Below are 144,179 nucleotides of genomic sequence, written 5' to 3' on the forward strand. Positions count from 1 at the left end.
TAAGCCTAATACAAAACTATATACAACAAGAACAAATATCAAGTATACAAATTAGAATTACAACAAGCATAGACAATATCAAGCAAAAAACATATCCTAAATGTTTCAATAGTTATCCTATCCTAGGGAGTCTAAGTCTTGTATTAGAAAAAGCTTGGCTAAGGCATGAGAAGAAGATAACTATGACCATCTAGTCTTTAATCCCATGCAAAACCTGAGAAGGGAAACAATATTACTTGAGTAAACAAGAAGCACAATCAAGCAACTTCCAAATGGTACAATAAATGACAGAGAAAACTGGCTACCTGGGTAATCACCCAAAATCTCATTTGCAATGTTGGAGTGCCAACTTGGCTAAGGCCTAGAGAAATTGACAGACCATTTTCAGAGGCAGGAAAAATTTTAAAGCTGTCTTACCTTGTCTTGGAATGGTTTGGCAGTCTTTTTTTTCTTGTATTCTGCTTGTCCAGTCTGGACACCATGTATTTTGTCAGTGGTTGAGGCATGGGCAGTTTGTTGCCAAGAAGAAAACAAGCTCCAACTGGAGTGTCTTCAATGCTCAATATTTTCTTGGGAATAGATCAGTGCTGCCAAGAGCAATTGTGTCTCATGTCAACAGAACCCTAAGTTATTCCAATGCCATATTCTACAGTATTTTGAAGTGGTTGAAGATTACTTATCTATGTGGAATACAATCTCTATACATCTAAAGAACATGATTAGTCTAACTATAAGTATGACAAACATGAATGACTATTGACCTATAATTCTTAATATCTAAAAGGCTTAAAGACTAAGGCTTCATATTAGAATATTAAATGATCTTTAAACAGTTGTATAGGAAATGAGGACAATGACCTCAAAATGTAAACAATGTATAAGTATCTTGATCAGAGGTAGAAATATGTATAGTGCAATATGATAAATATATCCTAAAATTGCATCAATATACAAAATATCTTAAACAGAGGTAGAAACATGCATATATACAATGTGACAAAATAACTTCACAAAGCTGTAAAAATATTGCAAACAGAAATAGAAGCATATACAATATAGCAAATATAATTTGAATTTGTAACAATATAAAAGAATCTATACCAATGTAAATTGTCTATAAATAATAGATCACAAATATCCTATTATTCAGTATTATTATTAGTGTGAGGGAGCTCACAATAATCTATCTATTAAACCAATTGCTTTTTTTTTCAAGAGAGATTCCTGAGTTTACATAATTTCTAAACCAACCCCCAATGCTATACCATTTGTAATTAACCCCTAATAGATGTTCCAGCCCTAAGGACAAACTTTGTTGGGAAAGGCAATGTCATCTTCTAGAATTGCTTTCAGCTGTCGCAGAGACGATGTTATTTCTATGGGATTCTGTAAAAATTTTAAGATTACTGTCTGGTATAATTACAAATAGTCTCGAAGTAGTTGGTATGGTTTTTCTTCAGTTCTTATTTGAAGTTCTGACCAGAACATTGTAAGAAGGTGTACCATTTCAGCTAACCAAGTTGGAATCATCTTAAGTAGCTGGTACCCAAAACCGATCTTAAAGTAGTAGTTAAATCTTCTGATTTGTAACCTGCCTTTCCTGATTTATTTGCATCAGTATAGAATGTACAGGCTCCAGTTATTGGTGTGTCCTGTACAATGCTGGGAAGGATCCTTTATAAGGTTAATTCTGTCACATTTGGGATAATTACCATTAATCTCTTCTAAAAAAATTAGCCCAAGATCTTTGCCAGGGTTCATTGTCTTCCCATAATTTTTTAATTTCATCATTGGTAAAAGATACTATAATCTCTGGTGGGTCTATTCTTGCTAATTGATGAAGTCTCAATTTTACTCTTATAATTAATTCAGATACTTTTCCCACATAACTTTTTAATTTTTTTACTTGGTTTATGTGGTAAAAAAAATCCATTCTAAGATAATATCTTCCCTCTGCATTAAAATTCCTGTAGGGAAAATTCTGAAAGGCAATATGACTAGAATGCAATTAAGATTTGGAATCACCCAACCCATATGTGCCTTCTATAATTTCACTTCAATCAAAGTTAATTCTTTCTCCACTTCAGCTGTTAATTTCCTGGGACTATTTAAGTCTTTGTCACCATCTAAAGTTTTGTTTAAATAAGTGATTATATCAGGTGTTAACCCAACAGTGGGGTTGAAAATGTCTCCTAGTAATCTTTGGAAGTCATTAAGAGTCCACAATTGGTCTCTCCTAATTTGAGCTTTTTGTGTTCTAATTTTCTGTAAACCTATTTTATAAGCTAGAGAACTGATAGAATCTCCTCTTTGTATTTTTTTTCAGGAGCAATTTTGTAATCCCCATTTAGGTAAAATTTTCTTTACTTCTTCAAACATTCTTTCTAAAGTATCTACATTTGAAACAGATAGCTAAATGGCATCATGTAATGGTAAATAATAGATTTAAGAAATTGTTTACGTGTTATTTCTAACAACTGACTTACAAAATATTGGCACAGGGTAGGGCCATTGAACATTTCCTGTGGGAGAATAGTCCATTGATGTCTCCTAGTAGGCTGAGAATTATTATAAGTAGGCACTGTGATAGCAAATTTTTATCAGTCCTTTTCTTGTAAAGGTATAGTGGGAAAAAATCTTTTAAATCAATAACTATAAGAGGCCATCCTTTAGGTAATAGGGAAAGCAGAGAAATTCCATATTGTAGAGGACCCAAAGGTTGAATTATTTTATTGACAGCTCTTAGATCTGTCACTATTCTGCATTTTCCAGATTTCTTTTTAAGAACAAATATAGGAGAATTCCAAGGGCTGGTTGATTCTTCAATATGCTAAGCATCTAGTTGCTCCTGGACCAGCTGCTCTAAAGCCTGCAGTTTCTCTTCTGTTAAAGGCTGTTGCTTAATCCATATTGGTTCCTCAGTTAAAAAATTTTAAAGGTAGGGCCGTTGGTACCTCTGAAGGTTTGTTAGTTGTTTTGTGTTTTTGTACTGCCTGAATGACTGGTGACTGTTTTTATTAGTACCTTATAATATCCTTCCCAGAAACATGAGTTGGTTTATGTCCAATTTCTGGGACTGCAGGAATGTTAATCTGGGTATCCTATTGCTGCAACAGATCATGACCCCATAAATTCACTGCTATATTAGCCACATATGGCCTCAGTTTTCCTCTCTGTTCTTCTGGACCTATGCATTCAACCAATCTCGTGCTTTGTTTTACTTGAGATAGAGTTCCAATTCCTAGGAACTGAACATCTGCCTCTTGAAGAGGCCAATTCAAATGCCAAGATTCTAGTGTAATAATAGTCACATCCACACCCATGTCCACTCATATCCAGTAATCCCTCAATTACATGTTATTTATTAGTACTCTCAGCTTTGGTCATTGATCATTTATAGAAGTCTGCCAAAATATACGTTTTTCTATTTTCTATTGTAATTTTTGATTCATCTTCCATGTTTATTCCATCATCCAGAACAGTATGGCTTTTTAACATAGGCACTGGATTTTTTAATTTTCCTGGGGAGACATGTCCTCCATGGTGACTGGGAATGACTGGACCACATTTGACCTGAGGTTTTGCAAGAGGTCCCCCAAGGAGTTTCCTGATGGTAACGAGTTGCCTTGTCTCTTGTTGATCTACATTCATTGGTCCAATGTTGACCTTTGCCACAACTTCTACATAATCCAGAAGATTGAGACCTTCTATTTTTGTCATTCCCAGAGGAGACATTATTCCTAGGAATGCCTTGTCTACAGTCTCTTCTAAGATGTCCCATTCTACCACAATTAACACATTTGGCATTTTGATGTCTCTTCATATCTTTGGAAATTGCTTCTCCTACCCAAGCCTCAGTATTAGAGTTAAATGCCTCAATGTTTACTATATACAGGATGCATTCATTCATTGGTACTAATATAACCTTTAAAGGGCCAAGTATCTTTTTGCATTCTAAGTTGGCATTTTCAAAAGTCAGAGATTCAATAAGTACTCATCTAGCTTTTGGATCTGTTACTCTTATTTGTACAGCTTTAGTTAATCTTTGTGAAAAGTCACTAAAGGATTCTCTTTGGCTTGTTTAACCATGAGACTCATGGTTTGTTATCTCTTGCTTCTTGGACAGCTACATAACATCTACTTCCTTTGGCAGCTACATGGCATCTCCTTGACTCTGTTTTCTCTCTCTCTCTCTCTCTCTCTCTCTCTCTCTCTCTCTCTCTCTCTCTCTCTCTCCTCTTCCAGTCTGGCTATATTCTGCCCTGAGATAAGCCAAAGCAGCTTTATTCATTAACCAATAAGAGCAACACATATACAGAAGGACATCCCACATTACTCTTGGCTTTTAGGGTTGCTGATGAGGAATCTGATGTTATTTTGTCATAGTTTGCTTCAGTAGATGAGTTCATATTCATATTTTATAGCTCTTTTAATAGTTTCTTTGCTTTTTGATATCTATCTTATGTGATGGTTTGAATGAGATGCCCCCACCAATAGTCTTAGGTATTTGAATATTTGGTACCCAGTTGGTGGCACTCTTTGGGTAGATTAAGGAGGTTTGTCCTTGCTGGAGGAAATATGTCACTTGGGGAAGGCTTTAAGGGTTTAGAGTCATTCACCATTCCCAGTTTACTCTCTACTTTGTACTTGTGGTTCCTGATGTGAACTCCCAACTGTTACTTCAACTACCCTGCCTATCCATCATGACAGACTTTTACCCTTTGGATACCTTTAGTCCAAATAAACTTCTTCTATAAGTTGCCTTGTTTATGGTGTTCTGTTGGAATAGAAAAGTAATTAATATATCTTAACTCTACTATGTCATATGACATTCTTCTCTGTCAATTTCTACAAATGACTCCTGCTCTTGGATGTCCATTATTTTCTACAGAATTGGGGAAATTTTTGCTATAGTTTCATCAAATAGATTTTCCATATTTACTAAATATTTAGTGTTTATCTCAGTTATAGGTTTTTTTCTTTTCTTTTCTTTGTGTAGGTGTGGATGGTATTCAGGGAGGGTACTACGTTTGGAGGACAAAAGTCAACATCAAGATCAGGTATCTTCTGTCACTTTCAACATTGTTGTTGTTGTTGTTATTATTATTATTATTAATAGTAGTAGTAGTAGCAGTATCAATAGTAGTAGTAGTAGTAGTAGTAGTAGTAGTAATAGTAGTAGTAGTAGTAGTATTTGGAACTGAATTTAGGGCCTCATACATGTGAGGCAAGTACTCTACCACTAAACTACATGCCCAGTCATTTACCTCATATTTGGGGGACAGGTTTCCCACTAAAAATGGAGCTTCCCACTTCTAGTCACTGGATTGACTGACCAGTGAGCCCAAGAATCCCCCTGTGTCCATCCCCAGGACTGCCATACTGCGTTTTTACATGGGTGCTGGGAACCCAATGTCAGGTCCTCATACTACATAGTAATTACTCTTCCTGAGCCACCATCTATGTCATGGATTCTCATATTTCACCTCTAGATCATATCCCAGAGTTCCTGGACACTGTGGTCATGGGAATCTACTTTTTCCTTTATTGATATTTTAATGTGGTATTTTCTCAAACTTGTCCTCTGTTCCTGACATTTTTACTTCTACTAGAATGTTTACTTTGATGTTGCAGAGAAGTGAATGGTTCTTCTCAGTTCCTTCTTGATTTAGGAGTGAAGATATTCTCTGATTTTTGCAATAGGTCATTTGTAGGTAGACTCTGTATTATGTTTCCTAAGACTGACAAAGCAAACTTCAACTTTCAGAGTTGTGTGGATCAAAGTCCTAAATCTAGCAATTAGCAAGCTTGGTTCATCCTGCCAACTCTTAGGGAGAATTTCTGTTATGTGTCTTCTCTACTATCAAGTAACTCTGGCCATTCAAAGTATCTTGTGGCCTGTTGGGCACCATCACAGTTTATGCCTCTATTTTCACATGCCCTACTCTTTGTGTCTGTCTGTGCTTTCTCTTCTACATTGATTTTTGGGTTTTTTTTTTTTTTTTTGAGACAGGCACTAAATAAGCCCAGGCCACTCCAAAACTTGTTATGTTGCAGAGGATGACCTTCAACTCATTGTCCTCCTTTCTCTACCTCCCAAGTGCTGATGTCACAGGGAACCCCAAGTCTGACCTTGCATTAATGTACACTCTAACTCCAGGGTAATCTCATCCCTTCTTCTTTAACATAATTTATTAGATAAGGTTCTTTTTTCCATATAAGAGCACATCCTACATCCTGGGAGATACAACTTGACCATTCTGCCTCAACTCCCTAAGTAGTATTATAGACATGGCCTAGCTCTCAAACTTTCTCTTTTTTGAGACAGAATTTTACTATGTACTCTTCGGTGGCTTTGAACTTGCTAACCCTTCTGCCTCTACCTTCCAAATACTTCCAGTTCTTGCTGTAACATGAGGGCCGGGCTCGTTGGGGTTTCTGTCCTGCCTGGTCCCCCAGCCATTTAGTTCCAGAGAAAATCACACAGAGATCTCCATAAGTTATAAAACTGATTGGTCCATTAGCTCAGGCTTCTTGTTAACTCTTGTAGCCTATATTAACCCATTGTTCTTATCTATGTTAGCCACATGGCTCAATACCTTTCTCAGCCGGGTAGATTATATCTTGCTTCTTCCGTGATCTGGGCAGGACTGGGAGGAATGGGCTTCCTACTTCCTAGCATTCTCCTGTTTTCATCGTCCCACCTCTACTTCCTGTCTGGTTGACTTGCCTATACTTCCTGCCTAGCCAATCAGCATTTATTTAAAACATGATTGACAAAAAACACACAATTCTCCCGCACCATCTTGCAGAATTTGTCAAGTTGATCTAAATTTCCAAATGTTTTAGTGTAAAGACATTAAATATACTTATATTTCCAAGTTTGTAAGATCTTAAGCAATATCTTCCTTTCAGGTCCAATGTTAGTAATCTGTGTCATCTCCTCCTTTTCCAACTAAATCTGGCTAAACCTTTGTTTTGTCTATAGCAAAAAGCCTGATTCTTTGTCTTGCTGTTTCTATCACACACTCATTTTGCATTTTTAATTTGTATTTCTTATTATTCTTCACTTTGATATCTTAAGGTTTAACTTGCTTTTTAAAAATTCCTTGGAGTGGCTGTGTAGGTTAATGTAGCATGAATAATAAGATTCCAGAGACAGATTTTGGGGTTCAAGGTGAAAGATCAGAGAAGCAAAGCAGCCAACCACTAGAGAGCTCTTGCCTCTATGGAATCTTCAGACTGAAAAGAGAGTGAGTTCCTTTCTCATCCTGCCTTATACTTCTCTCTAGTGCTGGGATTAAATGCATGCACCATCACTGCCTGGCCTCTATGGCTAACTAGTGTGGCTGCTGGAAATAAAGATGCATGCCACAACAGCCTGGCCTTCATGGCTGACTAGTGTGGCTAGCTTTACACTCTGATTTGCAGGCAAGCTTTATTTGTTAGATCATAAGCAAAATATCACTATAGGTAGTGTCAGTGTTATATTCCAGAGTAGCTGCACAGGTTATCAGTTTTACATGCTTTTATAAGATGCACAGTCAAGACTGTAAGTTTCTTTCTGAGCGCCTCATAAGATATGACTTATCATGTATTTGTTTTCTTATAATTCAAACATTTTTCACTTTTTGCAGATACTTGGCTTAGAATTAACTTCAGATTAGGCAGGACCAGAGCAGTAATTGTGAGAGGGCTTTATAACACACACAAAACCCTGTTTCAATCCAAAAAGTGAAAAAGAAATTAACTTTAAAAAAGAATAAAATAGGTTTATTTTCAAGAAAAGAATTTTTATAGAAAATTATTAAGTTTGATGCTTAGGGAAATATTTTCAGTATTCAGATTATTGGAACTAATTGATATATGCAAGATCCATTAGGTACAAATAGAAATAAATGTTACAGTTTCTATTTTTAAATTTTTTTATTTAAAATGTTAGACATACTAAAATAAGAGTATTATTGTCTTCGTTTGATTTCCTGTTGCTGTGATGCAGTCACCTGAGAGGCCAACGGGGTACACAGGTTTGTCTGCCTCACAATTCCAGGTTATAGCCCGTCGTTGTGGAAAGTCGAGGCTGCAGGAACTGGAAGCCAGTGCCCCTACCACATCAATAATCATGATATGAAACTCCTGCTGCTGTTGAGGTACGTAGCTTTTTCTACTCTTTTTTTTTTTTTTTTTTTGAGACAGGGGCTTTTTCTACTCTTAAGCAATTTAGAATCTCCCGCCTGGGGAATGGTGCTGCCCACAGTGTGTGTTTTCACCTCAGTGACCACAATCAAGACAATGCCCCCGAGACATGCCCACATTCCAAACTGATCTACATAATCTCTCTTTGAGACTCTCTTCCCACATGATTCTAGACAATGTCAAGTTTACAAAACTCTCTGTCACAAATATAAACAGCTTTGTGTTACTACAAAGAAATATCAGAGATAAGTAACTTATAAAGAGAGCAGGTTTATTTTGTCTAAGGTCCCAGTCCATAATCAGATGATCATCAATAAGGGCAGCATATCATGACAGAAATGCATGGTGGGACAAAACACACCGCAGATGTTCAGAAGTAAGGAGAAAGAAGGAGCAGTCAGTGTCCCATAATTGCTTTTAGGGACACACCTCTGCTGACCTGAGCATCCCCTGCCAAGCCCCATCTCTTCAAGGTCCACAGTATGTCCCATCTACACTGCGTTGGGCAAACACCTGATAAGAAGTGATTTAAGGAGAAGGTGTGGGTTCCAGTCAATCATAGCAGGGAAAACGTGGTGTAGGAGGGGAAAGTGGTGCCTCAGAATCTGCAGTCAGGAAGCAGAGCAAGAGGGATGCTGGTGTCAGCTCCCTTTCTCCTTTTATTTAGTCTAGTACCCCAGGCCATGGGATGTACCACCCACAATCCAGGCAGGTCCTTCCTTTCAGGTAAAGCTTTCTGGGAACACCTTCACTGACAGACTCAGAGGTGTGTTTCCATGGTGATATATCCATTCAAGCTATCAAGATTAACTATCACAGGGGCATTCAGCCTCCAAACCATTGCATCCAGCCCTGAACTCAGAGGTCTATGAGGATCTCATAATGCTAAGTATTCTGTCTCTAAGAGTTCAAGATTAACTGTTGCATCTTTGATCAAAAGTTCAAGTCTAGCTATAAGTGGTGGCATATTCCTGTCCAGCAATGAGGAGACTGGGTAGACAGGATTTAAGTATCTAAGTTCAAGGCTAGCATTGGCTATATAGTGTGTTTCAGGTCAGCGTGGGCTATAGGATGAGACCCTATCCAAAAAGAAAAAAAGTCCAGATATTGAAAGACAAAAAGTCAGCTGTATATTCCTGATTAAAGGTGATGATGGGTGTAGGAGTGGGGTTCACAGACTTCCCAGACACCTGATGAAAGAGGCTTAGGCTGAACATCCGTATTCCACACGGCTCCTCTCCCAGGCTCATGTTGCAATCTGCCTAAAGGTTCCCCTGGCTAATTGACCTGTTGCTGGAACTCCTGTCTTCCCGGAGCCCTCACTGCAGCTTTAGCGGTGCTGGCACGACTCCATCATGCATCACCCTCTCAGGGGCTGCCGTACAGGGACTTCACCATAGCACCCTGTCCGGCTTCCTAAGCCTTCCCTGAAAGCTTGGTGCTGCTGTCATGACCATGCCTGTGACTCCTGAATTGTGCATTTCTGTGAAAGCAACACCTCATGGGAGACACGCCAGGGTCTGTTGCCAGCAGGAACTGAGCCTGCACCTGACTGAAGCCCAGCTGCTTTGCAATCTATTCAACTTCAAATTGGGAATATCTTGAAGTTGATAGTTCTGGCTATAAAATGTTTCTAGGCCCTCAAACGGCACGCATATCACAGCTGAGATACACCGACTGTGTTTAAGACAGGCTCTGGGCAACGCCGTTTGAGAGCCATGGCAGATTCAATACACGCAAGGTTTTTCTAGTCTTGCCCCTCAACTACTGCTTTTAAAATTAAACATATTTCCTGCAACCTCCTTTACCCTCTTCCTTTCTCTTCATTGCATAGCTTTTAACCTGTTTTCCCTCCACCAGCTTGAGGTCATTCCATTGGATCTGATGAAACCTTGGGCTTCTAGAAAAAGTGATTCTGGAAATGCCATCTGGCTAACCCTCGGATGTGTCCAGACAGACACTGCACAGATTATCTCCAGGAAGGAAGGAAAATAGATGAGAGTCTCAGAACTATTTATACCACGATTCTGCAGGCTTTGGCCTGGAAAACACGAAACTGGGATTTTCAGGTTTTTCGATTGCGTTTCTTGCCACCACCCCCGGTATTTCGTGAAGTTTAAATTATAACCATCTGTTTCAGGAGACATAAAAATCTTTAATTCTGTCGTCCTCCACATTAACTGAATGCCAACCCTGGGGAAATCTTGTACTGACGAAGGTGTTTTGCTAAGTGTGGCAAAATCAGAATGCCACAACTCATTGCCTGCATACCCCACCGGGTTCCACAGTCTACGGACGAAAGAGCGGTCTCTCAGATGCATCCAGTTATGTGTCCTGCTTGTCTGACGATGGCAGTCAGGATAGCCTTCTCACAAGTGTTACTAAAGACGCTAAATGGACTGTGTCTGCTCATTCCTTTGTCTTTCATTCTTCAAATATCCCAGAATATGCTTGCTTCAACAGCTAATGTGCTAAATTATATTCTATTCAAGATTTTTGTGTGATGGTTTTAAAACAAGATGCACCACTGAGTTTTATACCATGGCTTCTGTACAAGGATGGTGTGCAAATCGTGAAATGGTCCATCTTTAAAGAAAACAATCCCCAAGACAGTTTCTGATAAAGTCAAAGGCTGTTCACACCTGTTCATACTTGGTGATCAATCAAACTCGTTTCATTCTCACAGCTTGAAGAGTTTGAGGGAGTGGAAACCGGCACTCTAAAATTTATCATCTGTGTGCTCTTCCCACTTTCCACCCAGCCTAATAAATGGTGCTCAATATCTTTCCCAAAAGTCAGAGCAAAATATAACATTATGACTACAGAAGCTCACCCCAGGAGCCTCTCTGGGGCATCTGGTTGAATTTTTGACATTCCAATTCACTCATCCTCTCTCTTCTTTCAGAAAAAATTCCTTTTTTCATCTTACTGGTAAGCTCTTACTGAGCACCAACTGATTTCTGAGCATTGTGTTGACTGTTGAAGCTATAGATAGAAACATAACTATTTGTATCTCAAAACAAGTGAAATTTAATGAGAATAAGCAAAACCTGCCACACGGCAAAAAAAGCGTGTTCCTAAAGCAGAGTTGCGGGTGTGTATTTCAGGCGGGGGGGGGGGGAGACTGTTCATGGAGCAGAGAATCATGCATTCTTCCACACTGTTGACTTTCTGATGTCTGATAGTTAATTCCTTCTTGTTTTATTATTTTGTCTTCTTTAAAATCTTATAGGTTCGAGATACATGTTTTTCATCTTCTTTTACTCTGTCTGTTCTACAACACATCTCACAGATAAATATAACCTTTCCTTGCACCAGCTGGGTGTCTTGGAGAGGTAGACATTGGAGGAAAGAAAGACCTGGAGTGGGTGGTACTGCCTGCAACAGCTGGCTGAGCTCACAGTGTGAGGCTCAGAGTCCTGAGACAGACAGGCAGCTGTGGCACACACTCTCAGGAGAAAGGAGCAGCAAATGAGTCAAGGGTGGACGCAAAAGGGACCCTCCCCTTCTAGCTATAAAAAGAAAGACAAAACTACAGGGAAATCCTGTCTCAAAAAACCAAAAAAAAAAAAAAAAAAGAAAGAAAGACAGAGGAGGCCTGGAAGAGAGAGGGTCTTATTAACAGGACTCCCCGGAGAAGAGCAGCTCCTCCCAACCACAGGGACCTCAGGACTCCTTCACTCTGGTTATTCCCACAAGTGATCGACGTCAGAGTGCTGGCGGGTAGAAAATAGGACAAACAGAAGCAGAAAGGAAAGCAATGGGGAGGTGTCTAGCAAGTGTACAAAAATGTCACCACCACTTTAACTATGACTTAAAAGAAGCAAATTAAAATAGCATTTGTTTTCTTCCTATATGTCAGGAAACACAAATAACACTCCGGTTTATATTTAATTTTGAACTTTATTGCACTGTAATCTTAAAAGATTTTTGCTACTTTTCAATTTCGTAGAATTTATTGAAACATTTAATGTATTCTATTAAAGTTTTTGTGTGATGGTTTTAAAACACGATGCACCATTGAGTTTTATAGCAAAGTAATTCATCTGGTTCATTGCTGTATCCTTAGCATCAAAATTGTTATGACTCACAAACAGCAGTTAGTGGGTATTTGTAAAATTAATGAATGGATTCACCAACACCCAAAAATAGAACATTGCCTGGTGAACATCTTGGGGAAATTGAAATGCATTATATATTTTGTAGTGAGGAGCTGCAGGCAGGCCTGCTTTTCGTCCCGCCCAGCTCTCGGCCGCTTGACTAGCTTATGGCCCGAAATAATTACAAGGAAACTGTATTCTTTTAAACACTGCCTGGCACATTATTTCTAGCCTCTTATTGTCTAATTCTCACATCTCTTGCTTTAACCCATATCTAATAATCTGTGTAACACCACAAAGTGGTGTCTTACCGGGAAATATTAAGCATGTCTGACCTGGTGGCTGGCTTCATGGCATCTGGTTGTAGAGGCAGGGCAATTGTCTGAGCCATCTACCTCACTTCCTTCTTCCTGTTCTGTCTACTCCACCCACCTATTTTCTAACCTATTAGGCCAAGCAGTTTTCTTTATTAATTAACCAATGAAATCAACAGATTGATAGAAGACCCGCCTCCATCAATATTTCCTAAAGAATGAAAATGTCATATTAATGGGAAGTTAAATTTATTTTCTTTCAGACTATTGCCAGTCAAAGGTTAACTGTGGTCTGCTGTTTAAGATGTAGTATAGGAAAAATAGCACATTTTCACATTGTGATAACGTTGCTAACGTGATATCTAAACTAATAATAAATAAACACAGGAGGTTATGACCTTGGGCCAGGAGGTCCTGGGACACGAATCCATCAGAGTGGACATGCACTTGGGCTCAGAGGCTGCTGGTACAGAGACTGGAATGGGGTAGAGGCGTTGCTGCCAGGCAGAAGCAAAGGGTAGTCAGCACTCACTGTGCTGCCTTAGTTTGCCTGTTCATCTAAACACACACTAGTGAGCCCTGCACTGCACACTGGGAATGCGGAGCAGAAAGAGAACTGTGAGACACACTCAAAGGCCTACTCACGGTACCTCAAAGAAGAAGACATTGAGTGCATTGATGCACTGAGTCTGTGGACAGTCACCGACTCAAGTACTGAGAGGCTCCCAGTTCAGCCTGAAGGGCAATAAGAGGCTCACGTATGCTTGAGCTGATCCACCAGACAGGAGAAGGCCTTCAAGGGACACAAGGCACAGAGGTGGTCTGAGAGGATGTGGTGAGTGATGCCGTTTTCATTTCCCAGTGCTGCCAACGCGAAATATCTCGGAGCGAGTGGCTAAACAACAGCATTGAAGCTCCATGTCCCAGGGTGAGGCGCTAGGAGGCCTGGTCTCCTCTGAGGCTCTCCCTTAGGGGAAGACAGCTACGCTCTTGATGTCGCCTCCCTTCTCATGCATGGCCCGGCACCAGTGTGTTCTCATCACACCTGCTTTTGCAGGTAGTACTGTGGCCTAGACCATGACGGGCAAGCTCTCTGCCACTGACCTCTAGACATGTGCTTACCTTGCATTTTAAGGCAAAGTCTCACTAAGTTGCCCAACTAGCCTTGAAGTCACTCTCTAGTCCAGGCAAGTCTTGACTTTGTTATCCCCTGCTTTGGTCCCTGAGAGCTGGAATTGCATTTCTGTGCTTTACTCTCTGGCTGCTCCTTTTTATGTAGATTATTTTATATTCACGGTCTTTCTCTTTGTAAAGGAGGGTCTGTGTGTGTCATAGTTACGACAACAATCTGAAGTCACCATTGAATTTGTCTAAGTAATGAAAGCATGCACTGAGCTGGTAATGTTTCTGTAAACTTCACAGTCTCACCAACAGGAAGCAAAAAGACGTGCAGGAAGCGTCTCAGTTGTCACAAGGTTGTTACCTTGCCCACTAAAGGGAGCTAAAAAGTGTATTTTGTATTTTCTCATTTTCTTTTCTTTTTTCTTAAACCATAGATCGTAAAGGACAATTTTTATCAAAATGTATATTTCTTTGATGTGCTTTGAACTGTTCCAGAAAAAAGAGACTCTCTAAAACAAATTAATTAACAATTAATTTTTAAATTAAATTAATTTAAAAAGAGAATCTCTAAAAGCAAATTAATTAAAAATATGTGCAAATAAAAGTATTCACAGACAGTTATTTACAGTGACAAGACTACATCAACCGCTCACAGCACACAAACAGATTCTTACAAATTCGGGGGGTCAGGGTCTGTGAGGATAAATTACTGTTCTTCAGTATGTGGGTGTGATGTTTATGTTTACACAGGAGATGTGTTATGCCAACCAAATATAAATTGAGTAAGAATTACTGTAACAGGTCCTTGACCCTTTGCATCCCGACTTGACAGCTGTGCCAAAGGTCTCACATTCATCAGTGTTTGGTGGGAACTACAACCTTTTACAGTTTTTAACATGTAGAGCAAGGCTTCCTCTTGTCATGTAAACCATATACTCACATTGCCATTTTCAAATGGAAGATATAATGCTCACGGCACAAGTGAAAGGAAAATGCATTAAGAATAAAGACCTTCTTTTAAAAAGAAAGCAGTGTAATGTAGTTGTGATGTGGGATCCCCTCTGTATGCTGTGACTACAATTGGCTAATAAAGAAACTGCTCTGGACCTATAGCAGGGCAGAACTTAGTTAGGTGGGGGGGGGGGGAACTAAGCTGAATGCTGGGAGGAAGATGGAGAAGTCAGAGAGAAGCCATGGAGCCGCTGCTGGAGACAGACATGTTGAAATCTTGTTAGTAGGCCACAACCTTGTGGTGATGCACAGATTAATGGAGATGGGTTAAATTAATATATAAGAGTTAGCCAATAAGAAGCTAGAGCTAATGGGCCAAGCGCTGATTTAATTAATACAGTTTCTGTGTGATTATTTTGTTCTGGGTGGCCGGGATAAACAAGTGACCTCCTTACTACACAGTAGTAAAAAAGAACAGTTTTGGCCCAAGTTTTTTGTTGTTTTTTGTTTGCTCTCTAAGACTCAAAAAGTAGGCAGGGTGCCATCCTGACACTCCCTTGGACTTCACTACCCACATAAGTAACCCAAAAACTCATGGTTGAAACCTAACCCCATACTATTCAACAAGTTTGTACACAGCAAGAGGCAGCACCTGGAAACGACCACAAAGCCCACCATAGAGGGGTAAGGAAGCACTGGCATCTCTTCTGGTGTGTAAGACATCACAGTTCCCAGTTGTCTGGCTCAGTCGCTCATCCCCACTTCTGCTTGAATAATCGCAGCAGTGTCCTCTATGGAGTTATTTTAAGGAGGCTGCATTTTGTTTGGTTTTGATTTGTTTTCTAAATCACACAAGGAAAGATACTGAAAAAAATCTTCTTTAAAAATATCAAGTACAGTAAGATCAGTAATAAGAACATAAAATAATAAACTTTAGAAATTTAAGTTTTTTTGTTTTCTTGTCCCTGTGGGTTTTGTCTTGCTTTTGACAAGGGCTTTTGGATACAGGCACAGTGCAGGATCTGCTGGCAGTGCAGTAAGTGTGTGCTTCACAGTGAGGGGGCTTTGTGGAATTAGGTCTAACAAGCAGACACAAAAGCAGCCCTCATTATGGTGTCAAAGGCATCTGAGAAGCACTCCGGGACACGGAGGGCCTGGTTTGTGAGTTAAGTTCTGACCTAATGTTCTCTTTTTAATCCCTTTAGTAGATCCACCCCCCTCAACACACACACACACACACACACACACACACACACACATGTATTGGCAATGTAGATCCTAATTCTTCCACCTCCACTCATTTTCCTGACTACAGTCCACCTCGAGGTCTGTCCCCTGTCACGAATAAGTTCAGCTTCATTGCTCTCTTTATTTGTTATTACTTTTTTTTTCAGTGCTGAAAATGGAACTCATTCATTCTAGGTAAGCACTCTACCATTGATCTATGTTCCCAGTCCTGGTTTTTCTTTTTCTTTTTCTAAATTTATTTTTATTACACTTATTTCATCATTTATTCATTTAGGGTGTGTTCATGTGTCTTGGCACATACGTGGAGATCAGAGGATAGTTTGTGGGAATTAGCTGTTGCCTACCACCACATGGATTCTGTGGGTCAAACTCAGGTCATCAGGTTTGGCAACAAGCACCTTTACCTACCAAGCCATCTGGCCAACCCATAACATTCATTCTTTGTTGATACATAATAATGGGTTTTATTATGACATTTTCACACACATATATAATGCATTTTAATCCTGTTTACAGGTTGTTACTGCCTTGTCCCTGTCCCACTCCCCACAATCTTCATCTTTCTGAATTCTTCCACTTCTACTTTCATGTTTTAAAAAATTTATTATTATGTTTGGTGGCCCAATGGGTTCATTAGGGCTGCTTACAGGAGCATGGAGGGGTTGACTTACAGGAGCATGGCCACCTTCCCAGTGGGTACACCATTGAGGAACACCTCCCTCTCTCTCCCCCCAGCAATGATTAACAGCATATCCATCCGCAGGGATGAACAGGCCCTCCCTGTAGGCCCCTTCTCCTTCCATGACAGGATGCTGACATATGAACATGCCTGGAAGTCCACATTCCACGCCACTCCTGCTCTTTCCTTTGACTCTAGTGGCTGCCATCAAGCCCTGGGGATTTTTCTGTTGTTGCCTTTTCAGTGCTGGATCACGAGTATGTCCTGTTTGCTTTATTTTTAAGAGAAAAAACCAAGTATTTTAATTAAATTAATTAAATGTACAAATATCATAACATTTTATACTGAATAAATAGGGCTAATTAGACCTAGTAACAAGTCTGAGTCACCAGTTTGTCTCAGGCTCGTCCAAGGTTAGGCCATGTTCCAAGGACTCCCACACTATCTCACGTATTAATAAGAATTCTAATGTACGGTCTTCATGATACGTTTCCTCTCCTTCACCACTAGAGGTGGTTCCTTTGTTGGAAGGTGTGTGGAGGTGGGTTGGGACCCAGTGGCCTGGCAAATTACCAACCATTGAGGTTGGTCGCCTGAAGGAACAGACTGTTGGACAGCCACCTGGTTGGTGTCACGTAACAAAGGGTCGCCCACTGGAGTCCCCACTGATGAGTAGCCCAGAAAAGGTGTGGCATCTTGCCGTGACCTTCAAGTGCTTCCTCGGAGAGCGTGGGTGAGCACAGTGTTGAGTCTTAAAGGAGGAAGACTTGCCTCTGCTATGGAAATGGTAGTGCTTCTTTCAGTCACTGTTACTGGCAAAGTTCTGGTCACCGCCATCAGATTCACTTTAGAAAGGCTTTTCCCATGCAGGAGCACACCTGTGGATCTTGAGTTTCTCGGAGACGGCAAAGACTGTGCCGCAGGCTGGGAACCGGCAGCTCTGTAATTGATAGGTTTGTACTTGGCCTTGACGGGCTCCCAGAAGCGGATGCGGCTGTTTTGTGTTCCAGGCACTTGGTCTCCTCTTCATATAAGAACACAGGTGAGTGGAAGAGGGACTACCCTAAGGGTCTCTTTTAATCAATTTCCCTCATAAAGGCCCTTTCTCTAAATACTGGTGCATTCTTAGATGGAAGGCTTTCAGATGAAATTGGCAGGGATGTGATGAACGTGATTGTAGTGCAGTGGATCAGTACTTAGACCCGCAGAACTCAGCAGTCAATGATGCGTGTGCTGTGCCCATGTCCCGAGACCCCCAAACAAGTCCACCACAGAGCTGGATCCAATGCAAACACAAGGGGTTTATTGATTGTAGGCCTGGGCTTGGTTCGCTGTCTGGCACTCCAGTGCAGCGAGTGGAGGTCCTTGGCATTGCACAGATTAGGGTTTATATAGAGAGAAACCACAAGGCAAAACCACAGGTGGGTCACAGCCTTGTCAGAGGGTCTCAGGGTAGCTGACGTTTAGCCTGATTGGTTATGGCAAGGGGAAGTGGAGAACTGAAAAGTAAAGTAGTTAAAAATACATCAGGCCTGCCGTTAGTAGCTGTCACTAGCTGTGTGGTTAGTGGCTGTCATCAATAATACCCTCATCAGTCATACCCAGGGTGGAGTTGACTTGTTTCAGGAACTTGGGGGAACCTGGGATCATAGAGAGGGCATAAGAGGGATGGTCTTAGTTTAGTTCAAATTTGACCCTCACATTCCCTCCTTCTGATTTGTAAGCAGGGCACCAATCATGGGACTCTTCAGTCTTCTAATTCCTGGATGGTCCCCCCACCCATGTAAGGGAGTTTTTTTTTCTTTGACTTAGCACTTTCACCAGGGAGCCCAGGATGACTTATTCTTTTTTGTGGCATCTTCCAGCTGACTGTGGAAGCTGACAAAGGCTGAAGTGCCAATCAAAAGAAGAGAGGGAATTCAGGCAATGGGGTGTTCACCAGAAGCATCCAGCAGGAACAGCTGTGAGCCAGATGTCAAGTTAGGAGCATAGGCCCTAGTCCCTTGCATTTATCCCAGCCCCCAGGCCCAGTCTGGACTCCAAATCCCAGCAGGCCAGATCCTGACCCCTCCTTGGGGATGGGGATAGGACCACTCCCCAGGGTACTTAAGTGATCTCCCAAAAGAGGAACACGTGGTCTCCCTTTCTTCCTGAGGGGGGGGGGGTCACGGTCCTGTGGCTTCCCGGTTCCCCCTCGGGGCCACCCTAGAGTGCAGCTCTCCCATTAAACCTGGATATTTCTTAATTTGGCTTGTTTTGATTCGGCTTGATTGGGAACTTTGCATCGGTAGAGAGCTAATATTAAGAAATATTCCTAACACCAGATGCTTTTGATAAACATTTTTAACAATGTTTATAACAATGTTATTTTAAAAACAATTTTAAAATGCCATATTCTGCAGATCTCTGACATATTTGATGGCTGCCTAAGTATGTCTGATTAGACAAACGATGTTATTTGTTTTAAACTTGACTTTGAAAACACATGCAGGGGACTAAGTGAGTACTTTAAGGATATCTTGCAATTAATATACATATACATACATACATACATACACACTACATTTACATATATAATCATACACATTTTAACAGTCTACAGTAAGTTAGCAGCTTTTATAAGACTGGAACTGTACATTACATTTTTGTTGGGTTTAGCTTTAGCTTTAACAATAACGATTTTGAAGTGAAGCTAATAAAGAACTAAATTGGCCATTTTATTATCAGAACACAAGGTTGTATCCAGCTGCTAAGACTGTCTCCTGGGAAGGCAAGGAAAAGGTCCCAGGGAGAAATGGGAACAGGAGAGGCCCAGGGACCAGCATTACCCCGGACAAATTCTAAGGCATCACAGCCATATGTTAGTGGAAGGGTCACAAGTTCCTTTTAACACAATCCATTGGTTCTCAACATTTTTGATGCTGTGACCTTTTTAGTATAGTTCCTCATTGTTCTTTTACAACTGAACTTTTTCCATTGCTATGAATCTCAATTTAAACATCTGACATGCAGGTGATCCTAGGCTTTCCCTATACAACCCCCAAAGAAGACCCATGTGTAGTGTGGAGCAGTGGGCTGCGTTCCCGCCGTCCCGCTCCCGGCCACCTGGCTGGCTTATGCCCTGAAATAACAACACACAAACTGTATTCATTTAAACACTGCCTGGCCCATTAGTTTCAGCCTCTTATTAGTTAATTCTCACATATCTTGCTTTAAACCATATCTAATAATCTATGTAGCACCATGAGTGGTGTCTTACCGGGAAAGATTCAGCATGTCTGACCTGGCAGCTGGCTCTATCACGTCTGACCCAGAGAGGAGAGGCATAGCAATTGCCCGAGGCATCTGCCTCACTTCCCTCTTCCCAGCATTCTGTTCTGTCTACTCCACCCACCTCTGTTCTAATCTATCAGGCCAAGCAGTTTGTTTATTAATTAACCAATGAAACAGCAGATAGATAGAAACACTCCTACATCACCCATGGGCTTAGAAACTGTTTCAATCCCTTTGCCAGACTACTTAGGTCATTGTCTTGCTGCATCGCAAGTGATGAACATCCCAGTTTCTGGTTAGCACCTGGTGCTTATGGCCATGACTTTAATTTTTGGCTTTTTAAGTCCAAATCTCAACCATATAAAACATTTTATAATCTCAAATGTCACACAGCGTGTTCAGTTTCACTGTAGCTGGTGCTTTTGGTTATTATCAGCTGGCATTGACATTTTTAAAACTGGTAAGACCCATCCTTGTAACTGGACTTTCTTTGGAACTGTAATCTCAACTGTCTCCTATGATTTATCTATGTGTTTAAAGCCATCATTACCTGTGTGACTCTTAAATCACAAAATTTAGGTGCTAAAGCAAGGTATATTCTCTGCAAATGGAATCATACCAATTTTGGTTACTGGTAAACTTTTTAACTAGTTTTATTTTGTACCTGTATGCCAAATTCAAGGTTTTTGGCTGTTCTGCTTTGTTTTCATCTCCATGTCACCGTGCCAGGGGCTCAGACTGACAGAGTGGCAGAGGAAACTTTTAAATAAGCATGGGTCTAGTGAAGGAAGAGCCATAATCCAACCCTAGAGCCAGTTTTTCAATAAAGAGCATCATAAAATACTACATTAAAAAGCATCTGAATTCCTGCTAATCTGAATCTGGTGACCAGAGCTCAGAGATCTGAGTCATGTCCATAAATTTGGTCACAACAGTAGCGGATGTTGACTGGCTGCTGTTGCTGCAGAGACAGCAAAATATCCAAACCACTTTTCTCCACTCCACGCTTGCAACAAAAATCACGTACACCAGAAATCACAGGCAAACTGTTTAACAAAACAAGCATACATATAAACAAGTCATTTTTTAACCAGAATTAACCTTAAAGTCAAAAATTTTTAACTCATGTTGTTTTTTTAATTTAGTATTTGCAGGTATGAAAAGCCTTAGCAAAGATATTTTCCATCCCCTACTTCTGCAACTTTCCATATACCTTCAGTCCGTTTCTCTTTAGTCTTCTGCCCTCTTTTTCATTTTTCCCTGCCTTTCTTTTGAAGAGAGAGCTCTCTGCCTCTTTCTCCCTTCCCTTTTCTTTACCAAGCTCTGTCTGGATGGCACACTTTCTCACACACTGCTCCAACTGGTGCCATATGGTAACAGAGCTGCCAAAGGTGACAGGTTGAATCAGAACTGGCAGGATGTGAGTGCATGTGCTCATGACTGGGCAACGGGTTAAGGAAGATCTGGTGGGGAAGAAGCTGTCTGCCTTACTGTGTCCATCTCACTCAGATACACAAAGATACCGAACAGTAGACAACACGTAAAACCAAGGGCACGCAAAAAGATTTTGGCCTGACTAGACAACCAACAGAGTTTCAAAACCTGTGATGGCTTGGTGTTCTCAGGAGGGAGCAATCCTCCAGGCTCAATAACACCAAAAACTGTGCAGACATAAAACGTCTTTTGGATACCCGTGATCTCTGCCCTCCAACGTGTCCACTGACAGTATCACAACCCAGGTGGGACTCTAACCCACTTTGCCTTTGACCTTGCTGTCAGAGGGTCTCGGGGTAGCTGACATTTATCCTAATTGGTTATGGTGACGGCGGAAGTACAGAGTTGAAGAGTAAAGTAGTTAAAAATACATCAGGTGTGGTTGAGGCATGTGGTTAGTAGCTGCCATTAGCCATGTGGTTAGTAGCTGTCATCAATCATACCCTCATCGGTCATACCCAGGGTGGAGTTGACTCCTTTCAGGAACTTGGGGAAACTTGGGATCATGGAGAGGGCATAAGAGGAGTGGTCTTAGTTTAGTTCAAATTTGACCCTCACACATTCAAGATATGCTAGGGATAGAATATCCATTAAGAGTACAATATTGGCCCAGAATTAGTTTCACCAAGAGGGGAACTTTAGACTTACACAGTTTCAGACAACACATTAAAACTAAACTTGCTATTGGTCTGATTTTGATGACATTTCAAATATCTGAACTATGTGGGAAAGATAGGAAAATTTTCCTCGCTTCAAAGCACATCATCTACGTGAGATAATTCTTCTCATGCTCAAACTGGAACAATACATTACAACAAATAACTGTGAAGATTCTGCGGCTGCAGCTAGTAAAGCTGATAGCAACGAGATCTGCAAAAACAGAAAAAGAAGCCAGGCAGTGGTGATGCACATCTTAAATCCCAGCATTCAGGAGGCAGAGGCAGGCGGGTCTCTGTGACTTCGAGGCCACCCTGGTCAACAGAGTGAGTTCCAGGACAGCGAGGGCTACACAGAGAAACCCTGTCTCCAAAAAAACAATGTAGGTCAATTTCCTTAGTAAAGTTTTATGTTTTGGAAAATATAGATATTTTCAATAAAATGCCATTGATATTAGTATTCAAAAATGTATGGTTACTCTTAAATAATTTAATAAATATTTTTGTTAATTTCTAATACATCCTTAGGATATATCAATATTTGGAAGAATACACTGTTCAGAACTTATTTTACAAGATAAAAATATTATCTTACATTGGCACATAGCATTTTTTAAAAATTTAACTTCTTCACTGATTCTTTGGGAGTTTCACATCATGTACTATAATTCTGTTCACCTCCTGGTCACCCATATCCTCCCCTCACCCCTTCAGTGCTCCGTCCAAAAGAAAACAAAACAAACAAGCAAAACAAAAATAAGAGCAAAGCAAAAAACAAACCAACAACAAACTCTTTGATTTTACTTCCCCTGGTGGGATTGGGAGCCTTGGTGTATCATGTAGAATAGACCTTTATCCCATAAGCTGTACTAGCAAATGTTCATTGCAACGAGCCACTGGTCTGGTTCAAGGCCTCTGGGTTCTGGTCCACCACCATCACTGGAGGCTCACCAGAACTCCTCTGGGATATTCCATGATGCCCAGAATCTTGAAGATCCTGTATGTTTTGTTCCACAGGACCTGTCTGTCCCTCCATGAGCTCGAGTAGGTCCTACATGGGGTAGATGCTAGGGTGGACAACCCAAGGCCCAGCTGTGGGTCTGGGTGGTAGCTGAGCTGGTCAGTCTAGGGCACTGGGGCCACCCACCTCAGGCAAGGGGGTGGAGTCAGCTCCAGTCCACCCATGCCCTCAGGGTCGATCCACCCATGCCCTCAGGGTCGATCCACCCATGCCTGTGGCGAGGGATGGGGCTGTCTCTCCCAAGTGCACAGTCCAGCTCTCCCAGGAGGATTGGGGGCAGCTTTATTGCTGCAGTGTCCAGCGAGCGGGCCCCAGACCACTGAAGTGTGGGGTCGGCTCAGCATGACTCTGATTTCATCTGTCATGGTTCCTAAAGCCTCCTAGAGTGACATGGGCCACAGACATCAACAAAGACCAGCTGCAGATATCTGGACTATGGACCCAGACATGGCCTTTGGCAGCAACTTGGGCCCAGATTACATCCTACCTCTGGGTGGAAACGCTGTCGACTCAGGTCAGGATGGTTCTGGCAGCAGCTTGGCTCCCAGACATCACTAAGGCCTCAGGTTGCAGCCCCAACCCTGGGCTTCTATAGGACCTTTGGTGGCAATACGGGACTCGGACACCAACCTGAATTTAGGTGGCTAACTTGACCCTGGCATCCTCACAACCCTTGGCGGCAATAGGAGCCACACCCACACAAATCTAGACCCCGGCCTCTATAGGGCCACAGACCCAGACACGGCTCTCGGCAGCAGCCCTGGGTGGCAGATCTGTATGGCCTCTGCTGTGGCATGGCCCCCAGATTCCAAGGCTGCAGGCTGTGGTCCAGATCCTGGGGTCTCTGATGTGGGCCCTCGTGGCCACCTGGGCCACAGACTTCAACAAAGACCCCAGCTTCAACTGGACCAGGGACCCAGACGTGGCCTTGGCAGTAGCCTGACCAGATAGCGCCACAGCCCTGGGTAGCCCCCAGACCTCCTCCTCAGCCTGCTCCTCTCTGGCTTCATTCTTCCATTAGGTCTCTCTCCACAGCGCACGAACCATCCCGCTTCTCTTTCTCTCCCACTTCTCCACCACATATTTGCTTACATACAGGACCCATGATGTCTTCCTGCCAGCGACGGCCTTGAGAACACCGGCTGGCTAGTCCCCATCTGAGCAGAATCTGCACATGGTGTTATTCTTAGCAGAACTGGCCTTCTTTCTATTTTCTACTCGTTGCCCTCAGAACAGGCTTTCTAGCATTTGGAGAAACTGTGGAGTCCCCTCAAATACCCCCACCCCTGCTGGCAACATGGATAGACACATTTCTGTCAACCTGTACCTGAGGAATTAATAGTTCAGTTCTTGATCAAGATTCATACAGGTGAGTTGGGGGGGGCGGGGCTGGAAAGAACAGGTTTGCAAGTGGCACTCCACTTTATCCAGCTCTTCCCAGACGCCTAGCAGATGTGCTGCACAGCTTTAAGAAAGGTCTGTGCAGCACTTCGGGACCAATTACCCTGTCACCAATGAGCGGTGTGGGCGGGGCTTGCCTTGGTGGTTTTCCCTGACACCTGCTGCTTGTAACTGGAGCCAGCTCCTGGCCATAGGGTACCACCTTCCTAACCTATCACTGGGCTGAGGCTCACTGGTCAGGAGATTATTGTGTGCACCTCCAAAAGCCGGATCCTGTTCCCCAGAACAGACTCCTGGGTGGGTATATTTCAAGTGTGAAGAACTGTGTGCAACCAGCCACCAAAACAGCATTGTCTCCCACCCCTGACCCTTTGATTTAGCTGATCTTTTTCCAGGAGAAATTTTGGTTGACTAATTAAAACTGAATGCATCTTGAACATATTAGGGTGCAAACACAGGCACCTCAAAAGGAGACCGGCTGCTGCAATCCACCTACTCAGGGAGCTACGTAGTGCCTGAATGGCTCCCTCCTATGGGGATCCCAGAAGTTTCTGTGAAACACAAATGGGACTCAGACCAGAAAAAGAGACTCAGAACTGTAAAACACTCAGCCCTGGGTGGCTGTGACATGAGCCTGCTGCTAACAGGAGACCTCTGAAGCCACCTAATCCCAGCCGGGTTCCCACTCTGTTGTGAATATCTAGGTCCCGGGATCAGATGTCCCCCAAAGAAAGGGGCCATTCTGTTCATGAGGGCTGCAGGCAGGACCAGGAGCAACACTGGGACATTCCTTGTCCTATTTGTACTTCTGTCTTTGGATGGGTGCCTGGCTCTGGTTGATGCCACAGTGGGGGTAGCTGACCGGAGTAAGTAGCTCAAGTCTGCCTTACATGTTATGTGGACCATGTCCCACTTGCTAGAGTTCAAGAAGCCTGTCAGGAATGCATCCTCCAACCCCCTCACAAGACTCACACAGAAAGGAAGGTAAACCCTGCTGGTCCTCTCCCACATAGACCATGGGCACCACCATCATGTTTCAAGTTAAGCTCTGTATCTGCAGCCCATGAAACCTTGTGTTCCCGAGGCCTGGAGGGCCACAGTGTCAGGGCAGGAAGACCCACTCACAGAAGGACAGTCCTGAAGGAAAGATCCATACCCTGGAGTGGGCTGGAGGCCATTTCAGCAAAATTCAAAATCTCTGTACTTATTGAGCCAATAGCAAGCAGGACCCTGTGCCCTGTGAACCCTGTCTCTGGCCCTGCCCTAACCCAATGTTGGCTAAGAGACTTCAGGGAATTAACGCAGGCCAGTGAGATGACTCAGCAGGAAAAGGTGCTCACGGCCAAACCTGGCAACCTGACAATCCCTGGGACCCACACAGCAGAAGGAGAAAACTAACCTTTAAAAGCTGTCCACTGACCTCAATGCACACACACAATAAATAAATATAAACGAACAAACAAATAAGTGGGATTCATGATTTTCTCAAGTGAGCTCTTTCACTAGACTGAGTTGCTAGTATTCATAAAACAGGGCTGCCCTGCCCGCACATTTGACCATCTCCTCAGTTGCTATTCACTTTTCTTGATCGTTCTGGTCATGTTGGTTACCAGAAATTCAGGTCATAAAGACCAGAAGACCAAAGAGGAAAGAGAAGTCAAGGAACAAGACATTCATCCAGCAAAGACAAACCCAGAAAGCAGCACCTAGACCTATAATCATGCCAAACCCAGATGTCTAAATACCAGTGTAAGAATGCAATCAGCAACAGCCAGGGCAGTACGGCACTACCAGGGCCCAGCTATCCTACGACAGCAAGACATGAACATTCCAACAAAGCTGAAGCATAATAAAATGACCTTTCAAGATCACTTTAAGGTCATAAACAACTTTATGAAGATGATAGAAGTCCTTAAAGAAGAAATGAATAAATCCCATAGAGAAATCCGATAAAATACAAATGAACAATTGGAGGAAATGAATAAATCCATCAAAGAAATAAAGCCATGACAAGAAATTCAAGAACAAACAAACAAACAGGCAAAGGAAATGGTTCAAGACCTGAAAATGTGAATAGAAGCAATAAAGAAAACAAAAACTGAGCAGATTCTGGAAATGGAAAAGCATCACCAACAGAATACAAGAGATGGAAGAGAGAATCTCAGGCATATCATATAATAGGAGATACGATAGAAGAAATGGCTACAATGGCCAAAGGAAATGTTCAATATAAAAAATTCCTGACACAAAACACTCAGAAAATCTGGGACACTATGAAGAACCAAACCTACAACTAATAGGGGAAGGAGAAAAATACCAGCTTAAAAGCCCAGAAAATATTTCCAGCAAAATCATAGAAGAAAAAATTTTCTAACCTAAAGAAGGATACGCCTATAAAGATACAAATAGCTTACAGAACACCACATATATTGGACCAGAAAAGAAAGCTCCCTCACCACATAATAATCAAAACACTAAACAGAGAATAAAGAAAGAATATTAAAGGCTGCAAAGGAAAAAAGACCAAGTAACATATAAAGGCAGACCTATCAGAATTACACCTGACTTTTCAATTTTAATTTTTCTCAATGGAGACTCTAAAATCTAGAAGGGCTTAGAGAGATGTGCTGCAGACTCTAAGAGACTACAGATACCATTCCAGACTACTATATCCAGTAAAAATTTCAGTCACAATAGATGAAGAAAACAAGATATTTCAAGACAAAATCAAATTTAAACAATATCTACCCACAAACCCAGCCCTATAGAAGGTACTGGAAGGAAAACTCCAACCCAATGACATTAACTACACTCAAGAAAACACAGGCAATAAATAATCTCACACCAGCAAAACCCAACAAAGCTAAACACACACCACCACCACCACTACCACCAAAATGACAGGAATTAACAATTATTGGTCAATAATATCTCTCACTATTATTGGGTTCAGTTCCCCAAACAAAAAGACATAGGCTAACAGAATGGATATGAAAACAAGATCCATCTTTCTGCATGCAATAAATACACTTCAAAGTCAAAGACAGACATTACTTCATAGTAAAGGCTTGTAAAAAGATTTTCCAAACTATGGACCTGAGAAGCAAGTTTATGTAGCTATCCTAATATCTAACAAAATAGACTTCCAACCAAAATTAATCAAAAGTGATGGAGAAGGGCATTTCATACTCATAAAAGGAAAAAAATCCACCAAGATGATATTTCAGTTCTTGACATCTATGTATAGGCATATTTTTCATCAGGATCATCTGCTCCCCAATAAAAACACAGTGACTTTTTATTAATTATGAAAGCTCAGTCAATACCTTAGACTTGTTTCTAATTAACTCTTGTAGCTTAATTTAATTAAATTAACCCATTTCTTTAATTTACTTTCTGCCTTGTGACTTTATTACCTTATCTCTGTATTGCCCATTCTGCTTGCTCCACCTTCTTCTTCCAAGAATTCTCTCTGCCCCCAAAATCCTGCCTAGCTCTGGCTATTTAGATTTTTATTAAAGCAATCAGAGTATCACATCTTCACAAAATTTTGTATGAAAAGATTATTCTGCAACATTTCCCCCACTTGGTCTAAATAAAAAGGAAAGATTTTAACTAGAAAATAGTAAAACTATATACAATAAAAACAATTATCAAGTATTGTCTAAATATAAAGGAAAGGTATTATAACAAATGAAATTATATATAATAAGAACAATTTTTAAGTAAGACTTACATTTACAATGTCCTGTCCATTTGTATTTGGCATATTTGGAGGAAATACTTTATTACTTATCTTATCCTAATAAGTTTAAAGTTTTGTACCTAAATTTGTTTATTATAGCCTATTTTTTATCACCAACCCAAAACTATCCCGTAGGCTTCAAAACATTTTTAGATAAACAATTTAAGATTTTATGTCTCTCACTCTTATAAACAACAGAAGGCCTATAAACTCAGGGAAACTGAATAACTCCCTACTGAATGACTACTCTATCAAGGAAGAAATAAAGAAATTTAAGAATCCCTAGAATTCAGGGAAAATAAATGTGCAACGCACCAGAACTTCTGGGACACCGTGAGAGTGGCGCTAAGAGGAAAGGTCACAGCACTAGGAGCTGATATAGAGCTAATGGGGAGAGCTCACAGGAGCAAACTATCAACACTCCTGAAAGATCTAGAACAAAAAGAAGCAAACACGTGCAAAAGGAGTAGATGACAGGAAATAATCAAATTGATGGCTAGAATAAATAAAATAGAAACAAAGAGAACAAAAGATGGCTTCTGTCCCACCTGGTCTTGCAATAAACACACAGAAGCTATATTATTTACAATACTGTTTGGCCAATAGCTTAAACGTATTTCTAGCTAGCTGTTATATCCTAAACCCTGACAAAAGCAGCTTCTTTATTAACCAATAAAACATATCCACAGCATATATCACCTCCCACATCACAGAACAATATGAAAAATCAATGAAACAAAGAGTTGGTTCTTTAAGAAAATCAACAAGATAAACAAACCCTTATTCTAACTAGCTAAAAGACAGAGAGAATACCCAAATTGACAAAACCAGAAATGAAAAAGAAATATAACTGTAGTGTGGAGCTGCGGGCAGCTTCCCGCCACACTGCTCTCGGCCACCGGCTAGCTTAAAACCCAAAATAACAATACACAGACTGTATTCATTTAAACACTGCCTGGCACATTAGTTTCAGCCTCTTACTCACATCTTGACTAACCCATATCGAATAATCTGTGTAACGCCACAAAGTGGTGTCTTACCAGGAAAGATTCAGCATGTCTGACCTGGTGGCTGGCTTCATCGCATCTGTCTCCCTGAGGAGAGGCACAGCAGTCTGACTAACTTAGGAGAGTTGTGGCATCTGACTGAGCTATCTACCTCACTTCCTTCTTCCTGTTCTGTCTACTCCACCCACCTAAGGGCTGGCCAAGGCAGTTTCTTTATTAATTAACCAATGAAATCATCAGATAGATAGAAGACACACCTACATCACATAACAACAGACAATGAGGAAATCTAAAGAATCATTAGGTCATATTTTACAAACCTAAACTGCACCAAATAAAATTCCAAAAGAAATTAATAATTTTCTTAATAGATACCACTTATCAAAGTAAAATCAAGATCAGATAAACAATTAAAATAGATCTATAATCCCTACTGAAAAGCAGTCATTAAAAATTTCCCAACCAAAAAATAAAAGCCCAGTGCTATATTGTTTTAGTGTAGAATTCTACCTAACTTTCAAAGAAGAGCTAATACCAAAACTCATCAAGTTGTTCTACACACTAGAAACAGAGGGAACATTGCCAATAATTTTATAAGACCACAGTTACCCTAATACAAAAACCACACAAAGATTCAACAAAGAGCCGGGCGGTGGTGGCGCACGCCTTTAATCCCAGCACTCGGGAGGCAGAGGCAGGCGGATCTCTGAGTTCGAGGCCAGCCTGGTCTAAAAGAGCTAGCTCCAGGACAGGCTCTAGAAACTACAGGGAAACCCTGTCTCGAAAAACAAAAAAAAAAAAAAAACCAAAAAAAGATTCAACAAAGAAAGGGAATTACAGACAAATCTTTATGGCCACTGATGCAAAAATACTCAATAAAATACTTGAAAACAGAATTCAAGAACCCATCAAAAAGATCAACCACAATGATCAATTAGGGTTCATCCCTAAGATACATGGACAGTTCAAGATACAAAAATATGTCAATGTAATCCACCATATAAAAAAACTGAAAGAAAAGATACATAAGCAAATCATTAGATACTAAAAAGTCTTTGACAAAATCCATCACCCCTTCATGATAGAGAGATCATAATACAAAGAGCATATCTAAATATAATTAATGCAATTTACAGCAAGACTATAGCCAACATCAAATTAAATGAAGAGAAACTCAATACAATTCTACTAAAATCAGGAACAAGACAAGGCTATCCACTTTCTCTGTATCTATTCGATATAGTACTCTAATTGCTAGCTAGAGCAACAAGAGAAATAAAGGAGATTTAGTGGAAACAAGTGGGAAAGGAAGTAGTCAAAGTATAGCAATTTGCAGATGATATGATAGTATACATAAGCAATCCCAAAAATTCTACCAGGGAACTCCTACAGTAGATAAACATCTTCAGCAAAGTGGATGAATACAAGATTAACTCAAGAAAAATCAGTAGTCAAATAGGCTGAGAAGAAATCAAGGAAACAACACCCTTTACAATTGACACAAATAATGCAAAATATTTTGGGTTAACTCTAACCAAACAAATGAAAGTGTTGTATGATAAAAAAAATACTTTTTGAAGTCTTTGAAGAAGATATCAGAAGACAGAAAGATTTCCTATCCTTATGGATTGGTAGGGCTAACATAGTAAATTAAAAAATGGCCATCTTACAAAAAGTAATCTACAAATTCAATAAAGTCCCATCAAAATTCTAACAATTCTTTATAAACCTTGAAAGAATAATACTCAGCTTCATATGGAAAATGACAGTTAAAATAATCCTTTACAATAAAAGAATTTCAGGAGATATCACCATCCCTCATTTCAAATTATACTATAGAGCCTTAGTAATGGAATCACATGGTATTGGCATAAAAAAAGACAAATTAATCAATGGAATCCAATCAAAGACCTAGGCATAAATCCACAAACTATGGATACTTGGATTTTTGATAAAGAAGCCAGAAATATACAATTGAATAAAAGAAAGCATCTTCAATAAATGGTGCTGGTATGACTGGATGTCTGCATGTAGAAGAATACACATAGATCCATATCTATCATCCTGCACGAAACTCAAGTTCAAGAGGATCAAAGACCTCAATATGAAATGATATTCACTGAACCTGACAGAAGAGAAAGTAGGAAAAAGCCTTGGATGAATTGGCACTGGAGATAACTTCCTGAAGAGGACACCAGTAACAGAGATACTAAGATTAACAATTAATAAATGGGATCTCATGAAACTAAAAAGCTTCTGTAAGGCAAATGACATCATCAATAGGACAAAACAGAAGCCTACAGAATGGACAAGATCTTCACCAACCCCACATCTGACAGAGGACTCAAGAAACTAGAAACTAAGGAACTCAAGAAACTAGACATCAATAAACTAAATAATATAATATAAAAATGGGGTACAGATCTAAACAGAAAATTCTGAACAGAGGTTACTGAAAATGCTGAGAAACACTTAAAGAAATGTTCAACATCTTATCCATCAAAGAAATAGAAATCAAAATGACTTTGAGACTCTATCTTCCACCTGTCAGAATGGCAAAGATCAAAAACACAAGTGGCAATCAATGCTGGAGAGGGTGTGGCAGGAGTACAAACGTGTAAGCCACTTTGGAAATCAATATTTTTGTTTCTCAGAAAGTTGGGACTCAATATACCTCAAGACCTAGCCATACTACTGCTGGGCATAAGCCCAAAGGATGCTTCTGTAGACAGAAATTTCTGTCCTGCCTGGTTCCACAGCTGTTTAGTCCGAAAGAAACACACACAGGCTTATGCCAATTATAAAATGTTTGACCTATTAGCTCAGGCTTATTATTAACTAGCCCTTACAACTTGAATTAATCCATAATTCTTGTCTATGTTTAGCCATGTGGTTTGGTACTTTTTATCAGTGAGGCATTCTCATCTTGCTTCATCTGCATCTGGCTAGTAACTCAATCTCTGCCTTTGCTCTTCTCAGAATTCTATTAGTCTTGTTGCCCTGCCTATACTTCCTGCCTGGCAATTGACCAATCACATTATATTAAACCAATAAGAGTGACAAATCTTTACAGTGTCCAAAAGCATTATCTCATAGAACTCTGTGTCTGTGGGATAAAACAAGAATTCTGAATCTAATATCCTTTTTTTAGTTTTTCCTGATCATTATTCACAACAACTTGTAACCAATACTCATTCCCCATGTTCTCACACAAATTTGCTTTGTATTTACCGTAAAAAAAAAAAAAGAAGAAGAAAGAAATAATGTGGATCTTGGCTGCTGGCTGGGGCATGTGCAGAGCTCAACAGCTTTCCTCTCCCCCCGTGAAATAAGACAAGAATATCACGGACAAGGGCAGAAAAACCAAGGTCCAGACCTGTCTCTGAGTCAATGTAGAGTCATACTTATCAAGGAAGGATGCTATGACACGTTTTCAAGGGTTTGTTGACTGGATTTACAACTGTGAAATACTGAGACAGATGGGCTAGAGTCCCCTGCTAACAATTCTGTCCCTCACCCTCCGCAGGGGTTAGGGGTAGGTCTGGGTACAGAGTGGCTTCATTCAAAATGAGTTCAGAATGTTCGGAAGCTTGAAAGGGGTATTGGGGTGGTATGTAGAAAACTGGGTCTGGAGAAAGATTTTTGTGGAAATGTGGGCATGAGGAAGCCTTATTCTTTGGGGACACACTGACACATGTTCAATAAACTTGTTATTTACCTGATCCGGTGCTCTCCTCTTTCCTAGTTCTTTTGGGGGGTTCCCTTAGTATATTAGTAAAATCTTATATGGAAAAACTGCCATGGGCCTTGGCTATATTGAGAGTCTAAAGAGGCTGTGAGCCAGCCGTGATCTAATTAGCCAGGAAGCTGAGTCTGAAGCCTTAGTAGAAACAGAGCAGGCGGAGCAAACTGAACATTTTGCAGCTCTGCTGCCTAGATGGCATGCATGACCTATTGAGGACCCAGCCACTTCAGGAAGCCATAGCCCACCTGTGTCCCACCCTTGTGCCAATAGCACATGACGACTCATCCAAGGCAATCACATCGCATTTGTTGACAGAGTTAACAAATGTCATCAAGACTATTACATAAAACGCTCAATGAATTGTTGATAGAAAATTATTTTTAAATGTCTAAATAGTTACTATATTAATAATACAAATATCAACAATGTGTTGTGATGATCTAAATACAATATGCGTAATAGACTAGAAATAAAATTTTTACTTAGTTAAAATATTAAATGATTTAAAAAGTTTTATCACATATAGTTAAACTTTAGTCTTAGAAAGTTTGACCACTGCTGTGTTTTGAATGTGAACTGTGACCATTGGCTCTTGTGTTTGAACACTTGGCCCTAGTTGGTGGCACTGTTTGGAGAAGTTATGAAACCTTGAGGAGGTGCGGCTTTGCTGAAGAAATAATGTCACTGGGGACAAACTGAGGGCTCATAGCCTCACCTCCCTTCCTGTTCCTGTCCTGATGAAATTCACCTCTCTGCCTCCTGCTCCTGCTCTCAAGCCATTATGAACTGTATCTCTCTGCAACTGTCAGCCAAATTAACCCTTTCTGCCTTAAATTGCTTTGGGCCATGATGTTTTATCACAGCAACAGAACAGTAACTAATAGCAAGCTCTCACGTTCAAAGGCTGAGAATGGGGAGATTGTTTATGCTAAGGTCAAGTGAGTCCACCCTAATGCTCCCCCAACCCCTCACAAGCTTTTACCATGTGGAAAAAATTTCAAGTTGTTTGCAGCGTCTTTGATATGGCTTTCATCCCTTGACACGTTGATCTTGTGTTGAAGGAATTCATCCACCAAGATAGCAAAAACTATGCTTCTTGGACAGGTCTGCTGAGGAAGATTGCATTGGGCTGTTTCTATTTAAACATTCACTTCAAGTTCTTGAGAAAGTCCCGAGTCGGTCCTTGTGCCTACTGTTAACAGCGCTCTTCTGCTAGCAAAGCATCCAGACATGACTGCTGGGGAGAGTGAGTACCTTTGGTGCGTGCCTTGCAGCCTTCACTTCTCAGTGGGACTGGTAGTGATGGGAGGGAGACTTCATGGAAAGTGATGGGAGGGAGACCTCATGAAGCAGAAGCCTCACTCCCTTCTTGCCTCAGTGAGGTCTCACTCTTGTGAAACTAGATTAATTACCTTGAGAGTGAGTCTCACCAAATCAAGTTTGACATTCTCAGCTCTCTCTTGCCTCCTCCATTGTCATGGGACCCTTCCACTTTCTGCTGTGAATTCCAGCAGCATGTGGGCCTCATTAGATATGGGCTCTCAGTGTGGAACTTCCCTGGCTCATAAGACAGGGCCAAATGAACATCTTACCATTATAGATTACCTAGATTCTCTGTTATAGCCACAGAAAACAGACTAAGACAACTATACATTTCATCTCTAGCCAGAATGCACTGATGTATCCTCTCTCTGTAGAAGGCAGGCCATAGGCCAACCTGATGCACTTGTACACAAATGATAAAATATATGGGCCAATGAATAGAATTGAGAGTCCAGAAACAACACTTTAAGTGGTTCCTATGATGTTGTGTAATTTTTACCTCTTCTGGTAGTTTGGGAAAAAATGGCCCCCAAAGAGAGTGGCACTACTAGGAGGTGTGGCCTTGCAGTAGGCATGGTGTTGTTGGAGGAAGTGTGTCACTGTGAGGACAGGCTTTGAGGTCTCTTTTCTCAAGATTCACTAAGTGACTCCATGTGGCAGATAGTCAGTGATGCTTTCTGGTCAAGATGTAGACAGCAGCACGTCTGCCTGCACACTGCCATGTTCTCCGTCATGCTAACAATGCACTGAGCCTCTGAAGCTGTAAGCCACCACGCCACCTCGATTAAATGTTTTCTTTGTAAGAGGTGCCATGATCCAAACTAAGACAGAAGTTGGTACCAGGGATGAGGTATTGCTGTGCTAGACCTGGCCATGTTTTGTTTAGAGGCGTACATATGGATTTCGGCAGTTTGGGTTAGGAAAGCAGTGGAATGCTTTAAACATTGATTAATGGGCCACATTAGCAGGAGCATGGAAGACAGAGGTGCTGAGAGTCATTTGAACTGTCAGGGCTCACACAAGAGTATTCAGAGAAGAATTTTAGTATGTCGTTTAGAGATCATTCTTGTGATATTTTGGTGAAGAAAGTTGCTACCCTTGTCCTAAGTCTGTCTGAGGCTAAAGTGAAGAGTTTTGGATTAATTCCATTGGCAGAAGAAATCTCAAAACAGCCTTGTTTAGACTCTGTCATGTGGTTTTTACTTTTTAATGCTAATGAAAATTTGTAATGAAAAGGAGTCATGCTGGTCATTGGGATTACAATGCTCACCCTCTAAGATCCATAGACAATCTAATAAAAATCCCCATAGCAGATGTGAAAGATCTTATTTTGAGTTATTGGTCAGGGGAATTCAAGAGACTCCCCAAACAATATAGATTATTGCTATTGCTCTTCGTTCCCTCCCAGAACCTGAAGACAAGTAGCTATTACTGAAGAAACTGCACTCTTTGGACACAGGCCTCAAAGGACTGGAGTTGGATCTGGCTTAGAAGCCTCCTCCCTGATGACTAGCTTTTATAGTAGCAGAAGGTGCTCTGCAAGTTGCCAGTGGAGAAAAGCCATCACCAGTCCTTCCAAGGTGTGAAACCTATGAACCAAAACAATGGCCAGCATGCCAAGACATCCCTAACGCTGTAACAATGGCACTCATGTCTTGATAGTGACCAATAGCTATCTAAGTGGACTTAAAGTTCGACTATACAGGAGGAATTCATGCCTGGTACTGGAAACCCAACCAAATACCTGTGGTTAGTGAGGCCATGGATCTTAGAGGAAAGCCTACTACCAAATGCTAAATATGTAGCCTTATATCCACAGATAAGTGTAGTTCTCATCTCTCATCAAAAACAAAACAAAAACCCCACCCCTTTGTGCAGATCATTACAAAGCCACAACTGGTTAATATGGTCAACCATGGGCTGCCCAATCCCAGTTAACACATCTTTCACCCATCCCCACATTTAAGGCTCAGGGAACATTAGGAAACAGGGTACAGAAAGACCGTAAGAGCCAGAACACAAGAAGTCCGCTGTGTGGCTGTCTTCTAGATATGACAGGGATATAGTTCTTAGCAATCTAGTTGCTAACCAAAACCTGAACAATGGCAATACCAGCTAACAATGCCAATATGTGAAATTTCATGAGGCCCTACCCCTAGATGAAGAGCTACAGACAATTAATGATTCCTGAGAGAGGGAGAATCATCTTCTCCAGGGATGATAATCTAACTAGTTACCAATACCAAGTAGTCATCTCTGAAAACATACATACATACAAGCAACACTAAACAGACTCAGCAGGTTTTATTAGATATGTATTTGATTATATATGTGTGTATGTGTATATGTAATAATAATTCATGTTTTGTTTATATATGTAAGAATAATTAAGAAAAGGAGGAAGGAGTCATGAGAGGAGTTGGAGGCAGAAGGGGGAAAATGATGTAATTACATTCTAATTAAAAAGAAATTAAAACTTATTAAAACTCCAAGATGGCATTTGCAGAATCTGTTTCCTGGTTTTTGAGACAGGGCCTCACATACGAGAGGCTGACTTCAAATTCATCACGAAGCCTGTGTGGTGTCAAAGTCCTGGTCCTCCTGCCTCAACTTGCCGAGAACTGGGGTTTCAGGTGTGCACCACTCTTCCTGGCCTCATTGGCAGTCTTTAGGGCTCTTCTGAATGCAGGGTCTTGTGTGTACTGCACCCATGCCCTGTGTGCCTCACCTTGGTTTCCTGATATGCTCCACTGTCTTGACCTCTGGGGATGACTGGCCAGGCACTGTCCTCACACAGGTGCCCTCTGAACCAGGCCAGTCAATATACCCCAGCCTTTCTCCTTTATGCTTCCCTCCTGTTGCTTCTAGGAATCTGTTCACAGGAGCTCCTGTGGAACTCCAGCCCTGAACCTGACTGGAGAGCTTGTTTACGCAGGAGTCAATAGTGTAGGCCCAGGACCTAAACCAGCCCCCTGCTCCATAAGGCCCTCCCAAAGCCTGGTGCCTTGCTGCCTTGTGCTTTGTCAAGCTGACACAAGCTGTTATCTCTCCTCCTCAGAGGGGTAACAAGGTCAGGCAGCTCATTCATTTCCAGTCCACTTATCACTCGGGGAAGTTTGACTTTCGATAATGCTGGCTCTGAGACTCCTCCTACCTGCTGGGACTTGCAGGATCAGAATTTTGTTTTCCTTTTGCTGCTGGCTGAGTTTCAGTTTCCTTTCCTGTCCTTCCCACCAGTTAAGTTTCGGTTCTGTTTCTCAGTATATTCTCTTTCCCTTTTTCTGTGGCATTGACTGCTCCCATTTGCTGTCGTTGTTCTTGTCTGCTTTTTAACCTGATGGAACTTTTAACCTATTGGAAGCTCAGACCCCATCTATCTATTCTAGATCCACCAGAATTCCTTACTTTATTAGATTATGTACCTGTCTGTGCACATACTGACTTGCTCCTGGGAAACTCCACAAAGTGGATGGGTCACCAAGAATTTCCAGTGAATTTAAGGGCCCCATATGCAGTGTTTCTGCCTTTTCCTGGACAAAGGACTGAGTGAGAACTCCCTGAGATGGACCAGATCCTTCTCTTGGTGACAGTAAGTCATTCTGTGCTCTGCAGAGATCCAACCTGTCCCAGGCTCCCATTTTTGAAGTTACACAACATTCCGTCCTTGCTGTGTATTTGCTCAAATGATATTTTCGAACATTAATATAAAGATAATCTTACCAAGAATATGTTTTCATGTGAAGATTTATTTTCCTTTTCTTTTTGTGATTTAGAATTATTTCATTAAGGTGCAACCATATTTACAAAGTTATTTTTAAAAACCCTTTGTTTGTTTGTTTTTATTTTTAGAGACAGGGTTTCTCTTTTCTGGCTGTCCTGGAACTTACTTTGTAGACCAGGCTGGCCTCAAACTCAGTGAGCTGTCTGCCTCTGCCCCCCAAGTGCTGGTATTAAAGGTGTGTTCCATCATGCCTGACTACAAAAAATATGTCTCACTGCTGACTTTTAAATTTTTTTAATGGTGCATGTGTACCATGGTGCATATATGGAGTCCATAGAACAATCTGTGGGAGTTGGTTCTCTCCTATATGTGAGTCCCAGGGACTGAACTCATATCAGCAAGTACCATTACCCACTGAACCAACCACCTTGCCAGCTCTTATTATTGTAACCAGAGACTGCTCTTTGTTTCCTGGCTTCCCAGACTCAATTAATCACCCAGAAACTATATTAATAACAACACTATTTGGCCAATAGCTTAGGCTTCTTATTAAGTAACTCTTACATCTTAAATTAGCCCATTTCTATTAATCTGTGTATCACCACAAGGGCCTACTGGTAAGGTTCTGGTGTCTTTATCCTTCAGCAACTACATGGTGCCTCTCTGACTCCACCTTCTTTCTCTTTGTATCTTTGTTTGGACTTCTGGCCTAGCAGTATTCTGCCCTGCCATAGGCCAAAGCAGTTTCTTTATTAACCAATGGTAATAAAACATATAGACAGCATACAGAAGGGACTCCCACATTACATTATGATATCTCAGTTTTAAAATTCTTAACATCTATTTCCATTACTTTACAAAATGGATCCAGCAGTGTACAGCCTAAAATGGCACTTAATGTCAATGACTCTGGCAAAAAAAAAGAGAAATATTTAATTAAAGCAAGTTTGCACATTTAATTTGTCCAAAAATTCCTTAGTTTCACAGATGGTCACCACTGAATTTAAAAATCAAGCTTTAATCGGTCTGTCTATTTTCACAGAGGCCTAATGAGAGTAAAAGTTACAGTTCTTATCCCCAGGAGCAGATGAGAATTGCATACAAAAGAGCCAGCAGAGTTGCTGAACCGGGTGACAAATGTTACTGTAGCTTAAAACCAGCAAAGCTCCATGGACTGGCGTGTTGGGGGACACAGGGTATTTCCTCTGGAATAGCCAAACCAGAGAATGACAGGCCCCCACCAGCGCTAGTGGGAGAAGCGAGCTAGATCTTCCAGGCTGAGAAGGTCTTGTTCACAAGGTCACAAGCAGACAGTTGAGGCTTCCGTGTGACTGTGCATATACTGAATTCAGATGCTCTGTTCCCTCAACTCAAAGGAGTTACCCACACAATGTAGTGTAACACAAATTTCTCAAAGACCCTAACAACTATTCAGGTATTTCCCAAGTAGTTCATTTTTCAGAAGGAAGTGAATGTGAACAAAGGGTTAAATGGCTTATATCTTTATCCCAAGGACATTGCTTCTTCTGCTGGTGCTTTAGAACTATCCCAGGACACTCAGATGCTTTCCCTGGTGTATGTTTAGACAAACAGACAGACGTGCACCTATAACCCAGCTCTGTGCTGGGAAAAAAGCAGGAGGACTCTCTCTCTTCTCTCTCTCTCTCTCTCTCTCTCTCTCTCTCTCTCTCTCTCTCTCTCTCTCTCTCTCACACACACACACACACACACACACACACACACCAAAAGATAAAGAGAATTCTGAAGAGAACCAGAAAAATAATGGTCACTGGTCAAGGGTGACAACGAAAAATGATTATGCATATTTGAAAAGGTATCTGAGTTTTGAATAGCTTCAAATGTTACTTCCATGTCTCTACTAGGTTATTTTATGTAGAATGATGAATAATGTAACTAAATACTGGGATTATTTTCATTTGCATATTTTTTAAAAATATGTAAATGTATGCATCATGTCCAATCTACTTTCTCTTGAGCTTTTTTTTTCTTCATATAAATCGCCCTGTTAAATTCTATGAGGAACCAATAAACAGTAAGGGGAGAATTGCCACACAGTTTATCTAAAAGTGCATAGAAGCAATGAGTATAGACAACTTTTACACAGTGTCTGCACCCTGATCAGAACGTTAAAAGAGTGGGCACTCAGTACTGCTTGCTAGGACTTGGGAGGCTGAGACAGGAAGATTGCCACACATTCAAGGTCAGCCTCGGCTACAGAGTGAGATTCTGCTTCAGAAATTTACATAAATGAGGGGAGAAGAGACTGGACCATTCTCAGGTGGAATGGCCAGTGAGCAGCCCCTGCATGAGTGGTGAGCCAAAGCAAGGATGGCTCAGGGTTAGAACAGGGGTAAGAACTATCCCAGACAATGAATAAAAGAAGAGCCTTGAAGTGCCTATTCTTGGCAAGTTAGATAAACACATTCTCTAGTTGCTAAAAATTAACTTTCTAAATGTGGTAGAGCCAGCCATATAGCATAAAATAGCAATTCCTTCACATATTATTAACACACATACATACATAACTTAAAATTAGCAGTACCCTTCACCAAGAGATAATTGTAGGGCAAGAGAATAAAATGTATTCCAAAAGATGACATGTAAATTATATATTCTCTAAAAAGTAAAATAATCAACTCTAAACAGATAGCTAGACTTAAAAACTGGGTCTATATACCAGCATAGTCAGAGATGGGAAATGCACACTTCTGAGGGATGGCAGTGACTAATGGTGACACAGCTGTGAATACCATGATCGGGGAGGAAAAGGTACATGCGACTGCACAAGGCACAGGTGTTTCATGTGTACACGGATCACTCTGTCTATACATGATATCCTTACCACAAATAACCACCTGCATACTGCACACGATGAAAGAATTAGACCCATTATTCTAAGTAATCCTCCATAAAATATGAAGGCTTTGTTTCCTGTTTGGAGAAGTCACAGTGCTGTCCGCAGATGCAGAATACTTGTGAAGGATTTTATTAGAACTTTCTCTCTCTCCTGAAGACACTCCCGCTTGGGAAGGAAACCAGGCTCTATTGATGTTTAACCCAAATCCTAGAAGCTGTTCGTAGATGTACAAGACCTGATAGCTATAGCATAAGGAACCGGAGGTGGGCAATTTTATCACAAGTGTTTTCATCAAGGAGGGTTAACATTTTGCATGAAGCAAAAGCAACATTAACTAGACTATGAGAAGTTGAAGAGATATATGTCTAAAGAAACTAATATTTGTGTGTGTGTGCATGTTGGTGTATGTATTTGTGTGTATGCAGATACACACGTGTGTTTGTGTGTGCATGCATGTGGAGGCCAGAGGCCTCCAGAGGACTCTCAGGCATGGTCCCTAAGGAGCTGTTCTTGTAGTTTGGTTTCACTTCTTTATAACATTTCTGTGACACTTTGTGTGGCTGTGTGTATAAGTCACACACTGTGTTTTGTGTGTGTGTGTGGAGCCAGAGGACAGCTTTGTATTACATGGGTCTGGTACTGAACTCATTATGTATCCACACTGTGTGTGGATGTACACACAGCATGACTGTGGGAATAGGCTCTCTCTTTGTATTGCATGGGTCTGGTACTGAACTCAGCTCATCTGGCTAGGTGTTGGTTTTATGTTTCAAATTTTGAGATTAAAATATAACATTTCTTCCTCTCCTCTACCCCTCTCATATTCTTCCTGTCATATACTCCCTCATATTCTCTCATACTCTTCCCGCTCATATACCCACTCCTCACTCTCCTTTAAAGTTATTCCCTCTCATATACCCACCTCTCTCACTCCCAGAATTCCTCAGTTGCCTATATTTTGTGGTTAGGCTGAGACTTCATGGGCTTTTCTCTGTCCACTGCAGCACGCCCATTGGTGTCATCCTTGTTCAGCTCACATTTGACAGCCATGCTGGTAGAACATGCAGGCATAGCTTCTGAAGTTCCTAGGAGCTACAGTCTCACAGCAAACCCTAGTACTCTGGCTCTTACAATCTTTCTGTCCCACCTCCTGCCATGTTCCCTGAGCCTGAGGCCCAGGACAATTGTATAGATGTATCCAATGGGAACAGGCTCCACAACTCTGTATTTTGATTGGTTTGTAGATGTATCCAATGGGAACAGGCTCCACAGCTCTACATTTTGATTGGTTTATAGATGTATCCAATGGGAACGCTCTCCACAGCTCTGCATTTTGATTGGTTTATAGATGTATCCAATGGGAACGGCTCTGTATTTTTAATTTGTTGTCATTTTTATAGTGATCTTCATCTGTTGCCAAGAGATGTTTCATTGATGAGAGGTGAAGACTACACTTATCTGAAGTTATAAAGGCAAATGTTTATAGATTATTGGTAGAAAATATGCAGGTTTGGTAAGTTAGTGCTTGTAGATTCTTCTCCAATATCCAGGACTTCAGGATCACTGAGAAGTTAACTATGTTTCCAGTACAAAACATGATTTCTCTGTTATTGTGTGTGTGTTAAGTCCAATTAGAGAGCTGATGGTTATCACCAAGCTATGTTGTCACCGTTTAGGGTCTGAGCTGCCAGTAATCCGAGAATCAGTCTGCCTAACAGAAACCTAACACCAGACACAAGAAGCCCTCTTTTGAGTAGTTTTCCAGGGCTGTCCAAGATACTCCCAAAACATACAGCCTATTGCTGTTGCCCTTGGCTGCTCTATAGAGATGGAAGGAAAGTCCCTATTGCTGAAGACACTACACATTTCAGAAATAGGGCCCAGAAATCCCTGAGCTAAAATTGACCAGAATGCTTCCTCACTGAAGACTAATTTCCATGTATCAAGAGGCACCAAAGAGTTTTCAAAGGGGTACAACCAGCAGTCTTCCCCAATTCTGATGCCAGTATAAGCATAACAGTCACCAGCAAGGTGAAGTGTTTTCTAAGACACTGGGACCTAGGGCGTGTTGAATAAGCTAAGTGGGCACCAAGGATCTACCTGCCTCAGCCTCCCTAGAGCTGGGATTGTAAGTGTACATCACCATGGCCAGCTTTTCATATGGGCACTAGGAAATTCAGCTCGTGTCTCCACACTGTACTTAATGAGATATCTCCCCAGCACCATGAAACTACTTTTTAAGGCAAATACAACAATGAAAGACAAATCTTTTCTTCAAAAAGCATAAAATGGATAGAATTATCAGAAACAGCCATCTTTAAATTGACCAGAGTCATACAACAAATTTGAAAAAAATGTCTTCAAGAGAAATGATTGAACTTCAGGAAGATCAGCCTGGAGCGACATATGTCCCTTCCCCGTGGCTCCAGTTTGTGGCAGTTCTGCTGGAAAGAGTAGGTCATAAGATGTCCAATCATTCTGACCAAACATCAGAAAAACAACAAAAAATAACCAAGAAAACAATTAAACATAAAAATCACCTATATCCAGGAATATTGACCAAAACAGTAGAGATTTCAGTGTCAAACAATCAGGGAAAATCTTGCAGCCAACCAAAGATCACACCATCGTTTGGGGTAAGCACCACACCAGGAGACCAAGCAGAAGTTAAACAGTGCTCTCTGGGACAGTATCAGCTATGTGGACCCAAAGAGGCTCCTGAATTTCCCCAGCAGGTCTGGAGACTGCCTGTGTGTACACAGTTGTACACATGCTCAGGAGAGACAAGCCTAGGCCTTTGTAACTCTGAAGCTACCTGAAAATGAGGCTTTATAGTACAAGGTAGAAATGTGAACAGAGAATGATGAGTTTCAATCCAAACCAGACTAACCTGTACAGGACAGAGGCTCCATTAAAGTGTTATGCTGAAGTGCGGTCCCTGCCCAGATCCTGTTCCATGCTGGCTACTGGCAGTACTGATCCAGGGTAACCTAGGAAGCCAGGCTCACAACTCCAACACCACTGATACAAGGCTGAGCACAGAGAAGCAGCTGTTACCTGTTTCTGAAAGGTCAGCCTCCTCAGTCCAGGGAATATTAAAGATCAGCCTCGACACAATTCATAAGTTCCAGGGTAGAAATGTGAGGATTAGAATTATTAGACAAAAAGGTAATGGTCTATCCTGTCCCTTTAAGAGACAATCCCTGCCCCCCCTTCCACCAAGACAAGTGGATCTTCCTTCTGCTTCCAGCCTGAGATCTCTTCTTTTCTGTCTCTCTCCCAAGAGGTAGCTTTGCTTCTCCTCCCCCTCTGTTTCTCTTCCTCTCTCTTTGCCTCTCTCTGCTCTTCCCCCTTCTCCCCATCCCCCTTTCTCTTTCCCATCAATAACCCACTAAATAAATACCCACTTTCTCTGCATGGCATGCATATCTGTCTCTGTCTCTCACCTGCTGCAGCTCCTCATGGGACCTGCTGACCCATTGCCCACTCATGGGGCTGAGGTCTCTCACCCACTGTGCATCTCCCTGCCTGAGACCTGCTGCCCCTCATGGCCCACTGCCCACTGTCACCCCTCAGGGAACTGTGCCATTTTATTTTTACCATTACATTGGGGCTCGTGACTCAACCAGGCTCCCTCTCCATTTCCTCCCTCCCACCGATAGACCCGCTGAGGACATATGGAACCCTGGACTTGTGAACCAGGTTTTTTCACACAGCCCCGCCTGATGGCTGACCTCTATTCACGCAGCTTCAGTGGTGAATTTTCCCCTTCACAGCTATGTTGAGGCCTTTGCTGACATTTATCTCTAGTTGCTTCCCACAGCTAAAAACATGACTGGACAACCCATCGTTGGTCCTTCTGAGCTAGCACTGCACACGCTGTATGGTGCATTCACTTTGGAGCCCAGGATCCCTCGGATTTTTCTTTCTCTTTTCTTTTTGACCATTTGTTGTAAGTGATCCCTGCTGTGAGAGACCGCTTAGAAGGGCCTCTAGCCTCTCTGGCTTCCGAGTTGCCTGGACCAGAGCCAGTCAGGCTTCATCAACACCCCGTTTGTAGAAAAAGACATTTTCCTATAGGCTTTATGGTACCGTTGTTATGTAGCCTCTGGCTTCCTAGTCGCTCAGACAGAGACCAGTAGGCTTTATCAACACCCCACCTGTAGAGAGAAGACATTTTTCTAAAGGTCTTGCGATGTTTTTTCGTTGTTTTTGCAGGTTTTCATGTTTTCAGCTATAGAATATAAACCCTCAAACTATCAGCCACCCCCCTGTAAATGCTCTGCTGGTCATCCGCCAGCTCTGCTTTTCTTTACACTGGGCATAAATATAATGGCTTCTTCCCACCCATCTAAAAATGCTCTTTTCCTCTCATTCCCATTCCTTCTATTCTACCCCTGCTACTGCTACCGCTGGTCCAAGATTAGTTGGATCCACGGGGCAGCTGTTTTCAATTCCATCCTTTGCTCCGCACACAGCTTGTGCTGCAGTGGTGTGCAACAAACAGGGCAGATCACACCTCTAGATCTTTCTTGTTATTATATTTAAAACTCCCATGGCTCAAAAAATATGGCTTTTCCATACAACACATGACCACTGCCATTTTGACTGAGGTCAGATGACTTTACCGCTACCTTAACTGATGGACAGGTCAGGTGACCTCATTGCTACCTTAACTGATGGCCAGGTCAGGTGATCTCATTGCTATCTTAACTGATGGCCAGGTCAGGTGACCAAGTACTGCCATCTTTACCGGGGTATACCCTGCCTGACCCCAGTTTACTTATGTTTTTGTCTCTAAATTCCTCTTGCTGACTATTTTGTGTGTGTTTTGTGCAGTGGCATGCCTTTGGTAGGGGCCATCAAAAGCATCCACCTCACTCAATTTCTGTTCACTGTGTGTATGTTCATACATGTAACTTAAATACACTTATGTTTACTGTTAAATGTTATAATTGTCTGTTCATTGTATCTCATTAGAGACTACAAAAACAATAAATCTCATGTTTTAAACTGGTATGTACTTTTAAGTATCCTACAAAAATACTATATATTTAATCCAAGCCTGATTTAAAATATATTAAGCTGTTCTCTACTATTGTCAGTTATACTGTTAAGCTACTACTACTTCTTTTCTTCTTTCTGTCTTTTACAACTATAAATCTTACCTGCTAAGTAGAGTCAGCTTGGACCCAGCCCTCCAGGCAGATTCTATACTGTAGTTATAACTCATCTATACCTGATAAACAGCCCTCAACTACTCAGAGATCTGGGGAATATGGCATTTAAATATTTAATTATTAAAAAACTTTCCATAACAAAAAGAGACAGGTTGGCCTCTAGCAGCAGTACTCTACTTCCTCCAAAGAAGACAGAAGACAAATGGGCATAAAACAACATCTATCTGCAATTCATTTCAACTGTCAAGTGCTGGCCACTGGGCAAAACTGCTTTTCATTTAAACTGAAGAGCTCCAGACATGGATAGAATTACTGGAATCAACAGCCTAGCTGCTCAGGTCAAGGTAGGCTTGTCTTCCTACAGATTTCTAACCCACAAGATCTTCTAAAACCTTGCAGGCCCTGTGCTAAACAGCAAAAAGCAAATATGACCTTCAGCGATCATGGAGGACCCTGAGGAGTAGCTTTAGGTGCAAACCAAGTAAGTTCTCTGTCATTTTTTAATCAATAACTCCTCAAGTAAAATTTTATCCTTCTCAAAGATCTCTGATGCAGTTTGATAGCTGAGAGGTTTTGTTGTTTATAAGGACAGCCTCACCAAACAAATTTCATTAAGATACAAGTTAACAAAATTCTCTCTCATGCTGCCTTTCATAGGCTTAAAAATACTTTTCACTATGCAAAAATATCTGTCACAGTGACTATTGTCTAAAACTTATGTTCTCATAAACACAAAAAATTCTTTTGAGTTCCAGGGGCCAAATTAAAGGATCCACCTTAAACAGGTCAGAAACATCCCTCTCGATTCCCTGATCCTAATTTTTTTCTAAACTCAACTTTGTCCTCTTTTATGTCAATAACTTAAACAGGTGTAAGAGACACCAGACATTTCCTTTCCACAAACGCCGGACAGTAGCAAAGAGACCCCAGGATGTGACCACAACAGCTTTCTCAAGACAATGCCCACAAATAAGCAGGAAGCAGTCTTGAGAATCTGCCATCCCAATTCCTTTACCCTGTTGTGCCTAACCTCCCACCTTTTTATTATAAAAAAAAAAAGATGGGAATGTAATGGTCTGTCCTGTTCCTTTAAGAGACAAGCCCCACCTACTCTCTCCCCCATTCACTGAGGCAAGCTTTCTTCTTCTTCCAGCCTGAGCTCCTTCTTTTCCATCTCTCTCCCAAGAGGTAACTTCTCTTCTCCTTTCCTCCCCTCCCGTCTCTGTTTCTCTTTCTCTCTCTCTCTCTGCCTCTCTCTGCTCTTCCCCTTTCTCCCCTTCCCCCCTTTTCCTTTCCCCTCCATAACCCACTAAATAAATACCCACTTTCTCTGCATGGCATGCATATCTGTCTCTGTCTTTCACCCATTATGGCTCCTTGTCAGACCAGCTGACCCGCCGAGGTCTCTTACCTGCTGCATGGCTCCCTGCCTGGGACCTGCTGCCCTGTCACCCGCTGCCCACGGCCGCCACTCGGGAACCTGTAGTGTTTTATTTTTACTATTACAAAAAGGAACAGAAATATGAAATAAGAGACAGCAACCCTGAACAGCATCAGGAGGGAAATTCAGTGAATACTGAATCCCGAATCTGTCCTCATTTCTTCTCCACATGCTTATATCCTTCACTCCAAAAGGGGAGGAGGGAGGCAGCAGACTTCATTAACATGATATAAGAAATAGACTTGAATTCTCCAACCTTCAGTCCAGGTAGAGCGGATCCACCTCTATAACCAAAATACTAATTAACCACACCCTGAGTCAAAATCTCTTGTTTGTAGCTATACCTGTTGTCAACAATTTTGAGAGAACAATGATAAGTTCAAACTCTCTGACCTCCCGTCAAGGTGGAACAGGTTCACATCTGTGGGTCCTCACCATTCTCCCTTTTTTATTTTATTTAATAAAGCCTGTGCTTCTGCTACAGGACAGATTACTGCACCTGCCTAATGGGTTCTTTTGCCATTTTCCAGACTCACCTCTCATCAGTATATACATTCCATCATGTAGGTCCTGTCTTAGACTGCCTGGGGGAAAAAGATCTTACCTGTCTTTGACTGTCAGCCTCTGGAAATAAATGGTTAAGGGAGAAAGCACCTAGGTGCTGTGCAGCTTTCAGCCAATTTTCTGTCATGAAAGCTGATCATATGCAAGCAGACAATGCTTTGTTACACATATACTCCTACAGCTACAGTATCATCTCCTAGTAAAGTATGTCCTGAGGTGAGATCCTTTTTAAATTGGTCTAACAGTTTTCAGCTACAATCAAAACCCAAAATTGACCTTTTAAACATAGCAAATCTAAGAATTTCTTGTGTCAAAATTCTCTCAGACAAGCTCAAACCTTTTTCTGGTCAGCAGCATCTTCATGAACTAAAGCAGTTACAAACATTAACAGGTCAATATCACAATTCTAGCATAGAAATTGACAATAAACACACAATTGGTCAAATCAAGTATCTTAAATCTATTCTAATCAAGACAAGAATAGTTTTCTGTGATGGGTGAGCTATGAGTCTTTTTCTTCTCCTGTTGTCCACCTTTTGCTTCTACTAAGTTTCAAAGGTAAGTCTGAACTGCCCATGCTTTTCCTGTCAGGCCAGCATTGCCTGCAGCACCCATTGCAGGGTGTGATTAAGATGATCTTCTGACCTCCAGTCAAGGTGGAAGAGGATGACATCTGTGGACCTCACGAGGGAAATCATTAGACAGTGAATGAAGGATCACAGCAGCAACCACACTGCAGGTGTTGGGATCAAATGCACTGTTATAATAAACTCTCTAGGTGTCCAGACTTCAATAAAATGTTATGAAATATATGAAAAAGTGGTATGACTCAAATGGAGGAGAGAAAGAGGAGACGACAGGGACAACCACTGAGGGGATTCAGATGTTAGAGACAGTGGACAAAACAAAATACAGTTAAATAGGAAACAATTCTGACAATAAATGAAATTACAGTACTATCCCAACAAACAGAAAATATTAATAAAAGTATAGAAATTGGTTAAAAGAACCAAAAAATTATAGTTGAAAAGTGAAATGAAAAATTCGCTGAGGAGTCTCAGTATCAAAATTGATGTTACAAAAGAATAAATGAATTTTAGGATGAGCCCAACAAGATCATTTGATGTCAATATTTCAAGGAAAACACTTTCAGTGAAATAGAGAAAAAAATGTATCAAATGTAGGGGCTGTAGCTAAGGCAGCATGCAGGAGAATGCAGTGAGAGGTAGCACTGCTCACAGAAAAGAATAATCATCTTCAAAACAAGACAGAGAAATGAGCTCAAACTAATAAAAAAGGGAAATAATAGATTTGAGAAAGGGAGTCAATGAAAGAAAACAGAAAAGCAATGGGGAAAAATTGAAGGCAGAAAGTTTTTGAGAGATATCAGAATATATAAAAACTGAATTTATAGGAAAAAGCACTATGGGACTGGCAAGCAGTGGTGGTAAATAAATCAGAAGAAATGTGGGAAAAAGAGCTCAGCTTCTGTTGTGCCACTGTGTAAAGTACAGCTGCAGAAGTGGCAGGAGCACCGATTTGTATAATGTCACTCTATGCTTCCAAGTGATAATGTATGCTAGATAGCAAAAAAATGAATGCTGGAGAAGTAATGTATGTTGGAGTTGGAAAAATACACTAAGGAAAGGAAATAAATGTGAAATTTACAAAAAAAAACAAAACCGAATTTATACATTTTAAAATTAAATTTAAATGGAAGCCAGCCAGTGGTGGTGCATGCTTTTAATCCTGGAACTCAGGGGGCAGAGGCAGGTGAATCTCTTTGAGTCAGAGGACAGCCTCATCTACAGAGTGAGTCCCAGAACAGCCAAAGCTACATAATGAGACCCTATCTTGAAAAACCAAATCAGCGGGGAGAGTAAAGGATATATCGTAAAGAACTTTATGGTAACCGATCATATAGCTAAAATGAAGTGAACAAATTCCTATGAAGAAAAAATTCGCCATCTAAATTCTACAAGAAATAGAACATTTGAACAGTCCCACAGTGAAGTACTTGAATTTGTAATTTAAAATCCTCCCACAGTTAAAATTCAAGGCCCGGTTACTTTTCAAGGGACAGTTTCTACAAATCATGTACAAAAGAAAAATAATTTCAACTCTCCTAGGAAACAGAGCCTGAGGGGGATATTTTCAGGTTATTCTGTGATATTGTTAACGTGTACCCAAATCAAAGACAGTAAAGTATCCACACATACACACAACTTCAGAGGAACTAATTATAAGGGAAAAAAACATACATTTCTGTAACATGAGGGCCGGCTTGTTGGGGGTTTCTGTCCCGCCCAGTTCCCCACATCCAGCAAGCCCCAAAGAAAATCACACAGGGTCTACATTAGGTTATAAACTGATTATCCTATTAGCTCAGGCTTTGTATTAGCTCTTGTAACTTATATTAACCCATTATTCTTATCTATGTTAGCCACATGGCTTGGTACCTTTCAGCCGGGCAAGTTATATCTTGCTTCTTGGTGGTCTGGGCTGGAATTGGAGGAATGGGCTTCCTCCTTTCCAGCATTCTCCTGTTCTCTTCACCCTGCCTCTACTTCCTGTCTGGTTGAAACAAAGTAAAATATCCATAGTCCATTTTTTGGGAATGTGGGCATAGTATTCCAGGCTACTTCCTGCTGGTTGGGGGCACTGATAATCTTATGGAGACCTAAAGAAAATTTAGAGTTATAATCAAGTCCTGAATGGAGTATCCTGTGAGTCTTGATCATCTCAGGCAGCAGTCTTGAATCTGTTCTGGATGTAGAACTTAGACATCTGGGCCATCTGTTCCTACCGAAGATTTCTCAGGTGGTCTTCCTTGATCAAATCTGAGTTTTCTTAACTCAGAATGAATCTACAGCCTCTCATTTCCTGTGGAAATGAAAGCAAAATCTCTTCTCCAAAGTAACATACCTTTTGACTTTAATTTTGAAGTCAAGTTATTTTCAGAATACTTATCTTGGATTAATTCAGCAGCATTTATAAACAAATATCTTTTAGCAGCTGTTGCTCCTTCCTCAGCATTCAAACAATTCAAAGAGAGCATAATAGCATACAGTATCAAGATTCTCTGTGCATTTTCCATCTTTATGCGGCTTTATTTTAACCTCTATTTCACACACACACATGAAAATACTAGAACTATTGAAGGAATCAATAAGGCTGCAGAATAAAATTTTAACATGCCAAAATCAATAATATTTCTGTATATTAACGAAACATCCAAAATTGAAACTACAAATCTATTTTTAAATGAAAAATGTGGTACCTCAAAAATATAGAGGAATATGTATCCTACAACTAGCCCTCGGGTGCTTGCACAGTGGCTCAGTGGGTAAGAGACTCTTGCCAACGAGCTTGGAATCCACATGGAGAGGAGAGAAAATCAACACCCACAAGTTGCCCTCTGACCTCCACAGGCAGGCCACGACATGCATGTGTACATGCACACACATAATAAATAAATGTAAAAACGAAACACAACCAGTCAGCTATGTATCTCCGGGGTAAAGTGTTTCCTACAAGTGCAACGCCCCAGAAGCCTCTACAAACTCAGTCACAGAAAAGCATTGAAAAAGTCTTGTGGGCTGGGGTACCACTCAGTGGCAGGGCGCTTTCCTACCTGTGGGAGACCCTAAATTCACTTCCTGGTACCATGGGGATGAAACCCACAGTAAACTACAAGCAGAGGAACTGGGGCCGATCTGATTTTTTGCTCTTTTAGTTAAAATTTTAGTAGCGAATACATATGGATTTTATAGTCAGGATAAATGGTAAACACTAAACTTTTTGATTTCATTGAAAGTATCTTACACATCATTGACAGGGTAGTAGCTGAAGCTTGGTTTAGGGTGAATCAGGGTTTGGATATCTGGGTTACTTTCTAGCATAAAAACCCAGGGAAATGATCTAACCTCACGGCCTCCATTTCCTCAGCTACAATGCACGTGTCTGAAGAGTGTCACGAAGATGGATTGGAGGCCCGCACAAAATCGCTCGTAAACTGACACCGTTCCGCATTCCGCAAGCGGTCATTCATGCCATTGCGGTTGCTCTGTTCAGGAAGTCGTTTTCCTATAGGAAATGATTGTTTTCCCTTGGCTGTCATTTCCTTCCTTTCTGTGACTTCTTCAACCCACCAGAGTAAAGAGCACACAGGCCAGAAGGGCTGGGTGAAGAAAACAGAAACCATCAGGGCAGCACATCAGGTGCCATCCAGGGGAGATGTGGTGCAGCTTTTAACCGGAGCTGTTGCAAGCAGGAAGCTGGCAGCATCCCTTGACCTTAAATGCTTCTGGGACCTGGCAGCCAAAGTGTGCTGGGGGTGGGGGCGCTCTGGAAGAGCTGGCCGTGTACATGAGGCTGGACTTAACACCATGTGGTCATCTACATGTGACAGGCTTGCCTGAGTCATCCGCTGCAGCCCAGACTCTGAGAGGTCAGAGGCCAGCAAATGACGCGGCCAGCGTTCTTTTGCCGCTTCTAACTCTTCTTGCAGCATCTCCAGCGTCTTCTGACAGAATCACAATGACTCTGCAGGCCACCCAAATCTCAGGGCAGCAAGGACACCACCATGAGCTTGCTGACCGTGTATCTGCAGTTAAATCTGAGAACCAGTAGACGGCTGTGAAGTAAAAACCTTCTGTCTTACATCTGTCTCATAAAAACACAAACAGAAAAAGCAGTAAGACCTTTGAGACTTAGACTGAAAACTCTATCAACACTGCAAAGAGTGACGGAAAAGTTAAAATACCACTATGGCCTATAGAAAAGTGAACCTTGATTTGAGGTTTAGCAACAAAATAGGTATCTATTAATGTTTCAGATATAACCAAACTGCAAAATCAGTGTCACATGTTAAACTAAACTCTTATGCAAATACAGCAAGAATATGGTTTATGTTTACTTAGCTTATGTTTGCATAGCTTCAGCTGATTATAATAATCAGTTGAGTATGAAGAATATATCTTCCTAAATAATAAATTGGCTGACTTTAATTTTCAAATGAACTAAAATAAGAGAAATAATTTTAAAAAGTAATTAGATTTACTTAGGATTAAGTAATTTAGTTGTGGTTTTTTTGTGCAAAGGTTTGCAACCATTCCTTTAAAATTGATAGGTAATGTTAAAAAAATATAAAAACTTTTTATAAAATAGGGCTTCAGGCTTGGTGTGGTCTCAGCACTTGGGAGTGTGTTCAAGGTCGGCCTTGTTTACATACTGAATTCCTGGCCAGCCAGGGCTACACAGTGAGACCCTGTCTCAAGAAAAGGGAAGGGGTTCATGTGTCCTAGACTGGCCTCAAACTTACTATGCAGCTGAGGATAACCTTGAAGATTTGATCTTCCTGCCTCCTACATGCTAAGGTTACAGGTAAGTGTCACTATGCCAGATTTTATGCATTCCTGGGGATTGAACTCAGGTCTTCGTGCAAGCTAGAGAATTACTCTCTCAAGTGAGCTACAGTCTCAGCCTGTTCTAACTTGGGTATTGTTATAGTGTCATTTGGGATCAATATTATTTACTATGCTATATAATTTGAAAGAATATGAACAGCAGCCTGCGTCATCACTAAGGCCATGTGACTTACCCCAGTTGGTACTTAGAGGGAATGGTCACTTTGGCTTACATAGAAAAATCTGTAAAACAAGATGCTATTCAATTCCAATATGGGAGTATCCCTGTGGCTAAGATAGGTCACAAGGCTGCCTCCACTGCTCAAAGTAACTCACAGGGACACTGGAATCTTAGTCAAGACTGATTCTGAATTAGAATCACAGTGTGAAGATTTGACAGAGGAAAGATACTTCTTCGTGAAAGTAAAAGACAGACAAAAAGAAGGAACTCTTCTCCAGAGCAGAGTGGGTGTTTACAGGGACAGAAAGTTATATCCATGGATGTAGGAGCTGTCCACACTGAGGTGTGTGCCATCTACTGTTGAAGGGAGCACGGGCCCTTTGTTCTGTCCCACCCAGCTAGCTTACACCCAAAATAATCACACAGAAACTGTATGAATTAAATTACTGCTTGGCCATTAACTCCAGCCTCCCATTGGCCAACTCTCACATCTTGATTTAACCCATTTCTAATAATCTGTGTTCACCATGATGTCGTGGCTTACTGGGAAAGATTCAGCATGTCTGACTTTGGCAGCTCCATGGCGGTTCTCCCTGTCTCTGCTTTCTTCCTCCCAGAATCCAGTTCTGTCTTCTCCACCTACCTAAGTTCTGCCCTATCAGGCCAAGCACTTTCTTTATTAATTAACCAATGAACGCAACACACAAACAGAAGGACCTCCTACACCATTTCCCCTTTTCTGTTTACAAAGGAAAGGAAGGCTTTAACTTTAACATAGTAAAATTATATATAACAAAACAGCTATCAAGAAAAATTTAGTTACAATATTTATATCTATTTTATCTTATCATAACAAAAGAAAACTATAACTATCTATCTATTCTTCAACTCCATCAAAGACTCCAGAAGGATATATTACCTAAGTAAACGAGAAGTAAGAAACTCCCAAAACTCTAGAAGTGACAGAGACATCTCATTGCCTGTACAGTCACCCAAAGTTCTTCTGTACTGTTGTGGCATCCATCTTGAGCCTACAGGCCCATAGTATCCAGCAGTCTTTTCCATGAAGCAAGAAATTTTAAAGACAGTTTTGCCTATAATGGCAGTTTGTCAGTCACTTTCTTCTGTGTCCTGCAGAATGTCTTGCAGACTTTTTCATGAAGCAGGAACCTTGAAGGACCATCTCAACTTTAGGCAAGTTCAGCAGTCATCTCTCTGTGGGTACTGCATGCCAGTTTATGCATCAGTCCCCCAAAATGGGACTATGGATATTTTTCCTTTGTTTAAAAAAAAGAGGGGGAAGTAGTGTGGGACAATCATCTATATTCTGTCAATTATATCTTAAATAAACACTGATTGGCTGATAGCCAAGCAGGAAGTATAGTTGGGAAAACCAGACAGGAAGTAGAGATGGGGCAATGAGAACAGGAGTATTCTGGAAAGAAGGAAGCTCTTTGGGCAGTCCTGTCCAGACACCGAAGAAGCAGGATGTGACCTGTCCCACTGAAAAAGGTACTGAGTCATGTGGCTAACATGTACTAGAATAATGGGCAAATATAAGTTATAAGAGTTAATATGAAGCCTGAGCTAATGGGACAGTTTATAGCTTATGGAGACTTCTGTGTGATTTCTTTGAGGGCTTACAGGCTGTGGGAACTGGGCAGGACAGAAACCCCACCAAGCAGGCCCTCATGTTACAATCTACCTTACTATGTACACGCTGTCCACTTTCCTGGCTTCAGATGACAAGCAGCCTCCTGAATCTCTTTTGAAAGAAGGCAGATAAGACTTTCAGCTAATGAAGATAATTTAATTCTGCTAGTCCAAACAGGATGGCAGCCACTCAGCACTCGGCTGGGCATTTGCGTGCTATGATTTTTCTCCAGCCTCCCTTAAGGTTTCTGCTGAGGGTGACCTTGCTTGGACTTGGCTCTGTCTCAGGTTTCCCTTGTAACAAGTTGACAAACGTATTCTTGGGACACCTGGTGAGTCTGCAAGCCATGACCAGTTGGTCTGACAAGCTTTACTCCCTACAGGTTTTAAAAGGTCAATAACTTGAGGTAACACATTCAGAAAAACAGTTCTCTGCTTTTAAACCTTTTTACAAAACTTGTATCTTAGTTTTGAAGGGACTTTGGATAATGTTTTGTGCCATTTAGAAAATCAGTTAATTAAACAACTTTGTATGTGTTAAACTGTACTTGCATATAGTATACTGTGGCAAAGCACACTTAACAACAGAGATAATATTCTGAGAAATGCATGGCTAGCTGATGTTGCTGTCTGCATGCCACGGAATGCATTCAGATGGCTTCTTAATACAACCAAGATACACAATAAGTGTGAGTCCGGTGCGAGTGTGTCACGGTACTCTTTTTATGTGTAAGTAGGGCATTCCAAAGTAACGACAAAGCACAGTACAGGAGCAATCACTTATATCATCGTCAAGCGCTGGGCACGCTGCATACATGTGTTACCCTTTCGTGTGGTGAGCAGCACCACAGGCTTATTACACCAGAATCATCACAAACAAGTCGGGAATGCTTTGTGTTGCTGTTACAACAGCAATGACATTCCTAAGTGTCCTAAGGTAGGAAGGGTCCCGCCGTGTTATGATCACATGGACTGTTAGTGACTGAATCGTGTGGACATGGTGTGCGGCCTCATGCAGTTTTCAGAAATCCTTTGGGATCTCTAATTTTTCCATTTTATTTTGAAAAACTTCATGCCGACAGAATACTGAAACAGTACATTGTTTTACCCCTCTTAGATTGAGTTAATGTTTTATAGCATTTACTTTGCCTTTTCTACTATTTTCCTGAGCTATCTGAAGATAAATTGTACGTACCACAGCATTTCGACCTTTCGTGCTTCTGCATATCTCTCTTGCAGAGAGATTTTTCCCTCTAAGCCACCATGTTATCACTTTACCTGATAAAGTCAGTATTGTGGCAAAAGTGTTTAATAAGCTCATAGTCAAATTACCTAATTACCCCCAAATGTCTTTTAGGTTTTTAAAATCTAAGGAACCAATAAAATCAATTGTTATATCTCTTGAGAATCCTTTCATCTAGAAGAGTATCCTATAGTTGCTTTGATGGTGTTGATATTTTAAAATATTGAGGTGATCCCAAATAATGTCCCAAAGTCTAAGTTAATCTTATTTCCTCACAATTAGATTCATTTTACATATTTTGACAAAAATATAAGATATGTGTATTTCTAGTAGCATGCTTGACATGACAAAAAAATAAATATTAGAGGTTCCATTGTTGCTAACGCTATCTGTCACGTCCTGGCTTTGATGGCATTCCTTAGATTTAGTCCCATAAAATCTATTTTCTTTGTTTTAAAATAGTTTTTAGATTTACTTATCTATGCAAATGTTTTGCTGCTATGTCCGTCTGTGCTGCATGTGCCTGGTGCCTGCGGAGGTCAGAAGAGGGCATCAGAGGCTTCCACAGAAGTTATGGAGACAAGTAAGCTGCCATTGGATGACAGAGACTGAGCTTGCGCCTTCTGCAAGCACAAGTGCTCTGAGCGGCTGAGCCTTCTCTCTAGTCCTTTTCTGTTTTTAGCTGAGGTGATGGTGAACCAATAATCACAATAATGACAATTACAAAATGTTATCTGTGATTGCCTTTCCCAGTGCCTGCTCCTCCTTTACTCCCATGGGCTAGATGTTTTAAAATCTATTAATATTATTGCATTAGTGTTGACACTCAAAGTCTCCCAGACTCAGTAAGTTCGAGTTCATCTGCCCTGTGATATGACTCATTTCAAACTAAGTAGCAGAATTTTAGATTTGTGGATTCCTAACAGAAATCAGTAGTTTTACGAGCTTTTCCAAACCAAACCAGTTTAGAATCAAGTTTACTTCTCAACAGTCAAAGATCACAGATTTAATTTCCCCTAAAGTTATAGTATGTGAGAACATAGTTATTCTGGTCGAGTTGTCCTTCTCACAAACAGAATAAAAAAATTCAGGGATTCAGATTTCAGTTCAAGGTTAGGCTTCCTGCAAGGGTATCTTCCACCACAGTGGGACACAGAGTCCCATGCTACCACTGACAATACCACCACAGAAACAATACTTGTGATTTTTTTCTCAACTGCCTTGTAGTTTTGAAACCCTGACAAAAAGTTACCTTTAAATTTTAATATGTAATTTTAAGATGTATCTCAAAAAATAATTGGCTTGTATTATTTTCAAGATCTTTTGATCAACTTTTCAATTATATTTTTAAAATTAATATCCAGGTACAATGCTGAGTGGACCTGGTTAAATAGAGAATTATTTCTGAAATATACTTTTATGACAATTTAAATGATAAAAAGGGGAGGCTAAAGTGACATTGGCATATGAATTTGCTTCCTTTCCTCCTTTGGCGACAATCCTTGCTGTCTTTTCTGGGGATCCTTATAATTCTGAAGAAAGTTACTCCACTTTCCTGGACCCAGGAATTGACCAAGGGTAGACACACAACTTCGGCAAAGAGAGTAAAGGAGAACCTGAGGCCTGGCCTGAAGGTGCTGGTATGTACGTTTTGTCTTTCCTGTTAGACATGCCTGAGAAACTTCTGGACTTTACATCTGTTTTACTGTTCGTTCATCTGTTCATTTCATAATCATTTAGAAACATCTAACATGTGGTAAGTGGAAGAAGCAGGTTAACAGCTGGTAAAATATGAAGTTAAATATACATGGCCAGTCAATTGACATTTACATCCTAGCCAAGTGTGCTTGGCGACTCACTTATAATCCTACTATTTGTGAATTCAAGTCCAGCCAAACTACATAGTGAGAACAAGTCTTTAAAAAAATATCCAGTGGAAGAAGAAACATGTTAGAAGATCAGTAGTTCAATATTCTTGATTTACATGACTTTAGATATGAGTCAGACTGGGTGCTTTGGATAATATCTTACTTTTAGCTAGGTAGAGTGCTTAAACATACAGTCCTTTAAATTACAGGTACATATATGTCTGTGCATGTGAGCATAGTCCACGTGGAGGACACAGGCATCAGATCCCCTGGGGCTGAAGTTACAGGCAGTTGTGAGTCTCCTGATGAGGTTGCTGGGAACCAAACTCCTAAACTTGGGTCCTGTGCAAGAGTAGTGCACACGCCTAACTGCTGAACCATCCAGACCCCATACATCCGTTTATAGAGCAGACAATGTCAAGTATATTGGTTTATTCTGAACCACTCAGCTATTTGGGGTTTGGGTAAAATTACTAGCTGTAATCCAATTGTAAAAGGTGGGATTTAAAAGTTCCTTTCATCATTGCTAGCATCCAAATTCAAAGTAAAACCTTCAATTAAAGCCAAGTTTCTTATTGCAGAGAAATACAAACTTGAATGAAGTGAGATGTCTTTATATATATGTTTTTCTTTTATTGGTTAATAAGTAAAGCTTCTTTGGCCAATAGCAAGGCAGAATATAGCCGGCAGAATATAGCCAGACTGGAGAGTAGGCAAAGACAGGGAGATGCCATGTAGCTGCCAAAGAAGACAAACACAAGACCCTTGCCAGTAAGCCACAGTCTCGTGGTAATACACAGATTAATAGAAATGGGTTAATTTAAGTTATAACAGTTAGTTAATAAGAATCCTGAGCTAATAGGTCAAGCAGTGTTGTAATTAATATAGTTTCTATGTGACTATTCGGGAGATGAACAAGCAGTCTCCTTTTACAAAATTATAACCAACGTTCCAGAATGAACATCCACATAAAGCCTAAGAAAGCTTAAAAAAAAAAGTTCTTCTAGACCCACAAAAATGGGAGCCAAGCACAGCTTCTTGGTAGCCACACTTTTCTGCCAGACAGGCCCTGTTTGCAGGCTGCAAGCAGAGGCACGGCTCCTTTAAGAAATGGCTTCCTGGTTCGTGCTGGCAGCACAAATAGCTCTGGCTCTTTCCAGGGGCCAAGCACTCGAATGGGGTTTGTGAGCAACATGCTACACCTGCTGCATCCCTGACGCTGGGGTGGTAAGCATGGCTCACAGGGCAGTGAACATGCCTCTGCCATGTTGGACTCAGTGAAGCAAACAGCCAAGCTGGTCCAGCCACATTTGCTTAGCAATAAAAAAAAAAAAAGACACTCCTGGTCAGAAAATTATTACAGATATGTAACAATAAGGACAGAGTCAAACAGAAATAAACCTCTGAACAAGTCATAGTGTGTTTTTTAAAAAATGTATGTAGGCTTGGGAGAGAGAAGAAAAAGAGTACAGAGAGTTACAAAAAATAGTTTTTAAAAATAAACAAAGTCTTTAAAGAGACAGTAAAAGTAAAAGAATACAGGCAGTCACAGATTACAGGAGTAAAGAAAAATAAGCTATATAAAGATGGGATATATAGAGAGAATCTGGATTACATAGATTATTGTGTTTTCTTTGAACTTTTTGATTGCAGAGAGACATTTGATTCTGGAGACTGCTAAGTTAAACCAACATAAAGGTATCTTGACTTCAAAATTTGAGTCTAAGGATTTGTTGCTTTGGAAAAGAGGTTCTCCTTTTGTTTCCACAGAAGATGAGAACCAGTGGATTCTTTCCAGGCTAATGTGGTTTGATGGAACAAGGACCCCTGAAAGGTCTCCAAGAACCCTAAAAATACTTTGCCCAATGATGTGAGATTTCCCTCTGTATGCTGTGATTACCATTAATGAATAAAGGAACTGCTTTGGACCTATAGCAGGGCAGAATTTAGGTAGGCGGAGGAAGACAGAACTGAATGCTGGGAGAAAAAAGGATGGAGTCAGAGAGAAGCCATGGAGCCACTGCCAGAGACAGATGCTGGGAACTTTACCTGGTAAGCCACAGCCACATGGCACTACACAGATTAATGGAGATGGGTTAAATTAATATGTAAGAGTTAGCCAATAAGAAGCTAGAGCTAATGGGCCAAGCAGTGATTTAATTAATACAGTTTCTGTGTGATTATTTGGGGGCTAAGAGGCTGGGAACCAACAAGCAGCTCTCTCCTCCTACAGCCCAAAAAACAACAAGACGCGGTTTGAAGAAAACAATGCCCAATTCCCCTAATGATTGTTTATTTAAGTGTTTGTTTTTATTTAAAAGGAATTGGGTATAGTTAGATGGTCCCAGTCAATTTCTAAAAGATAATAATAATAATATGGGAGCAATGATATAGAGATGAATACTTTACAATAGGGGATCTTCGTTTATTGATACTAACTTTTTTTTTTTTGGTTTTTTTTTCGAGACAGAGTTTCTCTGTGGCTTTGGAGCCTGTCCTGGAACTATTAATACTAACTTAACAACCATTTTGTTATATGTATATTTCTACTCTTGTCTAAGGCATTATTATATTTATGCAGCTCATTAAAAAATGTGATGTATAATTAAAAACTACAGATTAATAGTCATTTATAATGATCAAACTTGTAGTTATGTTAGTTTGGTTTTCTAGATAATCTTCAATGCTTCCAAGACCTACAGAATATGGTATTTAAAAGAACTCAGACTTTTTTTTGACAATGAGACATGTCTGCTTCTGGAAGTACCAGTTTACTTCAGAGAGGTTGATGGGTATTGAAGAAACATGTTATGGAATTTACCTTCAATGTGACAAGGCTAACCATTTGGGCAAGAAACTGCTCTTTCCTGGACTGCTTGATGTTATGCTGTATGAACTGGACATGCAGGACCCACAAAAAAATGACTGCTCGCCAGGCGGTGGTGGTGCACGCCTTTAATCCCAGCACTCGGGAGGCAGAGGCAGGCGGATCTCTGTGAGTTCGAGGCCAGCCTGGTCTACAAGAGCTAGTTCCAGGACAGGCTCTAAAAAAGCTGCAGAGAAACCCTGTCTCAAAAAACCAAAAAATAAAAAAATAAAAAAAAAATGACTGCTGAACTTTCCTAAAGAAGGTGAAACAGCCCTTCTGGGTTCCTGATTCATGAAAGAAACTGCCAGAGATTCTGCAGGAGACAGAAGAAAGTGACTAATGAACTTCAACATTATAAGGTAAAACAGATCTTCAAATTTCCTTCTTCATGGAAAAGTCTGCTGGATACTATGGGCCTGTGGGCTGAAGATGGATGCCTCAACAATACAGAAGAACTTTGGGAGACTGTCCAGGCAGCGAAATGTCTCTGTCACTTCTAGAACTTTGGAAGTTGCTTACAATGTACTTCCTGTTTATTTAGGTAATATTATATCCTTCTGGGGTCTTTGAAGAGTTGAAGACAGAGAGTTATAGTTTTCCTTAGTTGTGATAAAGAATAAATTAGATATAAAACTTTAGACTCACAAAGATAGGATAGATGATAGAGTATTTTCCTTAATTTGATAAATGTAAATAGACAAAATATTGTAAGACTAATTCTTGCTTAATAATATTGTTTTGTTATATGTAATTTTACTGTGTTAAAACCTTCCTTTTATTTAGACAGAAAAGGGGAGATGATGTGGGATGTCCTTCTGTATATGTGTTTGTTTTGTTGGTCAATGAATAAAGCTACTTTGACCTATGGCAAGGCAGAATATAGCCAGGTTAAAAGAGATATATAGAGAGAGAGGAGGTGGAGTCAGGGAGATGCCATGTAGCTGCTAAAGGAAACAGATGCCAGACCCTTACCAGTAAGCTACAGCCTCGTGGTGATACACAGATTAATAGAGATGGGTTAATTAAAGATGTAAGAGTTAGCCAGGGGGGTGGTGGCCTTTAATCCCAGCACTAGGAGGCAGAGGTAGGTGGATCTCTGTGAGTTCGAGGCCAACCTGATCTACAAGAGCTAGTTCCAGGACAGGCTCCAAAGCTACAGAGAAACCCTGTCTCCAAAAAACAAAAAAACAAAAAACAAAAAACAAAAACAACAACAACAACAAAAAGATATGAGTTAATTAATATAAATCCTGAGCTAATGAGCCAAGCAATGTTCTAATTAATATAGTTTCTATGTGATTATTCATGTCTGGGTGGCCAGGAAACAAATGAGCAGTCTCCGTATACACTTAAATGTTAAAAACTAATAGCACTTTCATGTCACACTAAATGAATATCAGGAGCAACTTAAGGACAAGACGTAATAACACCTTGTGACCTGAAAACTGCTTTTCAGGGGCTAACTCCTTCTATTTGTCAGGGTTCTCCAGAGAAACAGAACCAATAAAATGTGTACTAAAAGATTTATTGGACTGGCTTATACAGTATGGCATTACCAGGTAGTTAACAACTGTCTCCACGCTGGAGAGGCTAAGAAGCAAGTAGCTTCTCAGTCCAGAGACACATTCCTCAGCAGCCCCAATCTGGCAATTAGAATGCCTGGAGAGCTGCTGGTCCCCAGTTCCCACTAGAAGGGTAAAACTGGACTCAGATGTCAGGGAAGGAGACAGCAGCAGTGGCAGGAGCAGAGGAGATGCTCTCACTGAGACGCAGGAAAGGCAGGCAGGTAGCGGTCCTCTGACCACTTTTTATCTGGGTTACTTTCTGGCAGATGCTGCCTCCCCTACCCGGATGCCACCATAAGGGAGGTCTTTCCCCTTCAGTCAGCCCTGAAGAATTATCCTGAACGACTGGTTCAGAAACATGTCTCTGACAAACAAGTTCCACCATCACAACCACACACTCACCATTACCATATCCCATCTGACCTGATTACGCCTGGAGCATAAAATACCTGGGAATTTAGAGCAGGTCTTTGCAACCAAGTGGGAGAATATGTTTCCACAGTGTCGTTAGCTTCACCTGGGTAGTTTCCCCATGAGCACACTCCTCTTTTGCCCTGGGCTATCCCTTACAAGCATGGCAGCCACCCTTCACTCTTGCTCAGTGTGTTCTATTATTATCACTGGGCAGAAGAAACACTTTTACCGGGGTGAGAGAGAGAGAGCCCTGAAACACCCCATGGGGAGAAAATCCTCAAGCCGGTGGAGGATAACCTGAATCATTAAACTATCGTATATGCTACTTTTAACTGTTATTATCAACTGTGTTTTCTAATGCTGGCCAAAGCTAGAAAGATGAAAGTCATTGTTACTACTTGCAAATTTAACTCTGATGAAATCATGGATTGGGCTTTGGGAGTTGATACTAAGTAGCTTTTTGATGCCAAAGAAAATGTAAAGATGTAAAAAATGCAAAGCCTTGCCCACATGTAAAACTCGATTTGGAGGCCCAGCATTTGCTCATTACACAAGGCATCCAAAGCAGTGTGTGCATGGGGGGGTCTCACACTATTCGTCACTTAAAGCACCCCATCCTAAGCTTCAGAAATGTGACCCAGAGACCAAGCACGAATAGTAGATTGGAGGACAGTTGTTAGTTGAAGTCGACATTTTACTGCATTTAAGTTATACCCAAGAAGCTCAAGGGAACAGAGAATTACATGCCAGGATAGCTTTTGGTTATTCCTGACAACCTTAAGATGTGCTGCGTGATTCTCCATTTCCCAGTTTTGTCACTGAAGCTGACTCGGGGTTAATTCAGGTTTGTTGGGAATGGTAAAGTTGCAGAGCTACGAGATAATCACGATTCTACCCTGTAGGTGTCCCTGCACTCTGATTAACTGCATTTTCCTTTCCTTGCGCCCCTACTAAGGCTATATAGTATGAGTTCTTAATTTAAAAACAGTAGGGATTTTTTTTTAAAAAATGCTTTTTTATTAATCTTTTAAAAAAAATTCCTGATATTCCCCCCTCAAGGCCACAAGATTTATTTACAGCCATGGGGCTGACAGACAGCATGGCAGGAACTCTGAGGGGAGTTCAGGCCCCAGCACCAGAGAGATAGCATGGGAGGATGGCTCCGAAGCCTCTAAGCAGATTCAAAGCCCCTTGATGGGTTTTTAGAGCAGGGTTATATACATACGTGTGTGTGTGTGTGTGTGTATATATATATATATATATATATATATGATGTGTGTATGTATGTAAATGTATATACACATCACCGTTAAAGAGACACATTAGAGGACTCCAAACCTTAAAAACGTAGTATTACTTAAAAAGTTAAAAGCCTTGTCTAGATCTATCTTATATTCTTTGAGTTATGGAAAACTCACACCAGAACAAGGATTTCCAATGTTCGTGGATAGGAACAAAAACGCAGCCAATAAATGTTTCTGAAAAATCATAGACTTGGGGCAGGAGGGTGTTCTTAAACGGAACCTTGCAAGCCATAAGCAACCATTAGGCTCAGGCACCCCCAACGGTAAGGTCCCTCCGCCCGGTAGCCGGTCCAAATCAACACCTTGCAGCCAGCCTGAGCGCGGCGCTCGCCTCCCCAGACTGCTTCGCAAGGCAGCCCAGCTCTCGGATCCGCGTTCCAGCGTCCACACCGACGGTTAAGGTAAAGTTTTAGAAAGTGAGAATTTGCAGGGGCTGAGATTCGCCAAGTCCACCAGGAGGCCGAGGCTGGGAACCCGTGTGGGTCCTGCTCCCGGGCAGAGGCTGACGAGAGATGGTCAACAGCCAGGACAGGGGCCAGATCCCTCAAGAAAAGCCAACCCGCTGATCGCCGCTCCCGACCGGGCTCACCACCGCCGCGGTCACAAGGTCCCAAGCCTCGTCCCCAGCCCGCTGGAACCCACCGAGCAATAGGACCGCTCGGGAGCCGCCGGAGCCCTGCAATCTTGCAGGACCTGGGCGTGGCTTCTCCGAGAGGGAGGCGCCCGGGAGGGCTTACGTCACTCCGCCTCTGGACGTCGATTGGCTGGGGTGCAGTGCGCGGAGCCCGCCAGCGTCTCCGCCCAGCCCCGCAGCTCCTCCTCCTCTCCAAGCCTCTGTGCCCCCGCTGGCTCGAGAAGGAACCGCTCAGGCCGTCGCCGCCTGCCCAGTGCGGACGCGGAGAAGGAGGCGGAAGACGGACGCGCTGGTCGGCTTGCTCCTCCCGCACCGGCTCCCCAGCAGGCGCGGCGGCCAGGGGCGGAGCCGTCGCGGGCACGCCCCGCCTCCGGCCCGGGACGACGACGCTGGCCGGCCACCGCCCCCCTCGCCGGCGAGACCCGCCCCCGAACCGCCCCGCCCCGGCGGCATGGAGGGGCAGCGTTCTTGACCGCCGCGCCGCCGCCCGGGCTCTCTGCTCCTCCCGCCGCCCCCGCTCGCTTGCTCGCATGTCCGCGCCGCCTTAGCCGAGGATGCTGAGGATGAAGCTGCCGCCGAAGTCGACGCACCCCAGCGAGCCGCCACCCGACGCGGAGGAGCCCGAGGCGGACGCGCGGCCCGGCGCAAAGGCGCCGCCGCGCCGCCGCCGCGACTGCCGCCCGCCGCCGCCGCCGCCGCCCACGGGCCTGTCGCGGGGCCCCCCTCCGCCGCCGCCGCCGTCGCCGCCGCCCCGGGGGCTCGAGCCGCCTGTTGCTGACGGGCCGACGGCGGGCGCGGGCATGCCGGGCGGCGGCGGGCACGCGGCGGCGCTGCGCGAGCAGGAGCGGGTGTACGAGTGGTTCGGGCTGGTGCTGGGCTCGGCGCAGCGCCTGGAGTTCATGTGCGGGCTGCTGGACCTGTGCAACCCGCTGGAGCTGCGCTTCCTCGGCTCGTGCCTGGAGGACTTGGCGCGCAAGGACTACCACTACCTGCGCGACTCCGAGGCCAAGGCCAACGGCCTCTCTGACCCAGGGTCGCTGGCCGACTTCAGAGAACCCGCCGTGCGTTCGCGCCTCATCGTGTACCTGGCGCTGCTGGGCTCGGAGAACCGGGAGGCCGCCGGCCGCCTGCACCGCCTCCTGCCCCAGGTGGACGCGGTGCTCAGGAGCCTGCGCGCGACTCGAGCCGAGGGCTCGCGTGGCAGCGTGGAGGACGAGCCGGGTGGCGATGGCGAGCAGGACGCCAAGAAGGACGGCCTCTGCCCGGAAGGCGGCGGCTGCGTCGATCTCGGGACTGGAGGCGGGCTTGGCTTCAGGGCCCAGGAGGAACTGCTGCTGCTCTTCACCATGGCTTCGCTGCACCCAGCTTTCTCCTTCCACCAGCGGGTCACTCTGAGGGAGCACCTGGAGAGGCTCCGCAGCGCGCTCCGCGTGGAGCCCGAGGACACGGAGGTGGAGGCGTGCAACTTTGCGGGCTCCAGGGCCCAGGTAAGGCTCGGATGTGCGAACCAGCGGCCCCGCCCTCGGAGGCCCCCGAATCCAGCTCCGACCCCAGCCTCGTGTAGGTGTCCCGGAATAACCACGCCACGGCTCTCGCCACGGCTAACCTCTTCGTTTTCTTGGGCGACTCTGCTCCAGTCACCCTCATACACAAACAAGCCGCCCGCCATAACAGAATGCTCTAGAAGTCTCTACGTGCACGAGTTGCCACGGAAGACGGGGAGCTCTCTTACCCAAGACCTCGGATGAGGAGGCTTGTGGGACATTTTGGGCTTTGAGCATTGTGGGCAGTAGGTGCAAGGGAAAAAGGAAGCGCTAGAAGGGCCTGTCAGCCGCAGTCTAGCCGTAGGTGGGCCGTTTCCTAGTCTGTCAGCCTGCTTATAGTCGCCTTCCTCCTTGTCTATGCCATAAGGGACTTTTCATGCTTAGTGTGCGCCAGTTAAAAAAGTTCGAGTAAGTCTTTTGGCTTCTACTTAGAGAACTTTGTATTCTCAGAAGAAAATCTATGGAGACCTATGAATTGACTGACCTAACACTGGTCATCTGGGTAAAAGGCCTGGGATCGCCTGGCCAAGCCTCTAACTACGAAAAGCTTTCCTAAGGGGCTTGACTTCTGCTTCCAGAGTTGGGGCTGATAATCTTAGGTCTTTACTCTAGGCCTTAACGGTGTCTAAAAGAGTTATTTAAACACATATTTAGTACATAGGAATCCACTTGTAGCAAAAATGGAAGAATTTTTACGGAATTTTTGAAAGCAGTTTAACTAGGCCCAGTGAGCCGGTTAAGGACAGTGATTTAATGGAGGATGGGGATAGGTTTCAGTTGCAGTAAAACTAGATTAAAAGCTTATTTTTGTGGATCAGGTCTTATGAAAGGTATTGATTAGGATGTCAGGCTTTTCCACTTTAAGAAGGGAGATTTCCCTTCCCTCCTTGCTTGAAAGTTAACCATGTGTCTGAAATCATCCAGTATCCAGAACTCAAATTGAGCATTGTGATTCACTGCTGATTGGATATACCCAAAGACCCAGGGCATTTAGGATTAATCACAAAGGGCCTTCGAGATAACCTAGGCGGAGTGAAGTGACAAATTAATGTTTTATTATAAACCTTAAAAATCCAGATGTAGTAAAGCTAGTACTTTGCATTTTCTTGGTGATTATAAACTCATTCCATCTTGTAGTGTCTACTACCAGCATACAGTGTGTAATGATGATGAAAGCTTAATTCAGCCTTCAGCCTACTCACGAAATAGACCTGGAAAGGTACGCCAGTGAGCTGTAAAATTTAGAGAAGAAAGCATGAATTCAAGATCAGTGTGCACCTGTTTTAACACGCTTTCTTGTGACTAAGGATAACCTTGAATTTGGTCTGATGAAAATGCTCACAATGGGACAGTTTACATGATTCCATTCGTACTACACCAGCGTGGGTAGTCACTACAGAATTTTAACTGTCAGGAGTCTCCTCCCTTACTTTTAAGGTGAGTGTCCTAAAGCAGACTGAGGGGATAGGTATGTGCTAATCAGAGGAATGAGATTTTTTTTTTCTTGCCTGCAGTGCATGGCCTTTTCTGGCCACCAGTGAATGCTGGGGAGAGTGGGCAGACATTGGGCAAGCTGCCATTAATTTTAGCACGCCATCTCTTCTCGGGAAGTGGGAGCAGGGACTTAAATCTTGCAGGGATTTGTGAGTACTACACACGACCCTGGCGCTGTTGCTTAGCACTTGCTTAGGCATGCTGAGCATATTTCCCAGCTGTTCAGGATTGATGAACAAACCGTTGATGTCTTATGAAACTAGGAAGATCCCACCTTTGGAGGCGGGGGAGTTTCGGAGTGGTCTCCTAGCCCTCCCGCTGACGCTCGTTTCGGCATTGACAGTCCAGCGTTGGCTGCCCTCGGGCTGTCGCTCTTGCGGCTGCGGGGCAGGTGAGCTGTTTTAGTGCCCGTCCCGCGGTCCAGCCCAGCTGTCCTAGGCCCTCGATGACCTAAGCACTCGCAAGGTAGGGCGCGGGGGGGATTCCGCCCGGAGAAGGCTGGAGCGCCGGCTGCTCGGGAGCGCGGTCGCGGCCCACCGACAGCGGCCAAGCTGGGCCGCCCCTCCTCCGCCCGGCAAGATGGCGGCCGCGCAGCCCACGTGACGAGGGCTGGCCCGCCCGGGACCAGAGCCTCGGCCTGGCTTGGTGGTGGAGGTGGAGAACCACGTGGGCCCGGTAAAGGGGAGGTTCGTGGGGGGCATGCCATTGACCCGGAAGTAACTTCGGTTACAGGTATGCAGCTTCTCATTGCTTAGGAACCATATTTGTCTTTTATTAGTGTGTGTGACCAAGGGAAGCATATTTACCTGCCCTCAGTGGATGAAGAAAAGAAAAATGAACTCTTAATTTTTTGAAAAGTATACAGATCTAGAATACTGTACCTAGTTTTATAGTTGTACCTAATAACTGTGTAGCGGGTTTGTTTAACATTTTTTAAGCCAATGACATTTATGGGTAGAACACGTACTTTAATGCCAGCTTTCTGTTCTGTGCCTGAAGGTGACCAGGGCCAGCGCAGTGTCTTGCCATGAGCTTTGTTAGACGTGATGACCAGTCCACAAGCTATCCCCAGAGAAACAAGTACACGTGTGGCTTTACTCCTAGAAGTGACAATTCATAGTTTTTAAGATGGGATTTATACAATTCTGTAGTGTTACATTCTGTTGAAACTTCAGTAGTGGCGTTCCTTTTAGGAGACTTGCACATAAATCTCATTTTCTTCCCAGCTGCAGTAGACTGCCATTAACTTGTCTATGAGTCCACAAACAGGCCGAAGAACGGCAGTAGGAGTGCCCATTGCCGGTGTCCTAGGAAACCTGGGTAGCTCTGTTAGAGTTCTGTAAGTGGAGAATAGCTGAAAACACCCGACGTTAACAGGTCTCTTCTGTCATTAGGAAGGTAAACTGTAAAGACTTAGGAACAAACCCCCATGTAGCTTGAGAGGTATTAGCCTTATTATTAGTTCATTGAAAAGACATGTATCCTCCCATGTTGGAGTCGCTAAAGGCACCCAGACTATTCATGACATGCACTGCCTGGTTTTAAAGGTGCAAGCATTGGTTGTCTCTGGAGTCCATAGTGGTTGTTCTTGGAGCTTGAAGCATGGTTGTTTGACCTGACAAATAGTACTAATATTTGAATAAAAGATTAAAATATAACTACTAAGACACTTGATCTGTGTCTTAGTGTCACTTGAACTCATCAAAATTAAGTGGCTGTGAGTTATTTACTAAAATTTACTGGGGGAAAACTTGTAAAATTGTTTCTTTTTCTGTAAACATGTAAATTAGCTGTATTGTCTTTGACCAAATATTTTTACTCATTTTGAAATACAGATTATGTGAATTGAGTTGTGTTGGAGCCTGAGAAACAAAACTCTACAATGAGTTTTAGCAAATTCTACTTCTCCAAGGAAATGTGTTTGTGCCACCAGAGTTCATAGTGAAAGCAGCTACCCAGAAGTTTAGATACCAGGATTCTGTTGCTGTATTATGCACAAAAATACTTTTGTAAGAGGGCAGTAGAAAAGAATAGTGTTTTATTGTTTTTGAGACAGCGTTTCACACATAACCCAGGCTTGCCTCAAACTGAAAATCCTACTTCCATTGCCTCAGGAGTGTGGAATATAGGTGTGTGCTATTTCATTGGCATAGAAATTGTTTTTAAAATTCACCAGGAATACATATTTGTATTGCTTTTAAGGCATTGCTAGAATATATCTTGCTGTGACGAGTGATGGTCGGAGAGTGGGACTTGCCTGAGGTTTCCCTTGTTGGATGGTCTTGTTCTAGGAGCAAGTATCTGAGCTGCGTCTGCCTCCTGGCTGGTGGAAGGGGGGAGAACAGGTGTGGCACAGCATCTTGAGGTGGAGGGAGGAGCAGGAATAGCCATGTCTTCATGTCAAATGTTTGGTCTGCTTGGCTGCAGCAAAGAGTAAAAGCAGCAGCTGTGGTATAAGAACTCTTGTTTGAAGAGCCTTTTTACAATCAGGTAGTCACTATTTTAGTTAGCAGATAATTACCAAAATAAAGCGCAAGGTTTCCTATTCAGTGATTTTTTCTCCTGGGATGCAGGTGTAGAAGGAAAGCAAGTGCTCTTCCTCCGGCTAAGACCACCACACACCTGCGCTGCCTTCCTTGTGGACAGGTTGGTTTTTGTGTGGTAGAGATCTCAGAGAGAGAGACAGACAGACAGACAGACACACATACACACACCTGGGAAGAGAGGGCAGGAGCAGGAAAGCATGCTCCAGGAGCAGTTTACGGGGCAAAGGACTAGGATTTGATTCTCAGCACGTACATGGCAACACACAACCACCTCTAATTTCGGGATCAGATGCCCGCTTCTAGCCTCCAAGGGTACCAGGCACACATGGTGCCCATACATGTGTGCCGATGAAACATACCCAAAGTGAGACCTCAGATAAACTACTCCCGAATGAGCACCAAACACTGCTACTGAGCCGCTGGTAGGGAACCAAAGGTCAGGTATTCTCCAGAGCATAGGTACCAAAGGAAATGGCCCAAGCGCTGAGGTTCCACCTCCTTTTCACACTGCCCGCGTACAGAGACAACCAGATTATCACAGGAGCAGAGAACTCTATAAAAGCAGGAAAGCCTTGTTATCAGTGTTCTCAAGAGTCTGTGTCAATTCAGAACTCGACTAGCATGTACGTTTTCTTGGAGTTTCGGTACTTCTAGATCTCTTACTACTATTTTTTAAAATACTATTTTTAAAAACTTATATAATTGACCTTCCTCGCTAGGTCTTTAAATTATCTGTCTTTATTTTTTTTTTTATCAGCATTGCATGTATTATAATTTTCTCAGTCACAATTTCTTAAGCCTAGACTTTCAAATATATAGAAGAATTGCTTTAAGACTGGAAGCATTGAACAGTGATTTTTTTTTTTTTTTCGTTTTTTGGTCTTAATTTGTACAGAGGCACAAATGGGTGCAGACCCGGAAGTGATGGTCTGCTAATAGGAGAGGTCCTGACTATAACTGTTGTCTTACTGTTTGGGTAATTGACTATACAGAGCATCTCCTTCAGTGTTTGTGATTGGTGTGGTGGGGGGAAGGGGAACAGAAAATACCTTGCTTGTGCTTAGAAAGTTAAAACTTTATTTTGGTCACTGAAATGACCACTCGGAGAAGTCAATGTGAGCTTTTTGTGCTTATTGTTAATGCAGTCAAAATTGGGATAGTTTTCTACAGTAAAATTGGTTTTTGTTTTGAATGGTCCTGAAGAGGAAGGTGTGGTGGTGTTTAGAGTCCCACTTCAGAACAAGCCCGACCTGAAGCTGTGCAACGGTGAATAGAAAAGCTCTTGCTTTAGTTACACTGGGGTAAGTGGCTGTACTCACGGGTGTGCCTAAGTGTGCACTCAGGAGAAGACAGTTTCCCAGCGCTGCATACATTTAACTGCCTGTGCTTCATGGTCAACCTCCCCCCCCCCCCCACACACACACTTAAATTGTAAATTTCTGCATGGTTCCAAGAACTCACCTGGACTGAAGGTAAAGCTGTGGCTCTGCTGAGGGGCCTAGAAGGCCTGCTGGGACCTGGGCTGCTTCCTACTTAGGACTCCTTGATCTTGTTGTGCACTCTCCTCTCCTGGGGTATGATTGTACAGATGGAGATGGAACATAGGTGTAGGCTAGGGAGGGGGTGTGTGCATGTCTAGGTCCTTCTGTACCCCTAAGATTCTTCTTGTCACCTCACTCCGAAACACCATGCTGTGGGGATTGTATCGATTGGCACAGGAGTGAAGCAAACCTTGGTCCTCCTTCCTCATTTCCTTGAACAGCCGAGGACTGTTTGGTTCCTGTGTCTTTGGCATTTTGTGTCCAATGTAGAGTGTTTTCCACCCGCACACCTGCCATCTTAATAGCTGGCAGTATTTAGATTGAAGGAGCAGAAGCATGAACAGTTACACAAGGAAAACACCAAGGCCAATTTGCGGATAAAACCTGCTGCCCTTATTTCCCACTGCTCGCCATAAACTTCTATAATAGCATTATTGTGCTACAGCTTCCTTAATGCTTAGTTGAACACATTCAGTCTCCCCTCCCCATGGCACGGTATCAACATTCTTAATATTTTTGTCCTCCTCCCTCTCTCTCATATGTGTGTGTGTGTGTGTGTGTGTGTGTGTATGTCTATAATTAAAAATTATATATATTTATTGATTTTATATATTGATTTTTTTTATTGAGCTCTACTTTTTCCTATGCTCCTTTCTCTGCCTCTCCCCTCCCCTTCAACCCTCTCCCATGGTCCCTATGCTCCCAATTTACTCAGGAGATCTTGTCTTTTTCTACTTCCCATATAGATTAGATCTATGTAAGTATCTCTTAGAGTCCTCGTTGTCTAGGTTCTCTGGGATTGTGATTTGTAGGCTGCTTTTCTTTGTTTTATGTTTAAAAACCACTTATGAGTTAGTCCATATAATTGTCTTTTTGGGTCTGGGTTACCTCACTCCACCCATTTGCCTGCAAATTTCAAGCTGTGGTTATTTTTTTCTGCTGTGTAGTACTCCATTGTGTAAATGTATCACATTTTCCTTATCCATTCTTCTGATGAGGAGCATTACATTGTTTCCAGGTTCTGACTATGACAAACAATGCTGCTATGAACATAGTTGAGCACATGTCCTTGTGGCATGGTTGAGCATCCTTTGGATATATACCCAAAAGTGGTATTACTGGGTCTTGAGAAAGGCTGTTTCCTAATTTTCTGAGAAATTGCCACAATATCCAGAGGGGCTGTACCAGCTTGCACTCCCACCAGCAATGCAGGAGTGTTCTCTTTACCCCTCCACCTCTCCAGCATAAGTTGTCATTAGTGTTTTTGATCTTGGCCATTCTTTACAGGTGTAAGATAGAATCTCAGAGTTGTTTTGATTTGCATTTCTCTGACGACTAAGGATGTTGAGCATTTCCTTAAGTGTCTTTCAGCCATTTTAGATTCCTCTGTTGAGAGTTCTCTAGGCCTGTACTCCATTTTTATTGGATTATTTGTTCTTTTGATGACCAGTTTCTTGAGTTCTTTGTATATTTTGGAGATCAGCCCTCTGACGCGGAGTGGTGAAGATCTTTTCCCATCCTGTAGGCTGCCATTTTGTCTTATTGACTGTGTCCTTTGCTTTACAGAAACTTTTAAGTTTCAGGAGGTCCCATTTATTATTTCTCTCAATGTCTGTGCTACTGGGGTTATATTTAGGAAGTAGTCTCCTGTGCCAATGAATTCAAGTGTACTTTCCACTTTCTCTTCTATGAGGTTCAGTGTGGCTGGATTTATGGTGAGGTCTTTGATCCATCTGGAGTTGAGTTTTGTGCATGGTGATAGATATGGGTCTATTTTCATATTTCTACATGTTGATATCCAGTTATGCCAGCACCACTTGTTAAATATGCTTTCTTTTTTTTTTTTTGCTTCTTTGTCAAAAATCAGGTGTTCAGAAGTGTGTGGATTAATATCCTGGTTTTGATTCGGTTCCATTGTTCCTCCTGTCTGTTTTTATGCCAGTACCAGTCAGTTTTCAGTACTGTAGCTCTGTAGTAGAGTTTGAAGTCAGGGATTGTGATGCTTCCAGAAATTCTTTTATTGTACAGGATTGTTTTGGCTATCCTGGGTTTTTTGCTTTTCCATATGAAGTTGAGTACAGTTCTTTTAAGGTCCGTTAAAAATTTTGCTGGGCATTGTGTTGAATCTATAGATTGCTTTTGGTAAGATTGCCATTTTTACTATGTTAATTCTGCCTACCCAAGAGCATGGGTGATCTTTTCATTTTCTGGTGTCTTCTTCAGTTTTTTTCTTCAAAGATTTAAAGTTCTTGTTATACAAGTCTTCACCTTGTTTGGTTAGAGTTACTCTGAGATATTTTATGCTATTTGTGGCTATTGTGAAGGGTGATGTTTCTCTGATTTCTTTCTCCGCCCATTTATCATCTGTGTACAGGAGGGCTACTGATTTATTCGAGTTAATCTTGTATCCTGCTGCATTACTGGAAAAAGTTTATGAATTGTAGAAGTTCCCTGGTAGAATTTTAGGGGTTACTTATGTAAACTATCACATCAGCAAACAGTGAGAGTTTGACTTCTTTTCCAATTTGTATTCCCTTGATCTCCCTTTGTTGTCTTATTGCTCTAGCTAGGACCTCAAGCACTATATTGAATAGATATGGAGAGAGTGGACAACCTTGTCTTGTTCCTGATTTCACTGGGATCACTGGGAGTTTCTCTCCATTTAGTTTGATGTAGGCTGTTGGCTTGCTGTATATTATTGCCTTTATTATGTTTAGGTATGTTCCTTGTATCCTTGCTCTCTCCAAGATCTTTATCATGAAGGGATGTTGTATTTTGTCAAAAGCTTTTTCAGTATCTAATGAGATGATCATGTGGTTTTTATTTTTCATTTTGTTTATATGGTGGATTACGTTGACAGATTTTTGTATGTTAAACCATCCCTGCATCTCTGGAATGAAACCGACTTGATCATGGTGGATGATGGTTCTGATGTGTTCTTGGATTCGATTTGCTATTATTTTATTTAGTATTTTTGCGTCAATGTTCATGAATGAGATTGGTCTGTAATTCTCTTACTTAGTAATATTTTTATGTGGTTTGGGTATCGGTAATTTTAGCCTCATAAAGAGAGTTTGGCAATTTTCCTTCTGTTTCTATTGTGTGGAACAATTTGAGGAGTACTGGTTTTAGTTCTCTGAAAATCTTGTAGACTTCTGAACTGAAACCATCTGGTCCTGGGCTTTTTTTGGTTGGGAGGCTTTTGATGACTGTTTCTATTTCTTAAGCAGTTATAGGACTGTTTAATTTGCTTATCTGGTCTTTATTTAATTTTGGTAAGTGATATTTATCCAGAAAGTTGTTCATTTCCTTTAAATTTTCCAATGTTGTAGAGTGTAGGTTTTCAGAATATGACCTGAGGATTCTGTGTTTCCTCCATGTCTGTTGTTATGTCCCTCTTTTCATTTCTGATTTGTTAATCTGGATATTCTCTCTCTGCCTTTTGGTTAGTTTGGATAAAGCTTTGTCTATTTTGTTGATTTTCTCAAAGAACCAACTCTTTGTCTCATTGATTCTTTGTATTGTTTTCTTTGTTTCTATTTTGTTGATTTCAGCTCTCAATTTGATTATTTCCTGCCTTTTAGTTCTCTTAGGTGAGTTTGCTTCTTTTTGTTCTAAAGTTTTCAGATGTTCTGTTATTCAGTAGTATGGGATTTTTCCAGCTTCTTTATGTAGGCATTTGGTGCTATGAACTTTTCTCTTTACACTGCTTTCATTGTGTCCCATAAATCTGGGTATGTTGTGTGGTCATTTCCATTGAATTTTGGGAAGGCTTTAATTTCTCCCTTTATTTTTTCCTTGACCCATTGATATTCAGGTGAGCATTGTTTAATTTCCAGGGTTTTCTGGAATTAGTATTGCTGTTGAATTCTAGTTTTAAGCCATGGTGATCTGATAAGATAGATACATGGGGTTATTCCTCTTTTTTTTTTTTTTTTTTTTTTTTGTATTTGCTGAGGTATGTGGTCAGTTTTTGAGAGGGTTCCATGAGGTGCTGAGAAGGTATAATCTTTTATGATGGGATGGAATATTCTATAGATGTCTGTTAAGTCCACTTGAGTCATAACATCTGTTAGTTTTCCCTTATTTCTGTTAATTTTTTTATTATACTAACTTTTCCAGTAGTGAGAGTGGTGTGTTGCACTCTCCACTATTAGTGTGTGGGTTTAATGTATAGTTTAATCTTTAGAAGTGTTTCATTGTTGAGATTTCCTCTTGATGGATTTTTCCTGTGACTAATATAAAATGTCTTTCTTTGTCTCTTTTGATTAATTTTAGTTTAAAGTCTATTTTGTTAGATATTAGGATAGCTACACCTGCTTGTGTCTTAGGTCCATTTGATTGGAAATATTTTCCCAACCCTTTACTCTGAGACAATGTCTGTCTTTGAGGTTGAGGTGTGTTTCTTGTACACAGCAGAAGGATGAATTCTGTTTTCGTATCCAGTCTGTTAGCCTCTGTCTTTCTATAGGTGAGTTGAGTCCATTTATATTAAGGGATATTAATGACCAGTGATTGCTGTCTCCTGTTAGTTTTCGTTGTTGGTGATGTAAATTTTAATTTGTGTGTTTTTCCCTTCTTTGGGATATGCTGTTGTGAGATCATCAATTGTCTGGTTTTTGTTGATGTCGCCAACTTCCTTGGGTTGGAGTTTTCCTTCTAGTACTTTGTGTTGTGCTGGGTTTGTGGCTAGGCATTGTGCAAATCTGGTTTTGTCATAGAATATCTTGTTTTGTCCTTCTATGTTGATTGAAAGTGTTGCTGGGTAAAGTAGTCTGGGCTGGCATCCGTGGTCTTCTAATGTCTTTATAAGGCTTGACCACGACCTTCTGGCTTTCATTGTCTTCAATGAGAGGTCAGGTGTAATTCTGATAAGTCTGCCTTTATATGTTACTTGGCCTTTTCTTTTGCAGCTCTTAATATTCTTTCTTTAATTTTATGTTTAGTATTTTGATTATTATGTGATAAGGGGACTTTTGGGGATCTAGTCTATTTGATCTTCTATAAACTTTATCTTTAGAGGCATAATTTTCTTTAGTTTGGGCAAGGTTTTTTATGATTTTGTTGAATATATTTTCTGTGCTTTTGAATTGAACTTACCCTTCTACACCTATTATTCTTAGATTTGGCCTTTTCATGGTGTCCTGTATTTCCTGGATATTTTGCGTTAAGCTTTTTTTAGATTTAATGTTTTCTTTGGTGAGTCTATTTTCTCTATTGTATCTTCAGCACTTAAGATTCTCTCTTCCATCTCTTGTATTCTGCTGTTCATGTTTGCAGTTGTGGTTCCTGATCATTTTCTCATGATTTCTATTTCTATAATTCCCTTGGCCTGTATTTTCTTTATTGTCACTACTTCTGCTTTCAAGTCATGAATAGTTTCTTTCATATGTGATTGTTTTTTCTTGATTTTCTTTGAGGCATTTGCCTGTGTCTTTCAATTTTTTGTTTGCCTTTTCCTCCATTTCTTTGAGGGAATTTCTCATTTCTTCTTTAAGAGTCTGAAACATTCTCCTGAAGTCATTTTTTAGGTCATTTTTTTCTACTTCATCTATATTTGGTTGTTCAAGTCTTGGTGTTGTAGTGTCTCTTGATTTTACTGGTGTTGTGTTGCTCTTTGTGATGTTGCCTGTGTTCTTGTCTATTCATCTTTTCGTCTAATGGGTGTGGTTGGGGCTGAATGTGATTCTGGTGATCAGTCTTCTAACCTTCTAGGTGCCAGTGGATCCAAGGCTCAGATGGTTGTTCCTCGTGGTACAGTCAGTGCCACATTTCTAGTTGCCCTGTTGTTCACTGTTGCCACTCTGTTCCTGGAGGTCGCTCAGTGCTCCTGGGGTGTGCTCTGCTCCCGTGGAATTTGCCGGCTGAGGCCTGCTCTGGTCTAGTTTGCCAACTCAATCCTGTTTCTGTAAATGTCCCTGGTCTGGATCTGCTCCTGCAGAGGTCCCTGGCTTGGGGTTGGTCCTGCAAAGGCCTCTGGCTCTGATCTTCTCCCTTGGAGGTCCTCAGCTCAGGTATGCCTGGACCTGCAGAGGTCCTGGCTCAGGCCTACTCCCTCAGAAGTCCCAGATTCACACCATGACCCACAGCAGTCTCTGTCTCTGGCTCACTGGCTCAGCAATTGCTTCCCTATACCTGCTCCTGTGGAGTTCACTGTCTCAGGTCTGCTCTGGCCCAGGTGGCTGACTCAGTTCTGCCTCTGCAAATATCCCTGGTCTGGATCCGCTCCTGCTCCTGTGGAGCTCGCTGTCTCAGTCCTGCTCTGGCATAGGCCACTGTCCCAGTCCTGCTTCCACAAATGCCTCTGGTCTGGATCTGCTCCTGCTCCCATGGAGTTCACCATCCCAGGCCTGCTTTGGCTCAGGTTGCTGGCTCAGTCCAGCTCTTGTGGAGTTTGCTGCCTCAGGCCTGCTCTAGCAAAGGTCACCAATTTTTCAGTTAGTAAGTGTAAAGAGTCCCCCATAGTGACAGTTTCCCCGCCATGTTGTTCCCCTCCAGCCTGCATAGTTTGCCATTGTTATCCCAAGTATCATGTTAAGAATATACATATAACAAAGCTGTTGTGGCCTTGTCTAGTGCGGACTGTTAGAGCAGAGTATATGTAGTCCATAAATGACCTCCCATACACTCTTCAGTCAAGCTTTAAAGTAGCCAGTTCTGCCACACCCTTGCTGAATCATCTGTGATCCACATTTCCAGTTAATAAGCCACCAGAAAAAGACTCCATAGTCATAGCAGACGTCCATATCATGCCTGTTCTGAGATGTGTCCATTTTATGGTTACAGCTTAATTAAGATACAAGATGTGTTTTTCTTAATCTGGAACTTGCTTGTGTCAGATGCTGTGGGATAATTCTCAAAAACTTTGCCTTTGGTTGAGCTTAGATTAGACTATCCTTGCCTCTTGTGTCATAGTTGCTATAGAACTGAAACTTCTGCTTGGCTGATTTCCTCCACAAGGTGGGAACCAGAACTTAATGGGGAGGTAGATGTCATTCCTATATAGACAGTGACATCAAACATCATGGCATCTTTCCTCCACTGAATGTCATGGTGTGTGATATGTGCAGACAGAGGCAGCATGACTGACAGCCTTTCCCATTTGGTGATAATAAACTCCACAATTATGTTCTTCATAGCTCTTTGAATTTTAGAAACAGTTTCACAGTACTGGTGAAACTGCTAAGCCTTGGGGATAAGAAATGGTTTGCAGGTATTTTGTGGTTGGTGGACTTGGGTCCTAATTTACTAAACAGGCTGCTGCATAGGCCCTCTCATACTTATTATTCAGCCCATTTCACTTCATTTTGGGGCAGAATCTTGCTAAGTTGCTGGTCTGGTCTTGAACCTGAGCTCCTTCTGCTTCAGCCTCCTGTACAGCTAGGATTACAGGCGTGTGCCGCCATGGCCAACAATTTTGTTCTTAAAATTAACTTTTCAGATTTGTGATTTTGGTTGTGAAGCAAACTACTTCCCCGTGGTTTGAATATGATGCTCGTGGAAGCAGTGTTGTTAATTAACTGTGGTAAGGTATTGTAACAACATTTGCTGCTTTACTCTTTTTAGAGTGTTTGGTAGCATTGATTATACTACTTCTTCAACTCTTCTCCCCTTATTTTGGACATTAACCATTCTGTTAGATGTAAAGTGATCTCATTGTGGTTCGATTTGCATTTCTTTATAGAAATTTGTTGCATTTTTTCATTTGTTTACATTTGAAAGTATATAGTTTTAAACTGAAATCGTATTTTGACTGCTATAAGAAACGGAGTAAGGGTGGGAGAGATGGGTGAGTGGTTAAGAGTACATACTGCTCCTTCAGAGGACCTGGGCCACTGTAACTCTAGGGATGTCTTAGACCTCTGGCCTCTTCAGGCCCCTGTTATTATGTGCACATACCCATGCATACAGACATGTAGTTGAAAGTAAAACCGGAAGGAATAAAAAGAAAAAGAAGTGATTGAAACCGAAAGATTCTTTCAGGTAATAGCTGTTTGGGAAGATTGGAACACTTCTTTTCTGCTTTTGTTTTTTATGGTACTGGAGATGAAACCTAGGACCTTGCACTTGCTAAGCAGGTACTCTGCCATTGAGCCATATTGCCAGCACTGTGTTGCTATTAATTTTTTTAAAAGTACTTAGAAAGGTGTTGAATTTTTAATTAGCAAACCCTGTCTGGCAAATGCTGGCTGCAAGGAAAAATTATATGATCTGAGTTAGGATAAATATGAGTTTATTGTTAAAAATTGATAATATAATTAGTAGCATCTGTGACGCCAAGTGTCTCAGCCATTGGCACTGAGGAGATGTGTGCTTTCCTCATCACAGGGTGCTTTATAAACACTACTGGTGCCTTGGTGTCTGGAGGTGGATGGAAGGCTTAGTTCCCAAGAGTATTAATGGAGTTTATTCACATAGGTAGAGTTGTCAGCTAGAACCCCACACTCAGACTAGTTTGGAGCATTAGACAGCAGGATTATATACCTTACGTGATCCTTGGAAGTTTAAGGCCCTCTATTTGTGTCATTACACAATTGAAAAGTCAATGTGTTATTAACTGCATTTGGCTCTTGAGAGACAAGTGGTCTTCATATGAGTGGTATTTGAGTGTTGTTGAGGTTCTGGGTGAGAGGAGGAGATAAGGTGTTAGGATAGAGAAATGACAGGGCTATTTTCTTGTTTTTGGCTTACCCACCATCTTATAATAACAACATAACATAACACTGCTTTAATTCTGGAGAGTTGTAAGCTTGGTGTGCTTTTTATTATTGTAAACATCCAATCTTTGGGGCGCACACCCATAGTTACTAGTGATGGACCGAGTCGACTCAGAGTCAGGGTTCCCAATAGTTTCTGAGTGACTTGACTTTAATGGTAAGCTATCCATACATAGTGTTTCTTAGAACGATTTGGTGTGTGTTAATGGTGCTGTTGGTAGCGCTTTTTCCTAACAGAGCATCCTAATAGACTGTCACTAAACCAGTCAGTAAATAAACTTTATGTAGTGATTAACATACAAAGTACCAGTGCACTTACTTGGGAAATTAACATAAAGTGTACCATTCCCTTTATATATCATTTTGATTCTGGTTCACCTGGTATAAAATGACACTACTGGCAACTCCAGTTAGCAATATTTGATTTTTGTGTGTCAAAATAGCTGGGAAAGTAAGTGTTTGAAAAGATTAAACATACTACTACTTGTGACTCTAAACACTTGGTTTCTCTCCACCCTTAATGTCTAGTCATGGTAACTCAGACTGCAGGACTTGACTCATAGAAACTCTCTGCTTTGCTGTAGATTAACACATTGTCTTCTCTTCTAGAACGACTCTGCTTGTGGTGATTATATACAGAAGAATGAGACTGGCTTAGTAGAACAAGCCCAGATACCTCAAGATGGACTCCCCCTGGCCCCTCACAGAGCTCAGCGGGAAGGTATGCTGTGTTTGAACTTAAGGCAAGGTATTGTTTACACTCGAGGTTTTTTGGTTGTCGATGCTGCTGGTGGGGTTGGCTGGTTGGGAGAGAGGTTCTCACATAGCCCAAGGTGGCGGCAGATTTACTATATAGCTAAAGCTGGTCCTGAACTGGTTCTGATCTTGTGCCTCTGTCTCCCAAGTGCTAGGATTATAGGCCTTTGCCACCAGATCTGGTTTATGTGGTGCTCGGGAGCGACCTCAGGGCTTGTGGTGCCAGACACACATTCTTGTCAGCTGAGCTGTGTCATTAGCCCCAGTGCTGTTTAATTCTTAACTCTTCTTTGTAGAGAAATCCTGTTGGTACTAGGCTTTTGCCCATTTTTGTGATTCTGTGTTCTGGATTGTCCTCTGACGTGTGCTGGCCTGTGTCAGACAGTTGTCTTTGGGGCTGTCTCTTAAACCTCTGTGTGTTTCTGTAGGGCAAAGATTTTATCCTGTTTTTCAAGTACTTTTATAGTGTTTTCGTCTATAGAGTGTGATCGTGTCTACTAAAAAAAAGAGAGAAAAGGAAATGAGCAGAGTTCATAGTAAGAGGATGAAGAAATTGTTCACAAATCCATTTTCCATGCAGTTTTAAAGATGCATGGCACCTGGAATGAAGTTCCCTCTTCTTTGCATTTGGAGTGTCCGTAAGCCGTAATGAGAAGACTTGAATCAAAGTGTGGGCTGCTGTGTAGGTTGTAGATGAGCTAAGGATGCATAAGACACACTCAGTTACAGCTCTGAATTTGTGTCAGTATGCCTCCTTTGAGTCAGAATCTTTTTGATGTGTAGTTTTCCTGGATAGAAGTCTGTCTGTTTAGTTAGGAAGAAATGTAAACTCCTTCAGTTCAGCTCCTTGAACTCAGAGTAACCTGATGCAGAGCTTGGTCTTATGTTCTGTTTTCATAAAAAAAAATTAGAAAAGGAAGACTATTTCAAATGATAGCAGTCAGTTTTGAGGTAGTAATATGTGTGGTTCTTCATTTCTAACTGTTAAAAACATGGTATGTAATACCTGCTCTCTGGTTTTAGTTTATGAGGGTTAAGACAGGTAGCAGCAGGCATAACTTGAAATCCAGGATGAAGGTAAACCATGTTCCCAGCAAGGAGCAGCAGCATCATGTCCCCTCCCTCCCTCCCTCTCTTCCTCTCTCTCTCCTCTGCTAAAAATGGAACACTACGGGTTTGGGAAATGATTGCTCAGTTGATAAAGTACTTTGCAAGCTTGAGTTCTTGGAAGTCGGATCCCTAGCATCTGTGCAAAAAGCCAGGCACAGCAACATGTGGGACTATAATTCTAGTGCTGGAGAGATGAAGGCAGAGGAGGCTCCTTGGGGCTCGCCAGCCAGTCAGATACTTAGCTAAATCAGTGAGCTCTAGGGTGAGTAAAATAATATTTCAAAATATGGTGGGGAATGATTAATGAAGACAGCCCACATTTGACTTCTGGCAGGCGCGCACACACACACACACACACACACACACACACACACACACGGAGAGAGGGAGAGAATGAGAGAGACAGAAAGCCAAGAACCCAGCAGTTTGCAGGATGGAAGTGCACATGCCTCTGTTCTTGTCTTGTTTCTCCTTGAAACAGATCCTACTAAATGACCCAAGCTGGCCTTGTTCACAGTTCACATGCCTTCGCCTGTGCTGTTCTGGGATGAACCCAGAACTTGGTGCATTCTGGACAGGCACTCTGCCAGTGCTGCTGTTTCTCAGTATAGCAGTTTTGGAAACCCAGGGCTTCTCATCCCTCTTTGGTCATTGTAACAGTGCACGGGTCTGAGAGTCAACATCTGGTCCTTGAGAATTTTTGTTCCTCCCTTCACCCTCAGTATTTCTGAAGCCCAGAGAGGCTGGCTGAAACAGCCCATACCCAAAGTGCTGTTAGTACTCTCTCCCTGCTTATTCTGAATGCATTTCCCTGCTGCATTTCTGTGCCTCGCGTCCTCTGGTTGCTCATCTTCCATGTTGTAACAGTCTCACTCTCACGTCTGTGCTTTTGCCACTTCCACTTCTTCTAGTTGAGTCACTCTTCTCTCTTTGTCATCATTCCCGAGTCCATCAGTGTCCTCTCTCCCCACCCCCACTGCACTGCTTTCCCAGCCTCTTCTCTGGCACCCTTATCAACTTCGTTATTGTCAGCCTCTGATGTTGCCGCCTTAGCTCAAGTAAGTATGGTTTCCCTGGTTTGTACCCCGAGCAACAGTCTGTTGTCTTGAAGACCTTGTGTTACAGTTTGTAGAGCGGCCTTTTTAGGTTGACTTTCTCCCCCCGGTTTTTCTTTTCTATGACAATTTACTGAGGGAGCTATAGAGTGAGTGGCTGGGGCTTGCATGTTTGCTTAGTTTGTGAATAGACTGCTTATTCTCATGTTCACTATGTTCTCATGTTCACTGTGTCCACCATTCCATCCTTGGAACTATACATATGGTTCTTTTACAGTGAGACTTCATGGTTCCTTATGGTGCTCGGTTTATGGTACATTTTACCAGTTCCAGGAGATACAGAATATCCTGGCCTCTGTGGGCAGCAGGCATGCATGTGATACACATATATACATGTAGGCAAACACTTATACAAATTAAAAACAAGAAAATAGATATTCTCTAATTTATTCCTATTATATATAAATAATTGAACAAGCCTTGTGTATTAAGTTGACACCAAAGTGCTATATTGTGATAATCTGAATAAGAATTTTCATTATTATCCTTTAGAGGAAATCTTCAGTAAAGTGTCTTTGGGTATTTCGTTTTTGTTGTTGACTGCTTAACACTCTTGGGCATTCAGCATCTTAACATATATAGGAAACATACACTCATGCATGGATGAGTGGCATATTGCTGTGTACCCGTTTGTTTAGTTGTGAAGAGTAAGTAGTTTAATTACTGTCATTTGTCAAGTTGTAAGATTACTTTATGTAACTGAATATGTGTGTAATCTCTACCACAGTCAGCATATGTGTTTTCTCTTTCAGCTGTGCACATTGAGAAGATAATGTTGAAAGGAGTCCAGAGAAAAAGGGCTGACAAACATTGGGAGTACACTTTCAAAGTAAGCTATTCTTACCCCAAAGATGCCTCCTTTACTGCAATAGTGATCTTTAGAAGCACTAACTACTAGCGGGTTTGCTACTTTAAAGATGGTAGGTATATAGATAGGTAGATAGGTAGGTAGATATGGTAGTTTTAAAAACAAGAACCTTAGACTTGGGGACACTATTAAAAGTATAAGGTATAGCCTTTAAAAGTAAAAGCAAATGTTTTCACAAGTATTTGCAGACCACTGACCTTCTCTGTCCTGGCATCACTGCCCTGCTTCCCTGTTCCTCATGGGGCTTTTTCACCCCCGCTTTGTGGCTTTGTTGTCTTGTTGGCTGAGAACCCCAGGGTCCAGTCAGATTCTGTTACTGTCAGGGTAAGACTTTCCACCCGCTTCTCTCGGCTGCAGCTTCACTGTTGAGCCTGCTAATGTTGGATCACACATACTATACTCTAAACCTCTGTGGAGTGAAGCCAGGGTTCTCTGCAGCCTCGCGTCAGTTCTTCCAACAGCCACTGCTTGCCAGGTTCTAGCTGTCCTCTCTCCCGAATACTCTTCTAACCCTCTGGTAGAATGTTTTCTCCTTCCTCTGCAGACTGCTACCACTATAGCTTCCACTGATCCTTGAGTAGATCATCTTCAGCCCCTGCCATCCCCTGCCATCCTACGGTGTCTGCCTTGCTCACTACATTTTTTGAATGAATTTTAAAACTCTTTTAACTTCTACTTTGAAGGAGAATAATCCTTGGCTTTGTGGTTTCCGTTTCCAATTTCCATGTGTCTCACTTTTGGCATATTTGACTCTTTGCCCTTGAAACTCGCATGCTGGCTTCTCCTCTAGTTGTCGGAGTGCACTGCTTTTCTGTAGACCTTTCTCCTTACCGTGGACCAAAGCACAGCTCACATCTGGCTCAAACACTCCCTCTCTAAAGAGCCTTCTTAACCCTTGGCTGCTCTTGCTTCAGGCCAAAGCCCCCATCTTTGAGGTGATGGTGACTGTAGAAACTCTTAAACATTTGTTTGGTTTGTGTGACTATGACTCGAAACTAACTCAGACTTTAGTTATCATATTTACTCCAGCATCTACCTACCCACGTAGATGATTATCATGTAAGAATTGTACCAACCAATAAACAGGATTGCTAGGCAGAATTTTGTGTGCTTTATCTAATTGTTATATGTTTAATTGATAAGATTTAGATATTAGCATATCTCCGGTAGTTACTTAAATCAAACGTACAGTAGGAATTGGAGTTCACAGAATTCTTAGTGTCTAGGAACCAGCATAGTCCTATATCCTGTGTTCATTCTGGCTCACAATTAGCTCGTTTTCTCTACCTGGAAATGGAGATGATCAGACGCACTGAAGCATCTTGCTAGGATTTAAACGTCTGAAATCAAAGTGATAATCTCTTCAGAAGCTAAAATCTCCCTCAACTGTAAAATGGCACTACCAAAGAGGGAAACACTGCACTGACTGTTTCCCTTGGAATTGTACATTTAGTGAGCAACAGGGGACAGGATTTTATCTTTTGGCTCTACCCTGTCATAATATTTAACCAAATTTTTGTATTTAACCAAAAAAAGCAAAACATTTCTGAAAAATTAGTTCCTGAAAATTACTAAAACGTAGTTAACGTTTTAACACTGCTTTTTAAATTGCAATTTGAAACAAATTATATAAAAACTTTTGAGTAGACTGTCAATGTAAGATTGAACACATTTATAGAAGCTATGATAATGCTAGAATAACTTTATATTTCTAATTGCTAATCTTAAAATTTAAGTAAGGCCTTTTGTTTTACACATGGCTTTTTCCCCAACCAGTTCCTGCCTAAGCAATAACCATGCAATCTGTGTTTTCTTGAATCAGGTAAATTGGTCTGACCTTTCAGTCACAACAGTAACAAAAACCCACCAAGAGCTACAGGAGTTCCTACTGAAGGTAACATTACAGATTTCCTTGTTAAGATTTGTGTATGACAGAAAGATTCCAAAAGTTTCAGCGCCAAAGCAGCAAGGAATGAAAACACACAGAGTTGGCTCCAGACACAAGGAATGTGAGCAGTAGAAAATGTTACCTTGTATCTCTTACGTTACATTGCTGGCATAAATGGCAAAGGGATTCTCTTTAGAAAATGGATCCCCATGCTTAGCTCCTAGCAGAGATGTTTCTTTTTAAGGGCTCTTCCCCCTGGACGGTGTCTGTAGTGGTGTGAGGCTTTTTTCCTGTGGTACCTACCAACTGTGAAGCTCTGCATCTGCGGGCTTTTCCTAAATCTTGTCTTCCTCGGAGCCTGACCTTCTCATACCCCATCCACAACAAGGAGAAGATGATGGAATTGTCAAAAAATTGTTGTGTTTTTGTTTTTTCTTTTTGTTCTTTTAAATAAAATCTTCTAATTAGATTTAATTGAAAAATGAAAGAAACAGTAAAAGGGGAAGCTAGGTCTACATGATCAATAAATTACTATTGCGCAGTAAGCAAATACTTCACAGTTTATTGTTAACAGGGAGATAAAGCCGCAAAATCCAGAATCAGGAAATATTCACAACTCATTTACCAAATTACATATTAGAGTGTCCTTACTGAACTGATAGCACCTGGCATTTGCGGATTTGCACTGTGTGCCTGCCACTATATGTGTCTTCTGTTGAGCTCATGTCTGTGACTGTTGGTCCGTGAAAGGCTGCAAGGGACTGCGTTTTCACAGTCTGGGGGCTTGAGCAGAATGCGGAGCTGATGCTCCACACACTGGTGAAATGGTGGGTTCGTGGGATGTGTTAGTCTGTCTGGATTAAGGCAGTTGAATAGTGTCTTTCCCCTGGCTTATTTTAAACTGAATTTTCTCTTTTTTCTTCCTTTTTTATTAAAAATAGATTCTTTTTTTCTCTCATATATCCTGATTACAGTTTTTCCTCCCTCTATTCCTCTCAGTGTCTCCCCATCTCCCCTCCTATCCAGACTTACTTCTTTTCTGTCTCACATTAGAAAAGAACAGGCTTCTAAGAGATAACAACCAAACATAAAATAAAAACCATCACATTGAAGTTGGACAAGAAAACCCAAAAGGACAAGAGTTCCATGAGAAAGCACAAGACTCAGGAATCCCATAGAAACATTAAACTGAAAGCTGTAACATATATACAGAAGATGGTACAGCCCTATGTTGGCCCTGCACTTGCTACTTCAGTCTGAGTTCATATGAGCCTTGTTCTTCTATTCCGAGGGCCTTTCTCTCATGTCCTCTGTTCCCTCGGACTCTTAGACTCTTTCTGTCTCCTCTTCAGTGGGGTTCCCTGAGCCTTGAGGAGAGAGATTAGATGGAGATATTCCATTTAGAACTGTGTATTCCAAGATCTGTGTGTATAATGTCTGGCTGTGGGTATTAATTCCCATCTGCTGCAGGAGGAAGCTTCTCTGATGACGGCTGTATAAGGCTCTCATCTATGAGTGTCAGAGACCAGTTTCCATACCAGGGTAGGAGCATGGGGTTTAGAAAAATAAAATAAAAGAGAACGAAAATGTGAGTGAAAATAATAAAATAGAAACACAGGATAGTACCGGGAGGGAGTTCACTGAATACTGAAAATCGCCTGCCTTTAATTTCCATTTGCTTAAATACCCCAATCCTAAAAGGTAGGACAGGAGTAAAAAAAAACGAAAACAAACAAAAAAAAACTTCATCAACATGATTGAAGGAATGAACTGACTATTTGAAGATTGTGGGCTACGTTCTTAGTTAAACATTCTGTTGCTAGAACAAGAACAAGACAAGTAATACTCACACCCTAGACCAAAACATTCTGTAGGCAAACCACTTCCTGGGAAGAATCCATTGTTATCTCCATAAGGGAGTTGGAACTTAGTTGGATCCTTAGACTTTTGTTTGAGGTAGAAACAGATCTACTCCTCTATTCCTGAAATACAAGGTCTGGATATTAGCCATACCTGTTGACAATAACCTTGAGTGAGCAGAACTCTCTGATCTAAGTCTAGGTGGAAACTTTGAGGTAGAAACAGAAAATAACCTTGAAAGAAAAGAAGTAAGTTCCAACTCTGACCTTTGGTGAGGGTGGAATGGCAACAACTTTGAGCAAGCTGAAACTCTCTGACCTTCAGACAAGGTGGAAATAGGCTCACATTTTGGGGCCTCCACGTCGGTGTATAGTAGAATGCCCTTAGAAGTAATTTTATTGGTGTGTGTTTGTTTATTTTGGCCGGTAGTGTTTAGTTTTACATAGGTTTCTGGGTTCTATCGGTTAAGGGCTGAGAACTCCTTGACCCACTCGGGTTCCTAACTGCCTGCATGTAAAGATGGGTTGAGCCTGCGTCCCTCCTTAACCCATCAGTCCTCCACAGTTTGGTGGAAAGAAGACCAAGATAGAAGAGTAGCATTCTGAGCATGGGCCCTTTTCTGCCATACTTAAGGAAATGATCGGAGGCATCAGGGAAATGAGTGGCTGTGACCCTGCCAGGTGCTGAGGGGCCAGGCAGCATTGCAGCAGGGAGAGCAAATGCTGGCTGGCTTCTGATGCATCTGCCCCTTCCCTTTGCATACATCTGTGAACCTTTTCTGCTTTCCGCTAGCTCATTTGTGTCTTGACAGGATACATTTACCAGCGTTTAATGTAAGTTAAATAAACAATTATGAGCAGCCACCAGTTGGATTTGGCAGCAGGGTGCTCTTGTTTCCTTCTTTCTCCTGTTTTCTTCAGTACACAGCTCCAGTGCTAGAGAATGAGCTCCACAGGATACAGAGCCAGGGCAAAGAACACTGCCACCTCTCCAGGCCAGCTTGTGTGTGTGTAAGACTGCCATCTCTGTCTCTCTCCCTCTAAGAGCCCTCTGCCAGGCTGTGGCCTGGCTTCTAGCAGTCTTCTGTGTCTACCTAAACGTTAGCAGTGCTGTATCTTAACAGATTACATTTCTTCTATCACATAGTTTTTCTAAAAGATAAATGCTTAACAACAAAACTCCCAAATGCCTAACTCGTTCTTCAGGGTCATGATAATTAACCCCTCTGCTTAGCCAGCATTTGACTAGAGCACCTTCCTTAAATGTATGAACACCACTCTTACATGGTATAATCTTCACTGTCTTTCTAGAAATAAATTGCCTCTTGTCAATTATTCAAGTTGCCTGCTTCCATCTGTAACATTGTTTGTAGAAGTCCAGAGCAGAGCCTGTCCTGACGCTGTGTGGTGATGCTGTGAACGGGTGTGGTTGGGTTGAGTTGCACTGTGGTTTCCAGAAACAGGGTTTGGGGTTGAGTTCTGTCTTTGGGAGAACAGCAGCTTCTGCCCTCCATGCCCTATCAGTTGACAAGACTCTGACAAATAACCCGCCAGTGATGTCAGTGGTGGTGCTGATGCTTCCAATGGAGATGTGTGTTGACCAAGCAAGTTGTCATCAAGGTTAGATCCAAAACCACACAATGGGAGGTTAAGATGGTTACAAATAAGGCCATTTCTTTCCCTCTTGAGCTACTGACCCTTTTAAGAGACTCCTTGAGGTGAAGGCTGCGACTCCCTAATGTGAATCAACAACTTATTCTTGCTAACCTTATTTAACAAGAAAAATAAAGATAAATGTCTGCTTATTGGGCTTTGGCCTTTTAAGATAAATTTGTATCTAGATACAAAACCTTTCCTTACTCTGAGGTTGTGTGGAGGCTGACACAGGACTAGCTAGATCTGTTATAACTAAGATACAGAGAGGAGAAAGTCCAGTATAAAATAGAATATACAGGACACACCTGAAAGCTTCCAACTGAGTGAGCCCTGGAAAAGACAAAAACAACATGAGAATAAACTATATTGCACACTGATGACTGCGCGGCCACACTCAGCCCGATAATGTGAACATTGACATTAACTTGGGGCACTTTGCATGGTGGTCTTCGGTTGTGCAAAGCAGCTATCAGGGGCTTGCAAATTGAAATAGACTTGTCTGCCACCGCTTTGTCAGTGTATTGGGGAGATAGCTTACTTGTAGATGTGTCTGAAGTCACCCATGTAAAAACTAGGTGAAGTCAGCCATGTCTGTGGCCCTAGTACTGGAGTGTTGAGTGACAGGTGGGTCCCCTGAGATCGCTGACCAGCCAGTCTAGCTCATCCGGGAACTGTGACTTCAGTGAGAGGGACCCTATCGTAAAAGAGGAGCTGGGAAGCAATAATGGGAGACACTTGGTGTCAACTTCTGGTCTCCCCGACATGTGCATGCACTTGCAGACACACATGTTCATACATATACATGTGCACACTATATACACTAAATAGTATGTTTTACTAATGTTTAATAAATACCTACTGTCAAAAATCTATATTAATATGCTGATGTCAAAGTGTCCATTTTGAAATTAATAGTATTTCTTTATTTGGGAAATGTGTCAATTGAGAATTCATTTCTTCAGGCTGGTGTTGGAGGACACGCTTCCATGGTAGAGTGAAGGTGCCATTTTGTGATCGCACCAGATTGATTAGCAGGCTTTGTCCAAATCACTATGCCCGACCTCAGTGCCGCCACCTTTGCCATCTCTGTTTTTGAGGACTGTGTTTACTAAAAGAATTTTAGTGAAAGTGACAGTAATTCAGAAGTCAATCACAAAAGTCAAAATTGAATTCTTGAAAAGCTTAGAAAGTTAGTTTAGAACCCATTTTCCAGGAATATTTTTTTTTTTTTTTTTTTGGTTTTTCGAGACAGGGTGGGAATATTTTAATTAAGCAAGTTAAATAATATGATAAGAGTTTGGCTTCATTTGAAGGTTTTTTTTTTTTTGGCCAAATGATTCTTCCTTACAGATTCTAGCACATTGCTCATAGGACATGTCCATCGTGTTGAGGGACTATCTGGAGGGTGGTTTTTGTTTTGTTTTTATAATTGTGAGTGTGGGTTGTGCAGGGTCTGATCCATGTAGAGGTTGGGGGCAGCCTTGAGAGTCACTTCTCCCCATCCATTTTGCCTGGGTTCTGGGAATTGAACTTGAGTAGCAAATACTGAACCATCACCAGCTCTGATGTGTGTTTTTGGTGTAAATAAAACTCAAAAGAATTTGACTCAGCCTTCATAACTTTGTTCTTTATTTGGCGTATAGCATTTAATTGTCCAGCACTGCCTGAGATTAAAATGTGAGCGGCAGGAAGCACAAAACTGATAACTATAGAGATGGAGACAACACTTTGCAGAATAGTGTTCCAAGATCACAGTGCCAGCTGTCTATGCTCAGGTTAGCTTGAAGCTCTGTATGGATGTCATCTCGAAGGGCGTAGGGCCGCACATGTGCGAGTCACATGCTGAACACGTGGGCTTCCGGTGCATCTAGGCAAGCCCCAGGAGATCTGAGTCTTAGAACAGACCTGTACCATGTCAGCCTTGGAAAGAATGCTGGGGGTGGCTGAGGAGGAGAAGTTTAAGTTTATTTATATTTGTTCATATGTTTGAAGAACTCAGCATTGAATATTGTTTTTCTCTTGTAGCTTCCAAAGGAATTGTCTTCTGAGACCTTTGACAAGACCATCTTAGGAGCCCTAAATCAGGGGTCTTTAAAGAGGGAAGAGCGGCGACACCCTGACCTGGAGCCCATCCTCAGGTAACAGCCACGAGTGCTTGGGACAGGCTGTGAGGGATAGGCCAGGGCTCAGTAGAAGGTGGCAACTCTGTGTGTCACTGTCTTCCTTTCTTCTTTAACAGCATAAGTTTGGTTCTTTTAACCTGAAAATATCGTGAGTTAAACACCTCTTAGGTTTTTGCTGCTGCTGTCGTTTTCCATAAAGCTGTATTGAGGATGTCCTTGTCCAGTCTAGGCTGCGAGAGACTGAGTCGTCCAGGGAGTGGGGGCACGGGGCACGTGCTCACTGCCATTTTCTTGGAGCCCGGTGCTGGTTAAGGTCAGGTCTTTGCCCTTGTGAAGTTGTTGCACCGTTGGACAAGTTTGTGTTGCTTAGATGAAGATTAAATGTGTCTAGTGTGTTTAAACACCCTACCATTGTTCTCTCCCAGAGCCATGCCCCAGGGCTGGGGGGCCAACAGGGTAATGGGTGACACAGGTCCTCCTCTTCCCTCACAAATCAAGTGTGGGTATAAAAGTCTTTTCAGCAGCTCCAGTCTAGGTAGAAAGAAAGTTGGATGGTTGATAGGTCCTGAATGGAGGCTTCTGAGGTGGAGCAGTAGGGAGGCAAGGGATGCAGGAAAGCAGGTCGGGGTTGGAGAAGTGAGCAGAGTGGCGTAGTCATATGATTGAGAGTTGTAGGTGCATCATATAGCACCAAGAACCCCCTGGGGTTGACGTGGGGTGTCAGAGTGTGGACATGGTAGTTATCAGTTGGTGTTTTGCTGGAAACTTAAGCTTCCTAAAAGGATAACTGAAAGTATGACCTCAGGCTCAGGCTTGTGAGACCCTTCTGATTTGCCCTCCCAAGGAAACTGTGTCCCAGAGTGTTTTTAGGATTGGCGTTGCCAAGGAGGGGAAGGCAAGAGTGCTTGCTCCCCAGCAGAGATAGGCAGAATCTGGAATGGCACCTATTGCCTAAGTGTGACTGGGAGAAAATGAGTGGACCGAGATGGAGCCCAGCACGACTCCCTACCCAGGTCATTACCAGCTGACCCATGACTTCGGGTGGGAGAGAACTGAACGTGAATGTGGAAGGAGCTCTAGAAGTGGGTAGGTGACTGAGTAACATGGAGGAAAAGAGACTTGAATGGCAAGACAAGGGCATACAGGCGCAAGCATGCATCTTCCACCAGGGCAGCTGTACAGAGAGTTGAGGCCTTGAGTTTAGTAAGAATAAGGACGTACAAAATAAGTCTCGGTTGGCACAGTGCCAGGGTCTGGTAGACATGATAAGAGGGAGCAGAGAGCAGTCCAGGTAAGAACAGGTGAGTAAAGGTGACCGACAGTTGAATTCTTTGAGTGCCTGTGCGCCCAGACTTCAGAGAGCTTTGATACTGCTTGGGGACCTTGTGAATGTGGCTCCTTGCTCTCCAGTCGCGGGATGGGCAGAGAATTCTGACTCTAGTAAGCTAGGCCTCTGCAGCTGATTCAGTACTAGAGAACTACATCCCCCTGAACTGTAGGGCTAGGGTATATCTAGCAGCATGAACCTAGGGCCTACCTGGGAATGATAGGATAGGACCCTTAAATGGACCAGAAGGTCAGTGTGCCCTGGTCCCTGTCTACATTAGCTTCAGTATGTGCTTTGAACCTAGCCCGACCATCTATACTCATCTATACTAATAATAGACTAAACTCCACTGCTTTGTCTCTCGGTGGGGAGAGATGCAGTTTCATAAGCTTAATTTGGTATGTCTTAATGTGTAGTGCTCAATGTACAATGACAATTATCTTTGGGTAGCCTTGTGTTCCATGATAAGTCTACCAAATAATCAAGACCATGAGGTAATTCAGAAGGGAAAGAAAAAGATCCCTCTTGTCCAGATAATTTTTTATTTTTGTTAATGTTGTAATTTTTTCTTTGCCTGTAATTAAGATCTACAGTTAAGTTACCTCTCAAAACTTTTTAGTCCTTTAAAATATGTTTGTTTTGTTTGTGGCAGTCATATGGTGTAACCCTGGCTGGCCTGGCAGCATCAGACTAGCACTCCCTCCTGCTTTTCAGGTCCTGAGAATCTAGGTAGCTCCAGCAGGTCTGTCTCTAAAGTCTTCACCGAGTTTCTCTGACCAGATGGATGGTTGATGCTGAGGAGAGGTCGCCACGTTCAGGGCAGGGCCTGCTCAGAGTAGCACTCTCCATAGCTGGTCAAGTTTTGAACTCCTGTTTTTAGAACTGACTTTTTGATGGATGAGTAATTGTCTTCTGGCTTAGGTTTGCTTTCTTTCTATCTTCCTGTAAGATTACCATTTATTTTATGAAATGATGAATTTTTATCTACATATCTGTTTAGATTTTCGTGGCTTTCTTAGCTCTTTGAATGAAATGAGAATTAACAGTGACAATTTTCTTTGTGTTATGATGTGCTGTGATGGTTAAAAATGGAATTCCAGATGCTAGATATTCAGTCTTCACTTTTGTATCCCATCTCTGTCTCTTAAGATTAGACACAAACGTCCAGATTGTTGGCTAGCTGTCAGGGATAGCTCAGTGGACATGTGGGAAAAAGAACATTTAGAATGTTATGCCATTTCTTACTTAAAATTAATTATAAAAGCTAGACGTTGATGATATGCACCTACAGTCCTCAGCCCTGTGACCCTAAGACAGGAAGGTTACTGAGCACAGGAGTTCGAGACAAGCATAGGCAATACAAGACCTCATCTCCAAAGAAGTACTTAAAGTAGTTTGTTGGTTTTAATTAGCTTCTAAGAGTCACATATTGAAAACAGAATCTAAATAAAGCAAAAGCAAGTGGATCCTCGGCCTAGCAGTGCGGAGCTGCGGTCATCCAGGCCAGCGTGATCTACAGGAGGTCAGGGCACTTCTGGGCTGTTATTGCCTCAAAATAAGAATTAGGAAAAATTAGTAAAATGAGGCTGGGGACAGCTCAGTGACAGAATTCTTCCCTAACTGTGAGGGTGCTCCTATATGATCTTTTGTTTTCTACGGTAAGTTAGAATCATGGCATGCTGCAGACTTACCATGCCTTATGACGTGGCAGTAACCTGCCACTGTGCTCCCTGCTTTCCAGGACTCCTAACATCACAACCCCACATACTCCTCAGCACAGCCAGATGGAAGGAAGACAGAGGCTTTGCGGGCCTTTTTCTGAGTAGAAAAGCAGCTTTTGGACCATCTAAACAAACAGCTAAAATAAGGCCTTTATTTAGGGAGGGGGGTCAGCTTGAAACTTCCCCAGAAAAAAATAAATTTGTTTAATAGATTCTTGCAAATAGGTTTTGTTAAAATTTATTCACTCCTGTGGAAATACGTCAGAAAATAATGTTTTCTTTGGGGAAAGGTTTGACCTGACCCTCCCTGCCCCCCCCCCACCGGTGTGTGAATGCAGCAGTCACTAAGTTGGTTTATAATGTGAATGGAGAGTAAAATATGCACTCTGGTAGTTAATGTAACTCTTCTTCCTGTGCAGGCAGCTATTTTCAACTTCATCCCAGGCTTTTCTTCAGAGTCAGAAAGTACGCAGCTTTTTTCGGTCAATATCGTCGGAGTCTCAACATAGTCTCAGTAAGTGCCCCCTCTGTTCCTCTGTGGAAATCTGGGAAATGTTTTGTTTTGTGTTTTGGTTTTTTAAAGGGGTTTGGTTTTTGCTTGGTTTTTGTTTCTTACTGTGCCATCTTATTGTTCAAATTTGAAGAATTTTAGTTAAAAGTTAAGGAATAGAGATATGCAATTAAGAAATATTTGTCCTTTTTAGTGAACTTTACACTGCACCTTTAAAGATACTGATACAGCTGGGGCAGTAGAACCAAGCAGGCTGGCTCGCAGAACTCTACCCTCAGTCCTTGGCAGAGCTGCCTTACAGAGCTGCTGGCTGCACCGGGGCAGGGTGTGCAGTGTCCCTTCCTCCTGGAGTGCCATCTGGTGCTGACTTTTGCAGTCTCTTAGCCTGACCATCCCATGCGACCTCTACATAGTCAGAACTTAGAAGACTGGCCTCTGCTAGACAAAGGTTGCTGTATTTTTTAACTCTTCCCAGCCTTTCTGTGGTTTTGGGTAGACTTTTTGTTCCTGGAGTAGTACTTAAAAATGCTGCTGTTTACATAAACACTAGCTTACCTTGGGACTATTCTGGGAATAAACTTTATTTGTTAATTCTTTGATAAAATTTTTAAAAGTTTGATAAATCCAGATGTTAAAGTCCTTGGGCTTCCCTTGGACCCTTGGCTGTAGCTACTTGCAGGCTCCGCTCTTCCTAGAGCCTGTGACTCACTGTTTGGTGTCTCTGTCTCCGCGTCCGTCACGTCAGCTGTCAACCCATACTGAAGCATGGCCTCTTCAGGAAGTTTTCCCCACCCTTGCGTCTGTGTGTTGTTTTGCTTTACTGTTTCAGTGTTCATCAATCCTGTCTTGTGTCAATTTTCTACAAATTCTCCTCAGCCTGACTTTTAAACAGATGTTTCGCCAATAATGCTGATATATTCCATAGATATTTTCTACCCATTTTAAGCACAGCCAATATTTTGAGGAACTTTTTTCTTTAATTTTTTTTTATTTTCAATTGTCTTTGTTTTATACCTAAAAGAAAAGGAAAATACATGCCTCCTAAGCTTGAGGTATGAAAAAAGATGAGAAATGGGATTAACTACTGAGCGTGATGGCTTTCAAAGTTTGACTAACTGCTCAAGTGGTACGTGTGCTGTGCGCGCTTGCCGTAAATGTTGGGAACCTGGTTAGCAGTTAGGGTCAAAGTGTAATTCTGGGAGTAGCTGACTGAGATAAGATTACAACTGTGCACTCCGTGGCTGAGTTTATGTCTGCACAGTAACAGTGCTTTTGTAAGTCGTGCTTATTCTAGAGCCCTGTAGACTTCACAGCCAACACTTCTCCCAAGTCAAAGTGTGAGATATTTTTTAAAATAGTATCTGCCAATAGCACCTGGTTCATTCTAAAAAGGCGTTGAAACAAAGTTAAGCTTTTATCCGAGATTATCGCCCTGCCCAGGAAAGCCACCCACATGGGAATTATGCATATACATAAGGCAAAGTCTCCGAGGACTTGGCAAGGTTTTCAGTTCACAAGCAATGCTAAGGAGCCTGGCAGATGTTATCTGAAGATGGAACATGTAAAATACTGTTGAATGTACACATCTTGGCTTGTGGGTAAACTTGTCAGCAGTCTATACATGTGTGAGTTGTTTTGCTGAAGAATAGTACAGTGTTGTCAGGGTTCATTTGCACACTTAAAAACTCTACACTTTTTGTTACCCTGGGGCAGAAAACAGTATCCCATATGCTGATAGGTAACAACTCTTGAGCAAGCAGTCCTAACACTCTTAACCTTGTCTGTGGTCCGCTGCCATCAGAGTGTGTTTCATGGGTTAGTGCTGCCCCACAGTCGCTGGAACAAAACAGAAAGTTGGGGTTTACAACAGTTCAGTATCCCACAGTGTTGTTAAGGGGTTTTAAAAAGTAACAGTGTACTTTAGACAGTGGATAGTAGACACACACTCTCCATCTGGTCCCTGGGTGAGGGAGCTGACAGTTCAGGTACTGACAGGTGTGGGACGACTGCTCCAGCCAGGTGGTAGCTTGACGGAGCAGCTTGCTCCAGGACCCCACTCAGATAGACCTGTGCAGCTTCAAGGTCCTACCTTGGAGAAAGGTTCTTTCACTAGAAACCCTTCTCTCTCCTCTTCTTGGGGCAGAGGGATAATCATTATACTTATTTTCTTTTATCTCACTATTATAATTTTCCCAGAGTTAGTAGTATTGAATTATTTCCTGCAGATAACTTACAGTCCTCTCTGAAGACTTCTAAGATATTAGAACACTTAAAAGAAGACAGCTCAGAAGCTTCAAGTCAAGAAGAAGGTAATTGTAGACCACTAGACTAAGTCTGCACACCCTGACACAGTCAGCACAGAGGAGAGAGAGCCAAATGGCACCTCAGTGCAAGGGCAGGGAAGAGATCGCTCGCTCCATTGTAGTGGCATTTCATCTGTATTTAAATAAATAAAGCCTGCCTGAAGATCAGAGAGTAAAACAGCCCCACTGCTCAGTCTTACAGATGAAGCAGTGGTGACACACACCTTTAATCCCAGTAACCACACTAGTTTGGCATAGAAACCCGGCAGTAGTGAGTGGTGACGCCTTTAATCCTGGCACTAGAGAGGATTATAAAACCAGAGGAGACAGCCCTCAGACTGTCTCATTCTGAATTCCTGGAGGCAGGATCGCCATTTTGGACTGAGGTAGATGTAAGAGCCTGTGGCTGACTGTTTTGCTTTTCTGACCTTCAGGTTGAACCCCAGTCTCTGTCTCTGGGTTTTTATTAATCGAGCTACACTCCATGGTGTTGTCACCATGAATTGACTTCCTATATGAAGTATGGGTTAATCACATCCTACCATATGTCACGCACAAAATTTCAAGGGAATAACAACCATTTGTAAAATCGTAAAGTTAATAAAGTTTTATATATAAAACTGGGGCAAGAAGGCTTTGTTTAATAAGGCAGATCTAATCTTTTTTGTTTTTCAAGACAGGGCTTCTCTGTAGGGAGCCTGTCCTGGAGCTAGCTCTTCTAGATCAGGCTGGCCTCACAGAGATCCACCTGCCTCTGCCTCTCAAGTGCTGGGATTAAAGGCATGTGCCACCACTGCCTGGCTAAAGTGGATCTAATCTAAAGCAAGAATTTAGTATATGACCAAAGAGCCCAGATACTTTTAGAAGACAGTCCACAGCAGGGAGTTGACTGGAAGACTAATTGCTCACAGTAAAAGGATCCTTCTACAGAAATCAGTAAAAAAGTCATCCTAACAGAAATGTGAGTAAAAGGCATAGTTAGCAAACAGATGGCGAACCGCTGGAGCTGATTAGTGTGCGGCCTTGCAGGTAATTGCGTATTTGAAGGAAAGGGCAGTGAGACAACAGTGCATATTCCTCAGGCAGGTGAATCATTTTCAAGTCTGACTCCACACATGGTGGCAAAGAGAGCGCAGACGTAATCAATGAGATGTACATTTCCCACGTGTTGGCCCAGAATTTGGCACGTTGCAGTGAACTGGAGGTGATGGCTGCTGCCTGCTCATTCTTCATCTGTGAAGCGTGCCCGTGCGCTGTCCGTAGCATGGTTTGTAGCCACAAATGCCAGAGAGCTGCCTGAAGTTTGCAACTAAACAGTGCTATGTGTGCTGGGCAGGAGTTGAAAGGGTATTTGTAGCATATTGAACAGTCCACAGCCCCATAGAAGCTTATGAATGTACGTCCAGATGCAAGTCGTTAGAGTGGAGCTCTGACTGGAGTGGATGAAAGGTGACCCTTAGTCTCATCTCATACCTTGTTTCTTTTTATAACATGGAGAGAGTGGTCTGGTACAGGAGCATATGTGTTTCTTATAGACTTTAATAATACAGACATCCTTTTTTAAATGGAAACGAAGAGTAAGACTCTTCATTTAAATACAGTTTGAAGTAACAGGCTCATTAAATTTGCATAACTTTGAGCAAGACTGGTATGCACATCTGAGGTAATTTGGTCTCTTATTAGGTAATTGAAGATGTGTTAAGGTGTCTTCTGTAAGCTGGGTGTGGTGCTGCACACCTGTGGTCTGCACCCGAGGGTGAGACAGGAGTTGGAGTCTGAGGTCACCCTGTACTGTATACTAGATCCTGTCTCACAAAAACAAGCACAAACTCCCCTTGCCAGGGACCACCACTGTTGATCTGCTCCAGTTAGTACAACGTATAGTGTCCTGAACTAATTCTAGTTTTTTCTGCTCTAGATGTGTTACAGCATACAGTAATCCACAAGAAACATGCTGGAAAGAGTCCCACTGTGAAGTAGGTACCTGGTTTCTAAAGCGTAAATAAATGTTTCTGTGCACCTGAAGGTCATTACCATTTAGTTAAGCTTCTGATATATTTATTGACCATGACCCTGCCATTTTGCCCTTTGATTTTTTTAGTTGTATTACCTGCTGTTCTGTTTTATCTCTTTCCTACCACCTTTTACGGGAAGTTCTCTTGTGGCAGCCATCATAGTGACACGCTGTGTTTCGTTCTTCTGGTGGTTACCCCAAAACTTGTAGTGCATCTCCCACCTCCTGAAGTCTAGTGTAAGCTTCTGCTTGCAGCATTCCCCAGACAACCCGAGGAACCTGGAGCACTGCCGCTTCATTGTTTTCTGAGTTAGAAATCACCATCGTCATGCGTTTTCATTCTCCTCATAGATTTGAATTTTTTGACAACCTTGAATGTCATGATTCATTTTGGTCCCTTTTTGCTCCTTGTCCCTAAGCGCCTATCTATGATGATTTTCCTTTTAAATGAGAGCACTGTTTCCTGAACTATATCTGTACATGGTAAATGTAGTTAGGCCTTGTGGTATGTGTATGTACATTTCGTATTACTAGATATTGGACATAGGTGTTCACAAATACTAGGTAAGCCCTCTCTACCACCAAGCTACACTTAACCCTGAGTGTTATTTAAGTTTTTAATCTGAAGGAGAAAAGTGTAGCTTGCCTTCATTTAAAAAAAAAATTAAATTTTTTCATCATTTGCCTTTTTTTTTTTTTTTTAAGCCTTTTTGCTTGACCTGTGGTTCTAGGTTGGCAGTTATTTCCTGTTAGCTCTTCGAGTCTATACTTGACTGTCTTCTGGTCACATAGTTTGCACCTGTTGTGCACGGACACCGTCAGCCTCCTCTGATGTCTCTGGCAGATGACGTAGAATCACTGTGTGGTGTCTAGCTCACACAGCAGCAATTAGCCCCACTCACTCAAGTGCCACAAGGCCTTCCTGCTTTCTGAACCGGAGCCCTTGCCGATCCTATGCGCATCTGCTTCCTGTTTTTGTAGATCTTGGAGCTCTTTGCGTATGGCAACCCTTGCTCCTCCTCTCTGAAATCCCCTCTCACTTTAGACTGCTCTGGAGTCTGAAGCCATCGCTCCTGTTGTTGAATCAGTCTCTGCTGTTCTTTTGGTAGCTTTTCCTTCTGGTGCTTTTGGGTTTTTCTCAGTTGTCTGCGATAGACTTTGTAGCTGTTTTTGAATTAATTCTGTTTCTGGAATCTGTAACTTATGCCTTTTGATTTTACAAAATTCCTAACTTCTGTCTTCAGATATTCTTGTTCTGTTCTCCTGAGCCATCTTGTAAGAGTCACTGAGGTCCTTGTAAGCTGGGCTGTTCGTACATCCCATTTAGTTTTTACATTTTTGTTAGTTTTTTTTTTTTTTTATTCTCAAGTATATTTTCTTCAGACCAAACTTCTCATCTCAGTTTTCCTCATCAGCTTCCATCCTTGAATTTTCACACCATTTTTGCAATTGAAGACTTCCATTTGGTTCTTTCAGTGACTTTGCAGAGTCCTCAATCTGCTGTACTTAACAGTGCTTAGCTCTCAGTCTGTCCCCGGTGACTTCATTCTCTGGGTGCTTTTGGCCTGTCATCTTGTCTTTATTTTGAGGGGTCCCAGTCATTCTGTGTTGATCATTCGTGTGCCTGTCCATACAATTCTTCACGCAGCAGTTCTTCCTGATCCAGACTGTGCAGTGTCTCTGTTGAGCTGACTGACAGTGGAGCAGGGGCACCTCGGTCACACACAGACACGAATGGCAAGTACACTTGCTGATAGATTACATGTTCACTTACTTCATAGGGTGTACTTGTTTCTGTGTGCCTATGTGCTGGTCACTAGACCCTCCAGAAGCAGAAGCTAAGAGGTGAGAGGAAGCGTCCCTGTAGGTTCTTTACTGAGGTGGTGGACAGACTTCACACCTGCTGTGCTTTCCTTTTACTAGCAGTGTTGGTACGAGCTGCTCTCCCTTGGACGGGCTCACCATGCAGTATGCAGAACAGAATGGAGTTGTGGATTGGAGGGACCAAGGTTGTGCCACCATCCAGCACCCAGAGCACTGTGTGACCTCGACTGACCAAGTATGTGTCAGGTTGGCTTTGGTGCCATTTGGTTAAAACATTGCCACTCTGTATTTCCTAAGAAATGAAGTGTTGTGTCAGGTGGCTTATCTGGTAAGAAGTGAGGAAATACCTCAGTGTGAAATATCTCTGCGGTCTTAAAAGGTGTATCTAGATGACTTTGATTGTTTGTGCAAGACTGATACAATTTAATAAGATACTTAGTGTCTTTATTCTTAGTTCTATGTGTTCATTACATTGTTCCAAATTATTATTGTTACTTATTTGGGTCTCAAAGGATTAGTCACCTGTGAAATCACTATCTTAATATGATGATAGGAATTTTCAAACTGGGCTTTCCTTGTACGTGTCCACAGAGGTAATGTTTCCAGAACGTTGCAGAGAACCTGAGAACCCTGTATCTTCCTGTGCCTTAATGCAAAGCTGTGGTAAACTTGACAAGGTTGGCCACAGTGACTAATGCTATAAGTTGTAGCCATCTAGTATCCTAGCTTGTGTGGTTGTCTTCATATGCTCAGCTGCTCTCACACAAGTAGTGAATGTGGCATAGATGTGCTGAACATGGGATGGTTGTGTCCCTGGAGGGTGGAACAAACCGAGATTTCACTCTTCAGAAACAGGAATTTAGGACTGGGCCATGCTCAGGTCTAAAAGTTCCCATTAGTATGCTTCGGACTAGCTGACTTTGGAAGGTCACAGTGCAATGAAGGAGACCTGCAGTCAGGTAAAGAAAACATGGAGGTGTGTGTTAGAGCAGTTTTCTCGTGATTACAGTTAAAAGCGTTTGTCGGATTATGTACATTTTAGTGCTCCTGCGGTAACTTGAAGTGGGCTGGAGATGAGGATCTGTTAGTCTGTGATGGAGAGTTGTTAGAATGAGGATCCCTGGAGCAGTGCGCTGTAGCTGAGGTCTGTCTGTTCTCTCTACTAGCCCTCTGCTGAAAAACGGAGCTTATCTTCAGGAAATAAGAAGAAAGGGAAGCCACAAATAGAAAAGTAGGTTCAATTTAATGTTTCCAGTAATAAAAAGTAGGAAAGACAAGCATGCAGTATTTGGCTATGGATGTATTTAGTGTATATATATATAAATAGTATATTCCATTGATGTTGCTTTGCATTTTTGTTTTGGGATTGACCTTTGTAGTTGAAATTATCACCTTGCAGGTGACAGAAGCGAAGCTGCTGTAAGGTTGTGCTTGGTGTGGAGGGCGGAGCTCAGAAGCACGCTGAGTGCTGACTCGCTAGGTCTTTGTTAGAATTTATTGTTAATTATTATGGAGGATTTTAGTGATACTGTATTTAATGTATTTGATAGAGGGCCTTACAAAAGTGTTGATTTCTTATGCATGTATATATCTGTTTGGTTTAGGGAGAAAATGAAGAAAACGGAGAACAGACCGAATAGTAGAATAAACGGTATTAGACTCCCGACTCCTCAGCACGCTCCTGGAAGTACGGTGAAAGGTAAAGCCAGCTTCTCTCCAGTGACCCTCCTTCATCTGAAGTGTGTGTGGCGTCTTAGTGGATGCTGAGCTGGTGTGTCAGCAGTGGCCTTGTCTCAGCTTTGTGGGCTGCCCTCTGGGAAATCTAGACGCTCTTGTCAGAGTCAGTTTTAGAAGGTTATACTGACATTTTTATAATTTGATGACTGACTTATGGAGTTTTGTTGGACTGAGTTGTTTAGCTTCCATACCTACCATCTTTAAGGTAGGGGCTTTAAATCCCTCTGTGTTAAGGTTAAGGTTCATCTGATGGAAAAACCTTTTTTTTTTTTCCTAGCTCATTAGTTGCTTTTTTGCATGCAGTATTAATTGTAAAGATTAAAAAAAAGTAAATAAAAAGCCACAGACCTCTAGGAGAATATTCTATGTGTGCACCTGACATTAACTAGCTAATTTCACAAGCAGTTGTTTTTTGTTTTGAATCTTACTGTCCTGGCAACACATTTATGATATAACAAAAGTAACAGGAATGCTTCTTAATTAAGATATATTTTCAACCGGATGTTCATAGAGAGAAGCTAAATAGTATAGAAAGAAAAATTATTGTATTTTAAATCTCAAATCATGCCAGTTTATTAACTTAGCTAAACTGAGAGTGAGTTTCTATTGCTGTGATTAAACACCATGGCCAAAGCAACTTATGAAGGAAAGTCTTTATTTAGGGCTCCCAGGTAGTGTGAGTCAGTGACCACAGTGTCAGGAAGCATGGCAGCCAGTAAGCAGGCTTGGCGCTAGAGCAATAGCTGATAGTTTGCTTACATCTTGACCCACGAGCAGAATCGGAGAAAGCTAACTTGGAATGGTGTGGACTTTTTGAAACTTCAAAGCCAGTGACACACCTCCTCCAGCAAGGCCACGCCTCTTATTGTTCCCAGACAGTTCCACTAACTGGAGTCTAGGGGAGCCTTCTCATGCAGACCACCACCAGGGGGAGAACGCCCTGGAAAGAACCACCCTGCTCATGTGCAGGTGTAGTCCAGGAGCGTGTTGGAGCCCTTTGATATCTGATGTTCCAGATGGTTTGTCTGCTGACAGCTCTCTGGAAATCACTCCTGCCAGGGCTTCATATCTTTGTTTCCCTGGCTCATTTTCCATATTGCTTCTATGTTTGACTTCAAAGAACATATTTAGCTGAGTTACTCTCCTGGGCAAGTCCTGTGTGTACTACCCTCTATGAGGTTCCACTGCCTCTCATTTCACACACTTCTGAAACTCTTGCTCCCCCAAGGTGCTTCTAGCTGTTAATTTTTTTAGTCTCAGATATCCAGAAAGCATCACATGGACTTCATTGCCGTTCAGGGTTTGTTTCCGTGCCCCTCATTTCTTAGATGTGTGGCCTCTCCGGTTGGATTGTTGTGTATAAGCCAGGCATAATGCCTCCCTCACCCTATTGTAAGGACATGTAACAGTTTGTGAGCAGACTGAGCGGCACCGAGTGAAGGGCTTGGTCATTTACTTCTTGTTCCTTGTGCTGCTAAGTGAGAAGAAAAGACATAGTTCTAGGTTATTACAGGCTTTGTAGCATTCTAAACTCCAGTTCCTTTTCCCTCTGTCTCCTTTGACTGGTAGTATATTCATATATCTTAGAAATATGAAAGGGAACAAAATAAAGATCTTTCACTGCTCCCTTCTGTGTTATCTGCTTCCAGGAAGCAGTGTGTGCTGTTAGTCATTGCTGTTGACATTGCGTTTTCTTTGAAAACTTGATGTCTCAGTAGTAGGGATGGTGGTGCACTCCTGAAATTTCAGGACTTTGGGGGCTGAAGCACAAATATTATCAATTCAAGGCTGGACTAGACTATTCAGTAAAACCATATCTTTAAAAAAAAAATCCTTTGCTAGCTCTATTCTAAAGAGATGTATGCATTGCCACACAGAGACCATTAAGAACTTGTGCTTTGGGGCTGGAAAGATGGCGCAGTGCTTAGGAGCACTGGGCACACAGTCATGAGGATTTGTCCATACTGCAGCACCCACAAAGTGAACTAGATGTGGTCTTGCAGGAGCCTTTAGCCCTGGAGCTGGGGGCCAGGGGCAGCTGCAAGTTCTAGGGAGACAGAATCTGTAGACTTAAAAGGTAGTTCAAAGTGGGGCTACCGGGCTGACTCTACAAGAAACAAATTCTGGTTAAGTTAATAAAACTGACTTGTTCTTCTTTGCCTTTGTTTTAAATATGTACTTATCGGCTACTTAATAAATTTTAACATAGCTCAAAGACAGTTTTTAAGTGTTGTAGGAAAACAATTTATAGCTAATTTTTAATAGTTCACTTTGAAAATTAATTAACTATTTAACATAACTTTAGAGTTGTTATTTTTAGATATGAATTTGGACATTGGATCTGGACATGACACATGTGGAGAAACGTCTTCAGAGAGCTACAGTTCTCCGTCAAGTCCACGACATGATGGAAGAGAAAGTTTTGAAAGTGAAGAAGAAAAAGACAGAGGTTTGCTTTTAGCAGAGGGAATAGAAAGAGGTGGGGGCGGATGAAACTATTACCTCTAAACCACCTGCTATAGACTTAAAATTTGTTATTAGGTATTTAAAGACTGCATATGAAATGAAAAGATAGGGGATGGATGATAACAACACGGGCTTGTCTTGTGGATGGGAGACTGGCAGGGCGAGCACAGCAGCTGCTCGGCTCACACAGGGCCAGGTTTGTGGAGACGGTGTTGGGGTAGCTCGACACGTCTCTAGTGATGCCTGGGTTACTGCTTTCCAAAGCTGCTGTCTGTGGACTGGTAAGGATCTGCGGTTAGGATTAGGGGAGGGCAAGGTAAAAGGTTGTAAGGATCTCTGTTCCTTAGGTTGACCTATTTCTCTTATACACGCTATAAAGCTCCAGGCCTTTAGTTAATTTCCACCTTTCTAAGGGAGTTGATTTTGACATTTTCTGCTATTGTTCTCATTGGTGGACCTTACTCGCTCTTCTGGTCTGACAGTAAGAGCCCTGGAAAGTCTGTATTTACTGAGGATGCTCTCTTTCATGTATGCCATCCACAACCGCTGGCTGGCATGGCAGTAAAGCTACTGTGTATTTAGAGCACAGTCTGTTTCCCTGTTAAAATTCTTACACCATGGCATTTCTGCCAGACGTGGCTGCTTGCTGCACAGTTTTAAGTTCGCTGGGACTTCAGCATCTGTATCACTGTCATAGCCTGAATCACAAATAACTGAAGTCGGTCCTCACCCTGTGCCTGCAGCGGTCAGTGCTGCTGATGTGAAGCCGCTTTGCGTCTACAGTTTTTTCCGTTATTGTACCTGGCTCTGTGCAGTGTACAGATAATTCTGAGTCTTGAGCAAATTCTGAGTCTTGAGCGGACGTCACCTAGTTGTCAGAGCTGTGGGTAGCTCTCGTAGGACCCCTTTCTTGCGCTCAGAGCTCTGTTAATAGGCCTGTATAGAGGACTGTGTGTCCCCAAAGACAGAGTCCCTTAGAGTGCTTCCAGGCACACGCTGGGATGGAAAGCTTTGAACATTTTCCATGTCTTGAGTACATACAAAGGCCTTCGGAAGTGTGTGGCTTTGTTGTTGTTATGATGCTTTGCGACTTTCTGCTTCCCAAAGTCAGAACAAAAACATGACCCCTATAGTGCTTCAAAAACCATAGGGTTATTACTGTGACTTCAGACTTAAACCTTTAATTCGTATGAAAATTTAACTGACCATCTATATGAAAGATGGCTTCCTTTTTTTTTTTTCTGACTTGATGTTTGTTCTTAGCGCTGCACTGGTGGGTGGTGAACCTCAGTGCCTTGAAGGGGCTGTTTAAAGTTTAGTAATGGGTAGTGTAGTACTTCATCTGTTAGGGAACGTGTTTGCTATAACCATTCGGTCATTAGGATTCATTCCCTGCTAATATAAATTGAGACAGTTCAGCTGATAACACTTGATATTTTATGTTTAGCTTTTCTTTAGGAAGGTTACTTTTGATATACTTGTTTCAAGGATGTTTAGCATTGTCAACTACATATAACCACTTTTTGCCTTAGTGAACTCTTAAGCGCCAAGTGTACTGCTGCTTAGTTGATGAACAGAAAGTTCTTACAGTCGGTACGATCTCTGACTGTTGTGTAGACTGAAGTGCCGTATTCATATGTACACAGTGCACCAGTTAGTACCGTGACTACTCTGCCGTGTCTGGAAGCTGGAGTGGCTTCTGTGTGTACCGTGGTATACACAAGTGCAGGGCAGTTTTGTGTCTGCTGTGTAGTTGTGGAGAAATAGTGGTGCTTGCTTTCTTATCCTGCGCTTTGTGTTCCAGAATATTCATGGTAGGACTAATACTAGTAGCTTTAAGTGTTCCCTGCTGAATATATAGTTGTACAAATTCTTAGTCTGTTTTCTACCTTAAGCATTTGAGTTAAATATTGTCCTGATCATAGTTCTTAAATTGAACATTTGTAAGACAAATTTAAAATCAGGTTTATGATGGGTCAGAACTAAGTAGATTACCTAAAACTGCTGCGTAATGCTTTTCTCAGTAGTAAAGTCATAGTGCATGTGTCTCTGTGTGTCACACTGGGTGAGATTAAAGCATGCTGAGAGCCAAAGACCAGCAGAAGTCAGCGTGGGCAGTTACAGACACATTCCAGACTTCCATTCATCTTAGATATACCTGGATGTTAGTTCTAGTAAGAAAAATAGGAATTCAGCCTGGGTTAATCCATGTTTGTATGTTTTCTTTAGACACGGACAGCAATTCTGAAGATTGTGGGAACCCATCAGCAGCCAGGTTTACAGATTATGGCTCTGTCCACCAGACCGTTGCTGTCAAACCCCCTGTGCAGATTATCTCGCTGGGGAGCGAGAACGGAAGCCTTTTAGAAGCCCCACTGACCTCACACAAGTACCCACACATCCCCTTCATGCCAACGCTGCACTGTGTCATGCACAATGGTGCCCAGAAGTCAGAAGTTGTCATTCCTTCACCCAAATCTGCAGATGGCAAAACAATAGGGATGCTTGTTCCTAATCCTATGGCTATTTCTACATTGATGGAGTCTACAAATTCAAGCCCTGTTGGAATCCTAGGCCCAACAGCTTCTGGAGATACAGAGAAACACCTGGAATTGTTGGCGTCCCCGTTACCAATCCCGTCGTCTCTCCTTCCACACAGCAGTGCTCCTGCTCTGCAGCTGACATTGCAGAGGCTAAAACTGCCCCCTCCACAGGGGTCTTCTGAGAGTTGCACAGTTAATATCCCACAACAGCCAACCGGAAGTCTGAGCATGGGATCACCAAACACTGCCTTTATTCCCGTCCATAACCCAGGTAGTTTTCCGGGATCTCCCGTGGCTGCCTCGGACCCCATCACAAAATCTGCATCCCAAGTGGTAGGACTCAATCAAATGGTGCCTCAGATTGAGGGAAACACAGGGACAGTCCCTCAGCCTACCAATGTGAAGGTAGTTCTTCCTGCAGCTGGCCTCTCAGCCGCACAACCACCAGCTTCCTACTCCTTTCCAGGCTCGCCCCTTGCCAGTGTGCTACCCACCCAGAATTCCAGTGTGCTCAACACAGCCACTTCTGCCCAGCCAACAAGTGGAGGCATCGGTCAAGCCCAGTCCACAGCTGCTCCTGCTGTTCCTACCCACACCCCAGGCCCTGTCCCCAGCCCCAGCCCTGCCTTGACACACAGTACTGCTCAGAGTGATAGCACATCCTACATTAGTGCTGTGGGGAGCACAAGCACTAATGGGACCATAGTGCCACCACAGCATTTGGGCTCAGGTCCTTGTGGTTCTTGTGGGCGAAGGTGCAGCTGTGGGACCAATGGAAACCTCCAGCTAAATGGTTACTATTACCCCAGTCCCATGCCTGGACCAATGTACCGAGTCCCATCGTTCTTCACTCTGCCGTCCATTTGCAATGGCAGCTACCTCAACCAAGCACATCAGAGCAATGGAAACCAACTTCCTTTTTTTCTGCCTCAGACTCCATATGCAAATGGACTGGTGCATGACCCAGTCATGGGGAGCCAAGCCAACTATGGCATGCAACAGATGGCAGGATTTGGGAGATTGTATCCTGTATATCCAGCACCTAATGTAGTTGCCAATACCAGTAGTTCTGGGCCCAAGAAGAATGGGAATGTGTCATGTTACAATTGTGGTGTAAGCGGACACTATGCACAGGACTGTAAGCAGTCGTCCATGGAGGCCAATCAACAAGGTAATCACACTAACTCCCAGAGGACTTGTTTTTGAGTTCCCCCATTTCTTCTTCCTTCTTGATTATGTGATTCTGTCTTAGCAGAGAAGATCCGTTCGTGTGTTTGTTTACAGAGGCTGTATTTTCAGTGACAAATCAAAATGCAACCAGAGAAACTCTAGTGTAGATCCAGGTTATGTAGCACAAGGAAGGTTAGAGGAAGCTTAGTTTGTCACTAAGGAATAAACACCAGAGGACTTTTAAAGAGTTATAATCCTCTTTCATAGAGGAAGCTAAGTTACTTGGGACACAAGGTTTTTTAGTCTGGTTAGAGTCAGTGTGCAAGCAATTGGCTCACATGTGCCCATGCTGTGCCCTTTCGTATGTACGTGTAAGGGAAAAATTCAGGAACAAAGTGATTTGGACAGAGTTTGGGAGTTAAGAGTGGAGTTGAACAGTGCTAACACCAGAAAGAAGAACGTGCACTCAAACGGGTGTGGGTGCAGGGCCAGGTTCAGTTCTGACTGCTCCTCTCATGTATTTGGCCTTTGTCGTTGTGCCAAAGTCTTAATCCAGAAAAGGTCTTGAGTCAGGCAGATATCAGGCCCTCTCAAAGGGAAATCCAGCTAAATAGCTTTAGGTTATACTTGAAGCGCAAGCTTGCCGTTGCTTCTGGGAGAATAACTTCCTTGTCGTTTTGGAGCAGAGTTAGTGCTGAAGCAGGGCTTTGGAAGCATGCCCATTTGCAGTCTTGTGTAGTGGTTTGTGATACATGTAGTCGTAAGCGGTGACTTAGCCGTTCTGTCTTTCCTGTTTTAGGCACTTACAGACTGAGATACGCACCTCCCCTCCCCCCTTCTAATGATACGTTGGATTCTGCAGACTGACCGAGTAAAGCCTGCCTACTTAATGCACTCAAGTGTGGGGAGTCATGGGTGTGGAGGGGAGGAAAGGAAAGGTATTTTGTTTCTTTGTCTGTCCACTTCCTACATTTCCGTGCAGTGGGAGTTTTCGTTTCTCTTGTACCAATGTCCAAATAAGAAAGAGTGCAGTGCTCCTGAGCCCCGTCCCCTGGGCCAACAGCAGGCCTGTGTGACACGTGTAACTGCAGACAAACTCTCAAACGAAAAGCGTTGATGTGTGCTTTCTTACACTGAATACTTGCTGTGTGCAATGTTTACTGAATCTGAACTGTGTGTCCACCTTATTTGTCCTCACAACACTGGCATCGGCCGTATGGCTGGGAAACGCTGTGCTGCTCACGGCTTTCTCACGTTGACCCCGGCCTGCCGCAGGAGTACTCAGCACTGCGCCTGTCGCGCTTCTGTGACCTGCTCTGTATGACAGGGAACATGTCCCACCATTCATTTTAGAAGTCAGACCCCTGAGAAGTATGTATATATGTCATAGAAGCGCCACGTAAACACATATATGCAGCACTTACCCCTTACCCACATACCTGGGGAACAAGTGGGAGAGCGAGTCGGGCTGGGAGGCTGGAGCTGCAGCGGACGGCTTTCCTTCCACCAGACACACAGAGTGAGCGCACTGGTGTGGATGGTGCCTGTGTGCTTGTGTCTGTGAGGACTGTCAACAGCCAGTTCTGCTTGTTGTCTACACCTCGACCTGATCAGACACGGCTTGAGTGGAGATGTCCTCTTCTGCTGCACCAGCTGTGACAGTGTCACATACGTTTACATGTGTGTGGGTTGTCTCGTCTGCTCCCCAACCCGTGTCACTTTTATAACCGCTTACCACGATGCTGATGATAATGTGAACGACTGGACTGAGTGGGCTGAGACGGTTTAATCATGGCAGTGCCATGCCGCTAAGTTTAATGCTGCTGGGGTTTTGTTTGTGTTTTATTTTATTTTATTTTTTTTAAAAAAGCCAATCTATGTACTAAATTGCTTCCAGGTAATTTTTGATTTCCTGAAGTGCACTGAGGTTATCTGGGAGAATGGATGTATCTTCAGTGACTGCTGCACTCCACAGTAGTGAACAAGTACGACCACATGGTTGTAAGCCTGAGGGGTAAGAGGGCTTCCGTTCCTCAGTAAAAACGTAGAGGTGATTGGCTTGTGTTGTGGGGAATACAGTTGGGGTGTGGCAGAGGCACTGAAATATTTGGTCTGGGTTCAGAAGCCAGACACTGTGAGACAAAGAAAAAAAAACTTGAAGAACAAAGAAGCTAGTTCAACACTTTAAAGTAGCGTTTATATTTATAGCCCAATGTACATTCTGAGACCTTCAGGGGAGAGGAAGGGGGTGTGGCTGCGTAGGTGAGAGCTTTAATTTAGAAGGAAATTATTTTGATTAAATATATTTTATTTGATCTGGGTATTTTTGGACCACATTATTAATTGCTAAGCTGCAGTTGAGTTTTGTTCGGGGAGAGTATCTAAGCCTTGTCCAGGTGCGTGGTGACTCATTGCCAGGTGACTGGAGCTTCTGTTATGATTTCCAATACTGTACTGTACATAGGAGGTGTGCTGCCTTCTCATTTGTATGTTTACCATATACTTTGATATTTGAAATGTTATGTACTGGAAAGGCCACTTATATTTCTAGGACAGATTGGATTTTATGCAACCTTTTTCCTTGAATTAACAGCAATAAAAAAATGAAAACAGCTTAAGAATTGTGCCTTATTGCAAGTTTTATAAAACTAAAAATGGGTTTTTGTGGTGATTTTTCTTTGAAAGAATCAGTTCGTTTCCCCCTCACATGGCAGTGTCTCCCACGTGACTCCCAGCGTGCCTGGTCTCCATCTTCTCCTAGTGTGGTTGTGCTTCAGCCTCTAATGGAAGGGAAGCCCCTGTCTTCCGAGAAACTAGACTTCTGATTTAGGGTCCCCCTCACCGACCCCATAGCACAAAGGACCCTAATTTAGCATTTTGTTTTCTCTCTCTTTTGGGGTAGGGTGGGGGCTGTTGGAGGCACACAGCTATCATGGTTCAGTATTGGGGTCTTTTTCTTGTCTTTGGTTCTTCTGTAATCCAGTTTGAGTAGGCATGTCTAAGGCATTGGAGGCCAGTGGCCTGCTGTGGGCCTGCCTCCAGTGACACACTTTTCCACCAAGGCCACACTTCCCAAGCCTCCCCAAACCAATCACCAGCCGGGAACTAAGTATTCGGTGCCTGAGACTTGGGGGGGGGGGTGGACATTTCTCATTGAAAGCCTCAGCAGGCACCAGTTCCCCCATCTCCCCTGTGGGTGTGCTGCTCCCACCCCACCGGTCCCCAGCTTTTGTTGCTCACCTGTTCACTGCTGTGGGCGCAAGTCCCCTCACATGGCCCGCTGGGGCTAGGTCTGGTCTTCTGGTTCGTGACCCGTGCTGCATTCCCGGTGCTCATTTTCACACCTTGAAATAGTCTCATAAGGATGAGTATTGATAAATGGATCCATTGTTCTGTCAGTGAACATCCAGGAAGCTTGCTTCTCTTTTTCAGCTGACAGGGGTGCCAGGAACGTTTTTTTCTGTGCTGTTCTGGTTTGTGTGTAAAAGTTTGTTAGGGCATCTAACTAGGCATGCAGGCATATGATTCAGGGATGTTGGCTTTCCAAGATGCGCCACATCTCCTTCCAAGTGATACATCACTGCCCCGCACTAAGGGCTCCTGGCAGTCTCCAGGATGCTGTCACGGAAGAGGACATAACTCCAGAGGGGTTCTGTAGGCCTGTGGAAGAGGTGAGTGGAGACCAGGTTCACGGTGCGACAGGATTTGTGATCACCGCATGGGGAACAGGAAGCATGTGGCAGAAAAAGAAATAGTTGTGGTATATGGTGAGGAAAGGGGACTGAGATAAATGGTACTGGTTTGCATGGCTCGGGTTCCTGGAGTCGCTTGAGCACCAGCGCTTGTCCCTGCGTGTAACACAGTTACTCTGCCTACTCCCGTAAATCTCAGAAGTTTATATAATTCCCTAGCGGCGCAGGGGCACATGGAAGTTGGAGGGCAACAAACTCTTCTGTGAAGTGCTATGGGCCAAACACCTGGGTTCCACAGGCCCTGCTTCCCTCAGAGTCCGCCCAGCTGCCCACCTTCGTCACTAGAAGCTCTTGGCCCACAAATCCCTTTTCGGTGTTCATGGTGTGAGTTGGGAGGTGAGGTGGGGTGCGGTGGACTCAAGTGGGGTACTTCGTTGCTCTTCTTTTCCTCTGTGAGCTCTAATGTTGAGCCACTGTGAGAGGGGGTCCTGAGCACCAAGCACAGAAAAAAATTGCATGTTGGAAAGCTGCGCCACCTGGTGGGCGGCCAAAACAGTGCAGCGAACATGCCGCTTCCTGTTGAGTTGTTTGGAGAAAATGGGAGTAGAGCATCTGACAGTAGAGTCCGGCGTGGCACCTCTGCCGGCCGCGTGTGGCAGCCTTGCTGGCAGTGCTGTCCCCTCTCCAGTACAGACTCCATGCTAGCTCTGAAAGGAGCGCCATCCTCCTACTAAGGGGTGGAACTTGAGGTTCAGGGATGACATGAAGTACCACAAAGTCATCAGTGCTGAAGGCCAGGCCTTGACTTCAGGCCAATGCCCACCTCCCTGTACCATTGCCCACCCCACGGCAACACTGAACTGAAACAAGATAGTATAAATCTGCAGGACGCTTCCTGTAAGAGGCTGGGCCAGGTGATGAGCAGACCTGCCGCACAGGTCATGTCTGTGCTCCTGTGCTGGAGGATTGGAGGACATGTAGAGAATCGTCCGCGCACAGGGAGACATTTGCACTAAATGGGCACAATGTCAAGTTCCGCCCCAGTGAGAGTTGTAAATGTGCGTAGACCTCCTCCACCGGAGGACTACCCAACTCTACAAAGGTTCTGGTTGTCCTGTGTGTTGTGGGATATTTGTGAAACTCCCGAGTCCGTGTTAACAAAATTAACCTTGGATGAGGGGGCAGAGCAGGAGACAAGTTGACAAGAATTAGACAGAGAATGCGGAAAGATGGAAAGAGATGCACAGGAAGGAGTAGGGAGGGACCTAGAGAGTTGTCAGTTTGGTTTGGGAGGACAGAGAAATGCTCTCTTGCTGCGTCTCCGACTAGAAAGGAAGGCCACCTGGTTGTTTCTTGGCTTCTCTGTTCTAGCAGGTTTTTAATCCCAGTTTCTGACTCCCGAATCTGTTGGTAGATAGAGACTTAGTTAACACTACATTCGGTGGCACTTGGCACCAGGACAGGAAATCCCACCAGGATGGATGTGGCCCTCGAGGCAGAGCACTGGCTGCAGGACAGCTGGGCTGCAGATGGCGGTTAAAATACAGGTAGGCTCAGGTGTTGCCACTCAGCTACAACACCTTTGCGTCTTAAGCATTAAGCGAATGTTCCGTTAAGACTTAAGGAATTGTAAACATAGAGTCCCAGCACTTGGGGCAGGGCGGCAGGAGCAGGTTCAAGAACTGGTCTACATAGTGGTCCCAGGCCAGCCAGGGCTACAGAGCAAGACTGTTTCAAAAAAGCAAAATATTTAACAGTGAAGTAGTGCTACAAGCAGGAAGAACAAGTGGCTGTGACATTCCAGATAACTAGAGAGGGTCCCCCGAACATTAGAGCCCAAGATGATGACAATCACTCCACCCCACCCCCAAAGGCCTGCTAGATGGATCTTAACTGTGCCCTAAATACAGACACAAAGTCAGCTTGTGCCAGAGGCGGTCCTAGTCAGAACTTTGTTCCGAGTGCCCACGCGTGCCACGTTTCCAGGCTGAGTAACGGACAAATGGGAATGGCAGCACTCACCTAAGCACTCAATTTGTGACACATTGTGGGCTCCCAGCTTGTCCTCAGTATGCGGATGCTCAGTTTAGGTAGGGCTGGCAGTCTCAGCCACACTTCCAAGCAGGACTGTGCTTCCCATTTTATAGGAATGGAGCCCAGGCAGCTATGTGTGTGGGTGCGTTCCCACTCATCTGTGCGCATGTTAGAGATAAGTCACTGAGGCACAGACAGGCCAGCTCTGGGATCAGGCCAACAGAATGTTTTAGGCAGGCCAACTTGAGTGCGGCCATCTGGTGCAGTCTGTTCTTCCTGGGCCTTTTGTTTTACTAGACAAGGTTTCAGGCCTCAGTCGTGTAAACACCAGCATGCCTGCACTCTCCCCTTCTTCGCCAGTGCTGGTGATGGAACCCAGGGTCTCCTGCATGCTAGGCCAGCATTCATTGAATTCTGCGCAGATGCTCAGAAAGGGCGGTGGGAACTGAGTGGCACAATCTCCGAGTCCCCTTCAGCTCCAATGTCATGTGGCTTCAAGCTTGACTTCCCCCTCTCAGCGATTCGTTGAAGTTTGTGGTTTGTGCTCCTATGGTGATGTTGGCAGCTGAGGAGGGAACCCAGGGAGACTGGCATTGGGAAGGACAGCCAGTAGGTGGCAGGACAGACTGCAGACTGTGCAAGACCAGCTTCCTCTGCCAGTTTCTAGGCCTTTCTCAAAGTGTAGTTTTTATTTGGGAGGAGAGCTTGGAGCTCACATGAGACTTGAGGATTGACAACAAATGCCAAAGTCAGAAGAAAAAAAAAAGCCTCGATTCTTCAAGCTAAAATAGCTTAAGCTCTAAATAATTGAAATACTGATACAGGTGGATTGAGTTTAAGGGCAGACGTAGTGAGACCCTGTCTAAAATGGAAGGATCTGGATGATGTGTGTCCATGATAAAGTGTTTTAGCGTAGACTCACTGGTTCCCCCCACCTACCGTTCCCCACCTGGAACTGTAAACCGAGTCATCTCACGCACCCACGAGCTTAGGTGGGTTTGCCTGTCTCCTTACAAAGGAGGCTGTCTGAGCTGCTCATGCAGTCTGCTGACTTCCTCTGGGAAGTGAAGGTTGTTTTCTTTAAAGGCCTGCCGTTCTGGAGCAGGAATCTGAGCCCATCTTTAATTGCCTAACACACGTTCCATCCCTCAGCAAACACTGGCAGGAGCCTCCATCCAGTGGTGGGCGCAGTCAGCACTCCTGTCATGGCCCAGGTTCTCCAGGGCTGGATACTGAGCACAGAACTGGGAAAGGTTCATAAACCACATTTTAGTTAGACTAGGAAGGAGAAGGGAGTTCTTCCAGAGTGGAGACTTGGAGAAGGTGGCCGAGGGTGGACTAATTGATGCTGGGTTTCAGGACACCCTGGGAAGTGTTGGGTGGGGAAGATGAGAAACTGGAAGGACAGGCTGAGAGAGTCCAACCTTAGGGTGGAGGGACAGGAGGCCTCTCGGCTTTGTCAGAAATGGCTTCCTTTGACTTCTGATTTTACGGCAGAGCAGTATCTGTTAGGGCTGTTCCCCTCAAAGTGTGCTGCTTTGGTCTCCTGCAAGACAACTCCTACAACTACCCACCCCACCCTACACACGAGGCATTCCTACTGGAAGGAAATTTCTAGAATTCAGACTCTGGAAAGCAAGAGGCTGTTCCCTGAAGACAGCTCAGCCTACTGCAGGCCCTGTGCGCACAGCGCTGGTGGAGTCAATGCAGGGGGAGGAAAATGACCCAGGCCCGGAACTACTGTGCAGAATTGGCTGCCCAGAAGGAATAGGTAACAGGCCTGACCCACCTCACCCTTGCCCCAAGGATAGACTTTAGGAATCATTTTTTTTTTTCTCTAATGATAGGAAAATGGTTCAGGGTGGAGATTTGTGGACTCCCTGCAGAGCCTGTGTTGGTTTTAGCCTTGGAGGTCATCAACCTCTTTGGGCCTTCCAGCTTCCCAACCCATCACTCCCCCCAACAAACCCCCCTTCTCTCCCCATAACCTCCCAGAATGCCTTGTTCAGAGGGAGCTGCTCGCTGCTGTCCCTAGATCTTGGTGCCTGCCCCTGTGCTGGCTTCACTCTCTCTAGATCTACCTGCTGTCCACGCCTCCAGGGCACTGTCCACAACCTCTGTGGGGCGAGACTCGCTTAAGGAGACCCAAACCTTGCCCCCTAGGTAGTGGTAAGCCTCTGTCAATTCACACCAGTCAAGCAGACCAGGGGCAGGAGAGCAGTCCTGGCACTCACGATTGTCTTATGTCTACACAAAGCATGTGTACTCAGCAGGCCACACGCTGAACTCCACATTTGTCCAGCAGGATTCATTTGGACCTTGCTAATATGGATTGGGGAGTTATGAAAAACTGAGGGAGTGGAATTAGCCTCCTGCTGCCAGGAAGGCAAGGAACAGCAAGCGGGTTCCTAAACATGGAACCGTGAGTCTAATTTTAGGGAATGTGTGAAACCCCAAGATAAGCTACTTCCCAAAGGCCTGTTAAGGAACATAGTCTGGGGTAAATGTTTAAGCAATAGTACATAGGGTTATTGGTGTGAGGGTTAGAATAAGCTGCTCCAGATATTCCTCCTTTTCTTCATCCTCAGCATCTTTTTAGACCGTTTGTCCATGTGACTTCAGGCACAGAAGCAGGCCTGTCCCATGAGTACGCACACAGGCTTCCTTCATGCCCCCTACTCTTGCCTTTGCTGGTAGAGGACCCTCTTCCCAAAGATGACCATGGAGTGTTGTCACCTGTTGTTCTGAGGGCTTTCCTCTGAGAAACCACATGCTAAGAACCTGTATTCATAGTGCCCAACTTCCTTGCCCCTCGCATGGGCCTTCACTCAGCGGGGTCTCCCAGTCCTATGCCCCTCTGCACAGAGGATCTGCAGTCTGCTAGGCTGTAGTTGAGTCTCAGATTTTGCTTGGCTTGTGTGCTTTTGCTCCCATCAAATGGGTATCGAAAGTAGTCAGTTTAGCCCATTGACTCAAGCATCAAACCAGAGACTAAAAGGAACTTTCCTTAGGTTGCTAAGTCCTGAGCTTCCTTTCCTGTCAGTAGAGATGGCAAGTGTCCGCATCCTAGGTGTGTGCACACATCAGGATTGGTGAAGCATAATTACAGTTCCCATTAACACATCCTAAACTGGACTTCCTCTCCTAAGGCCTGTGGAAATCAGACACATACACTTTCTTCTCTCCCAGGTGGGACAAGGTGGCAGCCTCATCTCTACCTCTTGGCGCTGGGATCACAAACAGGAGCCATCAGACCCAACTGCTTTTAACACAAGTTCTGCGACAAAACTTGGGTTCTTGTGCTTGTGTGACAAGCACTTACCAGCTGCCACGTGCACACACATACACAGTCACACACACACACTGCATAGTTCTTACATAGCTCTACACAGCCTTCTCTGCACTGCCCCCCGCACAGTCAAACTCTGGACAATTATATGTTACATTTTCAGGGTCCCACACACACCCATAACACACGATAAGTCACATAGTTTCTTTTAGGCAGTAATGCTTGGTCATGCATGTAGCCTAAATGGTTAGGGTTCCCAGACAGAAAATGACATCGGAATTCAAGACTTAACAATAATAATAAATTAGCTAGACTTTGAGTGATAGGGAGTATGTGCAGAAAGTCCATTTCTGCATAGAGTTATGTATACTAAAGTTGCCTCAAGTTCTGACCTTGAATCAGTAAAATGGTCAGAAAATGGGAAAATGACCTTGTGTATTTGTCTCTGGGGCAACCAGTCTGCTCTGAATATGTTCTGAAGTCTAAAATTATCTGTCTATAAATGCTGTCTTTGTGACTGAGAATTCAATTATGTTAGTCTGAGTTATAGAAAATAACCCAGTCATCAGAATTATACGATTAAGCAGAAATCATCTTCCTGACCACCCACAGCTATATGTGTGTGCAATAGATGGAATATTTACATGAGATAAACACACAAGCAGTGGGAAATGCCCATAGCAGTTATTAGGGAAGAAATGAAGTAGCACATGAGAGAACTTACAGACAGAAGCAACTGGTTATTGACAGGCAGTGACCCTTAAGGGTTTGCCAAGTGGGGCTGCCCTACAGGGAGTCATACGTCTGGTGGGTCTACTTGTTAAATGCTAGTAATCACCTGCTGTATACTCCCATGGCAACTCTCATCATGGCACCATCATAGGTTATGGACTGCCTAGTCAGAATCATGTGTAGCCTTTCAAATTGACTCTTGCTTAGCAGCATGCATCTGTAATTGCTCCCTGTGTTTTCATAGCTTCATGGCTATTTTACAAGTAATAGTCCAATGTATAGCTGTACAGGATTCTCCATTCATGTCTTTTGAAGGACATCTTGATTGCATTCAAGTTTTGGTGGTATCAATAAAACTTATAAACACTGATGTGAATGTTTTAGAGTTGACATTAACTTTTCAGTTTCTCTGAAAATGCACCGGATATCATGTGATAAGCTCAGTTCTATAAGCCACTAAACCATTTTTCCAGAGTGGCTGTGTGCACACCAGTCATGTGTGAGAGTTCCCATTGCTCCACATCCTTGCTAGCACTAGATGACATCAGTGTAGAGTGTAATCTCTGTAGTAGGTATATAATGGCATCCCACTGTTGTCTTAGTTGTAGAAGGAGTGGCGGGACGCCACCCAGCTAGCTTTACACCCGAAATAACAACACACAAATTGTATTTTTTTTAAACACTGTCTGGCCCATTAGTTTCAGCCTCTTATTGGCTAATTCTCATATCTTGCTTTAACCCATATTAAGTAATCTGTGTAGCACCACAAGGTGGTGTCTTACCAGGAAGGATCTTAGCCTGCGTCCATCTCGGAGAGGAGAGCTATGGCATCTGCCTGAGGTGTCTGCCTGACTCTGCTTTCTTTCTCCCACAATTCTGTTTTGTCTACTCCGCCTACCTAATTTTCTGTCCTATTAAAGGGCCAAGGCAGTTTCTTTATTAACCAATGAAAGTAACACATAGACAGGTGACCCTCCTCCATCACTTAGTTTTTGATTGCCATGCAATTATACATCTTTTTATACATGCAATTATACATCTTTTTATATACTAATTTGCTATCTTTGGCAAAGTAAAGCCTGTATTTCTGCTAACATTTTTATTGGGTTGTTTTTCTTTCTTTTTCATTTTTATTACATTTATTGTGCATGTGAGAGCACACATATATGCTCATGCCACACTGTGTATGTGGAAGCCAGAGGATAACTTGTGGGGGTTGCAAGGATGTGCCAGAGACCAAAGTCGGCTATAGGTCTTAGGGACCAAATTCGGCTATAGATCTTAGCAAGTGCATTACCCACTTGCCAGCCTGGGAACTGTTTTCTTACTGGTGAACACCAGTAATTCTTTGTATATTATTTTGGATACCAGTCTGTCAGACACATATTTTGCAGATGTTTTCCCTAGCCTGGGGCTCATGCTTTTTTTTAATTATAATAAAACAGAAATGTAGAGATGCCACAGGACATAAAGGCACCCCCTCCCTCTCTCCCTCCCTCCCTTCCCCTCCCTCCCTCCCTCCCTCCCCCCCCTCTCTCAGGAAATGTAAGCAGCCTCCACCAGGATTACCTTACACATGCAGCATTTTGCCAAAAGTGAGATTCCTCAAAGGTTTCCAAGGCCTTGGCTCAGAGCTGTTATAGATCACTTGGTAGAGGACATGAATACTTGGGACTTCCTTCCTGAAGGGACAGCCAGGCACTGTCAGGGCCAGAGCTTGCCCTTAATGGCTCGAAGGGGACAGGGACAGGGAGCCTGTGGGAACTTCCCCTTCAAGTTTTTCTGCCTTATTTTTGACACACTTGGGTGGTGTGTGTCTTAAGAGACCAAGTGTGCAAGCCATCGAACACTGACTTCAAGAAGGGCTGTGGGGCTCGCCTGTGTTGCCCATGCCAAGATGTTTCTTTCCTAGGCGTCAAAGGCAGATCTTGGCAGGGCCTCGGTGGGACCAAATGGGCTGAGACTATTCCTCTCATCTGTGTCTCACAAGATAGACAATCATTCTGTGGCAGTGAGAGGGACGTTCTGTCCTAAAGGACTCTTCCTGCGGGTCTCCAGGATAGTCCTTGTGCTCCGCCCACCTTGGGCGAATTGTTTCACCTCACAGTCACATTTTCTCCAGAGCTCAGTTGTGAGACAAGTGTGTGATAGAAGTATGTCGGAAACATGCAGGAAGGTTTCTCCAGACCACTTAAAAAGAAACTACTGCGTCCAGCTTGTTCTAAATTGCAGCTATCCCCAAATCACTCTTCCCACCTACTACAAAGAGGAGCTTTGAGTTGACCCCAGAAAAGAATGGTAATGATTCTTGACTGGAGATGTTTGGAGATGGGAGTGGTGGTTCACACCTTTAATCTCAGCATCTGTGAGGCAGAAACAGGTGAATCTTTGTAAGTGTGAGGCAGTTGGTCTATGTCGTAAGTTCCAGGACAGCTAAGATATACAGTGAAACTTTGTCTCAAAAATCAGTCAATCAGTCATCAATCAGAACAATCAATAAATAAAACAAAGTAAAATAAAAATATAGTCCTGAGAAGACAACCACACTCCAATGGAAGATCACACACCCATGAATATTTGGTGACCATGGTGGAGGAAAAATGGATATGAATATAATCAAAACCTCCAAGAATTAATAAAATGAAGACTAAGCCCCTTTTATCAATGAAACAGAACCAATACATTTCTATTACCTGTTGGGGAGGAAAAGCCCAGGGTAGCCTGGAGGACTTTAGCAGGCCTGTATGGCAATCATGGCATAGACAGGTTTTGTCTTTTACCCTTCTCCCCCTTGCTAAAAGCCATTAGATTACATTCCTAAAGCTAGTTCCCAAGGTCCATTCCCTTGTTGGACCACTCACCCATTCCTGAGACAAAACAGCAAGGTCCAGCAAACATAATTCATTATTTGGCTAAAATATCCAATCAGGATTTACCAGCTCATCCTAACACATCCCCCCTTTTCTTAAAAACCCACTCCTGCAGAAAACACATGTTGCTGATGCCACCACTGCAACCCCCACCCCGCCCCAGCCCCTCTGGGGTAAAATCTTTGTACTGGGAACCTGGTGTCTGAGCATGTCCTGTACCAACTCCGATGGAGCCAGCCTCCCTTACATGACCTGAACACACACCTCTCAAGAGCCCAGGCCACTCAGATGCATGGCATTCCTGACAGTTGACAGTCATTCAGTCAAAAGCACAAACTTGCTCAGTTGTGGGCCACATACTTGGGAGGATAGGGAGTTTAATAACAAATTGTGCCACGTAGTGAGACCATCTCAGAAACAAAACAAAGGGCCCAAGCCAACACCTGCAAACATCAGAGACTGAGCCTGAGCTTAGGTGTGGACCCTGCTTCCTTTGGGCAAATATTTGAATACCTTCACTCTTGGCTGTAAAGTGGAAATGATTATGGGAGAGTCAGACATCACCACACAGTGCACTGTGAGGAAAATTAGTTCATGGGACTTTTAGATCTGAGAGGAGGAAAACCCTTTGTGGTTTAGGGTCCCTGAGATGTCCTTACCGCCACACTAAAATCGCATCCACAGGACAGCACAGGAAGGAATTAGATTCAATCACAAAACTCCCTTCTTAGGTGTAGCATGTGAGAAAATATTGACACATCATACATTCACAAGGGACTTGTGTGCAGAATATGTAAAGTACCCTCAAAAAAATTAAAAATGATTTAAAAAAATTTTTTTTGGTTTTTTTCGAGACAGGGTTTCCCTGTAGTTTCTAGAGACTGTCCTGGAACTAGCTCTTGTAGACCAGGCTGGCCTCGAACTCAGAGATCCGCCTGCCTCTGCCTCCCGAGTGCTGGGATTAAAGGCGTGCGCCACCACCGCCCGGCTAAAAAAAAATTTTTAAATGCCTGCATTTTTTAGGCATGATGGTACATACATGTAATACAGCACTCAGGAGGCAGAGGCAGTAGCTCAAAGTTCAAAGCCAACCTGGGCAAATGCTGTCCAAAAAAGGGGGGAAAGGGGGAAGAGGGGAGAAAAGAAAGGAAAGAAATGGGGGGAGGAAGGGCAGGAAAGCTAAACCAAAGTAGAAATGGGCAAAAGATCTGAACATGTCAGCAAGGAAGGGCACACGGGTGTCCAAGTCAATAGACAGATAGTAGCGTCAGTCACTGGGACACGAGAATTAAAACCACAGTCAATTGTGCCAGGACAGACTTGACCACACAAAGTATTGCTCTGGATGTGGGACAATTAGAACCTGTTTATTTCATGTGGGAGTGTAAGATGCTGTGCACACTTTGGAAAGTCCAGCAATTTCTTAAGTTGAATGTGTGCTTCCCATGATCCAGTCGCTGTAGCCTTAGGTGAGTTTACACAAGTAATGTGGAAGTGCTGTGCATACAGGGAATGTCGCTCTAAGGTGAGTTTACACAACGTGGAAGTGCTGTGCATACAGGGAATGTCGCCCTAAGGTGAGTTTACACAAGCAACGTGGAAGTGGTGTGCATACAGGGAATGTCGCTCTAAGGTGAGTTTACACAAGCAACGTGGAAGTGGTGTGCATACAGGGAATGTCCACATCACTCTATCTGTATTGGGCAGAAACAATTTAATTTTCCATTTGGAGGCAAAACTGATATTCTGAATAATGGGTTTCTACCTGGCAATGGTGAGGAATGAGGTGTAAAACCCACAGAGGCTTGAGGGAATCCCAAAAGTGTTTGGCTGTGAGAAAGAGGCTCGCAAGTATGGTGGAGCACACGGTTGGGAGGACAGTGAGTTCAGGACAAACTGTTCCACACTGGAGGGCAGTGAAGGAGAATGGCACCAACACATCAGAACAGACTCATGATCCAGCAAGACGGGAAGGCAGACCGGCAGCTCTTTCCCTCTTTATGCCCATGGTGCCACCAGAGATGCTGCCTACTCTGGGGAGTGTCTTCCCCACTCCGGTGATCCTGCCTAGAAATGCCCTCACAGACCCACCGACAGGCATCTCCCCCTCTAGTTGACAGTCAGCAGTAACTATCACGCCACCCTATAAACTTACCAAATGTGTGGGAACCATCTATGCGAGTGGGTGTGATAACTCCAGGCTCAGGTGTAGTGAGGAACCGTGGGCTGCATTCCCGCCCGGCTCCCAGCCGCCTGGCTAGCTTAGCCCCAGAAATAACACACAAATTGTATTCATTTAAATACTGCCTGGCTCATTAGTTCCAGCCTCTTATTGTCTAATTCTCACATCTTGATTAACCCATTTCTAATAATCTGTGTAGCACCATGAAGTGGTGTCTTACCAGGAAAAATTCAGCATGTCTGACCTGGTGGCTGGCTTCATGGCATCTATCCCAGAGAGGAGAGGCGGGGCAATTGCCCGAGGCATCTGCCTCACTCCCAGCATCCTGTTCTGTCTACTCCACCCACCTATGTTCTAACCTATCAGGCCAAGCAGTTTCTTTATTAATTAACCAGTGAAACAGCAGATAGATAGAAACACTCCTACACCACTCAGGAACTCAATGACCACACCAGACTGAGGAAGTGTGGCACCGCTCTCACCGAGGCTCCGTACCAAGGGGCAGTGGCCCCAGCAATCTGACCAGTCAGTGTGTTCATGAATGGACCAACAGGCGGAGCTCCTGACTCCGGGGCTTCTAATCGGCTCACTGACACAGGCTGTCTGCGGAGGTCCTCAGCTCCCCGAGCAATGCTATGACCTTGCAGCCCCTGCATCCTGACTCTGGACTCCAGCTTCTATCTAACTGTGTCTGTCTGGCTGTCTGACCAGTGCACTGACCTCTTGCGTCCTTGTCAGCTGTCTGCCCTGCCTCCAGCAAGGCCTCTATCAACTGCTACAGCCTCTTTATCTTCCCTTAGCCATTGCGTAACTGGTATGTGCACATATAGATCTAAATACAATTACGGTGTGATGTGTTCTCTCTGACCTGGGAGTTTGTATGCTAATTATGACTGGAATACAGGACCCTGTATTTGACAGCTACCGAGGGAGATCAGGACTCCTTACAAGTGGCAGCGGACGCTGGAAAGATGCAACCATGCCTGTTCCTAAGATAGCACACTCACCACATTGTCCCTGTGTGTGTCTCCTTCATCTGCTTCTCTGGTGCCTCATCCGGAAGGCTTTGGGCCCACGCCTACCAGGCAGTGCCCTGCAGCCACAGAAACTCCTTCCCCCCTCTGAAGCCCAAGAACCTCATTTCCTTTGCTGCAGGTTTGCTTTTGTTTCATCATGAACTGGGGGATTTGGAAAACTGGGAAATGTCTTCAAAAGAAGAGATGCCAGGTTTCTGGTGAGTATTCGGCAAACCTTCCTTCTATGGCAATGCATGAGCGAATGAAATGAGGCACCTTCTACCCCTGGCTCCCTTGTGATTGTGTGTGTGTGTGTGTGTGTGTGTGTGTGTGTGTGTATCTATGTATGTTCAAATGATTGTGAAGGTCAGAGGTCAGTATTGAAACAAATAAAAAATAACAAATAAACCGATTTATTGTTTTGTTGCTGCTGGTGTGTGTAGGGTGTGCACATGTGAGTGTGTGTATGTAGGGTGTGCACATGTGAGTATGTGTGTGTAGGGTGTGCACATGTGAGTGTGTGTGTAGGGTGTGCACATGTGAGTATGTGTGTGTAGGGTGTGCACATGTGAGTGTGGACGTGTCTGTGCGCAGTGCATCTGTGGACATCAGATAGCAGCTTCCCAAGTGTTTTTGTCCATCCACATGGGTGCCAAGAATTTCTCTGAGTTTGTCGCACCTTTACAGCAAGTACTTTCTCTAACTAAGCTTTCTTGCTGATGTTCCACCTTAGCTTTTCATTATAAATGCTTTTAGAAACTGAATAATACTCCATTGTGTAAATGTACCACATTTTATTTACTTATGCTTCAGTTGAGGGACATCTGGTTATTTCCAGTTTCTAAATATTATGAATAAAACTACTATGAATATAGTAGAGCAAGTGTCCTGAGGTATGGTTGAGCATCCTTTGGGTATATGGTATAGCTGGGTTTTGAGGTAGATTGATTCCCAATTTTCTGAGGAACTGCCACACTGATTTCCAAAGTGGCTGTACAAATTTGCACTCCCACCAGCAATGGAGGGGTGTTCCCCTTACTCAACATCCTCTCCAGCATGAGCTGTCACTTGTGTTTTTGATCTCAGCCTTTCTGACAGATGTGAGATGGAATCTCAGAGTCATTTGATTTGCATTTCCCTGTTGGCTGGAGATGTTATCATGAAATTTGCAGGTAAATGGATAGAATTAGAAAGGATTATCCTGAGTGAGGTAACCTGGACCCAGAAACACAACATAATATGTACCAATAAGTGGATACATTAGTTGTAGAGAATAACCATTCTACAGTCCGCAGACCCAGAGAAGCTAAGTAACAAGGTTCGGGGGGGAGGGTACATGAATCTCACTGTGAAGAGAAATAGAATAGACACTGTCCATGAAGAGGGGGAGGAATCTAGATGGGGTGAGGGGTGGGGTGGGAAGAGGAGGAAGTAGTAGTAGGGAGGAAGAGAGATTGTAGGGAGGGAACACTGGAATCAGGGGGCATCTCTGGGACAAGTTAGAAACCTAGTGCAATGGAGACTCTCAGAAATCTATGACGCTGACCTTAGCTAAGACTCCTAGCAATGGGGGATATGGAGCCTGAACTGGCCATCTCCTGTAACCAGGAAAGACTTCCAGTGGAGAGATTGGGACACAACCCAGCCACAAATCCTTCAACCTACAATTTTTCCTGCCTACAAGATGAGCTGGGGGTAAAGATGGCATGGAAACTGTGGGAATGGCCAACCAGTGACTGGCTCAACTTGAGTCTCAGACCATGATTGGGAGCTCATCCCTGAGGGCTGGGACCCAGAGGTAGGATAGCCCAGAGACCTAGGATAGAACCAAACAGGACTGACAAAAAATGGTCAATGAAATGATTCCTAATGATATCCTTTTATACCCATATATTGTTGCCTAGCCCAACTGTCATCAGAGAGACTTCATCCAGCAACTGATAGGAACAGATGCTGTGACCCTCAGCCAAACATTAGGCACCAGTCTGGATAATCCCGCAGAAGAGAGCGTGGAAGGATTGTAGGATCCAGAGGGGTCACGGACACAAGAAAACCCACAGAATCAACTAACCAGAGCTCATAGGGGCTCACAGAGATTTAACTGACAACCAGGGAGCCTGATGGGACTGACTTAGGCCCTCTGCATATGTGTTACATATGTGTACCTTGGTCTTCTTGTGGAACACCTAACAGTGGGAGCAGGGGCTGTCTCTGACTGTGCTGTCTGCTTTTGTGACCCTTTTCTCCTATCAGGTTACCAGGTCCAGCATCAATAGCAGAGGAGGTGCCTAGTCTCACTGCAAATTAATGTACCATGGCTGGACTCATATCCATTCTGAAGCAAAGCAAACGAGGAGTGCATGGCAGGGGTGAGGGGAGGTGTGGGGGAGGGGCTGGGAGGAGAAGAGGGTGGGGAAACCAGGATGTAAAATACATACATACATACATACATACATACCCAAAAAATGTTTTATGAATGTGATAGTTTGAAAGAAATGACACCCAAAGGAGTGGCACTCTTAGGAAGTGTGGCCTTGTTGGAGTAGGTGTGAGCTTGTTGGAAGAAGTGTGTCACTGTGTGGGTGGGCTTTGAGGTCTCATATATGTTCAAGTCACACCCAGTGTTTCAGATCACTTCCTGTAGTCTACAAGACTCTCAGCTCCTTCTCCAGCACCATGTCTGCCTGCATGCCACCATGTTGCACTATGATGGTAATGGATTTAATCCTCTGAAAATGTAAGCCACCCCAGTTAAATGTTTTTCCCTTTCTAAGAGTTGCTACGGCCGTGGTGTCTCTTCATAGCAATAGAAACCCTAACTAAGACAATGTGGGGGGGGGGGTATTGTGCCTGTGTGCAGTCTGTGCACTCTATCCATGCAACACGCGTGGATGTCAGAAGATTGCAGATGGTTGTGAGCTGCCAGGAAGGTGCTGGAAATCAAATCCTGGTCTTCTGGAGGAGCAGTCAGTGCTCTCCACTGCTGAGTGTCTCTCTAGCCTCTCAGCTTGGTTGGTTTGGGACAGATTCAGTGACTGTGGAGCTCACCAGTGTGTCAGAACTAGCTAGCCACAGAGCTTCTGGGATCCTACTGCCCCTACCTCTCCAGCACCCCCGCTACAGATGTGTGAGGCTCTGCCCTGATTTTGTGAGAATGCTGAGAATCAAAACCCAGGACCTCGTGCTTTCATGGCAAGTGCTTTCCCAGTTTAGCCAACCCCATTTGGGCTCTTTCTCTGATTGTGGGCAGGAGAGGTGGCTCAGTGTTTAAGAGTGTGCTACATGACCTGGTGTGGTGACTGAAGCATTTGATCCCAGCACTAGGGAGATAGACAGGTGGGTCTCTGTGAGTTCCAGACCAGCGAGGGCTATACGGTGAGAACCTGCCTTTACAAAGCTGTGTGCACCGCTCTTCTGGAGAACTGGCATTCAGCTCTTAACACCCATATCAGGAAGCTCGCAACCACTGTCGCTCAGCTTCAGGGGATCCAATGCCTCTAGGCTCTATGAACCCTGAGACTCATGTACACAGACCCTGCTCCCCATACATAATTTAAAATCATAAAATAAATCTTTAAAAGATGAAATTGTTGCCAAGAAGTGGTGGCACATACCTTTAATTCCAGCACTCAGGAGGCAGAGGATCTCCGAGTTCAAGGCCAACCTGGTCTACAGAGTGAGTTCCAAGATAGTCAGGGCTATTCAGAGAAACCCTGTCTTGAAAAACAAAATTAAATTTAAAAATAATTTTTTTTAAAATGAAATGGTGTTCATTCCTAGTGGATGCTGAGGACCACAGGTCTTATAAGAGGAAATTATGGGGATCTACAGGAGATCCAGGAGTCACCTTCTCTTCCTTAAGGCAGGAAAAGGACCTCCAAAGCTCTTAGCTTCCCTTTGACCCAGGGTAAGAAGGGCAGGAAGGACTTTCTGAAAAGAAAAACAGATGACTTCTTTATTTATTTTTAAATGGAACACATAAAACATGGCATGCTCATAGCAGTATTTCCAATATAGTTAAATATTAAAGTGCTAAAATTCTCTCTCCTGGGGATAAACCACCCCCTGTTGATGTGTGGGTCTCCTACTGTTCCAAAGGTTCCCCCACAGGCCTGGGAGCTTATTCCTTGCATATGGTGGAGGGCTTAGTCCTCTAAGGTGTGCATGCTTGTCTTAGCCTCCCACAGCTGGGGTTACAGCGTGCCTCACCATGCTTGGTTTCTGCAGTGATGGGGAGGCCAGGGCTCGGTGCATATGAGGCGAACCCTGTACTAGTGAGGTCATCCCAGGCCCTGGAGACACTTTGTAGGGGAGTCCACTGTGTGACAAAGAAAGCTACTGTGCTCCTGGGGTACGATTTCCCTTTTGACTTTCTCTATACTTTGCCGTGCTTTAATGATATACATGTTACTTTTTAAATGAATTATGGTAAAATAAATCTAATTCACACTGCTGTCCGCTGATGTACTCCAGTTCTCTGACCTTGCAATTCTGGAACTCTGCGTACTTCCCCCAACCTTTCCCTCCCTATTTGCTTCTTTGTTTGTTTGTTTGTTTGTTTGTTTTCTTGAGACAAGGTCTCACTATGTAGACCAGACTGGCCTCAAACTCAGAGATCTACCCGTCTCTGCCTTCTGAGTGCTATGCCACCATGCCTGGGCGATTTCACTTTAAATTATCTTATTTATTATTAATGTGGAGGGTGCACCACACGTCAAATGCACTTGCAGAGGTCAGAGAGCAAACTCAGGAGCCTGTTATCTCTTTCCACCACAGGTGGGAGCTGAATCAGGTTGCCAGACTTGCATGACAAGCCCCTTCATCCCCGCAGTCATCTTGCTACCCCCACCATGTGTTTGCTATGTCTGAATTTCACTACTCAGGATACTTTGGGCTAATAGAATCATACAGAATTTACTTTTTTGAAGCTAGATTATTTCATTTAGCAAAGTGAAATATCCCCGGGATACATTTATGTTGTGATATGTCAGGAGTTCTCTTCTGATACCGAGTTGTACTCTGTCACGTGCATCTCTCAGATTTTGCTTATGAGTTCATCCATGAATGGATATTTGAGTTGCTTCTGCCTTTTGACTTGCAGTAAAACATTGTTGTGAATGTTGAACTGTAAATACCCTTTTCAAGATCCTCGCATCAGTTTGGGGCACCTATCCAAGGAGGTGGCATTGCTCCACCTACAATAACTGGTCTCCGTCTTCTGCAGAGTTGCCATACTCTTCTAGACTCCTCGTTTTCCTTTTTCACCAGCATTTCACAAGGGTTCCAATTGCTCCACATCTTTGCCAGTTCTTATTCTTTATCACTGTTTGTTTTTCAGTAACCACCATCTTCATGAAAATACATTGTGCTTAGAGACGCATTTCCCTGGGGTCAGTGCTGTCAGATGTATTTCCATAGACTCATGCTATTTGAATAGCTTTGGAGAAATCTCTGTTCAAGTTACCACTCATCTTTAAATTAGCCTCTTTTGTTTTTATTCTTCAACTCTAAGTACATGTTACACTTAAAATGATTTTATTTTGTGAAGGAAGGAGACAATGCACAGAGAAAGCACATCAAGGAGGACGTTGTGGCCAAAAACTTCAAAAGCTTCAGCACTAAAAGTAAAAGATTCAATCATCAGAAGTTCTAATCAGTTTCTATGTATGTCCACCACATACAGAAGTTCTAAGCAGTTTCTATGTATGACCAGCCATGCTAACAAAGAGCCCCCAGAGCTTAGTGAATTCAAATCAGGTATTGCTCCCTTCAAGTCCAGCCTGGAGGATGGGTGGGGCTACAGCAGAACAACAGGACTCAGGGACCATCCTAGAACCTCAATGTGTGCCTCTCAAAGGTTCATAGAGGAGGATAAAGAAAGGATTGCACAAGGACAATTTATGTGGCTCAGTCAACCCAATGCCAGCCAGCTACTGAGGAGACAGGAGCATCCTCTCCCTGTGTCCTGAAGAAAGTGCAATGGCATTGTTTCCTGCACACCCCTCGGGTCACTAAGCCATTTCATTCTTCTTCTCATACACAGGCACACTCACTCAGTCACCACATCTGGGATCTCTACATTACACCGTCTTTTCCCCTGGGGACCACAGGTTGCTTCTATTGTCCTAGCAACCAGTGCACCTCAGGGCTGTGTTGCCCATCTTCCACCCATACACCTAATGTCTGTGGTGGAAATAACAAAGTTCCAATCAAGGGGGCAGAGACCAGCACCTTCCCATGTGACAGGCTCTGGCATGTACTGTGTCCTGGGCAATGAGATAGAAATTGCTAGAGTCAGAGACAGAGCTTTGGCATCCCCAACAAGATAAGCTTGGCTTCCTGTCCCCAAATCACTCTTTAAAGAAACAAGAAAGACTGGGAAGCGGAGAAAGGAGGTGTAGTCATGTAGCCGCATTAGGAAGAGATAAGACCAGTGATTCTCCAAATAGGCTTCCAGGGTCTGGCATGAGGTTTGTTTTATTTTTATTAAAAATGGATTCTTCTGCCTGCCTTCCTTCCTTCCTTTCTTCCTTCCTTCCTTTCTTCCTTCCTTCCTTCCTTCCTTCCTTCCTTCCTTCCTTCCTCCCTTCCTTCCTTCCTTCATTCCTTCTTCCCTTCCTTCCTTCCTTTTTGATCAGTCATGTTCGGTTCTACCCTAGGTCTCTGGGCTATCCAGTCTTCAATTCCTGGCCATCAGGGCAGTGTAGGGCATGGGCTCCCTCTTGTGGTGTAGGCCTCAAGATATTTGAAACCTTTGTTGGCCATGCACACAAGTTTTGTGCCACCATTCCCTGCCTCCCCACCCACCACCACCATCTTGCAGGCAGGACAGATTGTAGGGAGAGGGTTTTGTGCTGCGCTGGTGTCCAGGCTTCTCTTTCAGGAGTCTGAAGAGTAGCTTTCTGCTCCACAGAGATCAGAGCATAGGATGAAAGCCCCGTGTGGGCACCGGCTCTACTGCTCTGTTCAATGAGCTGTGTGGATATTGTCCTTGGCAATGGGGCCCATTGTCAGTTTTCAGAGAGTGACCCCTGTCCTAGCACTAGCTTAGACCGTTTGGGGATCTCCTAGGCGAACAGATCAAAGGGTGTAACCTAGTCCCACTACTGGGAGCCTTGCCTGGCTACCAAAGATGGCCAGTTCAGACTGTATCCTCCATAACAGGAGTCCTCACTATGGTCACCTTCATAGGTGCCAGGAGGTTTTCACACCCCCAAAATGCTCCACTATTCCAGCTGTCTCTGCACTGCATTCCTCCGTCCCTTCTCCCAACCTGAGCTCCGCTGATCCTCCCTACCCCCATCCCCATCTGTGTCCTGTAAAAATCATTCTGTTTCAACCTGGCAGTGGTGGCACATGCCTTTAATCCCAGGACTCGGTAGGCAGAGGCAGGCAGATATCTGTGAGTTCGAGGCCAGCGTGGTCTACAAGTGTTAGTTTCCTGGACAGGTTCCAAAGCTACAGAGAAACCCTGTCTCAAAAAAAAAAAAATTCTATTTCCCCTTTCCAGGGAGGTCCATGTGTCCTTCCTAGAGCCCTCCTCTTTACCTAACCAGTCTGGATCTGTGGGTTGTAGCTTAGTTGTCATTTATTTAACAGCTAATGTCCACTTATAAGTGAATACATACCATGTTTGTCTTTCAGAATCTGGGGTACCTCATTCAGGATGATTTTTTTCTTGTTTCATCAATTTGCCTGAAAGTTGCATGATGTCATTTTTTTAAACAGCTGAGTAATACTCCATTGTGTAAATGTACCACATTTTCTTTATGCATTCTTCATTGAGAGACTTTTAGGTTGTTTCTGGATATTATGAACAAAGCAGTAATGAACATAGTTGATCAACTATCCTTGTGATAGAGTGGAGAGTCCGTTGGGTATATGACAAAGAGTGATATAGCTGGGTCTTGATTACCAGTTTTCTGAAGAACTGCCACATTGATTTCCAAAGTGACTGTACAAGTTTGCACTCCCATCAGCAGTGGAGGAGTTCCCCTTGCTCCACATCCTCTCCAGCATGAGCTGTCACTTGTGGTTTTGATCTTAGCCATTCTGACTGGTGTAAGATGGTATCTCAGAGTCATTTGATTTGCATTTCCCTGATACTAAAGATGCTGAACATTTCCTTAAGTGTTTCTCAGTCATATACAATCCCTCTATTGAGAATTTTCTGTTTAGATCTGTATCCATTTTTAATTGGGTTATTTGATTTGTTGATGTCCAGTTTCTTGACATCTTTATATATTTTGGATATTATCCCTCTGTTGAATGTATAGTTGGTAAAAAAAAAATTCCATTCTGTAGGTTGCCTCTTCATCTTATTGATGGTGTCTTTTGCCTTACAGAAGCTTTTCAGTTTCATGAGGTCCCATTTGTTAATTGTTGATCTTAGTGCCTGTGCTATTGGTGTTCTATTCAGGAAGTTGTCTCCTGTGCCAGCTGTTCTCCACTTTCTCTTCTATCATGTTTAGTGTAACTGGCTGTAAGATCTTTGATCCACTTGGACTTGAGTTTTGTGCAAGGTGACATAAGGACCTATTTGCTTTCTTCTAGATGCAGACAATCAGTTTGAACATCATCATCATTGAAACTGCTTTTATTTTCCAGTGTGTATTTCTGGTTTCTTTATAAAGAATCAAGTGTCCAAAGGATGCGTATTTTTTTCTTGGTCTCCACTGATCAACATTTCTGTTTTTATGCCAATACCATGTGGCTTTTGTGACTCTAGCTCTGTCATATAGTGATGTAACATGATGACGTAATAAGATGGTGATGCCTCTGGAAGTTCCTTTATTGTCAGGATTGTTTTAGCTAGCCTGTTTTTTTTCCATAGGAAGTTGAGTACTGTTATTTCAAGATCTGTAAAGAATTGTGTTGGAATTTTGATGGGGACTGCATTGAATCTGTAGATTGTTTTTGGTAAGATGGCCATTTTTACTATGTTAATTCTACCAATCCATAAGCATAGGAGATCTTTACATCTTCTGACATTTTATTCAATTTCTTTCTTCAAAGACTAGAAGTTTTTTTTTTTTTTTTTTTTTATCATATGGGCCTTTCACTTGCTTGGTTAGGGCCACACCAGGATATTTTATATTGTTTGATGCTATTGTGAAGGGTGATGTTTCCTTAATTTCTTTCTTATCCTGTTTGTTGTTTGTATATAGGAAGACTACTTTTTTTTTAGAGTTAATCTTGTTTCTAGTTACTTTTCCGAAGGTGTTTATCAGATGTAGGAGTTCCCTGGTAAAATTTTGGGGATCACTTATGTATACTATCATATCATCTGCAAATAGTAGAAATTTGACTCCTTCTTCCTTTCCAATTCATATCCCCTTGATCACCTTTTGTTGTCTTATTGCTCTAGCTAGATCCTCAAGTACTATATTGAATAGATATGTAGAGAGTGGACAATCTTGTGTTATTCCTGGTTTTAGTGGAATTGTTTTGAGTTTCTCTGTATTTAAGTTGATGTTGGCTGTTGGCTTGCTATGTATTGATTTTATTATTTTAGGTATATTCCTTGTATCCCTGATCTTGCCAAGATTTTTATCATGAAGGGGTATTGGATTTTGTCAAAGGCTTTTCAGCATCTAATGAGATAATCATGTGGGTTTTTTTTCCCTTTAGTTCATTTATGTGGTGGATTACATTGACAGATTTTCATATGTTGAGCTGTTCCTGTATCTCTAGGATAAAGCCCTCTTGATCATGGTGGATGATCTTTTTGATGTCTTCTTGGATTCTATTTGTGACCATTTTATTGAGTATTTTTGCATCAATGGTCAGGAGGGAGATTGGTTTGTAATTTTCTCTTTAGTTTTTGTGTGGTTTGGGTATCAGGGTGACTGTGATTTCATAAAATTTTGGCAATGTTCCTTCTGTTTTTATTTTGAAGAATATTTGAGCAGTTTGGCATTAACGCTTATTTGATAGTCTGGTAGAATTGTGTGCTAAAGCCATATGATCCTGGGCTTTTGGTTGGTAGACTCTTAATGACTGCTTCTATTTTGCTAGGGATTATAAGTCTAATTAATTTGTTTATTTGATCTTGATTTAACTTTTGTAAGTGGTGACAAATTATTTGTTTCTTTTAGGTTTTTCATTTTAGTGGATTCCAGGTTTTTAATGTATGTCCTTATGATTCTCTGGATTTCCTCTGTGTCTGCTGTCATGTCCCCCTTTTTGTTTCTGACTTTATTAATTTGGATATTCTGTCTTTGACTACTAGTTAGTTTGGATATGGGTTTGCCTATCTTGTTGATTTTCTCAAAGAACCAACTCTTTGTTTTATTGATTCTTTGTGTTGTTCTCCTTGTTTCTACTTTATTGATTTCAGCCCTGAGTTTGATTGTTTCCTACTGTCTACTCCTCTTGCATGTGTTTGCTTCTTTTTGTTCTAGAATTTTTAGGTGTATTGTTAAGGAGCTAGTATGAACTTTTTCTAATTTCTTCCTTCCTTCCTTCCTTCCTTCCTTCCTTCCTTCCTTTCTTTCTTTCTTTCTTTCTTTCTTTCTTTCTTTCTTTCTTTCTTTCTTTCTTTCTTTCTTTCTTTCTTTCGAGACAGGGTTTCTCTGTGTAGCTTTGGAGCCTGTCCTGGAACTAGTTAGCTCTTGTAGTCCAGGCTGGCCTCGAACTCACAGAGGTTCGCTTGCCTCTGCTCCCTAGTGATGGGATTAAAGACGTGTGCCACCACTGCCCCCCTTAATTTCTCTCTGTAGGCACTTAGTGCTATGATCTTTCCTCTTAGCACTGCTTTCACTTTGCCCCCTGCGCACAATAGTACACACCACCTCTGCCAATTCACGGAGCACTTAACTCTCAACTGAGTCTTGCCACTAGTTCAGTGTAGTCATCAAATCAAACTACTCCAAAAACGGATGTGTATTGCCAGCCACTTATCCCTGGGTAATCAAGGAAATGCCTCACCTCATCCTGCTGGTCTCAAGCCCTCTGCATACCACGGTCTCGTTCTCACAGGCTCTCCTTCCACCTTGATCTGCCCTGTTCTCAGGGCATTTCCTGGCTTCTCTAGCCAGGCAGCATTCCACACACAGGATGGGTTAAAAGAAAAAAGTGTATTGTCTGAGTTTTAGAGGCTGGAAACTCCAAGATCAAGATGGTGGTAGGATGGAGGGGAGACTGGGACACTCCACCCTGGTCCCTTCCCTTGTGTTTGTGATTGGTCAGCAATCTCAACCCATTCTTTCAGCTGACTTCTTCCCATGCTGTTGTCCCTCTGTCTCTGTCTGCAAATCTGTTTTTTTTTTTTTTTGGTAAGGATTACATTCATATTTCATCTATAATAATCCTATCTGCAAATACAGCCATATTTAAGGTCCTTCTGTGTAGGTGCCTGTGGGCTACAGCTAAACTCATAACAGCTCTAACCCAGTCTTGGAATCAGCTTGCTTTCTGGGGTGGCTATATTCATTCCTCAGGGCTTCCAGAACAAATTACCATAGAGTGTACTCAGGATATCAGGCCCTGACCTCACCTAGGCATCAGATAGAGTTAATCCTGTTGGTGGAGGTGAGCCAGCCCCAAAGTTGTGAGTATGGGAGAGTTGCCCCCATGACTCATCTGTCATGTGGCCGCATGGGCAGAGGAAAGAGGATGCCCCACCCCAACCCTCACCCCACCCACCGCATCAATGCCTAAGTCAGGTGGGAGAGCTGGCCCTGAGGTTGTAAGTGTGGGAGAGTTGCTCCTGCCCTTCATTAGCTGCTGCACTCGGGAGAGTGAACTTATGCCACAGCTGGGCAACACAGCAGAGCTGACTTGAATGTGGAGGTGTGGTAGAGCTGACCCTGAGACCAGCAAAGCAGAACTGGCCCCATACCTTGCTCATCACTATAAGGGGTGAACTCTCCAGGCAACGCAGGAGGGTTCACCCTGATGGTGAGGACAAGGGAAAGCTGGCGGGCTGACCAACCCAGGAACTATCCAAGCCCAGAACCAGGGTTATGTGTTGGCCCACACCAACATTCACCCATCTGTGATCTGTTAGAGCAGGTGAAGGGACTGGTCCTGCACACCCAAAGCTGCAGGATCTCCACAACACAGGGCAGGATAACCAAGAGGAGTCCATTGAGGGCCCAGCATCAATAGTGTAGCAGAAACCAGAGGCCCTGAACCAGATCAATGACTCTCTTCAATGAATACTTGCAAGTAAAGATGGCTCACTGTGTTTGTTACAGCTTCCATGAAAAGACTGATTTTATTTTATTTTATTTTATTTTATTTTATTTTGATTTTGATTTTTTGAGACTGGGTTTCTCAGTTGTAGCCTTGGTTGTCCTGGAACTCACTCTGTAGAGCAGGCTGGCCTCAAACTCACGGAGATCTGACTGCCTGCCTCCGCCTCCTGAGTGCTCCACCACCGCCCAGCAAGACTGATTCCCCCCCCCCTCTTAAATTTTATTTTATTTTGGGGGGAGGTTACAAGGGTAGAGGGTGGATATACAGGGGGCAGGAAAGGAATGGGATTGGGACAGAAAGAATTAATTAAAAAGGAGATAAAACAAGAGTATAAAATCCTACTAGAGTCGAACCTGCTGGTAGGGGAACAGGTGAGCTGATCCTGTGAATCTGAGAGCAAGGGATTGGCCCTGCTCCCTCCCTCACGCGTCTTGGTGCTGCAAGGATGAAGGAAATATGGCCCCCTTGTGCCAGGCTGGAGAGATTGGCCTTGGGGCATAAGAGTAGATGAATGGCCCTGTCCCCTACCAACTGTAGCAACTGGGAGAAGAGGGGTCTGGCACCTCCCCTGGCCCCAGTGGTGTGAGGAGGAGAGCCAACCCAAGGGCAGGAGAACTGCCCCTATTCCTGCTGCTGCCAGGGCTCTGAGTTAGCCCACCCCAACATCCACGTCATCTGTGAACTGCCGGAGGGTATGAAGGGGTTGGACCTGAAGATCCAAAGCTGTGGGATCTCTATGACACAGGACAACAGGATATCCAAGAGGAGTCCCAGTGAGGACCCAGTACCGATGGTGTAGCGGAAGCCAGAGGCTTCATATCAGACCAGCAACTCGTGCGATGAGCACTTACAAGTAAGAAGTGTGAGCTAAAGGGTAAACCGTGGTACTCAGAGGGCCACACTACAGCTCCCACCCTGACACATTTCTGTTTTTGTTTCATTTTTAAATTCTGCTTTGCTTTGTGGAGAGTTTGGGGTAGGAAGTAAGTGAGGGATGGGGGAATGAGTGGAACTGGGATGCATGGGGTGAAGTCCACAGAGAATCAATAAAAAGGTTTTGTTTTTACAAAAGAAGGGAAGAAAGGATTGTAAGAGCCAGTAGAGTCAAGGACACCACAAGCAAATCCACAGAATCAGCTAACCCGGATTCATGGGGGCTCACAGAGACTGAAGCTACAACCAGGGAACCCGAGGGGACTGACTGACTTTGGCCCTCTGCATATGTGTTACAGATGTATAGCTTGGTCTTCCTGTGGGACTCATAACGTGAGAACAGGGGCTGTCTCTGACTCTTTGGCTGGCCTTTAGGACCCTATTCCTCATACTGGGTTGGCTTGCCCAGTCTTAATATAAGGCTATGTACTTAGTCTTACTATAACTTGATATGCCATGTTTTGTTGATACAAGAGGCCTGCCCTTTCCTGAACAGAAATGGAGGAGAAGTATATTGGGGGTGGGAACAAAGGGGGACTGGGGTAAGGAACTAGGGGGGGGAGACAAGGGAGGGGAAACTGACTGGAATGTGAAATAAATAAATGAATTAAAAATAAAATAAAAATGTTTTCCAAGGCGGCAGGCACTCTTTAGTGTTAACTTAGTCATCTGGCATCTAGTTTGGTGCATATGGAATTTTCTACATAGCTCTTTGTCTTAGACCTTTGTTCCAACTTCGTTTATTAAATGATCTTTATTTTTTTAAAAAAAGAGTGTAAGATCCCCCATTTTCGGAGGCTGGAGGTCCAAGATAAAGAATCACCTGGGGCAAATTTCCTTTGAAATGTATAGGGGAATTTTTCTTATTTTCAGATAAAGCCTTGCTCACAGACTTTATTACAGCTTCAACATGGGGTGGGAGGGGGTGTTGATGTTACAATTCAACACGTCCCAGTGACCATCTTGCCTGCTATCTGGATCAGGTCACTTCTGTTCCAGCCAGCTGTTCTAACCAGCTGTCAGGAAAGTGTTTTGTGGATGCGGTGATTGGCTAAATGCAGAGACAGCTTGCTTATTCAGCAAAGACATGGACTTAAGAGACTCTGGGAACACACCTCCTAGAACATGCTTCAAATACACTCCCACTTGGGGTATTAACACGAGGCTGGAAACCTCTGCTCAAACCCCCTTTACCTCTTGCCCAGATATAGTAGAAAAGCAAGGCTGTTTTGATGCAGCTGTTCATCACAAAATCTTTCTCCCCTCATCGTAAGATCCCTTCCAGATATCTCTCTCCATTCTTCAGCCACACACTAAGTCATGTGACCACAGCCCATAGAAATGCTCTACAGTCGGGAAACAAGAACTGGATCTCTGCCTGAGCAGAAAAGACCCAGCCCCTCCATTAGGTCCCGGTCCCACGTACTGCAGTGGTGCCAGGGACAACATCATTCCTGAGACATGTCACCGACCAGTTCTGACTCCTTCGGATTCTGCCCTCAACACACAGTATGGACTGCCACCCTTCTTAGACTGCCACTGTAGATAGTGGCAGAATTGGAAGTTCTCATGTGACCTCTCATGAATCCCATGTTCAGTGTGACTTCTGGAACTTCTACCTTCTGGGAAGTTGTGCTGCATGTCATTGTGTGTTCAGTTCACAGGGAGACTGAACTGACTTCCCAGCTCCGCTCCGCTCAGGTTTTGTCATTAACTGAAGGACCAACTGTGCCTGCAACCTTTGACTAGAGTGACTGTTAAGATTTTTGTTGCCGGTGGGTCCCAAGCAGCTGGTGGCGGGGCGGGCTGGTCCTGGCGACAGTGAGGTTCCCTGACGGGGAGAGCGGTGCAGACTCAGCCATGTGGCTAGCCGCTGGGCAGGTGACAGTGAGTCCCCGGAAGACTCAGGTTCCCAGCGGCGAGCGGATGGGCGGGTGAGCGGGTGAGAGACACGTGGACAGACACATCATACAGGACAGAACTGGATATTTATTACTTAGAGGAGGTGGGGGGAGAAGGAGAAGAGGACAGAGAAAGAGAAAGGGGGTTGAGCAGAGAAGTGGAGAGAGAGAGGCAGAAGTGAAGCTGCCTCTCCAAGAGGAAGAGAGAGCAAGCTCAGGCTGGAAGCTGAAGATCAGCCTGCCTCAGTGGATGGGGGAGGGAGTGGGTGTGACTTGTCTCTTAAAGAGACAAAAATCATAACAGTGACATACCCCCTTTTTGTATTAGGCTATAGACTTTAATGATGATATAGCCCCTACAGGATCTCTGTGGACTGCCCTCAACTCCCACCCTCACATGTCCTGCTGAATACTTTTGCTTCCCTGTGTATCTGGGTTACCATACTCTTTTGAAATATGAGCTCTTATATCAACAACTGGGCCCCAAGATCCAAGTCCCAAGGCCTTAACTGCATAGCCATACAGACTGGCCCTGTTGGTAGGGCACCCTTGATAGCCTGCCAGCTATGGGTTTTTCCTCCTTGACCTGATAATGATATTATTGCTTGACTGTGAGCTAGGAGATTTAATCATAACAATTGTGAGTGGGGCAGACTCTGTAAACACACACTATGTTACAGGAAATTCAGTGACATTTGAAAGTAAACTTGGGCACTTCAGCAAGTTGGTAAGGGCTCAAGGGGACATACCTTCCGCTGAGGGTCCCTCAGGTCTCGCCTGCTTTCCCGTGATCCCATTGAAAACAAGCCTGCAGTCTGGCTTTAGGGTCTTCCCCTAATGAGAGGCAAGCAGAGTCAGAGACGACATTGATCTGGGTTGTTCCGGGTTGAAGGGCAGGACTAACGACCTCATTTCCTAACTCCGAGCTCTATTCAGACTCTCTAGCTGTCTAGTTCTAACATGTGCATGTGTGTGTTACTTTTCCAGGAGAGGAGGACATTCATACATGCTTAAGAAGGTCACCCTGCTTAGTCCTCAGGTTCCCTGGCCCCCTGACTGTTTCATCCTCATCTTGTTAGAAATTCACTTTGCTTTCTTCTTTCTCATTATGTATTTGTTATGCTAGAGGTAGGAGGGAGGGGAGAAAGGGAGGGAAGCAGATGAATAATTAACTTCAGGCTCTGCCAGTCCTTTGTCTCAAGCATCGCCCAGAGATCAAACTCCTCTGTCCCCCTCTGCTTCCCTTTGATGCCAGCTTGTCTGCCAGGGTGTGCTGTTCCACTTGCTGCTCAAAAGACCCCAGGTCATGTCAGTCCCTGTCTCAGTAGAGGGAAGCAGCCACCAACCTCCCTTCCTTCCTTTAGTTTGTTTGTGTTTGCATAATCCATTTTTGGCAGTAATTGTCCTATATATGAAAATATGAGACCTTATTTTGACAGCTGGCAGTGGCTTTGATATTGGAAGATGTCATTTGTAGAAGAGGGATCTGAGACAGATCAGAAGCAGCTGTTCTGGGCAGCAGCAGCCTGGGATCTCAGCTGTGAGGGTGGGGTGTGGGCTTGGGTTTCTCTGTTTCTGCTTTGTGTTTGGCCTGGACATCGTTAGGCTCCAAGCATTGCACATGTTTAGTTATAACCAGGAGTTCCCTGCGCTGAAAAACAGGAAGGAGGAAGGGCAGAGATGTGAGGAGGAAAAGAAAGACAGAAGTGCTCAAACGGGAGGTAACAGGATGTGGAAGCCGTGAGCCTGGGATGGAAACCTGGAAGAGAAGGCAGATGGGGCTGAGGGTGGCTCAGCTGGTGGAGCACTTGAGTTTGGTTCCCTAGACACTATAAAGGCAGACATAGTGTGTGCTGCAATCCCAGAGCAGGTTCAGCCAGCCTTTGAGCTCGGGGAAGAATCGGCTCTGGGTACTGTGCGAAGGCCTTGGGTTCGACTGCTTCCTCCAGCAGCCCTCTTATGGAATGGGGGTGGCTGGCCTGGGAAGTCCCTTTCGGCCTGGCAACTGACTTTTAGCTTTCCTAGGAAGGCAAGCATCACGTGGTTCCCTCACAGGACACTCGCGGGGACAGACACTTTGAAGCTCCCTGCTTTCCTTGGCGTGTGTGGGTGCATCTGAGGTGCAGAGGAACACTTCACAGAGAGGATTTCCCATCTTATAAATCGTGCCGCTCTCAGGTTTTAACACAGCCACTTCTATTTTGAGCTGCAGTCTCCCAGAGTCTAAACTGCTTGCTCTAAGGATTCAAGGGATTCAATGCCTTATCAATTTTGCCAGATTACTTTTTTAAAAGAGAAACCCATTTTTAGTACAGCTAGTAACTGCTCTCCTTCAGCTCAGCACCCACTTTCTTTCCTTCTCAGTTTCATAGGTGCGTAATTAGTTTAAAGAAGGGAGTGTATGTGGTGTGTGTGTGTGTGAGTGTGCATGTGTGTGCAAGTGTGTGCACGCACACGCGTGTGTGCAGATTGAGCCCATGTGCATGCCGAATATGTATTTTTACCACCGAACTATCCCCAGTACCTAAAGAACTATTTTATATTTATATTTAAATTTGTGCCTCTGGGTTAGCACGATGTTTGGTAGATAAGGGCACTTACTGCTGTCTGACAACCTGAGTTGAGCCCAAATGAGGAAAGGAAAAAAGCGCTTCCTGCTAGTGGGCCTCTGGCTTCTACATATGCGTCATGACATACACACCCTTCCCACTGTCTTAGGGTGACAATTGCAATGAAATACCATGATGACCAAGAGCAAGCAACGGTTTATTTGGCTTATGCTCACACATCCATAGGCCATTGCTGAAGGAGTCAGGGCAGAAACTCCAGCATGGCAGGAACCTGAAGGCAGGAGCTGATGCAGAGGTCACAGAGGGGTGCTATCCACCGGCTTGCTTCCCATGGTTTGCTCAACCTGCTTCCTTATAGAAGCCAGGACCAGCATCCCAGGGACGGTCCCCACCTACAACAGGCTATAGTCTTCCCCATCAATCACTAGGTAGAAAAGTGCTCTATGGGCTTGTCTACAGCCCAATCTCCTGGAGGTATTTTCTCAGTTGGAGTTCCCTCCTCTCATGAGATGGGATTCCCTTCTGTATGCTGTGAATACCATTGGTTAGTAAAGAATCTGTCTTGGGCCTGGCAGGGCTGAACAGAGGTAGGCAGAGAAAACTAAACTGAATGCTGGGAGAAAGACCGAGGAGTCAGGAGACACCATGTAGCCACCAGAAGAGAAAGACGTGAGCTGCCAGCTAGAACCTTGCTGGTAGGCCACGACCTCATGATAAAACATAAAATA

The 144,179-nt window shown here is 43.2% G+C and overlaps 2 protein-coding genes and 1 long non-coding RNA gene across 8 annotated transcripts; 2 read left to right on the plus strand and 1 right to left on the minus strand.

The window, feature by feature from the left end:
* Positions 1-16,032: 16,032 nt before the first annotated feature.
* On the minus strand, positions 16,033-21,321 carry LOC119827352. The gene is made up of 3 exons (XM_042054040.1): positions 21,077-21,321; positions 17,382-17,634; positions 16,033-16,881 (listed from the first exon to the last, which is right to left on the minus strand). Exons 1-3 carry the CDS (start codon positions 21,319-21,321, stop codon positions 16,432-16,434), a joined length of 948 nt encoding a protein of 315 aa, XP_041909974.1. The 3' UTR covers positions 16,033-16,431.
* A 31,165-nt stretch (positions 21,322-52,486) lies between these two features.
* LOC119827613 lies at positions 52,487-60,105 on the plus strand. The gene is made up of 3 exons (XR_005287699.1): positions 52,487-53,444; positions 58,083-58,184; positions 60,066-60,105. It is a non-coding gene; the product is annotated as an uncharacterized LOC119827613 (long non-coding RNA).
* Positions 60,106-65,752: 5,647 nt separating this feature from the next.
* Zcchc2 (zinc finger CCHC-type containing 2) lies at positions 65,753-112,649 on the plus strand. Of its 6 annotated transcripts, XR_005287573.2 has the most exons (15): positions 65,753-66,685; positions 81,650-81,761; positions 84,774-84,850; positions 86,712-86,783; positions 92,318-92,430; positions 95,883-95,977; positions 98,200-98,283; positions 100,196-100,253; positions 102,215-102,350; positions 103,282-103,346; positions 103,720-103,814; positions 106,173-106,301; positions 108,548-110,032; positions 110,831-110,969; positions 111,929-112,649. XR_005287573.2 is itself a non-coding variant. In XM_038348724.2 (14 exons), exons 1-14 carry the CDS (start codon positions 65,753-65,755, stop codon positions 110,896-110,898), a joined length of 3,522 nt encoding a protein of 1,173 aa, XP_038204652.1. In that variant the 3' UTR covers positions 110,899-112,649. The 6 variants fall into 6 exon arrangements, 5 of the variants coding, with proteins under 5 accessions (XP_038204652.1, XP_038204653.1, XP_038204654.1 ...); XM_038348724.2 differs by having other exon boundaries at positions 110,831-112,649; XM_038348725.2 differs by having other exon boundaries at positions 102,218-102,350; positions 110,831-112,649.
* The last annotated feature ends 31,530 nt before the right edge of the window (positions 112,650-144,179 follow it).

This window comes from Arvicola amphibius, chromosome 12 (genome assembly GCF_903992535.2).
Source record: "Arvicola amphibius chromosome 12, mArvAmp1.2, whole genome shotgun sequence".
NCBI lineage: Eukaryota > Metazoa > Chordata > Mammalia > Rodentia > Cricetidae > Arvicola > Arvicola amphibius.

Bases quoted from the DNA above. Each gene is read 5' to 3' on its own strand.
- LOC119827352 (XM_042054040.1), bottom strand. From the start codon at position 21,321: ATGAGCACATGCACTCACATCCTGCCAGTTCTGATTCAACCTGTCACC. The intron at 17,635-21,076 runs GTAGGGGATGGA...TCTTATATGAAG, and splicing joins GTATATGGAAAGTTGCAGAA to AGGAGACCAAGTGCCTGGAA. The intron at 16,882-17,381 runs GCAAGTCTTCCT...TTAAAAATAAAG, and splicing joins CTACCATTTCCATAGCAGAG to CAAACAGGACATACTCGTGA.
- Zcchc2 (XM_038348724.2), top strand. From the start codon at position 65,753: ATGCTGAGGATGAAGCTGCCGCCGAAGTCGACGCACCCCAGCGAGCCG. The intron at 92,431-95,882 runs GTAACAGCCACG...CTTCCTGTGCAG, and splicing joins GACCTGGAGCCCATCCTCAG to GCAGCTATTTTCAACTTCAT. The intron at 110,033-110,830 runs GTAATCACACTA...TTCCTGTTTTAG, and splicing joins CATGGAGGCCAATCAACAAG to GCACTTACAGACTGAGATAC.